This window comes from Hylobates moloch, unplaced genomic scaffold, assembly GCF_009828535.3.
Source record: "Hylobates moloch isolate HMO894 unplaced genomic scaffold, HMol_V3 SCAFFOLD_6, whole genome shotgun sequence".
NCBI classification, from domain to species: domain Eukaryota; kingdom Metazoa; phylum Chordata; class Mammalia; order Primates; family Hylobatidae; genus Hylobates; species Hylobates moloch.
Genome location: NW_026652281.1, coordinates 47,557,849 through 47,702,027, shown reverse-complemented (window position 1 = coordinate 47,702,027; position 144,179 = coordinate 47,557,849). Strand labels below are relative to the sequence as shown.

At 35.7% G+C, this 144,179-nt stretch overlaps 1 protein-coding gene across 1 annotated transcript; it reads right to left on the bottom strand.

Annotated features, from left to right (window-relative positions):
• Window positions 1–43,956: 43,956 nt before the first annotated feature.
• Window positions 43,957–138,912, bottom strand: ST8SIA4 (ST8 alpha-N-acetyl-neuraminide alpha-2,8-sialyltransferase 4). Its single transcript, XM_032156752.2, is given in 6 exon segments — window positions 43,957–44,896; window positions 91,452–91,745; window positions 121,951–122,208; window positions 131,266–131,397; window positions 138,510–138,793; window positions 138,795–138,912. Coding segments are annotated over 6 exon segments (1,365 nt in total). The 5' UTR covers window positions 138,909–138,912; the 3' UTR covers window positions 43,957–44,613.
• Between the last annotated feature and the right edge of the window lie 5,267 nt (window positions 138,913–144,179).

Here is a 144,179-nt window from a genome sequence, read left to right as displayed (position 1 = left end):
TGTAATATTTGCCTCAAACACTGTATTAATAAATTTAGGCATGGGGCACGCAAAAGCCAGAGACTGGCTATTTCTTTACTAAAATCTCACCCTACAACAGTAATGAATATACTGCTTGGTTTGGAAAATTAGGGTGGAAATAACAGGAGAAAAACCTTCTGCTAATAATACAGTATTGTTTTCAGCTGTATTTTAACCTCTTTGTTACTTCTTCAATAATAAAATAAAGATAACTGTACCCATCTTTGATAGTTATAAAGATTAAACAACAATACAACACTCATTAAGCATTCTCATTTTTATTTTATCTAAATGTCATAGACTTCACCTTTAACATCAAATCAACTAATTGCTGTTTGTCACAAAAAGAATCAAGCAGAGAATATGCATGTTTAGGAAGAAAAATATCAGTTATGAGTAGAGTTGCCACAGGATTATCGTCCAGATGCGTTTTCTGCAATATTAGTGAAACATTACTCTCTTAGGGGCTGTGGAAGGGTTGCAGGTGATGTTGGGAAGCTAGATGTTCTAAAGCAATCCTAGAGTACTTGTCAGATGTCTTGATTAATTGCTGTTTTTGAAGCAGAAGTAAGATCATCATATACCCGTGAACAAACACCAGACATCCAAATAAGCTCCCATCCAGTACAGCTCCACATCAGCCAAGGTACTCAGCTGTAAACTAGAGGTACTCGCTTGCCTTCTAAAGTTATCAATGAGCTTAGCCAACCAGCAAATGATAACAATAAACAACTAACCATGCATGAAACAAGAAATCAGAATTTTATACTTGTGTGCATGCTTAAGCTAGGAGAGATGCCAGTCATTCAGCTTTTTTAAAAAAAGAAAGTCTGTGGCAAAAACAAGATGGCTATTTAGAATCCCCTTCAAGACCTAGGGAAATGTACCCAGTGTCTTCCTAGCTCCACCAGATTCTGCATATAGTGGAAAGAAGCTGTGGCTCCTGGAAGCCCCAGGAAATAAGCTACCTGCAATAGGCAGAACAATTAACCTAAAGCAGATTCTGGCTGGTAAATGTGGGAGAAGTGCCTTTGTTTGGTTAGGCAGAGACTTCCCTGATGTGCTCCTGTTAAGATTTTTCACACATATTTGAATTGCCTACGTTCAGCTGCTCCCTTGGCAGAAGTATTCTGAAGGCCTCACTTCTGTCACCCTGAATGAGTAGCTGGGTTGAGAGGATGGAGAGGATTTGAGAGGATTTATGTGGAGTGGCAATGAAGAGATACCCCCACCTGGGGAGTGGGGATAGGGCGTGTCTCTTCGTAGCTCCTCCACATTCTGCAGTTTGCTCGCAGTTCAATTATTTACTGAAAGTGAGTAACAAAATCATGTGTTTAGGCCTTTGATTAAAGAGAGGATAATGTTTTGTTAGATAAGTCAGCTGCAGAAATTCAGTCTGAATGTGGCTGCTGCCACCGCTGAAAGGTTTTGATTTGGCTAATCACAGAGGTCTTTCTCAAACACTAAGGACTCCAAGCAGAACAAATTCATTCCTGATGAAGTCTTGAAACCGATAGCGTGGAATAATTTGAATCACAGACCTGTAAAATTTGATCAGGATGGAATTAAACAACTCTCCTGAAGTGATTTGGCAGCCTATTTTAACCAAGGCACTACAGTGACACTGGGTAGCCAATGGAGGGTCATTTTTATCTGCAATCTTGCTCGGAATTCTGCTTCCAAAAGGAATTCTGAGGCTTATACCATGGAGGTTGTATTTGCTTGCCTGAAATCAAACTTGAAGATATGGCACAATACTCACTCGCATGCTCTATTCACTACCGTTTATGGCTTCATCATTTTCAAAAGTGTCCAGACCTCTCTGGGCTCCACTTATGCTAGGATCATGTCTTGGGGGGTGATGGTACATATATATGTATTGCCATCTGTGTGAAAAATAATTTCTTTTTATTTCTCCTACACTTTACATCTCATACATTTTAAAGGTTATAAAGTACACATAGATGGAGAGAAAATTGGAAATTAGCATAAGATCATCAGCCCAATCTTGAACTACACTGGCCCCAAGGTAGAAATTCCCTTTGACCTTGAGAGCTTGTTTGGAAGTTCTAGGAGGGGAGCGCAGCTACTTGTATACCCTTGACCGAAGACCGGTCCTCCTCTATCGGGGATGGTCATCCTCTTCGACTGAGCTCACAGCTTCGGGAGGGACGCACATGGAGCGGTGAGGGAGGAAGGGGACACCCACCTAGCCAGCCAGATCAGCCGAATCGACCCTGGTGATCAATGGGGTGACAGATGTCGCAGCCAGATCGCCCTCACATCCTAGAAATTCCCTTTGAGTGGAATCTTTCTTTTTCTTCCTTTTTTTTTTTTTTGAGACGGAGTCTCGCTCTGTCACCCAGGCTGGAGTGCAGTGGTGTGATCTCAGCTCGCTGCAAGCTCCGCCTCCCGGGTTCACGCCTCAGCCTGCAGAGTAGCTGGGACTACAGGCGCCCGCCACCACACCCTGCTAATTTTTTGTATTTTTAGTAGAGACGGGGTTTCACCGTGTTAGCCAGGACGGTCTCGATCTCTTGACCTCGTGATCCGCCTGTCTCGGCCTCCCAAAGTGCTGGGATTACAGGTGTGAGCCACCGCGCCCGGCCCTTTGAGTGGAATCTTAATGAGATATATTGAGTCATTCACTTTTGTTTTCATAGTTTACTGGTTAGGCAATATTAGCTGGGCCTTCTGGGGACAGGGTAGATGAGAGGATAGAGTCTAAGTGGGAACAGAGATTCCACGAGTTCTACTCTAGATGCTGTAAAGTCTGTTCTTGAATATAAGCAATTTGTACCATTATGATAAAAGACTGTCTTTTATTTTTGCGAGAAAATGTTAAAAATCATTATTAAACCATTTTACCACAAAAAGGTGGAACGTCTAAAAAACATATTTTTAAATGTTATGATCTACTTTCTTTCTTAGATATAGGCGTAATGAAAGGAAGCTTTCTGAGGATGGTACATAGGACAGAGCTCATCAAATTTTAGAAGGTGTATGTGGTGGCAGGATGAAGGGTCAAAATGGCAGCCAATTACAAAAGAAAAGAAAGTCTAAAAAAATCAATATCCAAAATTGACAATAAAAAATAAAATTACTGAATTTCAAAGAAGGAAAGTGAGTAGGAGGTTTAAGAGAATGATAAAATGAAGATCCAAAAATGTGCTATAAAAATTGCGCATTTTTGCAGCAAACATCATATTAAGTTTTATTGATAGACCTTACATGTTACTGATGCTTGGTGACAAGAGAAACGTTATTGCTAGAGCAAGGAGTCAAACAAATCGCTGGCTTCTCGCAGCAATGAACAGGGTCTCTCACTTCAAGTTGTTTACCCAGTGGCGTTACTTCTCTGTGTTTTCTGAGGCATGCAGAGTGACATTGTGGGTAGAGGCCAGAGGGTGCTGAAGCTGAAAGTGTGATATTTGCCTACAAATGCATATAAAAATGCACGTGCTTAATGTTTAAAACAGCTTTTAAATTCAAAGGAAATTCTTTTTAAACTAAGCTTTGCTCTTCAAAATGTTGTAAAAATTCCCAGGGTGGAAGGAGGTCCCCTTTTTAAAAATTTTCATTAAGCAATAATCCATTCCGACAATAAGCATCAAGAAAAGGAAATTAGGTCTACTGACGTGACACATTTCCTTTAATATACATAACTTAGTTCCTTTTGTTTTTTGTTTTTTTTGAAGATGCAGTGGCATAGGTAAAGAAATACAAACTTTTCCCTACCACAACTCTACCCATAGGCTTAAAATATTTTTAAATGTCTCTGATGCATTTACTTAAAAATATATATTATTTATATTTTAAGCTACCCAGTCTATGGTATTCTGTAACAGCAGCCTAAACTAAGACATGATTATTCTTAACAAATCACAATGTTTCTTTGCTATAATTATATATATTATATACACTTCTTTCACAAACCATTGTTTGTGAAATATAAGGCTCATACAAGAGAGGCTGATTGAAGAAGTATGTATTGTTGAGTCACAACAGCAGAATACAAAAAAAATTTGGTCTCCTCTAGTGAATTCTAATATCAACATTAATTTAAAGGAGAGAAGAATGCTCTTAATAAGTTTGGAAGCGTTTATTTATTTATGGTTTGTTGTGGCTTAAATGTTTGTATCACCCCCAAATTTATATGTTAAAATCCTAACCCACAATGTGATGGAATTAGGAGCTGAGGCCTTTGGAAGGTGATTGGGCCATAAGGGTGGAGCCCTAATAAATGGGACTTGTGCCCTGATAGAAGAGACCTTGAGTGCTCTCTCCCTCTCTTCACTATGTGAGGATACTGCAGGAAATCAGTCATCTGAAAATCGGAAGAAGGCCTTCACTAGACACTGAATTTGCTAGCACTTTGATCTTGGACCTCCCAGCCTCTGGATGGTGATAAATAAACGTTTGTTGTTTGGCAGGGTGCGGTAGCTCACACTTGTAATCCCAGCACTTTGGGAGGCCAAGGCAGGTGGATCACGACCGGAGTTCAAGACCAGCCTGGTCAACATAGTGAAACCCCGTCTCTACTCAAAATACAAAAATTAGCTGGGCATGGTGGCATGCACCTGTAATCAGCTACTCAGGAGTCTGAGGCAGGAGAATGGCTTGAATCCGGGAGGCAGAGGTTGTGTGGTGAGCTGAGGTCACACCACTGCACTCCAGCCTGGGTAATAGAGGAAGACTCCATCTCAAAAAAAAAAAAAAAAGGCAGTTTGTTGTTTAAGCCACCCAGTCTTTGGTATTCTGTTATATTAGCCTGAATTAAGTCCTGATTATTCTTAATAAATCACAATTTTCCCTTGCTATAAGTTATTTTAAAATAAATTACATAAAAATGCACAGAAAATGAAGACATTAATTAAAATAAATTGGAAGGCATTCCAAGTGCTATTAACGTTAAGTGACAGGCCCATTTTCTCTGATTTACCAGAACAAAAGGCAAGTCATTTGACATTTCCTTGGCCTTAAAATATCCGCCTGGAAATGGAGATGCTAATTTTAATGTAATTCAGATAACTGGTAACATGTATAACTAATATAAATGTTTATAACTTATTGTCCTGCATATAGATTATTATGACAAATGTTAAAAGAGAATATTTTGTTTTTCTGATATTCTCATGTTGATTCCAGAGATAAAGACATACTGTTTAGTAGGAAGAATTTGGATCCTTGGGAAAACAACCAGTAAAGATTTTGACAAATATCTATAGACTTCTCACATTATTTACAAATCGACTGTAGACTCCATCATTGCCTTCAAGTATGATAAAATTGCTAATTTCATGGGGTATGTCGAAGCTCTTTTTTTTTTGGTTTCTCTGAGGTACTTTTTAAATGTTTATTGCGGCTATCTTAAAACTATCTTCCTTTGATTCTTCTGAAGTTGCATTTTACAGTTTTGCTTCCCAATGACTCATGCTTTCTTCATTTCCTGTTTCAGCTTCTCTTCTGCCGTCTGCTCCATAAATGGGGCCCTCTGCCAAGTTTCTGTTCCCTTTCTATGCTTTCTGTCTTATACATTGTATATACTCCTATGACTTTAAATGTTGCTACTAAGTTAAAGATTTCTCAGTTCATTTATTTGGCAGCAGATCTCTCTTCGTTCCAGTTAAAATTTCAGCTCCCCATCCATAAGCTTTACATGTGCATCCTATGTAATATTTCTGGCTTCCAGCCTGTTCTGATCATGTTGGGCTTGGAGAATATATTTTCCTTGGTGAATTTGCTTGCTGACTCTCCCTGTTGAATAGCAACCACCTCTCTAATTCAAACCTCTAGGCTCCAGATCAGTACATTCAATATTCAACTGCTTCTTTAATAATTACACATTAACACAAAAAAGTTATAGCAGTTCAACTTACCATACACAGGGTTCTTGATTTACCACTCTTCAATCTGATTCTTTTCTGGTGTCCTTTGCCTCAGTGAATTATAACACTCTCTATATTGTCTCACAAATTAGAAACATGGGCATTATCTTTGACTTATCCACATATGCAATACAATACAACCATCACCACTGATTTAATCAAAGCTACCTTAATGTTTCCCCCATATTATTGCAAAGCTTAACAATTCTCTTCATATAAGCACTTATTTTCTTCTCTACTCTGCTTTCTTTATTGCAACTATGCTGAGTCTCCATTTTCTTTCTCTTCATTTATCTGAAATTCTACTCATTCTTAAAATCTCAGTTTATGGTCCAATTCTTCAAACGTTTTCATGATTTCTACTGGCCCTCAAATTTTATTTTAATTTACAAAGTAGCAATGCCTTGGAAAGCTAATGTGCTTTCATTTAGACCCATTTCACAGATAAGAAATTTAAGGCTCAAAAAGAGATGTCATATGCCTGAAGTCCCCTAGCTACTCAGTAACAGAGCAGGGGTTTGAAAACAAGTTCATGTCACTTAAAATTCAGCCTGGTCTGCAACATTACCTCCCACAATGTTCAATCTTGTCTCTAACATTTTAGTGTTATTACTATGGTACTGTTTTTGTGTTTCCATTGTTTCATATTCTCATCTGGAGTAGAAACTCCCAGAGAGAGGAACCATTGCTTCATTTAATCATTTAACAATGCTTTTGTCTATAATATACCTGACATTACACTAGGACCTAGGAATACAGAGCTAACATGTCAAATTTAACAATAACTAATTGTCTCCATGATAAAAGATACTGTTTGGCAGGTCTAAATAATTACTAATAAACCCCTAATATGTTCTATTTTAATGTTGACTATTAAAAATCTGCATCAGATACAGCTTTTTATGAAGCCAGTTATAGAAATCTTGAAAAGGTGTTTTGGGGTATAATTCTGATTTGGAAGATATAAATAAATTCTTTTTAAAAATAACCTGATGAAATACTCAGAGGTACAGTGAATTTTTTATATACCATTTAATGCATTATGTAAGGTTCAACATAGATGACATGTTTAACAGTACATATTATAGAAATTCACAGAGTTCAGAAGTGATTAAATAGATATCAATATTTGTGACATAGGCATAGCTTTCTTGTGATTAATAGGTGGTTAGTGGGTTCAATGACTGAAATGTTCAATAAGAACCACTACTGTTAAATCTAGTAAAACCATGAAGGTGTAATATGGCCTGCTGGGAATTCTGAATGACCTAAGCGCCTCCTCATTAACTCATTGCCCGTGGGATGCTGGGACAGAACAGATGGAGTCGATCTAAGTGTTAGGATGCAGTAAGGGCTGTAAATGAGTCCAGACTAGTTGATATTTCTGGGACTGTGAATATGTCTGGGAATTTCAGTATATTCTCAACGGCCAAATCATCCATATTTCATGAATTTTCATTATGTTAAAAAAGTTGTCAGTACATTCAGAGGTGTTAGCGTTTCTATGCTGTTGCTCTGTCATTAGTGGACAGCCTATCTAGGGGCAATCTGACTGCCTAGGACACAACTGTTAATTGATTGTGCCACACGTGTTAGACCATAATGTATATATACCTAAATTAGTCAGGGTGTTTGGGAGATGTTTTGCCTGGAGTTATCAGTAAGTTCTGGCTTGGCCTGGTGTTGTTTATGCCTTTGTATTTTGTTGTTGTTGGGAGAGGTAGCTCAAGGGAGGCCATTTCCTTATTGAAAGTGCATGTCAGGATGGAGGTGAGGGTGAGTGCACTTGCTGGTGTCTACTAGGGATCTACTTTTGCCACATAAGCAATGTCCCTTACATTGCACCACTCTGGTCATTTTGAGAAATTGCTCAATTTCTGTGACAAAATAGGGATCTGCACACTTACAGCCAGTCTCTATCCCAGAATATCTGAAGGTAAAAATGAGAGGTGAGGGCCACCTCAGGGATTAGCTACCATGGAAGTTCTCTCAGGCTGGATTCCCTCTGAGCTGTTGGTGATCTACTGAGAGGAGGGTTCATCTTCACTGTCTTCTTTGTTATTTTCGCAGACTCCCAACTTCCTACAACTCTTCCTTTTTCTGAGTGACTCCTGACTTGCGATCACAGCAACTATTCTCTCCTATCTTTGTGCTATTTTGTAGACAGACTGTGAGTGAGCACAGCTAACTTGTGAGCCTAGTGTAACCTTAGGAGTCAAACTTCCTGCCTTTAAGTTCCTGTTTCACTTTTCACTAATGTAGCCTCAGATCTTTCAGAAGTAAAATGAGATGATACTAGTACATGCTGTAAGGACTAATTAAAGTGCATGCAAAGCACTTAGCATTACACATAGAAGAAAGTTAGCTTCCAGTCATTGAAAGAAATTATTATTATTATTTTTTGTTATTTAGAAGAAATCTTAAAGGTGATTTGAAAGTATGATTTGGGTATGATTTTCACACAAAAAGGGAATTTTGTGATCATTTCCTGTGCATCATCTAGCTAAAAAACACCCTAGAGGTTTACAAAGTACTCCAGGAGGGAATGGAATGTATCACAAGGAGAGCGATATTTAGACTGAGTCTTGAGTGATGAACAAGTGTATGTCAAATTAAAGAGATAAGGCAGGAACATAGAAAAATAATAAATAGTATTAAGAGATAAGGCAGAAACATAGAAAAATAATAATTAGTATGTGGAGGTAAGAGTGAATTTGGTTCTGTCTAGGAACTAAATCTTAGAAATGTAGAAATAGATTTATGAATGAAAGAACAAACTGAGGTGGGAAAGATATTGCCCCATCTCAGTTGGGAGCCAGAGAACGGAGGATTTTTCAAGGCAAATCAAGTAGGGCTGAATTTTTCAAAAGGTTGATGGTTGTTAAAAGCAAAGCATAGGGCCGGGCACGGTGGCTCACGCTTGTAATCCCAGCACTTTGGGAGGCCGAGGCGGGCGGATCACGAGGTCAGGAGATCGAGACCACGGTGAAACCCCGTCTCTACTAAAAATACAAAAAAAGTAGCCGGGCGTGGTGGTGGGCACCTGTAGTCCCAGCTACTCGGAGAGGCTGAGGCAGGAGAATGGCGTGAACCCGGGAGGCGGAGCTTGCAGTGAGCCGAGATCGCGCCACTGCACTCCAGCCTGGGTACCTGGGTGACAGAGCGAGACTCCATCTCAAAAATAAATAAATAAATAAATAAATAAATAAATAAATAAGTAAGTAAATAAATAAAAGCAAAGCATAGGTGTAATCAGCTTTGTCTTTGTATCTGCCTTTATGCGAGAATAGATTGTGGGGTCAAGAAGACCATCATAAAAAATCTTGTCATTATTCAGGTGAAAAATTATAGCATCATGAACTGTAACAGTGGCAAAGTGACTAGAGAAAAATCTATATGTTTAGGAGGTATTAAAAGTTTTAGCGAATGGTATTTCATTATTTGTAAGGATTGAAGAAAATAGATGGCTCTAAATTTTGATTGGGTGGATGATTATGCCATTTAAGATAGAAACATTAAAAGAAGGCAAGGGATAGAAATGGGGGAAAATATTTAGCTTTGAATATATTACATTTGCAAATAGGCAGTCATTTCTATGAGTCTTGAAGTGAGGAGGCTGGTCTGCACTGAATGATCAGATTGTAAGGATATAGGTATAAAGATGCCACCACTAAAACCATACAAATGGAAGGGATTGCCCATAGAGAATATATAGCACGAGAAGAGGTGAAAGAGAGTAGCTTACCTGGATTTAGTGCCCAGCAGTGAACCCTGTATGTGGTTGATATTCATCAAGTCCAAAAATAAACTTTGATAAAAAATGAATAAATCTGTTCGATTTTAGGGGTCTTCTCAGAGCAAGATGGAGTTTTGTATATTAAAATGTTTAGTTTGGTGTCAGCGTCTGATCTGATTTGGTCCATCTCTGCAATGTAGAAATTGGCTTATGATGGCCTGTCTCCTTGCGATGGCTTTAAGGGAAGGGCACTGTGACACTTTCCTTGTAAACTGGGCCACAAGATTCCGACAACAGATACCACTAGAAGTTGTCATTCAGGGAAAAAAATGTCCTGTTAAAAATATAGATTTACCTTGGAGATGTTGCAGGTTTGGCTTCAAATCACCACGATAAAGTGAGTCACACAAATTTTCTGGTTTTCTAATGCATATAAAAGTTATGTGTACACTACTTAATAGACTATCCTGTGGTCTGGGGGTCCCCAACCCCTGGGCCTCGGACTGGTACCAGTCAGTGGCCTGTTAGGAACTGGGCTACACATCAGGAGGTGAGCAGCAGACAAGCAAGCATTACCATCTGGGCTCTGCCTCCTGTCAGATCAGTAACGGCATTAGATTCTCATAGGAGCATAAACCTATTGTGAACTGTGTGTTCGAGGGATCTAGGTTGTGCACTCCTTATGATAATCTAATGCCTCATATTCTGAGGTGAAACAGTTTCATCACCACCCTACCATCCACCACTCCCCATCCCTGTCCTTAAAAAAAAACTGTCTTCCATGAAACTAGTCCCTGGTGCCAAAAAGGTTAGAGACCACTGCTGTAGTCTATTACGTGTGAAATAGCATTATGTCTTCAAAAATGTGTATACCTTAATTTAAAAATACTGTGCTGAAAATGCTAATGATTATCTGAGCCTTCTGCGAGTCCTAATCTTTTACCTGGTGTGGGGGCCAGGGGAGGTCTTTTCTCTGTGTTAATGACTTCTGATTAATCAGGGTGGTGGGTCCTGAAGGTTGGTGTGGCTGTGGCAATTTCTTAAAATAAGGTAACAATAAATTTTGCCACATTTGACTCTTCCTTTCATGAACTATTTCTCATTAGCATGTGATGTAGCTTGGTAGCATTTTACCCAACAGTAGAACTTCTAAATTTGAAATTCAGAGTCAGTCCTCTCTAAACCTGCCATTGCTTTATAGGCTAAATTTAAATAATAATCCAAATCCTTTGTTGTCATTTCAACAATGTTCCCAGTATCTTCACCAGGAGTAGACTGCATCTTTGCTTTCTTTGCTCGTCCATAAGAAGCAACTTCTCTTCTGTTAAAATATTATCAGGAGATGTAGCAATTCAGTCACATCTTCAGGCCCCACTTTTAATCACATTTCTTTTGCTATTTTCACATTTGCGCTTACTTCCTCCACGCAAGTCTTGAACCCCTCAAAATCATTTATGAAAGTTTAAATCAACTTCTTTCAGACCCCTATTAATGCTGATAATTTGACCTCCTATGAATCATGAATGTTCTTAATGACATCTAGAATGGTGAATCCTTTCCAGAAAGTTTTCAATTTGCTTTGCCCAAAGCCATGAGAGGAATCACTGTCTATGGAAGCTATAGGTTTACAAAATGTATTTCTTAACTAATAAACCTTGAAAGTCAAAATTACTGTTTGATTCACAGACTGTGGAACAGCTGTTGTGTTAGCAGCATAAAAACATTAATCTTGTACATCTCCATCAGAGCTCTTTGATGACAAGATGAATTGTTAACGAGCAGTAGTATGCATGACTTTTGAGACAAGGTCTTGTTCTGCTGCCCAGGTTGGAATACAATGACATGATCACAACTCACTGCAGCCTCAAACTCCTGAGCTCAACCCATCCTCCTGTCTCATCCTGCCAAGTGGTTGGGACTACAGGCATGTGTCACTATGCCTGGCTAGTTTTTAAAATTTTTCTTCTAGGGAAGGAGTCTCATTATGTTGCTCAAGCTGATCTTGAACTCCTTGGTTCAAATGATCCTCCCATGTCAGCCTCCTAAAATGCTATGACTATAGGTGTCAGCAGTAATATTTTGAAATAATTTTTCCCCCCTGCGCAATAGGTCTCAATAGTGGGCTAAAAAAATACTAGAAATCAAATCCAGCAGCACATCAAAAAGCTTATCCAACATAATCAAGTCGGCTTCATCCCAGGGATGCAAGGCTGGTTCCACATACACAAATCGATAAACGTAATCCATCACATAAACATAATGACAAAAACCACATGATTATCTCCATAGTTGCAGAAAAGGCCTTCAACAAAATTCAACACCCCTTCATGCTAAAAACTCTCAATAAACTAGGTATTCATGGAAGGTATCTCAAAATAATGAGAGCTATTTATGACAGACCCACAGCCAATATCATACTGAATGGGCAAAAACTGGAAGCATTCCCTTTGAAAATTGGCACAAGACAAGGATGCCCTCTCTCACCACTCCTATTCAACATAGAATTGGAAGTTCTAGCCAGGGCAATCAGGCAAGAGAAAGAAATAAAAGGTATTCAAACAGGAAGAGAGGAAGTCAAATTGTTTCTGTTTGCAGATGACATGATTGTATATTTACAAAACCCCATTGTCTCAGCCCAAAATCTCCTTAAGCTGATAAGCAACTTCAGCAAAGTCTCAGGATACAAAATCAATGTGCAAAAATCACAAGCATTCCTATACACCAATAATAGAGAGCCAAATCATGAGTGAACTCCCATTCACAACTGCTACAAACAGAATAAAATACCTAGGAATCCAACTTACAAGGGATGTGAAGGACCTCTTCAAGGAGAATTACAAAGCACTGCTCAAGGAAATAAGACAGGGCACAAACAAATGGAAAAACATTCCATGCTCATGGATAGGAAGAATCAATATCGTGAAAATGGCCATACTGCCCAAAGTAATTTATAGATTCAATGCTATCCCTATCAAGATACCATTGACTTTCTTCACAGAATTAGAAAAAACTTCTTTAAATTTCATATGGAACCAGAAAAGAGCCTGCATTGCCAAGACAATCCTAAGCAAAAAGAACAAAGCTGGAGGCATAACACTACCTGACTTTAAATTATGCTACAAGGCTACAGTAACCAAAAGAGGATGGTACTGGTACCAAAACAGATATATAGACCAATGGAACAGAACAGAGACTTCAGAAATAACACCACACATCTGCAACCATCTGATCTTTGACAAACCTGGCATAAACAAGAAATGGGGAAAGGATTCCTTATTTAAAAAATGGAGTTGGGAAAACTGGCTAGCCATTTGCAGAAAACTGAAACTGGACCCCTTCCTTACACCTTATATAAAAATTAACTCAAGTTGGATTACAGACTTAAACATAAGACCTAAAACCATAAAATCCCTAGAAGAAAACCTAGGCAATACCATTCATGACATAGACATGGCCAAAGACTTCATGATTAAAACACCAAAAGCAACAGTAACAAAAGCCAGAATTAACATATGGGATCTAATTAAACTAAAGAGCTTCTGCACAACAAAACAAACTATCATCAAAGTGAACAGGCAACTTACAGAATGGGAGAAAATTTTTGCAATCTATCCATCTGACAAAGGGCTAATAACCAGAATCTACAAGGAACTTAAACAAATTTACAAGAAAAAAACAACCCCATCAAAAAGTAGGTGAAGGATATGAACCCAAAAGAAGACATTTATGTGGCCAACAAACATATGAAAAAGGCTCATCATCACTGGTTATTAGAGAAATGCAAACTAAAGCCACAATGAGATAGCTTCTGATGCTAGTTAGAATGGCGATCATGAAAAAGTCAGCAAACAATAGATGCTGGAGAGGATGTGGAGAAATAGGAACACTTTTACACTGTTGGTGGGAGTGTAAATTAGTTCAACCATTGTGGAAGACGGTGTGGTGATTCCTCAAGGATCTAGAACCAGAAATACCATTTGACCCAGCAATCCCATTACTGGGTATATACCCAAAGGATTATAAATCATTCTGCTATAAAGACACATGCATATGTATGTTTATTGCGGCACTGTTCACAATAGCAAAGACTTGGAACCAACTCAAATGCCCATGAATGATAGAGTGGATAAAAAAAATATGCCACATGTACACTATGGAGTACTATGCAGCCATAAAAAAAGCATGTGTTCATGTCCTTTGCAGGGAGATGGATGAAGCTGGAAACCATCATTCTCAGGAAACACAGGAATAGAAAACCAAACACTGCATGTTCTCACTCATAAGTGGGAGTTTAACAATGAGAACACATGGACACAGGGAGGGGAACATCACACACCAGGGCTGGTCGGAGGGTTGGGGCCAGGGGAAGGATAGCATTATGAGAAATACCTAATGTAGATGACAGGTTGATGGGTGCAGCAAACCACCATGGCACGTGTATCCCTATATAACAAACCTACACGTTCTGCACATGTATCCCAGAAGTTACAGTATAATTAAAAAAAAATAAAAAAAATATTTAGCAAACTGGCTGGGCACAGTGGCTCATACCTGTAATCCTAGCACTTTGAAAGAAGGTCGAGGCCAGCAGATTGCTGGAGCCCAGGAGTTCGAGCCTGGGCAACATGGTAAAACCTCATCTCTACAAAAAAATACAAAAATTAGCTGAGTATGGTGATATGTGCCTGTAGTCTGAGCTACTCTGAAGGCTGAGGTAGGAGGATTACAGAGGTTGCAGTGAGCCAAGATCACACCACTACACTCTAGCCTGGGCAACAGAGCAAGAACTAGTTTCAAAAAAAAAAAAAAAAAGAAAGAAAGAAATTAATGAACCATGCTGTAAACAGATGTGCTGTAAGCAGATGTGCTGGCAACCAGACTCTGGTGCTCCATTTATAGAGCACAGGCAGAGTAGATGTAGCATCATTCTCAAGGGCCGTAGGATTTTTAGAATGGTAAATGAGCACTGGCTTCAACTTTAAGTCATCAGCTGCATTTGATCCTAACAAGAAAGCCTGTTTTTTCAAACTTTGAAGCCCGGCATTGATTTCTCCTCTCTAGCAATTAAAGTAAGTCCTAGATAGCAACTTCTATCAATAGAATACTATTATATCTACATTGTAAAGCTGGTGTTTAGTATAGCTACCTTGATCAATTATTTTAGTAAGAGCTTCTGGATAACTTGCTGCAGCTTGTATATCTGTACTTGTTACTTCATCTTGCACTTGTGTATTATAGGGATGGCTCTTTTCCTAAACCAACCTCTGCTATCCTTTCTTCTGCAGCTTCCTCACCTCTTTTATAGAGTTGAAGAGAGTTAGGGCCTTGTGTTAGATTAGGCTTTGACTTAAGAGAATGTTGTGGCTGGTTTGATCTTCTATCCAGATCACACACACTTTCTCCCTATACTCAATAAAGCTGTTTTGCTTTCTTATCATTTATGTGTTCACTGAAGTAGCACTTTTAATTTCCTTCAATAAATTTTCCTTTGCATTCCTAACTTGGCTAATTGTTTGGTGTGTGAGACCTAGCTTTCAGCTTATCTCGGCTTTTGACATGCCTTCCTCACGCCGTTTAATCATTTGTAGCTTTTGATTTAGAGTGAAACACCTGAAACTCTTCTTTTCACTTCCACACTCAGAAGTCATTGTAGGGTTATTAACTGGCCTAATTTCAATATTGTTGTGGATCAGGGAATAGTGAAGCCAGAGTAGAGGAGCAAAAGCTGGGGAGCAACCAGTAAGTGGAGCAGTAAGAATATATACCACATCACGACATTTATCAACTAAGCTTGCTCTCTTACATGGTGCAGTTTTTGTTGTCCCCAAACAGTTAGAATAGTTACGTCAATGATCACTGATCACAAATCACCATAACAAATATAATGATAAGTTTGAAATATTGCAAGAATTGCCAAAATTTGACATAGAAACATGAAGTGAGTATATACTATTGGAAAAATGATGCCCACAGTTTTATTCCATACAGGGTTGTCACCCACCTTCAATTTGAAAAATAATTCAGTATCTCACAATGCAATAAAATGAAGTGGAACAAAATCAGATATGCCTGTAATAAGCTTATAATTGACTTATTATAAACCTTTATAGGAGCTTAGGGAATACATGGATGCATGAGAAAATCTTTTTTTTTTTTTTGAATACTGGAATTGGTATGGAAAAAAAGTAGAAAGAAGAAATAATTCAAAAATTCATGAAAATAGAAGAAAATTAAATTATGTGAGACAGAGATGAAAAGGTAAATAGGTCCCTTAGACCTGAAATAAATGTTCATGATTGCATTTGAGGCTATTCATCTTCTAGTGTTATTGATACCATTATCATAACAACAAATCTTTCTTTAGTTCAAATCCAGTGCTTTATTATACATTAATTTTAATCACAATTTGTATTTCCTACAGATTAAAGTATTTTAAAATATTAGAAATTAATTCATTTTAAAATGCTGTCAGGTTTTATATGTCATTCCAGGAAATGGGTGGCCTCTTGGTTATCCCACCAGGGATAATCACACCCTTCCTATATGACTGTTTGTTTTCTGACTTGACTCCATGCAGCAGGAGACCTTCTGCAAGGAACAGTCTGACCCTAATGCATGGATAAGCAGTGTGTTCTAAGACATGTTGCCCACTGAAGGTAGGTTTTTTCACTAAGATCACCTACTCAGGATCCCTCAGACTCTCAGGTTCTCTGAAGTATAGTTTTGAAATAGTAGGTGACATGCTGCTGCTCATTGTGTTTTCACACAATGCAGCCCTCGATCATGTTGTCACTTCACACTAACAGACTCAGATGGACAGTACGAGGACTTTTGCTATGTTCTCAGAAATGAACAAAGACACTCACTCTGGGAGAGTCAGATCTTGAATTTTCTAACCTGATTGAGCAATATTTCACCCGGCTGCAAAGCTACCACATGCTACACAGTTTGCAATTGCCTTTAGACTTGCTAAATGCATTTATAGAGTAGATCGAGCAGTAGAAAAAATATGGTAGATGAAATGAAGTCTTTTTTACACTGACCCTTTTATTATTGTGTTATAAAAAAACCCAGTCTCAAAATAGATTGAGGTAGATTTATCTTTTAATGAAAATCGCCAGGAGGTTTGAAGTCAAATATTCTTATCTTATTCTCATGCTCCAGTGCAGGACTCCTGTGCAGAGCTGACCTTGCAGTGCCATCCTAGAGGGAGCTATAATGATTACTGTGGTGACTTCCTTCATTTCAGAAGGGACACTTAAAAGAGACAATGAAGTCAGGATGCCTCCTTTAAGGTTCTATTGTCCAAGGTTGTGCCTGTCAGCTTTTCTGGAGAGGAAAGGACAGAAAAGTTCAGGGAGATTGTCTGCAGCAGAACAGAGCGAGCTCTCAGGACATTATTAGAAAGGTGAACTTAACTGCTTCAGGGGCCACCTGTAGCACTGAGGTGGTGGCTTCAGTGGTTATGTTAACTGAAGGTTAGAGGTTGGGCTGGTCTGTCTGTATCTGAGACCTCAGACCACATTCCAGCTGACAGGGCACTGAACAGAACCCTGATGCTGCAGCTGCCAGGGCTCAGTACTACAGAGCACTGCAAATGCTTCTTCCTGCTGTCACTGCAGCCTCGCCACATCTGAAATGGGCTCTCAGAAACCTATTTAGTATGAGAATAATTTTACCAATTGCTTCTTGTCTTTGTTTTTCTTTTTACAGAAACCAGTGGGGAAATAACAATTTTGTGCTTCTTTTTGTTTTTAGTTCTTTGCTACAGAAATTTCAAAGGTCATAACAGATAAGAGGGTGGAGTTAGTGTTAGGAGGAATGAACATCGAGGTAAGAAAGAAAAGTAGACAAGGGAATAGTATTTAAGAAAAGATTGTTGTCAGTCAGCATTTCCACAAATATCTGTAAAAAGATCACACAAGGGAAATACAATAATGAGAATTTAATGTCAAAATAATTGTAATTTTATGCCTAAATGAGTTAACATGACAGAAGATTCTCTTAATCTTAATTAGAAATAGGTGGGGGCATTTCAGTTTTTTCCCACAAGCTGCATAGCTCCTGGCATAATCACTTTCCAAAACAATAGAAAGACATGACTGCTGCATCATATGTTGTGGAGAACATAAACAGCATTGCACTGATTTCTTAACTCCCTGAACTGGAGCAGCATCTCAATCTAGCTGGTAGTAATTAAAATTTCATCTATTGGAATGGAAGGTTTTACTTTTTACGTATGTCATTGTATAATCACCTTACTGTGAATGAATTCCATGTGCAAATGGAAAAGTAGACTTAAAGAACTGTTTTGTGTGAGTGCTTTTTATCCATACTCTTAAGTGAAAGTCTTAATGAAATTGTATGCTGCTTAGCTTTTGAAAGATTTTTGTAAATTGGTGAAACAAATATATCTGCAATATAGATATGCTTATCTAGGACTGACTTATTATGCTAAAATCTACCCCCTATCTCTTCTGCTGCCTTCCTTCTTTTAATGATTTATATAACCACTTAGAATCCAGCCAGGGATGCCTGAATATGCTTGATTAAATTTTAACTGTTCTTCACTCACCAGAAATTTTGTCAGACTCTCCCTCAAAACCTACTGGAGCCTCTCTGAAAGTGAATCCTGTCTGAACAAAAAGTTTCCCAGAAAATATTTTAAAGAAATTTTCATTTGTCTTTCTTACCTTTTATTTTTCCTTACTCAAAGACACCACTCTAACTTAAATTCAGTTGTGCCATGGAGATTATGTTCATAACTGGACCTGATTGAAAATGTTTACAGGTATCCATGTTACTTGAAAACACAGGGAGAGCTTTCATAGTAAAAACTTAAGAACCATAATAATATAATTAAAGTTAGAAAAGAAACCAGCCAAAACCATCAGTGTGGACACTGGCTTGTATACATGTGTAAGCTGTGAAATGCAGCACACTTTCTGCCAATCTGAGAAGCATACTTCTCTTCTATCCTTTAGTAGAATGCGTGGTAAAAAAGTTAGAAGATTTCTATGTCAAAATGATCCTTAGAGAAGCATATCTGACATTATGAAAAAATAGAAAATAGGCTCTGCTAAGATAACCAAAATTCATTTTGTCTTATTTGTGTGGTAAGTTCTAGAACCTAAGACCAGAAAGTCTGTATTTGCTGTTTATTGTTTTGTTTGATAAGGTGACTCATGATAAGTCAAACTGACTAGTTGGTACCATGAGGCCATTAAGAATTTTTAACACAGATGAGCCATTTTAGAACCCTACATTAAAAGAATGAACAAATGAATAAATTAATGATTCTTTGAATTTAATTTATGGTTGTGATCACAGTGTCAGAAATTTTTGAAAATACAAAGGATGAGTCCAACATTTTTTAATTGAAAGCCTTAGATACTTTTGGAATGAATGTTACCCTGAATTTCAATGTATAAAATTAATAAGTTTAGTCATGGATAATGGGCTTGTTGAATTAGCTATGTTTTCCACTTTAATCCCTTTATCAACTTTCAAAATTAGGGACTTGAATATCATGGTTGTCCTGAGTCTTAAAATGTTTTGAAAATTTTTCTTTCTCTCAAAAACTAGTTTTTGAGCACCTATTATATATCAGATAATGTTTAAAATGCCAAGGATAATGCAGAGACTAAGATCAAGACTTCCTGCCTTCTCAAAACTAACATTCTAGTAAAGGAAAATAGCCAATGAATAAGAAGTAAGTAATGTATAGATACCCAATAGTGATGAGTGTTAGAGGAAAAAATAAAGCAAGAAAGGGAGGTGTGTTTAACTTTAATATAATGTAGCTAGGAAAGCCCACTGAGAATGTGAAGTATGAGGGAGGAAGATGAAGAAGAAGTGAGCCCTGAGATATCCACTAGTAGAAGGAACAATGAGGAGAGAGTGCATCAGGACAAAGGCTCTGAGGCAGAACCATGACTGACATGTCAGAACAGCAGGGAAACCAGTGGACTGGAGGGGAAAAGGAAGAGCAGCATGTGAGTGGCTCAGAGTGCTGCAAATTCTGCTGCGCCAATCTTAGGACTGAATTTATGTCTGGGTGAGGTGAGAAAGGGGATAATTTACCTTAAAAATTTTCACTACTTTGATATACTTTCTCTTAATATTAAGATTCATTTGACAGCTACTCTTTTGAGCATTTCAAAACAAGTCTAATCCCTGAAACTTCAGCTTCCTCCCTGAGCCAAGAAAGAGGGGTTTTATTGTATTTTGTCACATAACTGTCCATACTGTCAAAATGCATTGAGGAGTATGAACATTTCGTGAAGAGCATGGGAATGAAAACAATGATGTATGTGAGCTGTAAATTGGACTCAGAAGACCTAGACGTGTTTTTCATCTTGACAATCATTCTGAAAATTTCAAGGTGGGCTCATTCGTGCAGTAGGCTGATGACAAGAGTGGGGTAAAGAAGAGTGTGAAGCCCAATATCTTTGTGACCATCCAGGTATTTTTTTCCCCAGTCAGAACTGGGGTTCGCCAACTGGAGTCTGACTCTTGAGGAAAATCTAGAGACCAAAGAGAGGGAGTACTAGCTTAGCAGCAACAGCTCAGGACAAGAAGACCAGCACTTCTTGCCCACTGAGCCCTAGAAGTCTAGATTTTATAACTATGCACTGGTGGGGCCCCTGTGTTCTGATGCAGCTACAGGGTCAGTAAAGACAAGTGATGGTGGCCACCCATCAGGAGCAGCCAGTTGCAGCAGGGGGGTCACAGCCAGGGCTTTTTGCTCCATGGAGTCAACAGGGCAGGAGCCCTACCCCCTACTGAGTTGGTGGGGTGGGAGCTCTACATTCCCTAGTGCAGCTGCAGCCACCCAGAGGCAACTCTGGGCCTGGGCATCCCTGCACTTTCGGGGTCCTGAAAAGCCCTACTTCCCCAATAGTCTTGGAAGTGCCTGCTCTCACTCCTCCCTGCTCCTGCTCCAATTTCAGAGCAAAGCGGAGGCTCAGCCCAGGTGCTGTCGCAACCCGGCCAGATGCGTACACATTCAGGGTGCCCTGACACTCCATGGCCCTGCTGCTTCAGCCTGCTCTGGACTTTGGCTGCCAATGAGCATGGAAGAGAGGCCAAGGGGACACTGAGGGCAGCTTGGCAGGGCCTATAGGCACCCCTTGGCATGAACAGCCTGGGCACCATGGATGGCATGTTGATGGCAGCAGGAGGAAGACAGTATCCTGGGTTGAAAGGGATGAGTCCCTGGTGAAACCCCATCACCAAGCCAGGGATTACCCAAAGCCTGGAGGCCAGGCTGCCAGTTGTGGATGGAGTCCATGGCCCAGAGTGAGAACTTGTGTTGTTTTTCCAGGCCCACACATGGCTGCCCATGGAACAATCAGCAGGCACTTCCTCCCTTCTGAGCCCATAAAAACCCCAGACTCAGCCAGACACCAGCAAATGTTGGGACTACCAGCTGTGGGAAAAAGCTACCCACTTCAGGTCTCCTGGACTCATCGGGATGACCTGCCTGTAGAAAGGAACTACCTGGTGTGGGTCTTCTGAGAGCTGTTCTGTCACTCAATAAAGCTCCTGTCTACCTTGCTCATCCTGCAGGTGTCCACATACTTCATTCTTCCTGGACAAAGGATAAGGATTCGGGACCCACTGAATGGTGGGACTGAAAGAGCTGTAACACAAACAGGGCTGAAACACCCCCCAACCCCGATTTTCTATGCTTCAGGCAATGAGAAGGAGAGAAGTGCTGAGGCCTTTCTGGGAGCCCAGAATTCTGGGATCCCTGACCTAAGGCTGTGACACACTGTAACACCCTCTTTGGGGCTCTGCATTTCCTGGTGTCTCTGAGATTTCAGGCAACATTGTGTTCCCCTTGACCAGATGCTGGTGCCCACAACAGAAGCCTCTTGTGGTATGTCTACTCTACCTTCAGTCTCGCATAGAACAAACAGCTGTGCCACCACCTGGAGCTGCCTGGCTGTGCACAGTGGCCAGACCCTGCATTCGTTCACCCACCCCTCGCCACTCTGCACCTGGCTAGCCCTTGGCAGGTATGGGATCCAGGCTGATAGTGCAAGCCAAGTGCAGCCTGCCAGACCAAATGGGTGGAATGAGCCCAGTGGGCCTGAGCAAAACTTGGGCATAGGTGCCACTGGACATAGAGGTTTCCACCTGGAAAAGTGACACCCTAAGGATCCCAAGACACAAGCAGCACTCTGATTTCAGAGATGTTAAAATATATGTGCTTTGAAATCAATTGAAACACAGTAATTAAATAATTCATTCATCTAATAGTATCAAGGACCTACTATGTGCTAGGTACTGTGAGAGGCCTCTAGTAATAACAGGTTGAACTGATAAAATCTGTCTCTATTATTTTGATAGTTTTATGAAATCAATAGACAAGTAATAATAATAAAATTTGGATGGTGCTGTGATGGGGGAATGTAGAATGATGATTGCACTAAGACCCAAGTGATGTAGATACTAACCAGATAATATGTAGTGAAAATGGGGTATCATATACTCTAACTGAAAGAAATAAACCAGAGAAAATAGAAAGATGACAATGCACATAGGAAACTAACAAAAATATGGTATGGCTAGACTATACTGTTTGGCCCTGATGGGGCCCAGGAAGTGCTAACCCAAAATATGATATATTGGTAATTGACAATATAGAAGCATAAGGAAGGTCACTCTCAGCTTACCCTTGAATTTCTTCCCTGAAGCTGACCACAAAATCCAGGAAGGCCATTCTCTGACTTTCTCTTACCATTTCCCCTGTGGCAGGTTATAAAACCCTTATTTAAAAGATACCCTCCTATACCTAGAAATAAGGAACATTCTTTTTTTTTTTTTTTTTTTTTTATACTTTAGGTTTTAGGATACATGTGCACAATGTGCAGGTTTGTTACATATGTATCCATGTGCCGTGTGGGTTTGCTGCACCCATTAACTTGTCATTTAACATTAGGTATATCTCCTAATGCTGTCCCTCCCCGCTTCCCCCAACCCACAACAGTCCCCGGAGTGTGATGTTCCCCATCCTGTGTCCATGAGTTCTCATTGTTCAATTCCCACCTATGAGTGATAACATGCGGTGTTTGGTTTTTTGTCCTTGCGATAGTTTACTAAGAATGATGGTTTCCAGTTTCATCCATGTCCCTACAAAGGACATGAACTCATCATTTTTTATGACTGCATAGTATTCCATGGTGTATATGTGCCACATTTTCTTAATCCAGTCTATCGTTGTTGGACATTTGGGTTGGTTCCAAGTCTTTGCTATTGTGAATAGTGCCGCAACAAACATACATGTGCATGTGTCTTTATAGCAGCATGATTTATAGTCCTTTGGGTATATACCCAGTAATGGGATGGCTGGGTCAAATGGTATTTCTAGTTCTAGATCCCTGAGGAATCGCCACACAGACTTCCACAATGGTTGAACTAGTTTACAGTCCCACCAACAGTGTAAAAGTGTTCCTATTTCTCCACATCCTCTCCAGCACCTGTTGTTTCCTGACTTTTTAATGATGGCCGTTCTAACTGGTGTGAGATGGTATCTCATTGTGGTTTTGATTGGCATTTTTCTGATGGCCAGTGATGATGAGCATTTTTTCATGTGTTTTTTGGCTGCATAAATGTCTTCTTTTGAGAAGTGTCTGTTCATGTCCTTTGCCCACTTTTTGATGGGGTTGTTTGTTTTTTTCTTGTAAATTTGTTTGAGTTCATTGTAGATTCTGGATATTAGCCCTTTGTCAGATGAGTAGGTTGCAAAAATTTTCTCCCATTCTGTAGGTTGCCTGTTCACTCTGATGGTAGTTTCTTTTGCTGTGCAGAAGCTCTTTAGTTTAATTAGACCCCATTTGTCAATTTTGGCTTTTGTTGCCATTGCTTTTGGTGTTTTAGACATGAAGTCCTTGCCCATGCCTATGTGCTGAATGGTATTGCCTAGATTTTCTTCTAGGGTTTTTATGGTTTTAGGTCTAACATGTAAGTTTTTAATCCATCTTGAATTAATTTTTGTATAAGGTGTAAGGAAGGGATCCAGTTTCAGCTTTCTACATATGGCTAGCCAGTTTTCCCAGCACCATTTATTAAATAGGGAATCCTTTCCCCATTGCTTGTTTTTGTCAGGTTTGTCAAAGATCAGATAGTTGTAGATATGCGGCATTATTTCTGAGGGCTCTGTTCCATTGGTCTATGTCTCTGTTGTGCTACCAGTACTATGCTGCTTTGGTTACTGTAGCCTTGTAGTATAGTTTGAAGTCAGGTAGCGTGATGCTTCCAGCTTTGTTCTTGGCTTAGGATTGACTTGGCGATGCGGGCTCCTTTTTGGTTCCATATGAACTTTAAAGTAGTTTTTTCCAATTCTGTGAAGAAAGTCATTGGTAGCTTGATGGGGATGGCATTGAATCTATAAATTACCTTGGGCAGTGTGGCCATTTTCATGATATTGATTCTTCCAACCCATGAGCATGGAATGTTCTTCCATTTGTTTGTATCCTCTTTTATTTCATTGAGCAGTGGTTTGTAGTTCTCCTTGAAGAAGTCCTTCACATCCCTTGTAAGTTGGATTCCTAGGTATTTTATTCTCTTTGAAGCAATTGTGAATGGGAGTTCACTCATGATTTGGCTCTCTGTGTGTCTGGGATTGGTGTACAAGAATGCTTGTGATTTTTGTACATTGATTTTGTATCCTGAGACTTTGCTGAAGTGGCTAATCAGCTTAAGGAGATTTTGGGCTGAGACAATGGGGTTTTCTAGATATAGAATCATGTCATCTGCAAACAGGGGCAATTTGACTTCCTCTTTTCCTAACTGAATACCCTTTATTTCCTTCTCCTGCCTGATTGCCCTGGCCAGAACTTCCAGCACTGTGTTGAATAGGAGTGGTGAGAGAGGGCATCCCTGTCTTGTGCCAGTTTTCAAAGGGAATGCTTCCAGTTTTTGCCCATTCAGTATGATATTGGCTGTGGGTTTGTCATAGATGGCTCTTATTATTTTGAGATACGTCCCGTCAATACCTAATTTATTGAGAGTTTTTAGCATGAAGTGTTGTTGAATTTTGTCAAAGGCCTTTTCTGCATCTATTGAGATAATCATGTGGTTTTTGTCTTTGGTTCTGTTTATATGCTGGATTACATTTATTGATTTGTGTATGTTGAACCAGCCTTGCATCCCAGGGATGAAGCCCACTTGATCATGGTGTATAAGCTTTTTGATGTGCTGCTGGATTCAGTTTGCCAGTATTTTATTGAGGATTTTTGCCTCAATGTTCATCAAGGATATTGGTCTGAAATTCTCTTTTTTGGTTTTGTCTCTGCCAGGATTTGGTATCAGGACGATGCTGGCCTCATAAAATGTGTTAGGGAGGATTCCTTCTTTTTCTATCGATTGGAATAGTTTCAGAAGGAATGGTACCAGTTCCTCCTTGTACCTCTGGTAGAATTTGGCTGTGAATCCATCAGGTCCTGGACTCTTTTCGGTTGGTAAGCTATCGATTATTGGCACAATTTCAGAGCCTGTTATTGGTCTATTCAGAGATTCAACTTCTTCCTGGTTTAGTCTTGGGAGGGTGTATTTGTTGAGGAATTTATCCATTTCTTCTAGATTTTCTAGTTTATTTGCATAGAGGTGTTTTTAGTATTCTCTGATGGTAGATTGTATTTCTGTGGGATCGGTGGTGATAACCCCTTTATCATTTTTTATTGCATCTATTTCATTCTTCTCTCTTTTCTTCTTTATTAGTCTTGCTAGCGATCTATCAATTTGGTTGATCTTTTCAAAAAACCAGCTCCTGGATTCATTAATTTTTTGAAGGGTTTTTTGTGTCTCTATTTCCTTCAGTTCTGCTCTGATTTTAGTTATTTCTAGCCTTCTGCTAGCTTTTGAGTGTGTTTGCTCTTGCTTTTCTAGTTCTTTTAATTGTGATGTTAGGGTGTCAATTTTGGATCTTTCCTGCTTTCTCTTGTGGGCATTTAGTGCTATAAATTTCCCCTACACACTGCTTTGAATGTGTCCCAGAGATTCTGGTATGTTGTGTCTTTGTTCTCGTTGGTTTCAAAGAATATCTTTATTTCTGCCTTCATTTCATTATGTACCCAATAGTCATTCAGGAGCAGATTGTTCAGTTTCCATGTAGTTGAGTGGTTTTGAGTGAGTTTCTTAATCCTGAGTTCTAGTTTGATTGCACTGTGGTCTGAGAGACAGTTTGTTATAATTTCTGTTCTTTTACATTTGCTGAGGAGAGTTTTACTTCCATCTATGGGATCAATTGTGGAATAGGTGTGGTGTGGTGCTGAAAAAAATGTATATTCTGTTGATTTGGGGTGGAGAGTTCTGTGGATGTCTATTAGGTCCACTTTGTGCAGAGCTGAGTTCAGTTCCTGGATATCCTTGTTAACTTTCTGTCTCGTTGATCTGTCTAATGTTGACAGTGGGGTGTTAAAATCTCCCATTATTATTGTGTGGGAGTTTAAGTCCCTTTGTAGGTCACTCAGGACTTGCTTTATGAATCTGGGTGCTCCTGTGTTGGGTGCATATATATTTAGGATAGTTAGCTCTTCTTGTTGAATTGATCCCTTTACTGTTATGTAATGGCCTTCTTTGTGTCTTTTGATCTTTGTTGGTTTAAAGTCTATTTTATCAGAGACTAGGATTGCAACCCCTGCCTTTTTTGTTTTCCATTTGCTTGATAGATCTTCCTCCATCCCTTTATTTTGAGTCCGTGTGTGTCTCTGCACGTGAGATCGGTTTCCTGAATACAGCACACTGATGGGTCTTGACTCCTTATCCAGTTTGCCAGTCTGTGTCTTTTAATTGGAGTATTTAGTCCATTTACATTTAAAGTTTATATTGTTATGTGTGAATTTGATCCTGTCATTATGATGTTAGTTGGTTATCTTGCTCGTTAGTTGATGCAGTTTCTTCGTAGCCTCAATGGTCTTTACAATTTGGCATGTTTTTGCAGGGGCTCGTACTGGTTGTTCCTTTCCATGTTTAGTGCTTCCTTCAAGAGCTCTTTTAGGGCAGGCCTGGTGGTGACAAAATCACTCAGCATTTGCTTGTCTGTAAAGTATTTTATTTCTCCTTCACTTATGAAGCTTAGTTTGGCTGGATATGAAATTCTGGGTTGAAAATTCTTTTCTTTAAGAATGTTGAATATCGGCCCCCACTCTCTTCTGGCTTGTAGAGTTTCTGCTGAGAGATCAGCTGTTAGTCTGATGGCCTTCCCTTTGTGGGTAACCCGACCTTTCTCTCTGGCCGCCCTTAACATTTTTTCCTTCATTTCAACTTTGATGAATCTGACAATTATGTGTCTTGGAGTTGCTCTTCTCAAGGAGTATTTTTGTGGCTTTCTCTGTATTTCCTGAATCTGAATGTTGGCCTGCCTTGCTAGATTGGGGAAGTTCTCCTGTATAATATCTTGCAGAGTGTTTTCCAGCTTGGTTCCATTCTCCCCGTCATTTTCAGGTACACCAATCGGAAGTAGATTTGGTCTTTTCACATAGTCCCAAATTTCTTGGATGCTTCATTCATTTCTTTTTATTCTTTTTTCTCTAAACTTCCCTTCTTGCTTCATTTCCTTCATTTCATCTTGCATCACTGATACCCTTTCTTCGAGTTGATTGCATCGGCTCCCGAGGCTTCTGCAATCTTCGCATAGTTCTCGAAACTTGGCTTTCAGCTCCATCAGCTCCTTTAAGCCCTTCTCTCCATTGGTTATTCTAGTTATCCATTTGTCTAATTTTTTTTCAAAGTTTTTAACTTCTTTGCTATTGTTTTGAATTTCCTCCCATAGCTCGGAGTAGTTTGATCGTCTGAAGCCTTCTTCTCTCAACTCGTCAAAGTCATTCTCCGTCCAGCTTTGTTCCATTGCTGGTGAGGAACTGCGTTCCTTTGGAGGAGTTGAGGTGCTCTGCTTTTTAGAGTTTCCAGTTTTTCTGCTCTGTTTTTTCCCCATCTTTGTGGTTTTATCTACTTTTGGTCTTTGACGATGGTGATGTACAGATGGGTTTTTTGTGTGGATGTCCTTTCTGTTTGTTAGTTTTCCTTCTACCAGGCAGGACCCTCAGCTGCAGGTCTGTTGGAGTTTGCTAGACGTCCACTCCAGACCCTGTTTGGCTGAGTGTCAGCAGTGGTGGCTGCAGAACAGTGGATTTTCGTGAGACCCCAAATTCAGCTGTCTGATAGTTCCTCTGGAAGTTTTGTCTCAGAGGAGTACCCGGCCGAGTAGGGTGTCAGTCTGTCCCTACTGGGGGGTGCCTCCCAGTTAGGCTGCTCGGGGGTCACGGACCCAGTTTAGGAGGCAGTCTGTCTGTTCTCAGATATCCAGCTGCATGCTGGGAGAACCACTACTCTCTTCAAAGCTGTCAGACAGGGACATTTAAGTCTGCAGAGGTTCCAGCTGAATTTTTGTTTGTCTGTGCCCTGCCCCCAGAGATGGAGCCTACAGAGGCAGGCAGGTCTCCTTGAGCTGTGGTGGGCTCCACCCAGTTGGAGCTTCCTGGCTGCTTTGTTTACCTAAGCAAGCCGTGGCAATGGCGGGCTCCCCTCCCCCAGCCTGGCTGCCGCCTTGCAGTTTGATCTCAGACTGCTGTGCTAGCAATCAGCGAGACCCCGTGGGCATAGGACCCTCCAAGCCAGGTGCGGGAGACAATCTCCTGGTGTGCCATTTTCCAAGTCCATTGGAAAAGCGCAGTATTAGGGTGGGACTGACCCGATTTTCCAGGTGCCGTCTGTTACCCCTTTCTTTGACTAGGAAAGGGAACTCCCGACCCCTTGCGCTTCCTGAGTGAGGCAATGCCTTGCCCTACTTTGGCTCGTGCACAGTGCACTGCACCAACTGTCCTGCACCCACTGTTTGGCACTCCCTAGTGAGATGAACCCAGTACCTCAGACGGAAATGCAGAAATCACCTGTCTTCTGTGCCGCTCACACTGGGAGCTGTAGACCAGAGCTGTTCCTATTCGGCCATCTTGGCTCCACCCCCCAGGAACATTCTTATCTCTGAAGACACAGAAAAACACAGATAAAGATCCAAACAGACCTTTCTAAGATTCCCCCAGTTTAACACTATTGGTTCATTCCCCATTTGTTCAATCATGCTTCCCCATCACTGCCCACTCTTTATCAAACCTAAGCATAAAAACACACAGGTTTCCCTGTTTCTTTCTGGCTTCATTTTCTTATGAAGCCTCCTATGTCATGTGAAACATATATTAAAGAAATTAATATGCTTTTCTCTTATTTATCTGTCTTTTGTTAAAGGGGTCTCAGCCATGACCTAATAATAGGTGAGAAAAATAATTCTGTCTTTTCCCTACAGCCTTTGAAGTTTAAGCATCAAGAAATGCGATTAAAGAGACACACAAAAAAGAAGTTCTTGAAGGGTTGATCAGCAAAGATTAACAGAAAAGTACATTTAGATCCATAAAAGCTATCATTTAATACGCTAAGAGTCCAAATCACCCCGAGTGCATCTTCTCCTTGAGATACCTTGCTTCCTTTGGAGAAAATGGAATTATTTGTTTGTGGTGAGAGAAAATGTTTACCTAGAGAATTATCCTGTAATTAACAGAACTTTTTGACTTGAGACATACAGGTGTGCACATGGAAGGCATCTTGACACATGCAGAGAAACTGGCTTTACATCTGGAAAGCTGAGGGCAGGATATTATCGAATGATTCTTTCATTTGAGTATCCCAACTAAAATAATTTTAAAATTTATATTCATAAAATGCAATGAAAATAGTAGTGAAAATGTATCAAATAGTGCTACATGTGTCAACATCAATATGGCCTACAAACATCCACTTTTATTGAGCTTGAAGCCATGCAACATGAACTACATATCATTTAATAATGTAAACATGTGGTAAAATTATTACAGAAAACAAAGGATTCTGTGTTCTATTTTGTTATGAATAAATGTTAATGTCTATGTTAAGTTTTCTGTATTCTATTTGTTATGAGAAACGAGTTCTTTTACAGTATTCCCAATATCTAATACACGCAGCACATCACCCAATTCTTCTCACTGCTAAGATTATTTTCTGTTAATCATGGCATCTTATCATACCTAAGTGTCAGACTCTATGAGGGTATTATTACTCTCTCCAGTTAACAGATGATGAAAATCAGAAATTTCTCAGCAAATGAGTAAAGGAGCTAGGACCAGACCAGGCCTGTAGCCCTGGGGCTCTTTCCTGTATAGATGTAATCTGATTGTTGACTGTGAAGGTCCCTCCACAATTTATCAAAGAAGGAATGTTTTGGGCTGTCCTGTCCAAGTCAATAGTCGTTAGTCCTATGTTGCTCTTCAGCACATTAATTGTGGCTCAGGAGAATCCAGGAATTCAATAAGCTGAGAAGCATCAGTTCATGTGTCAGACTCATATTTGTTCCCAACCAGGGTTCTGATTTTGACATAACAAGCTCCCTTGGTTAAGAGTTTTACCTTCTTTGGAGGTGGGTTACTCTGTCATTCTTATAATTAGGTTTTGGTCCTGGTCCTCAGCTGTCTATGCCTTCCCACTGCAGAAGAAGAATGTGTTTGTGTGAGCTCTCAAAGAATCCTTTTATCATTCCTATGACTTTTAAAATGCCTATTAATTGGAAGTATCTTTTCCTAGAGCAGCAATTATTGTGCTTAACAAGAGTCATTCAATCCTGTTGTTCTTATAATCACTATTTTCCCGTACCTGTTATATGACACCACTATAACATCTAAATTAGAGTTGTAACAATTAAACATCAACGCATGCAAGTAGATACCTGTGCTCTACCTACCAACAGAGATGAAATAAATTCCTAATTTTCAAATAGGTGGCATCTTATTGCTTGATTTCTCTGCCACCTCTAACACCAATTGTAACAGTTTGAACTCTCATGGAGCAGACATTGAGATGGAGTTTTATAAGTTATGTATTTATCAGGTATGAATATCTGTGAACTAGGGAGACAGAAATAATGTTTTGGCAAAGGAAAAAGTCAAACTCTACTGCAGACCCTCAGACAGCCCCATAAGCATTGGGGCAGGGACTCTAGAATGTATAGAGTTCCTCGTCGATTATGTTTATTTTCATTGTCTGTTTCCTCAGACATAGAAAGAGGCATATTACTCAGAGGGACACTGGATTTTGAAGGCAGCATACAATGGACTTGGAAAAATTACTCTGACTCATATGACAGAAGACAGTGGATTCTGTGGCAGGTCTAGGCTGCAGTAGAAGCTGATCCTACCACTTTGGCCTTATGATCAGATAAGATGATGCTTGACATTTTTGTAGTAACTAAGTTTTCTGTGTCGATTTTCTGGAATACTCCAGTTGGAATGTCACACCATAAATCCCTAGTGTTTTGGAGTCAGAGTCATGTCTCCTTGGGGAGATAACTACTTGCAGTTTGAGAAGCAATTCTGGGAATACTAATGGATTCTGGTAAAGACTGAATGGCTGTGCTTGGGACTTCAAGGGATTATGCAGCTAACACTGCCCACCTTGAGCTGGGGACTATCAAGATATTTTGAGCAATAAGATTATACAACTGCAACCATATGTAGGATGAAAACCAGGATAGAACCCCTGTTAGTCCATTTGGGGTGTTGTAACAAAATGCCATAAACTTGGTGGCTTATGAAAAAGAGAAATTTATTTCTCACAGTTCTGAGGCTCGGAAGTCCAAGATTAAGGTGCTAGTAAAATTGGTGTGGTAGGGGCCCACTTATTGGTTCATGGACAGCCTCTTTTTGCTATGTACTCATAAGAAGTGAACAAACCCTCTTTGGCCTCTTTTTTAAGGGCACTGATCCCACTCATGGGCATTGCCCTCATAACCCAAATACTTCCAAAATAGCCCACCTCATAATAACATCACCTGAAAGGTTAGAATTTTAAACTATGATTTTTGAGGAACACAAATACTCAGACTATAGCAGGACCTTATTTCATCTAGGTATATACCTAAGTTACACAAATAGGTGGCCTAGAATCCCATGTAAACTACTTCTAGTGAACCATTGTGTATCTCTTAGTTCACTTCTATGGCCTTCTAGGGAGCTCCCTATGACCAAGTGGTAGAGATGGAAAATTTGGGTCTAGTTCTCAGATGTGTCACCTCAATAGATGATGTGACCTAAATATGTACTGCTGCTGTACTTAAGCCCATCCCAGGTGTGTTCCTATAGGACAGCGTTGAGGAGCTATCCTCCCAGGGAGCAGAGTTAGGAGTAGTATCTTTGATAATTCACTTTGGTATCAAAATGGCAAATGATTTCTACTAGCTGAATTGGGACCTAAACAGACAAAAACTGGGAATAAAAGAAAGTTGGGAATATTATAAGCAGTTGATTATGGGGACAGGGTTCAAAGTTTGTGAATTACTGTGTGTTTCATTGATGTCTAAAAGCCTCTATCACAGAGGAGAATCTCAACCAGTATGCGAATAGGATGGCTTGTCCTGCCGACGTCACTTGGCTTGTTTCCCAGCTGCCATGGTGTTTGTACAATGGGCCATTTATCGTGGCAGAAATGGAACTAGGTAGGGGCCCAACAGTACGAGTTCCTTCTCACTAAGGCTCATTAGCTACTGCCATTGCTAATTGGACAAAATATCAAAGAGAGTAACCAGTGTGGACCCCTAAAATGTTATCAACTCAAGTTGAATAATTTGGGGGCATGCTGAAATGAGACAGGTGCAATTCTATTGGACTCTTTAAACCCTGGAGAAGGCAGTAATTTAATCTTATCAAATTGATATAATTAAGTCTGGATATGGATTTGCTTTCTTATATAGAGTACTTCTGCCAACCTTGTCATCCAGGCTCTTACAAAGTCACTAATTCATTGGAATGGGATGCTGAACAATGTTTTTTTTTTTTTTTCAGACTAACAATTTCCTAGCAAACAAGATGAGGCATTAAGTGCATTACCATAGAATCCACTTCTTTCAGTACACAGCTTATTACCACAAAGCGCCAACATAATACAATGGAATGACCTGTTAACTGTTTTGCAGAATGACAGGTCAGGGGCAAGACACCATGCAGGTTTGGGAGGCTGTCCTTTAAAATGGGCTATAGACATTAAACTAATGGCTAATATATGATGCTGTGTCCCCAATTTCTGGAATCCCAGTTCCATAACCAAGAGGTAAAAGTACAATTACTCCTGTTAATCCAGTTTGGAACTTTGAAATTCCTGTATTCATAATTCAGGATGTGGTACCTCAGAAGTCCTAGTTTCTAATGAAGGAATGTTTCTTCCAGGAAAGTCAACTTGAAGCTAAAACAACTACTTTATTAAATTGGGCTCTTCATCACAGTGAACCAATAGGCAAGGAAAAGAGTTATGATGCTGGCGGGAGTGATTGACATTGATTATGACAAAGAGTTAGAGTTTATGCTATACACCACAGGTAAAGGAGAGTAAGTTTGGGACCCAGAAGAGTCATCAAGTGTCTTTTGGTGCTTCAATGCCCAGAAATAAATCTGAATGGACAATTTCAGCAATCAAGTTCACCATATAAAAGTCAATTAAGTGCTCAGACTCCTTGGAGTAAAAGTTTGGGTCATCTCTTAGTTAACAAACCCACATTAGCTGAAGTGAGGGGGCCCTAAAATGAGTAATGGGAGGTGTTGATAAATATCAATCATCCTGGAATGATTTACAGATAGAGGGGCTATAGTTTCCAAACTAACCCTCTTATATACAGTCTTCTATAAATTTGGCAGCCTTCTAACAATTTGGAGAGTTGGCGATGCACTGGAATTAATGGAGTGCATGAGCCTACGCAAGTGACACACTAGAAAGACTGTTAAACATCTAATACACTATCTGACTTCCTCTCTGCTTCACCCATGATTCCACTCACTCATTCAGCAAACAATATTTTGCATACAGTGCCTCATGTTAAGCACTACCTCTCTTGATACTGCAAGTGCTTTTCTGGCATATGCTATGAGTAACTTGTGGGAGCTAGCTTAGAATTCACAAGCACAACCCAGAATTTCAGGGACTTAATGACTTAGGGAAACTCTGCGTAGGGGATGGGGTCTGATGGACAATTACTTCTTTCTTTCATCTCTTGAATCCTGAGACCTTTATCTTAAGGCCCCTCAGATAGTCCAAGTGGGATTGAGCTCCCATTATTCACAGAAATGGCCAGTTTGAAACATATCTTTATATAGGCTTTCACTCCTTTTCTGTCATACTTTTCTTGATTCTTCACTTCTGCTTCCTAGGAACATTTGCCCAATAAACTATTTGCATTAAAATTCCCTTGAGCCATGTTTTAAGGGGACCTAGACTAAGACATGCATATGCACATTGTTCTATGACTAGATTCCTTGTTTTTATTATTATCTCCAGGGTGTCCCTACATCTTTCAAAAGCATCAGAATAGATTAGATCTCTAGAGGTGTGGAGATTTAAAAACAAGACTAAAATATCTTCCCCAAAAGACAATATTTTACAGGAGGACATAATAGAGGAGGCTATGGAGCAGAGAGGACAAGCCATTGAGTGAAAAGTAATATTAGAAGTTTCAAACCGTATATCATGAAAATTTTGGCGGTAGATTTTCAGATCCTGGGATCACTCAAAAATCAAACTTTAAAATTAGGATAATTTGACAACATATATTAAAGTAACTAAAATCATTTTAATTCATTATTTGGAATTAAGTCTGAGACATTTCCTTTTATGATGCATTCATTCAAGCTGCAAACACAGAAAAAATATTGAGAGTGATATTTGCAAGTGAAGGGTTTCATAAAATAAATAATTTCAGAAAGTCTGCAGTTACTTGGTATTGGTAGTAAGTGCATGCTTTTTGGTATGCTTCAGTTTTATTTAAACTTGTAGTTCAACAGTTAACCTGGAGAATTACGATCAGGATGTGGGGAGCTCAGAGAATTTTATAACTTCCATATGCAGGTATTGTTAGGTATTTCAATTTTCTAGGACAACAGTTAGCTTCTACCAAACTATTGTTTAGATTACTAAAAACAAGCAAAGAAGAAAAACAGCTGCCTTTTGTTATTTTGGTTTTCTGTCTTAAACGAATATTGTTTATCTTATTAATTAAATCTCCTTTGTCTTGATTTTACCACTTACTACAAACCATGTCCAACTTCGCCCATGTCCCCTGCTCAGAACATTTCAAGTTTGCAGAGGATGTGCAAGGGCAATTTATTTAAAAAGAGTGGTGTTCTTCCACCAGGCTCTGTTCTTTCCTGAAATTCTTCTGCTCCGTGTCCTGCCTAATCAACTGCTGCACTCGTAGATGATCAGAGTTCCTGTGTAGCTTGTTGTATTAGTGTGTTCTCATACTGCTATAAGGACATACCTGAGACTGGGTAACTTTTAAAGGAGAGAGATTTGATTCATGGTTCAGCATGGCCAGGGAGGGGGAGGCCTCAGGAAACTTATAGTCATTGGTGGAAGGGGAAGCAGACATGTCCTTCTTCACATGGCAGCAGCAAGGAGAAATATGGGAGCTGAGCAAAGGGGGAAGTTTCTTATAAAAGCATCATAACTTGTGAGAACTTAATCACTATCATGAGAAGGGCATGGGGAAAACCACCCCCATGATTCAATTATCTCCAACCAGGTCCCTCCCACGACACATGGGGATTTTTGGAACTACAATTCAAGATGAGATTTGGGTGAGGACACAGCCAAACCATATGACTTGTCATTCAAACAACTGAAATAAAGCTGCACAGATGTAAAAATTGCTAGCTCTTCATAGGTGCACATTGTCAACACTGAATAACGGTTGTCAAACTGAATTAAAGAAGTTCTTTAACACTCAGTTTAATAGCCATTGGTCAGAAGATGCTTTCTTGATGATCCATTTCTATAGGCCAAGATCAATGTTCCTCATCCACAAACCTCCTTGAGGCACCCCTAACTCTTTGGGCACACTATGAGTAGAGTACTTGACAACAAATGATACCATTTATTTTCTTCTATGCTGATTCTATTTAAATCTTGATAACCACGGAGAAAGGTATTCCTCCATGTTTAAGAGTGACAAGTAGTTACTATTACTTTATAAATGCCGAATAAATGTAACCATTTTATACGATGAAGTATTTTGAGATTTTTATATGCCATCAAGATTTACAAATGCATACATATTAAATGAGTTTATAAACTCATATAAAAATGTACTTTCAAGATCTACAGTATTAAATAAAATTTACCACAATTGAATGCTGAGTATTTCAATAAAAAAGCAGGACTAGAGCTATTAATGCAGACAATGATTAGAACATTACAAGAGAACACTAAATTGAATTATACCGATGATCATAGAAAAGCAGAAAGGATGCTTATTTTTCTTTCTCTAAACTTTATATTTTATGATTGAAGAGCTCAGTAAATGAGATATTAAAGTAAAATAAGTCCCATTTATATAAGAAGAAAAATCTTGACCCATTAGGAAAGCCTTTAACAACATTTCTACATATATGAACATGGTAAATATAAAACAGTTGAGCCTTAATCTACTGCGTTATTGCTCTATACCTGGGAGACAAATGATCTATTTGAACAGAATAGCCTTATATCCAACCATAAAGATCAGCCAACAGAATCCAAAGCAGAACAACTCCAGTGGTAGTGATCTTTCCTGGAAAACATCTGCTGCCAGTTGAGTGTGTTGACATTTTGGCAGCATTGGCAGATGTGCTCATAGTCAGCCCATCTGTGTGGTGCCCAGAGGCTGGAGCCAAGGAAGCTGGGCTGGACAGACAGCAGAGAACGAGCTTACTATAATATCCTGACTTGTTCTAAAAAATGCAAATTAGTGCCTCATAGCACTTTGTTTCTTCCTGTGCTACAAAAAAGGCCTGAAAGTTAACTGATTTGTACGTATGGCCTAGAATGAGAAACAGCTTTTAGTTGTCCGACTGCTCTTAGGAATGTAATCATGTAGGTGTGTGATCAACATTTTAGAAAAGAGAGTAATAATTTCTGTGAAAAATAATTTAAGAAATGTTTAGAGAATAAATATATCAATTTAAACATTTTTCATATTTGAAAATATTAAAAATATATAGTAGGTGGGAAAACACTGAATAAGTATGAGCTTTTACATGTGAAACTCTTATTTGTTCTCCTTGTATTATTTATTACATTTGTTACCATTTGTTACATTCAGAAGTGTTATCCAAAGTATATTCTTCAGAAAATAATTTCATAGCGAATAGAAGTACTTATAAAAGGATATATGGCTTTTAGAACAATAGAATTTCTATATTGCAGGTTCTCAGCACTTTTATGATGTTAATTTATTTTCTCAATCTCCAAGTAGGGAATCTATGGAGTTGTCTTTTCTGAACATATTTTTGTGGAACACATTCTGGACTAAAATTCTTTTGTGTTTGAGTAATTCTACTTTGGTAATTGAATCTGAAATCAGCAATCTGGAAGCAAAATAAATAAATAGTTATTTTCATATTGGTATTCATTTTTTACATAATTTCTTTATTGAGATTCCAGAAATTAAGCAACTAAGTGACTGAAATATTTTATCTTTTAAAAATGGGTTAAACTAGTTTTGTTCTTTTTTTTTGAGATGGAGTCTTGCTCTGTTGCCCAGGCTGGAGTGCAGTGGCGCAATCTCGGCTCACTGCAAGCTCTGCCTCCCGGGTTCACGCCATTCTCCTGCCTCAGCCTCCCGAATAGCTGGGACTACAGGTGCCTGGCACCATGCCCGGCTAATTTGCTTTTTTTTTTTTTTGTATTCTTTAGTAGAGACGGGGTTTCACCGTGTTAGCCAGGATGGTCTCAGTCTCCTGACCTTTTGATCCGTCCTCCTTGGCCTCCCAAAGTGCTGGGATTACGGGCGTGAGCCACCACGCCCAGCCACTAGTTTTACTCTTATATCTGATATATATTTTTTTTCTTCTCATGGGCTCATGCACAATGAAGCTAGTTTATAGAGCAAGTAATTAAGCTGCCACCTTAATTTGGAGATTAAGTTACTCCTATCCCCAGGAAGAGAGATAAATTAGTAAACAAAACCAAACCAAAACAAAAACATCAAATAGGTGAGTTTAGCTATCTGCAGAAGTTCAACTTTAAGAGATTTCTATAAACAGTTGCGAATGGAGATGAATAAAACATTTAAATTCAATCAAAATGTTTACATACGAAGTTCATATTTAGACTTTAAAATCACTGTAATGTAATAAATTCTGTGATACATAAAATCAGATTTGAACATAAAGGTAATCCAGCTTGCATGAAAAAAATATAACAAGAAGAGTCAGAAGCAAGAATTTGCAGTTTTTATCCAGCACCATCCAGGGGAAAGACACTGACCTGGAAATCAAGACATTCTTATTATTAGAAATGATTGTCCTATTTGGGGGCAGGAATCAGTAATTAGACCATCTCAAAGTCTAAATTATATATTATTTCTATATACTCACCTATATTTTTGATCTGTACTCATTAAATAGTCATCTATTTTGCAAACTGTTTCCCAAAGAACTTCTTGGCAGCTAAGAAAAGGCAGCATCAAAATGTGATGGTTAGGGAGGTGGACATTGAAGTCAGTGGTTTCAAGTCCTTGTTCTCTCAATTTTGAGCTATGTAATCTTGAGCACATCACATGACCTCTCCCTTAATCTTATCTATGAAATTATAATATTTGCAGAATCCATTTCATAGACTTGTTATTAGGATTAAATCAGTTAATACACATAAAGTATTAAAAACTATGTTTGGCCCAGAATAAGGACAATTTAAGTCTTGATAACATATGAAAGGGGAGATTCAAATGGCTGATGATACATTTTTGGGTTACTAGGAGTGCATATTCAGTCCATTTTACACTAACATTATAGGCCCTGGTGAATTGGATTGATTTGATTCAGTAATCCATAGCTAATAAAGCTTGTTCAAAAACTTGGAGGAATGTACATTTTAATAAACTATATGGAAAGGCCGTATGTAATCAAAATGAGGTTAATCTTGACACTTGTATTTTAAGTTGTAGCATGTAATATAAGGAAAGGTGTGAATAAGGCAATCTATATATCATAAATTGCATAGAACATTATAGATAATTATAAGGCAAATAATAATGTATGCCCAGTTTTTAATTCTGGGAAAAGGTTTGTAAAAAATAGTGTATTTTGGATTTTCTTAAAGTAAGCATTAAATATGCAAAAATTTGATGCATTTTGATATTCTTGGTTAGGAAAATTTAAATCATTTTCTTTATTTGGAGACTTCTTGGTTTGTAATATGCTACCATCTCTTATTAATTCCTGTGACCATTGTGGAATTATGTGAGAATATATCATTCCTTTGCAGAGCATGTTGAACAGCAATGTTTCCCAGAATACATTTTGAAAAGGACTAGGCTGTAATATAAAATAATAAGAGTAAAGAGAAGGATTATAGCAAATCTATCCACCATTTCAGGCAAAACCATACCTAAACCTATTTTTAAATAATAAGCATTTAAAATAATATTTGACAGTAGGAATAAATTATTTGTAAATACTGCCTTTTAAAAAATTACTTCAGGCATCAAAACTCATATTACGATCCTGAAACCTCTTCCATAACATCAAAAATGGAGTTCCACATGATGAGATCTGATTATACCCCCCAAAGTAGCTAAGAATAACCTGTTGTATATGAATCTTTGAAAAAAAGGTAATTATGCAAATATAAATAACATCTATATGTATTAATTATTGTCAGTGCTTCATTGTTGGTCTCCAGTAAATGTTTCAAAATTGCAGAATGCTACAGTGGCTTCTTAAAATTAAACATTTCTGCAGAAATCAATACAGAGTCTGAAAACAGACTTGCAACTTATAGAAAGCCATGGAAGAAGATTTAAGCATGTAGTTTTTCAGAATCATCTCCTGGAAGGCAAATCACAAACAGTATTAAGTGGATCAAATAGCAGTCGAATTACTAAATCAAAAATCTGCCATAGAATGTGCAGTGTGTATGAAGCCACTGTAGCTAAAACAACCCACTAACATTAGTCAGTGGGAGTATAAATTGGATATAAATGACTGTCACTTGTGAAATACTTTATTCCCTCAACCACAAACAGAATGTACTACACAAAATATCGTTAAGGATTTCCTAATATTCATGGGGTTTTTGACATTGTTCATATTCCCATGTATACACTTAAAAATAAATGGTTTGCCTAATTGCCAACCACTAGGGCTAAGGGGAGTGGAAAAGCAAAGCACTAGCCAAAGCTTGTTAAAAATGATCACCTGACATTGACATACAAAGTATAACCAAGGGCTTGGATATATGAGATAAGAGAAACAGTGAAAAAAAGGGATTTAATTTATTTTACAATTTTACAAATGATAAAACAATAATACCCAGTTGCTATACACAAACAATAAGAAAAGTGTTGAACAGAATGAACTTGAACTTGACAGAATAAACCTCATCTTTCAATTTCACAAATTCTGTAAGAAATACTCAGTAGCAATTATTCTGTGCAGCAATGCTATCTCTGTAAACTCTTTTTTTTTCCTGCTATTTACATTTGAAACACTTGTGCTTTTGCCTACACAAACAAACGGTTTTTATTAAAAGGTGCTACTTAAATGAGAAACACAAGGCCTGGGGCCACAATCTGAAAACTGTAATTTGAATACATTGCTAGCTTGAAGGCTTTATTTTTCTTCTTTATTATTATTTTTAAGATTTGGACATACTAGACCCTTACTGTAACTCTACGTATGAACGACATAGAATTCAGTTATAAAGTAGATACCTCTTAAAGCAGGTTAGTAACTGAAGTCTCAAAAGAACTTCTTTATTCTAAAGTGGACTTACTTATCTCCAGGGGAGTTCACAGTGCAGACCCTGAAGATGTTAGCATAACACAAATCTAGTGTGTACATATTACAGACTCAGTGTGTATACACACATATACACATATATAACATTGTATATATGCATCACACATGTCTATTTGTACTATATAGGTATATCTATAGCACATATATAATAAAATATCTATTTCTAGGTGGGCTTTATTTGGATTTTCTTTCATCAAATACAAATAATAACCCTCACTCAATTTTTAAAACATTGGTATATTGATAATGTTTGATGGGAAAACTTTCGAACTTGTAGAGATAACAACTAACTATACACAACTCTTCCCATACCCCTTCCACAATTATATATACTCCCTATAATAACCACATGAAAACAACTCTTTTATGAACCAAATATCACGTTATATGCATTATGTCTAACTGGCTCAATTAGAAATAAATTATTTTGTTCATCCTTTTTCTGTATAGTAGCTGAATAACTAATTGGTATGTACACTACCCCTAGCATTACTTAAATAAATTGCTTTTGTAAGCACATATGTAGAAATTCCCATTAGTAATTGATATACAATTCATATGATATACAATACATGAAGACATTTGAATGCCCAGCACCTTCTTTCAGATAGAAAAACTTCCGCAGTAGTTTCAACAGTCCTGTGGGCTGAGTCATTAGATTTGCCCAGAAAATCTATTACTTGCTCACTTTTTATTTCAGCAAGTTAACATTAATTACAGCACAGGCTGAATAATAATGATGAAAATGTTTCCATAGTCTGTTCATGTCAACAGCACAATAACAACCATGTTCTGTAAAGGACAGGAATATTTCACAATCAGCTGCCTGAGCATTGCCAGGTACAGGGTTAAATAGTAAAAAATAAATTAAAATATTAAAATTGTGAATATATATTTTCAAAAGAAAAAAACTCCACCTATTTCAAGTACGCTTTTATAATTTGATTTTGTCATGATCCTTTATGCTCTGCTATTGGTTAAATTTCAACTCTTTTTCTTATTCTTGCCATTAGCCTTCATTGACCTTGCTCTGTTCCTATAAAAAGGCCACAGTAGACAGTTAAAATGGGAGGGCAGATGGAAAGGTATACAACAAGGAATGCACTGGGCTTGTACAGTTTGTCTTCTTTGAACCCTAAATACCTTTAACTGAATTCATTCTTGACTATTGAAAGTTCCCTGAGATGAACAAAAGCAGTCTCAGTCGATACTGAAGCCCTTTGTTTCATGCTGAACATTTTTGGAAGTGGGCAATGTATTTAGAGAACACAAAGGATATGATGACAAAGCAATGTGAAAAAGCTAAAAAGGCACTACTCAATGCATCTATGAGATAAACATCAATGCACAGAACAATGAATGGCTGAGATATGTGTGCTGTGGCCTTAACATTGTTTAAATGTATATATTGAAAATATACTAAATATGGTCCAGCTGTGGTGGCTCACACCTGTAATCCCAGCACTTTGGGAGGCTGAGGTGGGTGGATAACCTGAGGTCAGGAGTTCAAGACCAGCCTGGCCAACATGGTGAAACTTCGTCTCTACTAAAAACACAAAATTAGCCAAGTGTGGTGGTGGGCGCCTGTAATCCCAGCTACTCGGGAGGCTGAGGCACGAGAATCACTTGAACCCAGGAGGTAGAGGTTGCAGTGAGCTGAGATGGCATCACTGCATTCCAGCCTGTGTGACAGAGTGAGACTCCATCTCAAAAAAAAAAAAAAAAAGAAAAGAAAAAAGAAAAAGGAAGAAAATACACTAAAAATGGCAAGGTACCTTGCTGCTGCTTTTTTAAGACATACTTTAAATGAGTGCCCAGATGGATTTTACCTATAAGATATTTGCCTGTGACTTCTAGATTTCTGTTAGATTTAAATTAAAGGCTACTAGAATAGCTTATAATTTGCAAATAGTCCAAATTTAGATCTTATAAATCACTTTCAATTTGTTAAGTAAACCAGACTTTTCAACTTTACATTCAAAACATGTATCTATTCTCTTACAATTTCCAATAGATAAGAGGTTTAATTATAAAAGTACATTAATGTTCCATTCATTTTTAGCTATCAGTCTCCTATATGCATTAGATTTTACGTACTTAGAGACACATACATTCTCAAAAGATGTAATATTCTATATCCCAAGGTTTTACTATATTAAAAAAATATGACATCTAATTAAAAATATTGAGAACTGTACTACTGTGAATATCCTTTTCCATGGTAACACACACGCACACATACTTCATGCTTTTTATTCATTTCTCAGACTGTTTTCCCTAAGAAACAAAACATATATATTCCCTGTGCCATTTCTTCTTTCCTCAAATTGCCTCCCCAAGAAATAAGAAATCAAAGTAGAAGTGAGAATGCAGTGCTTCCGCCCAGTTTCTAAAGAAACCATCTACTATCATAAGTTACCAGAAAACTGGCCTATTGGTCAATTCTGTTATACGTTAAAATTTTTAAAATTACTTTACTAATAATTTCATGTGTTTCTTGAAGAACACATGTGATATTGTGACTAAATTTAACTACAGAAAATACTGGTCAATTAAATTCATTTTAAATGCAAAATATTGACACAATTTCACTGTTAAACCTCTTGAAATTAATCATCTCTGTTTTGAGAACAATACTCTATTAATAAAGTTATTTCTGCACTAAGAAATTTAACAGTAATATATAAAGCATTTCCGTATTTCTATTTGAATAACAAGGGGAATATCAAAGAACTGGAAGTCACATTTCAGCTATATCAATCTAATATTTATTCTAAAGGGCAAAATGCTTCCACAAAATTATTATGTAATGCAAAAGGTGTGAAAAACATTTCAAATGAAAATAAAGTATGAGTTTGAAAATTTAAAAATATTTAGAGAGAACTTTCACATTAATAGCAAAATAATATATTCATGTTAATAATATATTATTTTCATGAAAGAAAAATGGTTTGCTGTGTAGAAACACAAGTGTAATCTTTGGTACCAAAGTTTTTTTTTTTTTTCCTGCCTATTTTACCATCTCTGACGACATGGAACATCTTTTCTTTAGAATGGCCTAATATTACATAGTGGTTCACTTTAGCTGGTACCTTCTACACCACTGGAACATAATATGGAGGTTTAGAGCCATGCAAAATAAAACTTTTTTTAAAAAGTCAGCCGGGCACGGTGGCTCATGCCTGTAATCCCAGCACTTTGGGAGGCCGAGGAGGGCAGACCACGAGGTCAGGAGATTGAGACTATCCTGGCTAATACGGTGAAACTCCGTCTCCACTAAAAATACAAAAAATTGGCCGGATGTGGTGGCACGCGCCTGCAGTCCCAGCTACTTGGGAGGCTGAGGCAGGAGAATGGTGTGAACTCAGGAGGCGGAGCTTGCAGTGAGCTGAGATCGCGCCACTGCACTCCAGCCTGGGCAACAGAGCAAGACAAAAAAAAAAAAAAAAAAAAAAGTCTTTGTGTGATAGCTTTTAAAAAGTATAAGAACTTTAAAAATAATTACTTAAAGTTTATTTCCTCATTCATATGTATCTCAGAAAGGATTTCTAAGCATCCCAATATCCAAACCAAAAGAGATTCCAGAAGACAAACAAAAACATAAATTAAAACATAAAATTCATGATCAGACTCAGAGTCCTGACTGAAGGCATTTACTTGAGTTGTTTAATCTTACGGATTTCATTGCTCAAACTGCTTCCATCTTGGCTTCTGCTGACAAGGATGGTTTAATTTCCCAAGGTCTGAGTTGTGTTCCTGGGGTTCCTCTTCTAACGTGCTTGGTGTTGCTGTGGGCAGCCTGACAGTGACGAACACATTTGCTTTGTTAACTAATGATGAGTGCACTGTTGGATCTTGTAAACACTACTGATTATACATTCAAACTGTATTCTTAGTGGAAGTGGCACTTACTAGGACCCTTGAAGTCAAAATATTTAGTTTTTAGAGCACTTTGCAGGTATTTCATCAGCTGGTAGTCGATTTCTCATGAACGTCCTTTATTCACCTTTCAGTTCATTGGTGGATGCTGAAACCCAGCTGTGTTTTGGATCCTATTTTCAAATCTTCGGAAGCATCTTCAGAAAAGAAGTGCATATTGTTTGTTTCAAAATGTGCTTTATTGCTTTACACACTTTCCTGTTGTCAGTTTTAGAGCTCCTCTATTATGTAGCACATTTAATGTTTTGAATTCTAATGGCATTCTGTGAGGGCTTGCATTGGAAAAGTATCTATATTTTAAGTCATCATAATAATGATATTTGACCGCTTTTCCATTTAAATCCTTAGGGAATGGCCAGAATCCATACAGGTGAATTTCATCACAGAATCTTGTGGCAAGTGTATACATGAGGAGACCTGTGCTGGGTCTTTTGATAGGAACTTTGTTGGTCAGCCAGTAACTGGAAAAACAAAAAACAAAATCAAGAAGAGAAGAATTTAGAGAAACAGAGAGCATATCCTATAGCAAGTATATAATGCAGAAAACTTAAAAGGTATCTTTATGAATAATATTTTAAAGAATTACTGAAGAAATATTTTCAAGCATGTAGAAAATTTGATGCTTTTATTTTATTTCTTCTTTATCCTTTATTTTCTTTCTTATTCTTGAGGTCATATAAATACCCAGGGGACCTGGAATGTAGGTGAATATTACTGTAGAATCTTACCTTTGAAATGAATAATAGCAAACATTTATATAACATGCAGAGTAAAATCTTCTCAAAAAGGATTAAATACGACTGCAGAAGTCATGGTAATTGGGTAGAGATTAAGTAATCCTCCTAGAAAAAAAAGTTTGAAACTACGCCTATAGATTTTCAAAATGTAAGATATTGCAATTAAAAACCCAAAGAAATAAATGCTTTATCTATGTTATATCAACTCATTTATTCAGCTCCAATTTTCCAAGTCACAATTTATTAAAGCAAATTAGAAGCCTTACTTCCACTCGCATAAGAACAACAATTAAAAAAAGTTGTAGAATAATTGATAGTTTTCCAGTTATGCAATTTAACATTTTGTGAGATAGATAAAATATATTTCAATGCTGATAAGTACTTTATAGGCAATAAAGTACTTCAACATGTTTAAATCCATCATTACTGTCAAACATTGGTGTGAAAAGCACACAAACTCTCATCTCTGGAAGGAAGGAGACTTCCAATATTTCTTGGCATATTCATTTCCTTAAGGACAATGATCTTTTTTGAAAACAGCTGAAAGAGTGTGGATTTTTCTCTTACTTTCAAAGTTGTCCAATTATAAACACAAAAACTTAATAAGTTAAAAAATTATTTTGTTTTTGCTATTGTCTTCTATTTGGAGAGATATGTACTCTGCCCTCCAAACATAAGGGGAATATTATGTTAGATCCTGTTTGTTGCTGTATTTAAAAAACTTGCTTTAGATTTCACATATTATTTTCTTTTTCTCTAAAACCTTTATAAAACTTTCCAGGGGAGATAAAATACATCTAGAGTACTGATTATGAAAAAACCTTAAAGTGATATGTTACTTCAGTTCCTTAAATAAATTTATTCTTTCAAACTTCACTGGAAACATCCAAAACAGGGAAAATATACCTGGCAATCATAATTCTATATTTTGTCTTTCATTTTCTCCCTTCTCTGAATGAGGATTGGCCTCACACATATTCTATTTTTTCTCATTTAGTGAAGGCCGTGGGCTAAGTATTTTGAGCTTATGAAATGTGTTATGAACCCTTTATTATCACAATTGTTTTGAGAACGTCTGTTCTTAGTAAAGAAGATTTTATAAGAAATTTTCAGAGAAGAACATCTAGGAATTTTCTCATAACTCAAAGTAACTGAATGAGCAAAACCATAATTTATACACTATAAACATAATGAAGAAACCATAGACAGTGATTCCAATGCAAGGAGCATAGTCAAACTTCTATGAAGGCTTTGAAGAAACTATGATGTGGCCTGAAGCTCTCTGGGCTCTGAGAAAACAAGTGTTTTTTAACATGAAATAATGATTATAAGAAAGTACTGTGAATGTGATTTATGTGAAAGTATTGTGAATATCTATGGTTACAGAGGTTAGGTGATAGAGTTGGTTAGTTAAAAAAAAATCTATCTATTTATAAATTTTTAAAGTAAGCCAAGCAAATTCAAAATCAGCCAAAAAGAAAAGAATATTTCCATTAGGCAAAGTCAATGATTAGGAATAATTTGGCAGTATGAAGGTCATGCTGAATTATTTCTAAAGTGAGAAAAATGCTGCTATATTACTTGTATGAAACTCCAAACTTCTTACTATCAATAAATGCTTTCCATTTCCTAATTCTGGAGAGATTTCCTCGAGGTTCATGTAACTATGGTTGCTCATTGACAAATACTAAAGCAATTTCTACATGCAATACAAATAAGTAACTACAATGTTAGAAATGCTGAAGGCAAAATTATTGGCTTTAAAATGGTGTCAGAGACGTGCAATCACTCCAACTTTTTTGATACAGGACATCTCATGAGATACCACAAACAGAATATCACTGAAGTGTCTTGAAAATGAAACTGTGATTGCAAAGCATCTTATTTGAAAATAATGAGTAGAGTGACTTTAAAAACTTTATGTGGTCTTGTTCTAAATAAATCAATCTATGCAGTTAAAATACTGACTCAATTTAGCTTTAGAAATGCTAACAGAAAAATAAATTTTGTGATATTTGATTTGCAACAGTTTGAATAATTTCAAAGAAAAATATACCATCAATATTTCAGGACATTTTTGAAGAGACAACACAAAATAAATGCCACTTATCCTATTGATTTCTAAAAAGTGTCACAGAAAGATACACCTTAATAAATGGCATCAATATGTAACAGATAAGTTGAAAAATACCTTAAATCAGGTCACTAAGTCAGGCAATAAGTAATAACTTTCTAAAAATTTAAAAACACAGAACTGATCAAATACAGTCAATAAGACTGTATTTTGTGTTTATTATCAACCTAATGTTGTGTTTGAAATTTTATAGGCCAATCTAAATTATTGCAATTCAGTATTAAACCAGTAACAAATTCCACATGTGAAAAGGACAAGAATAGATATTCTTTTTAATTCTGTTAGCATAATTGTTTAGATAATATTTATTAGCATTAAAAGCTAGAGCCCAGCCGGGCACTTTGGGAGGCCCAGGCGGGCGGATCACGAGGTCAGGAGATCGAGACCACGGTGAAACCCTGTCTCTACTAAAAATACAAAAAATTAGCCGGGCGTGGTGGCGGGCGCCTGTAGTCCCAGCTACTCGGAGAGGCTGAGGCAGGAGAATGGCGTGAACCTGGGAGGTGGAGCTTGCAGTGAGCTGAGATTGCACCACTGCACTCCAGCCTGGGCGACAGAGCGAGACTCCGTCTCAAAAAAAAAAAGCTAGGGCCCAGACTACAATTTTGAAATCCATACCTGAATGTATCTACCTATACACAATTTGATATTTGAAAACTGCAAATTTTTACAGAGTCTATCAAAAATAGAATATTAACGTGTTTCAACCTCATTAGGAAAAATATTAAATTGAAAATAATGCATTGATAAAATAATGGAATATTCACACTGTTTCAGTATAACATGTTCTAGTTTTTATCCCAACTGTACATGTTATGGTTTAAAATTTAGCAAAATTTTAAATTCAAACAATAATTTAGTTTGTATACATGTATTTCTTTCTATGTAAATTGATTTTTTTGAGTTACCAAATCCATGTAAGCTCCTTGTAGAAAATTTGAAGGAAAAAAAATCTGAGTAAGAAAAACATTACCTGTAATCCATCCACATAAGGATAATTACTGCTATAACATGCAACATCCTTTTGCTTCTCTGGTTGATTTGGATCTTAATATATGTTCCATTCACACATAGACATATACAAATTATTTTTCATCAGAGAGGGTATGTTTTATTTTTAATATTATTAATTTCCTTTCATCCTTCCTTTCTTCCTTCTTTCCTTCCCTTTTGTTTTATTATTATACTTTCTTCTGTTGTATGAAACATTCACTCTGAACTTTATGTGTAAATAGAACATTTATAACTTTTTAATAAATTTGATAGCCTCTGTAGATCTCACTACTCTCTCACATACAAAACAGAGCATGAAAGCTCTGTTTTGGCTAAGTGAGGTCTCTTATATACTCTTGCTCCAACATATTAGTTCAATTTCTTACTTCAAACAAACTGAAAATTTGGAATGTCTCTACCCACCAAATCAGTGTGCTATAGAAGGCTATATTTATAGTCAGAAGACACAGCTTTGAATCTGTGATATGTTTGTAAGTACTTGAGAAAGCTGCTTCACTTCCTTGGAGCCCAGTTAACAGTATTTAACATGAAAGGTTGTAATGCTGTAAAAGAGAGAGTAAATGTAAAAGAACATTGACATATAATAAGCAATACTACTTGGCTCTCAACATATCCCAAAACAATCATTCTTCAGTCCCGCTCACAAATCCCACTTCTCTCTTGGAACCTTCTGTGACTACTTATTGGCTGGACAATTGTGGTAATGTCGTTTAACCTCAATGGACATGTTTCCTTAATTCTGAAACAAACATTTAATTCTATGGCTTTGGGGTTTCCTCTATAAAATTCGATTGCAGTTTCAAATCTTCTCTCTCCGTGAAATTGTGTGAAACGCTCTTATTCCTTGTCTCCTTCCTCCTCACCATTTTGTTCCCTTTCCTTCCTTCCGGTTTTAATACATTGCGAAGAAATGAAGGTACCTAATAAATGCTTACTGATTTTAAATCCTGTAATATTTTAGATTTTATCTCGTAATAAAAGCAGATAATAATCACCTGATGAGTCAAAATACCTGATTATCTCAAGCAACCACAGTTTTAGAACAAAAATGTTATATTTAACAACATTGATACTAAGGAGAGCTCACATTCAATATATTGACAAACAAGGAATATTAGTTTGTGTTTATATTTAAATAAAGAAGTCTAAAAGTTTAGAAGTATTACATTGGTGCAAAAGTAATTGCAGTTTTTGCTATTGAAAGTAATGACAAAAACTGCAATTAATTTTATACCAACCTAATAATAATAGTTTTTTCTCTTAAAATGTTATTCCTCTTCCAAAAATCAAATGTGACAATTTCTAGAAGAATTTGAATATCAAGGATGGAATCTCACTGTGCCAACAGTTGTAATTTAAGGTTATATTATAAGCAAAGTTTCCATTAATGAGTCCAGAAATTCTTCTATCTGGAATGTGAGATGAAGTGTATAACAAAATATACCTTTATATTCTTAATTAAGGAGTCTCCTCTATTTCTCCTCTCATATTTATCTTCCAGTAACTGAGATTTGTGTTTCAATCCACTGGAAGACTATGTCAAGGGTTAAAAAAATGTCTTTTGGTTCTTCCAGTCTACAGTAATTTGAGATATTATAAAATAATTGGCTTTCTTTTTTTTTTTTTTTGAGACGGAGTCTCGCTCTGTCACCCAGGCTGGAGTGCAATGGTGCAATCTTGGCTCACTGCAATCTCTGCCTCCCAGGTTGAAACTATTCTTCTGCTTTAGCCTCCCAAGTATCTGGGATTACGGGTGCCCACTACAATGCCCAGCTAATTTTTTCTTTTGTATTTTTTTTTTTTTTTTGTAGTTTTAGTAGAGACTGGGTTTCATCATGTTGGCCAGGCTGGTCTCAAATTCCTGATCTCGTGATCTGCCCGCCTCTGCATCCCAAAGTGCTGGGATTACAGGCAAGAACCACTGCGCCCGGCCAAATAATTGGCTTTCTATTAGTAATCTTTGCAGGACATACCTGCACACTCAACCCTAGAGTCACCCCAGAAAGCTAACAGAGACCATTTATGATGATATTATTTTTCCCATCAAAAATCACAGTATAGAGCAGTAAATAAATGTATGTTTTCTGAGATTCCATCATTCACATTTGTCAATATGTCCATTCATTCTTATGAGGAGTATATGTGTGTCAGCTACATAACATGAAACTTAGAGCAGTCATCCCTGGACATACTGAAATGGAGTATCTGCTGTTTTCTTCCCTACTGTTAAAATAGTCCTTTCATTGTATTCTAGTCTGCAGTATATTACATAAAGCACAAACAAGTTAATTTTGTTTTGAAATTATTTTGGTACAGTTCATGATACCTTTTAAGATTATGAGATGGCTTGTGTTTGTCAGATAAAGCAGGGATGATAGTAAATTTCTTAAATAAAAATGGAACTTCCAGCACTGAACTTGCTGAGAATAATTCACTCTGCCATGAAATAATCCTTATAGTATGCCAGACAGACAATAAGTGATAGATCTTAAATCTTCTTCTAATGTATATAAATAAAGGGACAGACAGACATATGTAACAAGATTTGGCAAGCTAAGAGTAAACCTAGGGATAAAAAGATAAGCAATTACTAAGAGGTAGCAATAAGAATAATTTATTGAGAGTATATAATGGGCCAGAGACAGTGTAAAGAGCTCTCTATATGGTGCTTTTTCATTTAATCCTACCAAAAACCTATGAGTAGATGTTATGTCATAGATGAGGACACTGAGGTTTGGTGGTGATGGGCAAGAAAGGATAAATAATCAGTTGAAGGTCACAGAAATTGTAGGTGACAGGACCAAGAGTTAAGCTCACATATATCTCGCTATAACTATTTTAATTTTAACTTTAAAAAATTGTATTCTTTAGCTACTTAAGCACATTCAGCTTGGAATAGCAAGTCCTTAGGATCATTTCCAACATGGAGTTAACTGGTGGAAAAAATAAATAATGATCTGTATAGTGTTATAGTGATTAACAGGCCAGTATCAACAGGGATTTTTTTCTATGTGTGAAGCTTTTTGGGAATTTTTTTCAAAGGTAAATAAGAGAGGACTAGTATAAAGGACCCACTTTTCCCATGTACACTCTCAAAAGTGCTTGAAGTCAGAAGACAATTTTGTACTTTCACTATATATTTTACTTAACCACATTGCAAATGACAAAGGCAATGACATTGTACCAAAGGGTAAGAATTTCCATGCAGAATTGCATGATGCCTCTGAAGGTATTTTGAAGTATCATTAAAATGAAAGCAGAAGTCTGTAACTTTAAGAGGTCAATTGTTAATTTTTTTTTCTATGTGCCCTTTGTATTCAGAGGTCTGTGTCAAGTAGCTGAGAAAAAGAAAGTAGAAAATCTTTTCTACAGAAGATCTTCATAGTATACGTACAGACAATACTTTATCAAACTTTATAAGCTTAATTCATCAGAGGCATAAAGGACTCATGGCATGAAGAAAGGAATGGAGACACTACTTTATGTTCAGTGATCACTAAATGTTATCTGACGTCTATCAGAGAAACAAGGCTTTGCCCTTAGCTCTGAATTTCACCCCTCTTCTTTTTATCTCTCTATGCACATTGTCACATTAAGTATGGATACAATGTTAAGAAATTCTAGATCTACCTATATTATGTTGGTTTTGCCAACTGTCTCATATTTAGTGAATACATAACTCTCATTATTGTGATATTAGTAATTTTACTCCATATAGTTTCAAACCACTTTCACGTGATCCTCATAAAATATTACAATATACGCAATAGAATATATTATCATCCCTACTTCATAGAGGATGCAGTTGTGGCTGAAGAAGTAAAATAGCTTATCCAGTTTTGCTCAGTCAACAAGCTGTACATTGGTATGTTGGTGAATGTTAAAAGCAGACACTGGGTGTCAGGAGACAGTTCAATGATATATAGCATTTGTCAATTTCTGTGGAAATTCTAAGTGGTTCCTAAAAGCATTCCCAGCAAGTATCAAACTAATAGCATTTGGGAAGGTTAGTCAAATATAAATCTTTATTCTCTATTTTTATTCCTGCCATAAAGGGCAGATACTGTAGGAACTGCCCATTTAGACAACTGCCTTGTCCCTGGCATAAATTGAACACTCAAAAAAAGGTAAATATTACCATCATGGCTGATTTCAAGCTACCAACCTGACATCAGTAAACACTTGGGAAGAGATGGTGCAATGAGATCTTGCAAGCCAGTACAAGCAAGCTCCAGTACGCTGCAGACTGCAGAAGAGACAGAAAATATTCCTCCTGGCCTGTAGCTTCATGAGTTTTGATCAAGAAAATTCAATTTAAAAAATTGCTGAGAAACATTTCCAGGTATTAGTTGTTTATTCCATTTGTGAAGAGACAAAATGGAGTAAACCATTTATAAAGAGAGAAAGTGGAGTAAGGAAGCTATCTTTGTAAAGATAGCTTCATTACATATTAATATAAATGTTTAACATTTTCTAATAAAAATAGAAACAGAAGAGATAAATGAGGTTCTTATTTTTCACTCATATTCAACACAATGCCGGATACACAGTAGGTACTTAACGCATGCTTATTTAATTTATTCTTGCTGGTATTTTAGAGATTTGTAGTGTTAATAAAACAGAGCATTCTCATGACTTGCTAATCCCTGAGTTACAATATTCAATAGTGGGAAAGTATTGGAAAAACTGAAGCCTGGCCTTGACTTACCTTTGTTAATGATGTGATCTTGGTCAAACCATTTAAACATATTAGGACCCAGTTTACTCACCAACAAAATGAAGATCTTAATATGGTTTCACTATGTCTAAAACATTCACTTCTATATGGTCAAAAGCAGCATGAATTCACAATAAGGAACACGGGAGTTCATCCAACTATAGCAGTAGTCTAATCTTTACATCTTGCTGGCAGATACTAACTACCCCTACTTTATCTGACATAACATGCAGCATTTCTCTTCAATCGCATTACAGAGCTATTTGATAAGATCATCCCTACTGAAAAAATTACAGTATAATTTCCACTTTCCTGTAATACTTGTAACTAGGGGTCATATAATCTTTTCTCCTAACAAATTCATAATTAATGTATTTTTTCAGATTTATTCATTTTAATTGGCATATAAAATTGTATATATCATATAAAACATGATGTTTTGATAATGTTTGATTATCTGAAAGTTATAAAATGACCCCTTACAATTTCAAAGCTAAAGCTAATGTAAGAGAATGAAGTCACAGGAAAATGGAATCTTGCTGAAAACTGAGAAAAATTAAACAAAAATAACCAGAGAGAATACTCTAGACTTTATTTACCATGTCAGATTGTTGAATGGAATTAAAATAGATGACTCCCAAACTACATGAGTGATTTAAATAATCATATGTGGGCTAGATTTTGGTGAAGAAGAATTTTAAGAATAAGCATCATATAATAGGTGGATTATAACTGCATTTAGTAAAATATCTTTTGGGAGTTGTCAAAGATAATGCTTAAAATCTTGAGCTGGCAAATTGGAGGTAGAGTAAAATATGAAACAGATGTCAAACCACAGATGTTAATGACCTTTTCTTTTAATCCATTACTATTTTAATGACCTTCACTTTTAATCCTTCTGAGAAAAAACTGAAACTCATAATCTAAACTTGCAGAATGAAGAAGTGGTGACATACAAAAAGTGAAATACTAGAAAAATAGAAAAGAGATGGCCTTCTGAAGCATGATGAAGGAGTTAAATTAGGTTAACATTTAAGTGCTCTTATGAAATCAGATTACTTTTTGAAAATCAAAAACCATGGAAACTACATTTTTCTTACTAAGATGGAAAGGAAACAGTGCAATCATTTATCACAGGACATGGAGTCTTACAAAGAAAAAAAAGCATTAAAATACAAGGGGTGGTAGTGGTGTAGGTAATCCTAAAGCTCAGTAAAAATGGGTTAGATAGGGAAGACGATAATGATCTAGCTGTTTATCCATGCAAATTTTTTCTTTACATTAACATACAGTCCAAGGGGGCACTTAGAGAATATACTTCCATATTCCCCAGCCTATACGAGGTTCGTTTCCCAATAAAAGTTAATTTTACTATGACAACAAAATATAAACAACTCTTCTAATGGTCAGATGATCTTATTTTAGCTTGATCGGGACTAATTACAAATGGATATGCTCAGTTTACATCAATAAGTCAGGTTACATTAACCTCCCAGATAGTTATGCTAAAATCAATTTCAAGAAAAGTAAGGACCAACAAATGTGATCTATATTCCATTGAATAATGTAACATTCTTGCTATCAAAGTACACTAACTGAACATCAGTCCATCAGTCAAAGATCAGAGTTCTCAAATCCCAGCAAATGAGTAGAATTAAGATAGCCATAAGCAAATTCTAAGTGGTTCCTAAAAGCATTCCCAGCAAGTATCAAACTAATAGCATTTGGGGGTTAGTCAAATATAAATCTTTATTCTCTATTTTTATTCCTGCCATAAAGGGCAGATACTGTAGGAACTGCCCATTTAGACAATTTCCTTGTCCCTGGCATAAATTGAACACTCAGAAAAGGGCTTTCCATGAGCATATAAGAAAGGGAACTTCCCAGCTGAGGAAAACCTCCATGAAGGAATAATGTTAAGACAATGTCAAGGTGGCAGGCTTTGGGTTTTGAATTATATTACAAAGCCACTGTTTAAATTCTGCTCCACAAAATTAGAGAAAAACTTTAAACTTTTAGCCCTGAAACGTTAAAGGGCTATAAGATGCTATGAAATATTTTTCATTAGTCAAATATTCATAAATACCTGGATTGTTTTTTCCCTCCACATGTCAATCTCTATTTGGTGAAATGTCAGTCTATTCAAACCATTGCTAATTTTCCTCCCTTTACTTTTTGTTTGAATCAACGGTGATACCTTCAACACATTTTAGGCAGAATCACTTAATTTATAAACTGCATTTATAAAATGGTTGCCGAATCAAGAACATTAATGTAGAGAAAGTTTCTAAAATAACGTTAATGTTCCTATTGAACAACTTCGGTACAGTGAAAAATACTAGGACTTAGAATGGAGTCAGCCGTCAGAGTGTAAGCTCTAAGCCTTGGCTAGTCCTTGCAATGTCTGTGTTTCAGATTCCTGATCTATAAATTTGGGTAAAAACATCTTCCCTTTAGGAATGCTAAAAGAATTGAATGATAACATACAAATAATAGTTCACTGTAAATTACTAATCAATATGTAAAGGAAATTTAATAAATTATGTCGAAGCAATCACATTAACAAAGTCAGGTCACAATACCTATGTACATGTGTCAGAGGCATTTGAAACAGAGCAACTCCATCTTGAATAGGGGCTGGGTATAATAAGACTGAGACCTACTGGGCTACATTCCCAGACGATTAGGCATTCTAAGTCACAGGATGAGACAGAAAGTCAACACAAGACACAGATCATAAAGACCTTGCTGATAAAACAGTTTGCAGTAAAGAAACCAAGCAAAACCCACCAAAACCTGTAATCCCAGCACTTTGGGAGGCTGAGGCGGGCGGATCACGAGGTCAGGAGATAGAGACCATCCTGGCTAACACAGTGAAACCCCGTCTCTACTAAAAACACAAAAAAGTAGCCGGGCGTGGTGGTGGGCGCCTGTCGTCCCAGCTACTAGGGGGCTGAGGCGGGAGAATGCCATGAACCCGAGAGGCAGAGGTTGCAGTGAGCTGAGATCGCGCCACTACACTCCAGCCTGGGAGATAGAGCGAGACTCCGTCTCAAAAACAAACAAACAAATTAAAAAACCCACCAAAACCAAGATGGTGATGAGAGTGACCTCTGGTCATTCTCACTGCTACACTCCCACAAGGGCCATGGCAGTTTACAAATGCCATGGCAATGTCAGGAAGTTACCCTATATGGTCTTACATGGTCTAAAAAGGGAAGGTATGAATAATCCACCCCTTGTTTAACATATAATCAAGAAATAAACATAAAAAAGGGCAACCAGCAGCCCTTGGGGCTGCTCTGTCTATGAATTAGCCATTCTTATATTCCCTTACTTTCTTAATAAACTTGCTTTCACTTTGTGGACTTGCAGTGAATTCTTTCTTATGTGAGATCCAAAAACCCACTCTTGGGGTCTAGATGGGGTCTCCTTTCCAGTAATACATGCTCATATAACACTCAACTAACAAATTGAAGTTCAGTTTCATTTAACTCTTATTTTTGTTTAAATAATTTAACGAACTAGTGCCTGAATTATACAACCAGGACTTGAAAATTATCCGGTAAAACCAAACAAAACAAATAAAGAAACAAAAAACTCCAATAGTTACTTTTTTTGGACTTGATACATTTTAGAAAGCAGTGAAAACTGATCATGTGGTATCTATCTAGAATGTGGACTATACAATTCAACTCAATATAGCAATCATGAAATTCACTTAAATTTAGAGGCACTGCCTAAGACAAACATTTATTCCATACAATTTGTTTTCTTTCTGTTACACTTGTGTAATAGAAATTCAAGAATGAGAGTCACAAACTTTTTTTACTGACACTTTGAATAAGAATATAAGTTGATAGGGATAATTAACTCAGACTTTATAACAATAAAGAGGGTGAAATATAATTTTCTTTAAAATGAAAATGTGATCGAAATGGCTTTTTGTTGTTGTTATTGTTCAAGAGGAATATTTCCATAATAAAGCCTCTCAAATCACTTGTTCGATGATTGGTTCTACTTGGGCAAAAAATCTGAAGAAAGGAAATCTGTGGGAGTTGGTTTACGAAGAAATGTACAGTATTCTTGACATTCTGTTTCTCTTTTAGTACATTCATGTAATATTGTTTTGTATGATGACTCAAATTTCATGTATAAACTGCTAAAATGCATGTAATACCTGTAGAATGCAGAAAGCAAGAGAAGAATCTAGGGTATATACAGGTTCAAAAAGAAAGTATAGAGTGCTAGAGTATAAACTGCATTAAAATATTGGGGAAATATTAAGTTTAAAATATTAAGAAACCTCACATTGTATCTCTAATGGGGTTACTTAACTAAAAGAAAACTGAAATAGCTCAGTTGCTATCTTAATTCATTCTTTGGAAGAAGGCTACGAATCCATAAAATTTATGAGAACTCTTTAAGGGATATCCAGAGGATCCTACATTTTGAACATTCATAAAAAAAAAAGGCTTTTTATTTTTGGTCTAACAATTGTGTATCAAAGCAAACTCAGGAACTAAGGAACTCTGTTATATATCTAAGGAATTTTAAATTACAGTATCTTAAAAAAAAGGGGGTGGGGGGCAAGGTAAGCCATCCCATTCAGTTCCTTAATCAAATAACAAAATACACCTAATGAGTTCCTCCAATGGCTGCCTATACAAAAGACTTAGTTAATAAGATCCTTAGGTCAGGCACAGTGGCTCATGCCTGCAATCTCATCACTTTGGGAGGTTGAGGTGGGAGGGTCCTGGAGGCCAAAGGTGTGAGACCAGCCTGGGCAACATAGCAAGACCCTGTCTTAAAAAAAAAAAAAATAGCCAGCAGTAGTGGCATACACCTGTAGTCTTAGTTATTGGAGAGGCAGAGGTGGGAGGACAACTTGAGCCCAGGAATTTGGGGTTACAGTGAGCTATTATCATGCCACTGCACTCCAGCCTGGGTGACAGTATGAGACTCTGTCTCTAAAAAAGTAATAAAAATAAGAGATTTTACCAGATTATTAGAACCAATGATTATTCACTGTCAGAGAAACATAGATTCCTAGAGTGGGATATAAGTAGAAGAAGTATAATAAATACAGTTGTTTTGATTGGGTTCAAATCATATTATTTAATTTATTTTGCAATTCCAAATATTACTAAAGATAGACATGAGATTTCATGTGTATTTATTTATTTATTTAATTATTTATTTTTTTGGAAGCAAGGGTTAAAGAAACTTTGAGGATGGTCTATGATTCTACTGAATTATATTTTATATATTAACATTAAACTTTCTTTTTTTTTTTGAGACAGAGTCTCGCTCTGTCACCCAGGCTGGAGTGCAGTGGCGCGATCTCGGCTCACTGCAAGCTCCGCCTCTCGGGTTCACGCCATTCTCCTGCCTCAGCCTCTCCGAGTAGCTGGGACTACAGGCACCCGCCACCACGCCCGGCTAATTTTTTGTATTTTTAGTAGAGACGGGGTTTCACCGTGTTAGCCAGGATGGTCTCGATCTCCTGACCTCGTGATCCGCCCGCCTCGGCCTCCCAAAGTGCTGGGATTACAAGCGTGAGCCACTGCGCCTGGCCAACATTAAACTTTCTATATCAGTGATGTTGAAATTAAGTAATGAGCACAGAAATAAGAAGTGCATTAGTGTCTGTGTTGGACAGCTGACATTTTTGTTATCAAATTCTGTCTGTAGCATATGAAGTTTTCAAATTTGCAAGTGTTCAATAATTAAGATTTATTCCAGACCAACTGCCAATTAGATTGTTCTCATAGACTTTAAAGAAAACGAAGGATACTCAGTTTGATTGCTCTTTCCACTGCAAGAATTATCAGGTCAGAAACAGGCTCTGAAAGTGCAGGACCATGACTGAACTCTGGACATTAAGTGGCGTTTTAGGTCTGGCCACTGGCTATTGTAAGGAAAATATATATTATTTACGAATAGGATATCAATGTATAAATAAATGTACCTTTTCTAGCCATATAATTAAGGTCTGTCTTAGGTAGATATTTTTGTCATTATTTACCTAACTTGTATCTTGTAGAGAGATTATTCACCTAATTTGTAGCTTGTAGAGAGCTTATCCTAACACTGAATTGCCAGTAATGCTTAATTTGACTTGCCTTTATTAGGGTCAAAAAATACAATTATAATTTATATAATTACATAAAATACAATTCAGCAGAGCAAACACATCCTTGTCAAGGGGATAGCTCATTTCTTTCTCTTTTAACATTTCACCAGCTCTTACTGTATTTCCAGAATTCTGGTTCTTTTGAATAATATTCTTACTGGATAGAAACATAGGCAACCTGATGAACTTTTGGTTGGTTTGGAGCAACTTAAATTTTTTTTTTTTTATTATGTGGTTCTATAGAATAAAGAAATTGGAACTATATGGCAATGCTAAGTAATGATCTTCCAGTATTTCTTGCCACACACCCTGGCCAGTTCCCCTATTCGTTGTTTCTTCTCTATATTTAAGAACTGACTACATATGCCAATGTGGGAAAACATTGCTCCTTTTCAAACAGAAGTTCTACTTAAGTTTCAATTTTCAGTTGATTCATCAAAACAAAGCTGGTTCAGAAAGGGGAAAAATTACAAATTGCTTACATCTGTTCAATGTAAAACACTATTCATAATCTGCCAGTGATGATGGCTAAGCCATCTGGGGAATATGATAGGTACTTGGGGCCCCCCCAAAAATATAAAAACAAAAATCACAGTGCAATGAAGAAGTGACAAGTGTAAAGGTCTGAAGGTTATCCTGAACTACAGGTATTTGGGGATATGCAAGTTCTAAATTTATACATGAACAAACTAGAAACACTTATATACTTAACATTTTCACATAACAAGCTTGAATATACTTGTTAAATTAATGAATTATTAAAATCAAGAGTTTCTGAGAAAAACAAGTGAAACGAATTGTTACGGGGTATCATTAGGTAACATATCATTTCATTCTAATTAATAAAGTAAATACCCAATGAGTGTCCTATTCAGAATAGTTATATATAGTTATATGTTGTATATTATATTTATATAAACAGATATATAATACATTAACACATCAAATCCTATCTGTAAATGTATATAACACATATGTAAATTTATATATTCAGTTTTCTATTCAGATATGTGTGTATACACACACACACACACACACACACACACACATCCCATAGGAAGGAAATTTCCTCCCCAAGTTTTTGTTACCACTTATTTGGGCACACTTTTAAGGTGATATATGTTAATTCCTTATTAGAAAAACACTTATAAAATCACTAATTATATTCACTGGGCTTCTCCTGATACTAATGGTACAATTTAGAAGTTTTGAAGTTCTATTATAAATGTGTTGCTAGCACTATACATTTGTAAGAATGTTGAAGAGAATAAGTTCAATATCAAGAAATAAATATAAAATAACTTAAATCTGCGTTGTGAAAACATCTCTTTTTCAGATGTGTCATGGATAATCTATAACAATTTTGTCTTCATTGAGGAAAAAGGACAACAACTGGGTATCTTAACTCTGTATGGCTTACAAATGTTCCCTGCCCATCTCAGATACAAACTAAGAGAATTATGTCTTCAGAAAATGCTCAGCAATCAGAGATGAGAAGTGGTACTGGGGTCATTTGCACACATCTGCATATTTAATATGGACCATCCTGCTGAAAAAAACTCACATTCAAATATGACTAGAGCTGCTGTGCATTTGTATTCATTCCACCATGGAAACAGTTTGAATGCTTTTCTCTGGAGACTTATGTATCTCAGTGACAGCTGCATTGCCACAATATGCTGAAGTGGCTCATCTTGACAGGTCATATCCTGGATTTCACATTCTGAATGGCAGCTGGGATGCCGGAGTGTTTTCTCACAGTGGGTGGGCCCTGTATTTAATCAGGCCCTCTCTGGCTTCAGAGACAAGCTGCACGTGTGGCCACAGGGAACTCTAAGAAATCAAGGATGTATCTTTGTCACTCTAGTTCCTCCCTAAATAGCACTGACATTCACAGCAACAATCCGCGGCTCTACAAGAACAGGGCAAAGTGCATTTTAAGATCACAGATTTCCTATGTTTTATTGTAGCACTTTTCCCTGATGCCATGTGCAACATCAGTACTGTACACTGTTGATAAACACTGGTTAAGTAATTCAAATTTCAAACTGAAATCTATTTCTATATCCACTTAGCTATGCATATACAGAATGTATATACTGAAGCAAAAATAAAACACTCTAATTTACAGTTCTGGGACATCTCACTAATCAGAGCAAACCTGTGATTGCAACTACAAAACATGAGTCCACTACCATTCACTGGAAAGTAAATTACCTGTCCTGGGAGAGCCTGGGGTTCTGGGGAAGTTTTCACTTCTCGGGTCCATTACACACTGGGGCCCGCATAAACCAACCACCGTGTAAAACCCTAATGAGCTGATGAGTAATAAATTGATACATGCTGAAATGAGGAACATTTCTGTCAGCCTTTCAGAGTTCCTCTTTTGTGCCAGGCAAGAAGCTTTCCAAAACATTCACTCATAGCACCCTGAGAAAGCAACTTTCCGGTCCTCCTTAGGGTCACTGTGCTTTTTGCAGGCTCCAAGCTCCACTTTTCCTTCTCTGAAACCTCAAAAAGCAATACCTCTTTGAAAATCCCTGAAAGTGGCTCATTATGGATCAAAAGCTTTTCTGTTAGATGGAAACATAGGTTGGATTTAAGATTTCTAATCACGTCTTTGCTAAAAGGCTCCTCTCAGGTCAAAAGTTGATTTTGCCCTAGATTTCCTCACTCATGGGACCCCATAGACATCTCTAGGGCTATTTCCCTTGCCTAAACCTGCACTTTGCCTCTAGAAAATTTAGGTAGAAAGGCCTTAGAATTCTAGAAGGGGATCAGAAGACTGTGTGGGATGTGGAAGATCCTTAGTCTTGAACAAGCATTGGTTCAAGTCAAAAGAGGTAAACTACTATTTTTTTAACACTATTTTTAAGTAAGCAAGGGAAGAGTTCTGTTTTTTCTCAAAGGCCCATATTCCTGGGAAATTTTCTTAGCAGGTCTGAGACTGAGAAGAATTTTCATTAGCTTAATTATTGCAGCCAGGAAACGAACAAAGACTTGTCAAATGACTCACTATGAAATAACTATGAATTCTGATGCAGGCAATATTTGAGCTCAAAACACAGCCCAGTGACCTATAAAAACAGTGTGGGAATAGTTATTTGTAGGTGTAGGAATATTCGCAAGTCACATATCCTTACCTATAAACTGCGAATATTCTGCACATAGGAGCATCAGTGTGTATTCACACTTGCTCTCACCTCACTGCCATACTCTGCTCTCTTGGGCTAATTGCCAAGAGAATCCCAGCGAACAGTACCCAGTGAGCCCCTACAGAGCTGTGTGAGCCACGCAGTCTTCCCCGGCACTGTCTCTCTCTCCCTTCAAAATAGTTATCTATTGGTTTGATCACTAAAGATTCTTTGTCTTTTGGTCTCTCATGGATTAGAAATTTAAACTCAACCCTTTTTCAAATACAAGCACCTATAGATTATTTGATCTATTTTTTCCCTTCACTCCTCCCAACTATTACCTAAATGCTTTAATAAATCTTTTCATTTACTTGAACTTTTTTCCTTTGCCTGAATTCTATTTTAGAGTAATAAAGATTGAAAAAATAGGATATTGACAGTGATATATCTATAATAGGGGAAAGGAAAGTCATAAGTTACAGTAGACATAAAGAATTACTTGTTGTGTATAACCTCTAAAATTCTCGAACACATTCAGATCCTTTAGAATTACTACATTTCTATCTAGCAACATATTCTTCTGTAAGGAAAAATGATCTCTCCAAAGCACAATTAAGCAACATAAAGAGATAAGAAGTCTTTATTTATTATTATGTTTCATTTTTAAGAGTATACTCATGTTATTTTTGCAATCTTTGGTCATAAATGTGCCACACTGAAGATAAAATACTTATGTGGCTCACTCTAAGACTTTAGCAATCGTTTGCAAAACTGTTGAAGATCTGTTACAAGGGGCAAGTAAGTGAAAGGGAATAGAGCTTACAAGACATTCTGTCCAATAATTATGGGTGCAGACTCTGGAGCCAGACTGATGAGTTTCAAAGCCTAGTGCTACCACTTACTATGTGAGCTGGTATATTTGACTTCATTGTGCTTTATGTCATCATAAAATATTCCCATAAAATGGGAATATTATTTACCTTATAGAGTTGTTATGGAGACCAAATAAAGTAAAATTTGTAAAGTGCTTTAAGTAATGCCTAGCACATAATTAGTACTGTAGTATTTATTGTTGAATAAAACAGCCAATAGTTTCCTATCTGGAGTTCAAATTTTTAAAGCCCAATCCATTTCTAAGTTAGAAACTGCCATATGCAGCAAATATCTGTATACATCAAATATTTTATTCTTCTGAATTCAAGATACCTCTATAAACCCTCGACAGACTTATGTCTTTATAATATTTCTGGATGGTAATATATTGTAATAACTTCATGAGTTCAGGCAAGCAGTCAAGGACACATCATCAAGAATGGTATGGCAACTGATTATTGTATAACTTAGACAAAGATACTCTTTCAAATGGTTGCATTATATTTGTCTATGTGTGTGCATGTATGTGTGTGCATAAATGTACAAATATGCAAGAAATATATGTGTGCAAGTACAACTAAAATTAATTTTTAAAGGATACAAGCAAATAATTTCTACAGGAGATTCAGTAATCATATCTATTTATGTAACTATACTTGCGTATGACTTCAAATATAAGTATTATGTTTTATTATGTTTACTTAGAATTGGTAAAGCGCAGTATAACCAATGCATTCTTAAAATTAGACCTATAGCTTCTCAAAATAAACCCTATTACACATACATATAGGACTTATAATAAATGTCCAGTGACAACTGTCTTCAATAGTATTAATTGAAATTGAAATAGCTGGTTTGCCAGAGGTAATTAGTTACATTATATAATTATATTTATCTACCTAGTTAACTTTTTGAATGATTTCTTTTTTCATTATTGCTTCTGTTTTCCATTGACCACGTAATTTTGAGGAACTACTGTTCTCCAGGTACTTGGCTGGTGAACAAGCCCAGATGAGAAAAGACATAGTCCTTACCCTGGGGTGACTGACAGTCTCTATCCCATAACTAAGGCCCAGGTAGCTGTTTACTGGACCACAAAAGGACTGTATAAAATGCCTTGCAGGTGCCACATCAAGACAATCTCCAAAATGTAACTATAAAAAATACTAAAATTATACCTTGAGACATAAAACATTTATCAGTTCTAAAACTTCCCACCTGGATTCTTGACAAGATTTTTTTTTATTCTTTTTGAGGCACAATTCTTTTCATCTTAAAAAAAGACATAAAACCTACTTACGATGATTCAGTGATAAAATAAATGTTCAATAAATGGAATTATTATTACTACCATTGTTTTTCTTTCATGCAGAGGCACAACTCTTCTTCAGCACATTTTCTCATCTCCATTGTGTTTCCTGAAATTCATTTTTCTTTCATTCTCCACTGTCTCTGCTCCACTGAAATTACTGTCCATCAGGCCCAATGCATAGAGCTAAAATGCCCCTATATGAGTTGGGTCTGATTATCTCTGAGGGTCAGGGGCTCAGAAAATATATATTTTTTAAAAATTTTCTTCAACTCGAACTAACTTTTCTACAGTTGGTTTGTGTTACGGGGAGAGGGGCTGGAAAGGTGACACAGGAATTGATAAATGATAGGAATCTACATGTTGTATGCAAGTCAAAAATACTTGAGTATACTCCCAGAATCTAGAACCATAACTTTATTTAAAATATTGGTTCTATGAAATATTTAGAAGGAAGGAACTTACCTATGAATTCTAAAGAGAATCTAGTTTAGTTTAAATGCTATTTTAATCTTTCTCTACATAGATACTAAATATCAATAACAAACACTTCATATTTGGATGGATTAAGTGTGTTCTGTTCATTGGCACTTAAAGCAGAAGCTATGATACAAATCAGTTCACACTTTAGGTTTTATTTAATTAATTACTTATATTTATTTTAGTTAAATCCATATGGGTTAGTTTTTCTTTTGGAGGCTCTATTGGGGCACCACAGTGTTTGCAATTATAACTAAGATGTGATGCTGTATATCTGGGACATATGCCTGAGGGAAGCCTTCTCAATTTCTAAAAAAAAATGAAGATATTTTCATATCGCAGATGTTTTGTTATTGAAGATATTTCAGCATCACAGATGTTTCATTTTCAAACATGCTTTGGACCACAGAAACTGCAATGATAACAAGAGAAATTTGCTATGCCCATAAATGAAATGAAGGAGATTGTTCTTATTTTCAAAGTATGACTCTCCCTTTTTCAGTTAATGTAGGTTACTGCACTAAAATGTATTGCAGCATTCTAAAAACATAATCTTAATACATCCCTAGCTAACTTCCACATATATCTCTTTCCTTCTCTGCTTTTTTTTGTTAGTCGGCCTTAGATCACCATTAATTTGCACAAAGGGTTACAAATTAACCTCTAAAATGTTCTTCTTATAGGCTCCTGTCACATCATTTGAGACCATCTAGAAACTTACACCAACCCAACTCTGCAGGACATTCTCTCATTGTTCTTATTCAGTTCTAACTTTTCTATTCTGTTGCTTTTGCTCCTGTTCCCCTCTATGTGTCAAGTTTCATCTACCTTACTACTCTACCACCTTCCATTAAGAAAATCCAACCCACTCTTACAGGCCCTAAATGCCTCCTTTTAATGAAGTATCTCATGATTTATTCCAAGGAAAGTAATTCTTCCCTTTATAGCATGTTGTTGTGTTCATTCATTCATTCTATCTTTAGTCAGGTAATATACATTGTGCTATGAATTCAAAGGTGAATCAGGCAAACTCTGTACCCTCATATCACATGTAGGTGTCTGCTTGGTTGTATTTGTCGTAAGTTTTATAAATTCTCATTGGTTAACATACTATTTTGCAGGAAAAATTGTGAACTCTTTGAGGGCAGAGATTAAACTAACTGATCTTTACATCCCTGGTACCTAGCACAGAGTCTTAACATGTAGACGAAGACAATAAATCTTTGTTAAAGTGAAGTAAATTCCTAGCCTTCTTGCTGAGTTCAAATTCATGATTGATGACACACAGGGTTTTTGTATTATTTCAATGTTTGTAAGTTGGTCTCTAAAATTATTTTACTCAATTGATTGGGCTGCAAAATGAATACATAGCATAATAAATTAAATCTTCTGTGCATTTTTATTGTAAAGGCAGTATGCAATTGAGAGGAAGTAGGAAACGTACAGATGATGGAACCAAGCTACTTGGATCCCAGCCTTGAGTTTTACTGGTTACGTTAACTTGGGCAAGTTACTTAACTAATTCATTCCTCAGTTTTCTCAAGGGGAAAATAGGAGTAATAACAAACCTATGTCAAAAGAGTTGTTTACATAGTGTGAAAATCACTTGTAATAATGATTGGCACATAGTGTTACATGGGTGTTAACTAATATCATACAACAAAAAGGTCTCTGGTTTTACACATGTAATTTTCTCTGCCTGAAACATATTTCCCTATTCTTGGCATTAACTAGAATATCAATTTCATCAGCAGGCCTTTTTCTTTTAATCAATCCCCTAACTCAGTTTTGCTAGAAGGGATTCTCCAAGAGCATCCACTCCTCATTCATCTTGCACTTATCATACTGTACCATAATTTCCTAATAAAGATATAATTATCCAAGTGAGGTAAGAACTGTATCTATTTAATCCAAATGTGCATCCCAGATATAGCAAAATGCCTGGCACCTAGAATATGTTCAATAAATATTTGTTGAATAAGTGAATGAAAGAATTAAAAGATATTGAAGAGATTAGGATATCATCTTAATCAAATGAGTGCTAATATAATAATCAAAAGATTATTTCTATAAAATTTCGTCTAGGCCGGGCGCGGTGGCTCACGCTTGTAATCCCAGCACTTTGGGAGGCCGAGGCGGGTGGATCACGAGGTCAGGAGATCGAGACCACGGTGAAACCCCGTCTCTACTAAAACTACAAAAAAAATTAGCCGGGCGTGTTGGCGGGCGCCTGTAGTCCCAGCTACTCGGAGAGGCTGAGGCAGGAGAATGGCGTGAACCCGGGAGGCGGAGCTTGCAGTGAGCCGAGATTGCGCCACTGCACTCCAGCCTGGGCGACAGAGCGAGACTCCGTCTCAAAAAAAAAAAAAAAATTTCGTCTAAATGTACATGCACTTATATATACACACACATATAATGTATATGGATATGTACTACTGAGGTCCATTTTTAATAGAATTAGACAGGTAGAAGAATAAAAGAATAATAAAACATAGAACGCTCTAATGACAAAAGGAGCAACTGTTAGTTGTAGGGCATAGAGAGCAGAATGCTTAGAAATTAGAAATTAGCGTTTACTAAAACTTTAAATATTAAGCACAGTTATCTCATAACTATTTAACTCACATTAAAAAGAAATGCTTTTATCTATGAAAATGCCTATAATTTGGTATCAAATGGGGACATTAAAATATAATTGCTAAAAGGTATTATTATGGTATTTATTTTATGTTGACAGTTTTGAGTTTCTAAAGCTTTAATATTGTTTCTCTTCTTATTGTTTCCTATTTTTTCTCTTTCTTAAGTTGTCACTACTGATCAAATTGATTCAGTGATATAATTTGGATCTATGTCCCTGGGAAATATCATGTTGAGATGTCATCCTCAACATTGGATGTGGGGCCTTGTGAGAGATGATTGGATCATGTGGGTGGATCCCTTATGGCTTGGTGCTGTCCTCGCGATAGTGAGTGGGTTCGCACAAGATATGATTGTTTAAAAGTGTGTAACATCTCCCAGCTCTTTCTCTTGACCCTGCTCTAGCCATGTGAGAGCCTGCCCCACTTTGCCTTTTGTCATGATTTTAAGCTTGCTGACGCCTCCCCAGAAGTCAAGCAGATGCTGGTGCCATGGTTCTTATACAGCCTGCAGAACCATGAACCAATTAAATCCCTTTTATTTATAAATTACCCAGCCTCAGTTATCTCTTTATAGCAACATAAAAATGGCCTAACACATCCGGCCTTCTTGGATTATTGTTTTTTTCAAAATGTAAAACATGGGTGAAATGAAAAACAAACAAGGAACTAGGGCCAAGATGTCTTCCAATTTACATTCTTGTTATTATAGATGTAGCATTTGTATATTCCAGAAAATATATTAATTTGTTCTTTTTCTGTTTGTACAGAGAATTTTCAATCACAAATGCTAAAGCCACCCATAAGTTCATATCTATTAGTAAATGGAACATGATTAGCTATACAGTGACACTTCTCCCTTGAATTATCATATGGAGAATTAATCAATTTTTCATGGAATTGCGAGATATTCTGGCAGCCAGGAATGATTCTCTACTTATTTTGAAAGAGGTTGTCATTTTTCCAACATAAACAAATTAAGTTATACTCACATGAAGGTAGGTAAATGAGTAGGAAAATGCATGGGAAAAGCCACTAAATTTTTAAAAATCTTTTTTTTTCAGCCAAAGTAAATGTGGCTACTTGAAATTTGAAAATGGGCAATGCTATTAAAGATAAACACTGGAAAGTTAACTTCTTACAGTATTGCTATTACTGGTGGCTAAAATAAGGTTCTCCACTAATTCATATTCATTCATACCAAATTTTTCATCTGAGATTGTACTTGTCACTCCTGTGAAAAGCTTAAGATGAAGTTTAAATATAAAAACGTCATTATAGATGCTGTGGTTGCCAATTATTGTTTCAGAAATAACATAGTGAAGTCCATAGATATTTACCAACAATTAATGTACAGCTATTTCAACTGCCAAGTTTGGAACGGACCTATCCCCACTTTGGGCGATACATTGGACATATTCACTCACCATTAATATTCACCAGAATAGAAAGATAACCATCAGTTGACTTTAATCTAAATCGAGAGAGATATAGAAGTAAAAAGGAAGATAAACTCAGCTATTTTGAGTAGAGTACTTTCTGAAATCAAGGTAAGGCATAATAAGATGTGATCACTAGGTCTCCTATTTGTTTTTCTAACCAAAATTCATTTGTGTATTTCAAGACACTTTATTAGAACAACTGTGATTAATTTAAATAAACCTGCAGAAAGGGAAGAGTTGTCTGGAAAGACAGAAATACCTTGAGAGAGAAATGAGCTTTGCTTAATTACCCAAAGGAGAATCTACTGAATCTATTTTTCAGTGATGTATTAATTAGAGATCAGCCTTGTTTAGTACTTATAATGTGCCAGGCACTGTTCTAAACGCTTTGCATATAACTCAAATGATTTCTCAGAGCCCTATGAGTAGGCACTCTTAATAATCTTATTTTACAGATGAGGAATGATAATAACTAACTGGCACAAAGTCATGGAGCTAGTAAAATGTGGAACTGGGAATTACAAAGTAATCTGGATCCAGAGTCTGTGCCCCTAAAGACCATGTTGAGCTGGATCTCTAGTATTACTATTAATTTGGCCATGCCGTTTTTACACGGATTACATTAATTTCGAATTTTAAAATTAAATTGTTAAAAACATAAGATGTGATAGAGGGTCGAATGCTGCATTCATTTTTTTTTTTTTTTTGCATTGTTCTGAGATTTGTCATTAGGTATGGTAGACTACTAATGGATAAAAATACATAGAAAAGAAGAAACCTAAAATTGAATGTAGAAAGGAAGGTTCGCATGCTTTTTCAGCTAAATATATGGTACTCCTTACTAAGTATAACCTAGAAATAAATAACTCACTTTTCTACAGCAAATGTTAAATCCCACGTGGACTTCTCCAACTTGGCAAATTAAAGATATTTCATAACTCCCAGGTGGACAAATAATTTTTTTAAAGAAAATGAAATTTAAACAATCAACTTGAATTATTCATAATTTTTTTAATTCTAAAAGCATCATTTCCAGATTCAGTTTTTTACTTAGATTTGGTAGAAAACACTGACTGAAACTTGGAAAAAAATAAAACCCATCAGAGAAAATTGCTACTGTTCCATACTGACATTAAAATGTAATACTTTGGAGACTTACTTTCCAATTTCCAGGTTAAAATACTCCCACATCACTTATCACTATTGACTTTACTCATAGGAACTCTAAAGGAAGTCTAGGGAATTTTCTCATTAGTGCTAAAACACACACACACACACACACACACACACACACACACACACACACACCCGTAATACCTGAGGAAAATAAGATGCCATTCTGATCATTAGCTCTACTTTCCAGTTGCAAAACCTGAGTCATCAATAAGTGTCAGAAGTGCTTTAGGGAGCCAGTGTTGAACAGGTTTCTGAGACAGAGAGAGAGAGGAGAGAGAAAGAGAGAGAGAGAGAAAGTAGATAGATGGGTAGATAGCTAAATAATAGATCTAGAATTGATTGTCTACTGCAGCTTTATCTTCCATACCCATACTCTCTCATTAAATTTGTGAAAAAACATATAAGAAAATAATAAGACATCTGAAATCTCAGTATCATGTCACCATTTCCGCTCCAAATTCTTTCTCAAGAATAATTCTAGAATACTTGAGCACAGACTATTTTACTTTTCTCTTATGCCCTTTTCAATTTTCATACACTGTCCACTTCAAATTCAAAGTCCCCTCTCCAAATCATTGGGCAAAAGGATGATTTCCTTTACGTGATAGGTGAGGAACTATAAACAGCGGAGGACAGATTTCAACAACTATTCCAAGTGAATTTCCTAACATACACACACACACACACACTTATCCATTTTGCCAGTCTTCTCATAGACAGTAAGTAAAACCATTGGGGTGCATAAGTTCTGTGAGCAGCAGAAATCTTTTACTAGTATTTAATACTACTTGAATATTTTTCAGCAAATTTTATCTTTCTTTGCTTTAAGTCAAATGTTACATTTATCTGTCATTTTATGGATTGTTTTTTTCATCCAGACAGGACAGTTAATGGAAACAAATGATGCAGATTCTCTATCTGTAACATTTAATAGTTGTGTAGCACTGGGCAAGTCTCCTTCCACCAAAAAGGGTGAAATATTTTAGATGCAGTGCTTGCAATAGAATGACATTCAACCATAAGAATGAATTTAAGAGGTTTTAAATGAAACATCTGCTATTTTATTTTGCTCGTATAGTGCCACAAAATCATACTCTTTTGAGAAAACCATTATGCTCAATATTAAATTAAAAATGCTAGAAATTAAGATAACCCATATATTCCTAAGTACTGTTGCAAAATAAATGGTTGTAATTCTCTTTAGTGGTGAGATTCCTTTTTTTATGGAATGAGGGAGAAATGATATTTCAGTTCTTAACTTAAAAGCTCTATCAGTCAATCACTGAGAGGTACAGTAAAACATCATAGGTGAAAGGAGTTTTTCCCCCTAAAAAGTTGAGCATACATTACACCCAAATACCTTATTTCTATTTAAAAATTAATCATAATCTGTATTAATAATTAGTTCAATAAAATCCTGCATTACAGTCCTGGAATTAGGAATAGAATTGAATGCATAATAACCTGAATATACATACTAACTGGAATATGTATACACACACAAATATACACATACATATATATATATACACACACACACACACTCAAATGTATATATATACATGTGTATGTAATATTTGCCATATTTTAATCATGTATTATCAAGAATTAAATCTTAGTTCTGTTTTTTGTATAAAACTTATATCACAAATTCTAAAGGAAATTATATAATTTTACTTTCTCAGATAAGCAGTAATCACCTTACTAATATCATCTCGTTTTCAGGCTAAGTAGTTAAGAAATCAATTTTTTCTAATCACGTAAGTAAACATATTTCTTACCTGTGAGAATCAATGTCACAACTACCAAGTTTCTAGAATAAAATGAAAACATTTAAATAATGTCAATGCTTTTAAGCATATATAATAGAGAAATTAGAATCTATATACTGTGCCATGTCATTACTATTAGAATTTTTTACGTTTTAGACAAAGGATGAAAATTTAGAAAAATAATAATAGATTTAGGGTAAATACCCATTTCCGACACACACCATAAAATGTGAATGCTATTCAAAAGCATTTAGCCAGTCCAAACTCAATAGCAAGATGAAGAATTTAAATACTTTTTCTTTGTCCAAAACATTTAGAGACTCCACTTTAGGGATTATTATATAAAGTATCCATTACACATGTTGATGTTTGATTAGTATAATAAACCAGAAGTGATGAAGTCTATAAAAGCTATTGACTTTGTTTTTACAGATATCACTGTTGCCAGTGCAACTGCATTGGCCAATCTAAACTATGATGACAGATAAAATTTAAAGAAATATTCTAATACATGAGATAGACATTTCTGATACAGGTGCCATGTGATAGAAATGATTTCATTTAATAAGGCTGAATGTTAATAGCTGCAATTTTCTTCACCCAATTTACACAAGAATCTCCTTGAACCATATGTCTATTCTGGTGTGCTAGAACTGGCCTTTACTGATTCACAGAGCCACAGTGAATTTTTTTTTTTGGAATTTTGTGAGCTGTTTGTCATCTCCTCATTAGTTTGAGATTGGGCATGGTGGGAGTATTTACGTTATGAAAATCAGCAAATGCTATAAATCCACTTTGTTTTCCCAGAGAGTTAGTTGTTAAACATATACTAGCACACACTGCCTGAAAGGAATCTCTACTGGTGAAATGTTGCCTACTTTTTTGCAACTATTTCAAATTTGGTTTCTTAAACTCATGCCGAAAGATGTATATTTGAGACCTAGCTATTGTATATGTTGTCTTAGTAAGTCAATCTGCCCAAGAATGTCTTAATGTCATTATTTTTAAATGAGATATTCATTGGAAAATATGCAGTCTTCTCCATTTCTAAGAGTGTCTGAATCAATTACCATATATGTTTATACTTCATTCTACTCTCATAAGGCAGAATAATAAAACAAATGGTTAGAGAGCTGGATAAAACCAGAAAGTAGGATGAATGAATCAGGTTTGTTATCAGGATGAATGAGACAAAGCGGTACATGGGACTGTGAAGGACAGGATATCAGTGCCTAGAGTGTAGAAGACAGCATAATTTAGCTCTTCCTCACCATAATCATGAAGAAATAGAGATCCAGGACTGCCAGATATTCTGATTTTTAAAAGAATCACCAGATATTGAAATGTCTGTTGAAAAATCTCATGATACTTAGATGTTGACAGTTAATTTCATTTTTAAATATCTGTGTTATTAAGCAGGTCAGTAGGCCAAGTCAAACTGTGAGTCATGAGTCTGCTACCTCTCTTCTACAACCAGAAGAAGGAACAGAAATTATAGTCTGGTGTTTCTATAAGATACATGAAAGAAATCAGAGATTTTAATGAAGACCGATGTTATATTACTTAGACTGCTAACAAATACACATTAAATAACATAACCAAAATACATCTTGGCCAGAAGTAATATGTAAATTATATACTTTTTTCATTCCAGTCAAAACATTAGTAACTGATTAAATTTGGAGCACTAGAGAAAAAAAAACCTGTTAAATTAAATATCAAATTAAAAGTCACTGTATTACAAGTACTTATTTATCTATAAGAATATAATTAATTTAATCTGAATTTATAATGAAAATGTTTCTGTGAATTCCAGAGACTCACTGTAAGTCATCAACACCGTAGAGGCTTAGAAGCTATTCTCTGGCAGTTTCTTTTGCTATAGCTTCATGAATATTTGCTTTGAATAGACTAGCAAATATGTACAATAGAAAATAAAATTGCTACTGGGTAATTTCAGCAAATCATAAAATGGTGGCATTCAGTTTCCAACACTATGACATCCACATTATAAACTTCCTAGCAAAATGATTTAAGCCATAGTGACAAAACTTGCACTTAAAAGAGAACATTAATTATTTTCTTTCTTGTAGAGATGAGGGCTTGCTATGTTGAAAAGCCTGATTTCAAACTCCTGGCCTCAAGCAATCCTCCTACCTTGGCCTCCCAAAAAGTTGGAATTACAGGCATGAGCCACCACACCCACCCTTTTAAAAATTTTTCTATAACCTTTCGCCAACTCAGAATATGCAAAAAAATTATATTTAATTATGAATTTCACTTGTTTTCTGGGTAAATACATGTTGCAAGGTTTCATATCTTGTTTCAAATTTCATTTAAACTAAAATATTTCAAATGTACATAGTTTGAGCCTTATAAATAATATGGCACACCATCAATCAATTTGCCAGAAAAGATCTTGATTTTGCTCTGCAGATGTCAGCTGAAAGCCTGAGCAGATAAATGAAGTTAAATTTAATGAAATGCTTCAGAACTCAGCTATAGAATTTATGCTCTCTTTGTTAAACTGAAAAAATAACCATTGAAATTCTATTTTAGAATTATTTAAAAACTTGGGTCCAAAGTTTGAACTATAAATCCTTAGCTACAAAGGCAGTTAATTTAGTTGTTTCCTCTTCTTGTCTGTGAAAAATAATCTTCTCTTTATCTCTGGCCACGAAACACAAGACAGAAACAGCCCAAGATCTGTGATAACTTATATAAATAGAAAGCACTCACTTTCTGAATATTATTTTGGCAATACATACAAGGGTCTCTAAGTCAATAGGTTTTATTATATTGAAAAATCGCACATCAAAAAGAAACGATAAAATGGCACAAATATTGCCATGCTATTATAAAGATACACTGTTCTATAGCGAGATTGGTCGAAAGAGAGCTGCTCCTGGAATCAGCAACTCTAACTGTGCCACTAACTGAGTGTCTATTTTTGAGCAAATGAGGCTCTGGGCTGCAACAGTCTCCTTTATAAAATAAGGAATTTAACTGGATTATGTCAAAAAATCATGAAAATATTTTCCATATGTAGGCATTGCTACATATAATATATACATATATTTAAATAAAAATATATACTTTTAATATTTTCAATTCATAAAGTCTTTTTTAAACTATTCCTGATCCCAAACTTTTATATCATGTCATATCTTATTTAGTCTTCTCAGTGAGACACAGCAACATTGTCTAATACCTGAAATGAGAATTTTCAAATGTGTTTAGATTTCTCCAAGTCCTTATAAATTTCCTTTCGCCCTTTTCTTTTAACATTTTAGAGTATTTTCTACTTATTTTAAGGAAGATTGTAGTGCTATTTTAAAGAAATCCAAAGCAGAGAATACATACAATTGTTTGATGAAATATTTGTGTGTGTGTCTGTCTATTTATATATATGTGCATGTATATACATACATATGCACATGGCAATTTTAGAGTTTATTTTAGGGTACAAGTTGGGGAATTTTCAAGGAGACTATGAAACTAGTTTTCAACGTGTTGCTCTAATGGACTAAAAAACAAGCTATGAAAATGTTCCCTAATATCATCATCAGCTTGGTTAGAAAATCCCCAATCATACCTAAATATTAAAAGGGTCAGAACATTGAGCGAGTTGCAAAATTCCCCCAAGCAATTCATTTCATCATGACTCACAATGCTTGAATAAGGCAAAGTCATTTCTTAACACACAAGTTACTGTAGAGGAAGATGAATGCCTGTATTATCTCCTGACTAGCTTGGGCAGCATAACATTGTTGGAGCTTTTTGTCTTCCATAGAGTATCTTTTCCAGTCAGCCTACATTCTCTCTTATAACATTCTTGTCTCTAGGTTACCTAAGAATATAAGAAAAAAAAAGTCCCCAAAGTTTTCTTATTACATATATTACAAACAATAAAAACAAATGAAGATAGTTTGTTTTTTTTCAAAAAAAATTGTTTCTGTGTGTTTTATTCTCTAGTAAGTACCCCTTTCCCTGGCCCCCATCTAATCCATTTGCAATCACAGTATGCCTCCTCATTGCCACACTCAGTGTCACAGTAAGACACCCAAAAACTTATTTCCTGTGCACACCAAGTTAAATGAGAAAGCCAAAATAAGGGAAATGCAAAACCTACTGTACATCATGATAAAGAAAGAGAGGTTCATAAATCTATTTGGAACGTATTTTTGTTGTCATGTTGGTAATTTTTAAACAGGTTACTGATTTCAATAGTTTCATAGCTGTTTACTCTTATTGCCTTCCATGCCCTTCTAGAATAAAGTTGAGTATGTAAAATTATGGTTGGGAACCTGATGCTTTTTGTAAACTGGGACTTGTGTAAATTGGGATCAATACAAATTTTTATTCAAGCCATAGGTATTGGAGTCATTATGCTTATTTCTTTTAAAAGAGGTCAATTATGCAGTATATTGCTGAGGCAGGAGGATAGGGTCTGGAGGCAGGGTCCATAAGGCCAATTCACACTGACTTCTTAGAACTAAATCAAATGGAAACACTTCAGCTATGACAAGAAATATCCTCTCCATTTACATAGGGCATACACCAAGTAACCAATGGAAACCTCTAGAGGGTATTTAAACACTAGAAAATTTTGTAACTCAGTTATTGAGCTCCTATGCTTGGGCCCCCTCCCATCCTGTGGGGTGCACTTTCATTTTCAATAATTCACTGCTTTTGTTGCTTCATTCATTCCTTGCTTTGTTTGTGTGTTTTGTCCAATTATTTCTTCAAGACACCAAAAATCTAGACACCCTCCACTGGTAACATAGTTCTGACACAATTTGTGGATAGGCATTACTGTAAATTCTTAGTCTTATACTTTTAGCTGATCTTTAATACTGTTTGGAATCTCTTCTGTGAATCTCTAATCAGTGACAAATTACATGTCCCATCCACCAGAGGTGTTACAAGCATTTGCCAAATCCCTTGATCTAGCATTCCAAAACAACTATCTTGTCACTTCCCTATGTAATCTTGTTGGCTACCAAGGTGGTTTTGTTGCTTGAGGAAGCCCCTGCTTGGTTTTCTTCTTTGCAGCTTCAGACCTAGACCAGTATAGAACTCTATACATGTTTATAGAAGGAATGAACGTGATATAGCAGGAACACTTCTATTCATATTTTCAAAATGCTGTGGAATTATGTGATTTCAAACATTTTACTGCTTCGATAGAATTTTTTAATGAAAAATATCTGTATTTCACTTTTATTCAGTCTGATAGGAATTTGCAATTTGTAAATTACTAAAATATTTGTATTTATATATTGTTATCTCTCATAAAATAATTAGCTTACTAATTTTGAAACTGACAGCAATTCTGGTGTATGCACCTGTTCCAGAGAAAACAGAAAGAGAGGAAATAATTGTGAGCTGAGCAAAGAACAAAATTTTAGCAGCATTGGTTCTTCCTGGTAGTGATGTTTATTAATGGAGACCTGTGGATGGATTATTTGATTATAGCACAGGTGGATTCCACAAAGTATCAAGTTCCTTTAAAAAAAAAAAAAAAAAAAAAGTTGACTATTAAGCAAAAACAAAGCTGAAAATTTTGATAAAGTGCTCATATCCCACCCCAACACTATCCCCAATTTTTATTATTCTCAGATAGAGGCTATTAACATTTATAATGACTGTACAATTCTTTCAAGCAGTATTGAGAAACATATATTTTGGTATAAGGTTAGCTTGCCATATTGTAGATTTTATGTGTGCCTATAAAATAGTTTTTGCAAAAAGCTCACTGAATTCTATTGAGAGGAATATGATCATAATTTGAATAAAATGCAGAATCAGAACTTTAGCTGCAAGTAATGATTTTACTTTAATTAAGATTCACCAGTGAAAAGAAAAAAAAGTTAGTTTCTCTTAGATCAAATTATCAAATACATTAATAGTGTAAAGTAGAATCTGTGCCATGCTAGGTTATGTTATCATACATTCAATCACATGATTCTTTTAGCTATTTAATTTCATCCAAGTTTGTAACTGGTGCAAATATTGTTGAATATCTAAAACAAGGAAGCTTTAAAGTTGAACTCAGTTCCTTGATGCTATAGCTTAATGAACACTGGCAAAGTTTGCCGAAATTTGTATAAAGGCCAAGGAAGCTCCTATTATAAAGGCCAATAATTTATTAAGGGAAATCCATATAAGCTATTTACCTAAGAATTCCTAATTACTTTATTATATCATCACTTTATTATTTTGTTTATTTTTTAAAGAAAGATAGTTTTCCACTGATTTTACTATCTCTAGAGTGACATCAAAAGGCAATATTTTCTTTAGGAGTGTACTTTAAATGACTAATTAGAGAATGGGAAAAGCAATATAGACCATACTTTCACTATGAAAACAATTTGATGTTGACAATAAAAGTTTATACTGTCTGAAACAAAATCAGTTTATTCTTAGTTAGAAATAAGGTAGCAACTGCCAGCACAATCTCCCTCTGCAACATATTCCATTCAACTATCAACATGGTCACTGGAACATGGTTTGGAGGATAAAAGTGGAAGCAGGTAAGAACTGAGTGTTTATAATTGAGTTCTTAAGATGCTAGCATTTGACCTGTATTCTCACCAGGAAAACTTAACCAGAGGATATAGCTAAACAATACCATTGCTGAAGAAATGAAGTCTGGTGTTGAAAACTCATGTAAAAATAAAAAAAGTAGCAGGCATTTACACAATACAGAGCAATGATTTGTCACCTACAATTTTTTGTTACTGAGCTTAACTATGATGCCTAACCATGATCCATCTGAATGAAGATGCCATGTATGCGTTATCATGAGGAATGGAAGTTAGCCATACTGTTGCTCCAACATATTTTCCACTTCTTGCTCTGCAAATTCCCAAAGTATGTTCATAGGGCCCTTATAAATCCCTTCTTTTAATCTCAACAACTTATTTGCCCCTAAGAATGAATTAGCTCTCAGTTATTTACACCTTACTTGGTATTTAAGCATTTTATTATCTCTCTCCAATATTTGAAGTTTAGGTGGTGCTCATTGAGACGTAAAACCTTTCAAGTTATATTGAAGCAAGGTCTTAAGAGGGACAGAAATTCTCATGGAATGTACAAAAATGGTACCATATGGATGGCTCCCTAATTTGCCAACAAATAGGCACGATGTTATACTAGAGGGCCAGAGTTCCTAAGATATGATGGCAAGTATCCTTCCTTAAGAACTGAGCAAATTCTTTATAATTTTGCTTTCACTTATGCTCCTCAGGTGACAGCCCCAGCATAAGATCATCTGGAGGAAACAGTTGTGTAAAAATTTGCATCGTATATAATGTGATTTGATTGATCTCAAAAGAAACTATTGAACAATATTTCCCACATATATCAACCACCATGTATTATGTTTAAATATAATCTTCAGAAAACCACACTCAATCATAAATGTACTATCTTGAAGGGAGAGTACATTCACCTACTAACACATAAACAAGAAATCTCATCCAGCAGAGTAGTGGGCAACACAGAATAACCCTGGCTATTTGGAACACACATCGATGAGGGGAGGCTGCCAGATGTATCAGAATCAGGCCACTGCATTTTGATTTTACTTCCTGCACTGGATACTGGTCTTCACTAGGGCTCTATTTTGTGATTCTTCTCTTGTAGGTCTGAATATTCTTTTTGATTTATTTTATCGATGAAATGTGAAAAAGTAAATGGCTTATTTCTAAGAAGTCAGTCATAGGTGTTAGGCTCAAACTGGAAACTGTAAAAAACAAAACGTCCAGCTTGCCTCTGGTGAATGTGGCTCCAATACTCGGCTTTATGTAATTAAATAACTGAAAAAGATCGTTAAAGCCACTTTAAAAATAAGTTTATAGCTAAAGTCTTTAAACTTATTCTGCTACAATGTATTTACTCATCCAGGTTTTTAAATGATTTGGGGGGTAAGGCTTTAGAGCAAAGAGAAAAAGAAACAGAAATGACTCTTTCTTTGATCTCTTACCAATAGGAATCTGATGTGGCACACTAGTCTCTGAAAAAGTTGGCAGCATGTATCAGTATCTCGTTTCCTACATGGCAATTCTAGTCGTCAAGCCCCCAGTCTTCTGCCTTATTCTCTAACTTACTTCTTGTATGTTGAGCTGGCTTGACAAATGGCGACAGCCATAATTTGGAAGTTGTGGCCTGAGGCTGTGATTATATGATCAACCACATGAGACACTAGAGTTAGTTAACTGACCATGATCAATCTCATAGAAACAAAAGACCTAATCTAAACTGTTACACTCAAGCTAAAGTACACTTGTATCATTTGAAGAAGATAAGGACCTGTAACGTTTTCAAAGATTTATGGGAAACTTGATTAAATAACTTTTCTCCACAAACTCAGGAAGTAGCTAGTCATGTTCATTGTCTAAAAATTTATATTTGCATTTAACAGTAAATTCCCAACTATTTAATATTTAATAATTAGTTAAAATATATTATTTTACTATACATAAGAAATCTCTGAATGCAGTAATTCACCAGTCATCTTGACTTAAATTAGAATAGCTTAATGCAAATTAACTCAGTATCTATTTTGCATACTGATCAATGTTCTTTTCTTCTGAAAAGTCAAAGAAACAAGGGAATTTCTGAGGTTACTTGTGCACCTTCTATCACTCATTAAAAGATTGAGCCTTGAAAGTAAAAGGTAATAGAACAAATTACTGAGCTTTCCCTGTAGTTCGTTAATGTAGCAGTATAGCACTTTGTTCTGATTATGAAATTTCAGTCTTAGAATTTATAAAATAATGACAATTAATTTATTTCCCCAGCTAAAATGTTTTTAGTAAACATTTTTCCTCTATTGAGCACCATGATAAATTAATATTAAAAATTAATGGATTGATTTCTTTATGCAGATTTTGAAAGATAACACCCAAGAGAAAACTGTTACTAAATTATAGATCTAGAGTACTTTTCTCAGGTGGCCAGGATGAATTTATAGATGATCAGCCTGGATGCTCCCATGCGTCATGCCTCATTATTATGATTCATCTACTTTTCTTATTAGAACTTGCTCTTTTATTTTTACCCTAGCAACACCACAGGCAGGCAAAATTTAGTAAGCATTAATTTCATAATTTAGTAGATTCAGGGCACGAGTTGATACATAGTTTGATTAATAATAAATTGCAGGAAAACAAACTATCCAGATTACATCCTCACTATTTAGAATTCAAGCCTTCCTTCTTGAAAGTTTCCCTCTTCTTCACCATAATATTGCCTAGTGAAAATAATTTCTAGTGCTACCCAGATTGATGAAAAAAAGTCTTCCTCAATTCTGCTTGGTTCCCTGCTTGTTTGAATTGCTCTAGGGAACTAACTGAACCAAACTGCAATGTCTAACTTCAGCACAACTTTGCCCATTTTTATTCCCCACCCCTTTGCACATGTGCCTCAACCTCCACCATAACATATACTGGGAATTTATGCTTCTTATTAGTTGTAGAGATGAATAAGTCAATCTTCGCTATGAAAAAATTTAAAATAAACCTACAGAGTTGAAAATAAACAATAGTCATACATTTCGAAGAATGTTCCAAAAGGGAAATACATCCTTTGAGAAGAGAATACAGACAGCAGAAAGCCAGGTCAATCTCACCAAAAGGAACAAGAGTGAAAAACGATGCCCAATTGAAACCTACCTTTAAATTGAGACTTGAAGGAATAAAAAATGATCTATGTGAAGAAGACAGAAAAATACATACCAAGAAGGAAAGCCCAAATTTGGCAATGTTACAGGGGTGCTATGAAAGCTTAACTACTCTTCCAAAGAAATTCTAGATATTTCTCAAAGCCTTTTAGTCTAAATGAGAGATAACCAGAACTGGGAAGCATATTGGTCAGGGGCAGAATGAAAGCTGTTTTCCATAGGTTCCAGTTTGAGCCACACACTTGGGAATATCTTCTCTGACATAAACTATTTATAGTTCCACATTACACAATGCAATATGAATAACGGGATCTGCTAGGAAATAACATTGTGACTGAAGGGTAACCAGGTTAAAATATCAGGAAACACTGAAGTTCCGGAAGTGTGCATATCAGAGTCCACCAGTAAGGAAAGAAATATCCTTTCATGGAAATCTCCTTTGGTTTAAAATACCTAATAAGCAGCATCTATCTACTCAAAAACATTAAACTAGGACACATGTTTTATAAAGAAATATTACAGCTGTGTTGCTCATAGGTCAAAATAGAAACCATATGGAAATATTTTTAGCATAAGACTAATTTTAAAACAAGTAAGCCATTTTCAGAAAGCACTTGGAGTGAATATTCTCTTTTCAAAGTTGTTTTTTTAAAATTGCTTTTCCTTATGTGCCTTGAGTTGATTGAATACTCCAAAACAATCCATTAGAATGACTAATAAACTTGATTTCCTGAGGTCTATTGATGATGTATTTTAGCCTATAGTTTTGCTAAAGACTATTGGGAGCCTGGTCTCATTCAAATTCTTCTGCAAATCCATGACATTCACATGAAGTTATCCTGCAGAAGATCATCTTCATTTTATACAGACTTTAACCTTTACATTCATTTAAAATGATTTTTTACATCTGAAAGATGAGTGCAGCAACTAACATTTGAGAAACGATATTTTTGTTAGTCTTAATGCTGAAAAAAAGTTGATGTGTGAAAATATAATGTTTATTTGTTAGAAACCATAAAAAATATTCTACCAAAGCAACTAATGTGTGCTTGCATTCTTTTAATAACCATTAAATATTTTTCAACAGAGTGAAAACTACCCAGATGAGAAGTTAGCTAGATATATCACTTGATATCTATAAGATGTAATTTTTCCCCCTTACATTTAGCTAGGAATTATGGTATTGATCATTGTGGTGTAAAGTATGGGCACAGGTAGTTTAGGAAGGTATGCCAAAATAAAATATCAATGTTCTAGCCAAACTCTGGGAATCCTGGGCGGGTACATTAAGTGATATCCTCTTGTTCACCGTAATTTTATTTAATAAAAATAATGAAGCAAAAAAGATACTGCATATAAAGTATGTAAATCAATTAGACTATTATCTTATATTCTGAATGAGGAAATAATTCAAAAGTTATTTAGTCACTTAAAGTAATAATGTAAAACAATACCTACTTAAAAACAAAAGATTAAATTACAAGAAATAAATTCAAGATGGCATGTCAAACACCAACAACAGAAATATAAAAGGGGGGATATTTACTATACGTTAAACATGGAAAAACTGATTTCTGAAAATCTTAAGTGACCACAGTTGAATAAGATTCAGTAATGTACCATTATTACAAGAAAATCAATATATTATTGGCACTATGTTTGACATACAAAATGTCTAACAAAGTAACTTGTAGAGAATAATAAACACATATACTATGAGTATACTATTACATATTATATAATTATATAAAATATATATTTGTATATTTTATACTTTGTTGGTATGTGTAAATTATTTACAGTATATCTATATATATGTGCCGTGTGTGTATATATAAAGAATATACACATATACACACACAGAGTACATATACTCTGTATAGTATATATAGAGACAGAAACAGCAAGAGAATATATAGAATTATATATATTAATATATATGTTTTGTGTATGTTTACAAAGAAAGTATATCGAGTATATATAGACTATATATATAAAGTCTGTACAGTGTGTGTGTATATATAATACTAAATATGTATGTATACTAATTTTATTTTTCATATATATAACAAATAAATACTACTTCAGATATAGGTTTTCCACAGTTGACATTTATCAAAGAAGTTATGCATTTTTAAAAAAATTAATAATTGCAGAAATCAAAGAAAGGGCAAATTCAGCAACAAACACGTCTGTCTATTCTTTTTATATAATATTTACCTACGTACATATACATGCTTATATATATGAATGTGTAACTATGTGTGTCTATGTGTGCATATATATTTCTTATATATTTCAAATATATATATTTCTTCTGCTGTCAAGTAAACATTTAGATGACGGTGGGTTAACTTAATTGTGGTGTTGAAACATGTAAAGAATAAATATCAAGAGAAAATGACTTTAAAGAAGAAATACTTTAGAAAGCTATCTTTTTTTTTTTTTTTTTTTTTTTTGAGACGGAGTCTTGCTCTGTCACCTAGGCTGGAGTGCAGTGGCACAATCTCGGCTCACTGCAAGCTCCGCCTCCCAGGTTGACGCCATTCTCCTGCCTCAGCCTCCCGAGTAGCTGGGACTACAGGCGCCTGCCTCCACGCCCGGCTAATTTTTTGTATTTTTAGTAGAGACGGGGTGTCACCATGTTAGCCAGGATGGTCTCGATCTCCAGACCTCGTGATCCACCCGCCTCGGCCTCCCAAAGTGCTGGGATTACAGACGTGAGCCACCATACCCAGCCAGAAAGCTATCTTTATTATCATGATTACCAAAAACTTAATGAACCTCTTTAGGAAGTTACAGAGATTACATTCCTGAGGATGTTTAATTAAGGACAAGAGTTTTTTTTGTGACAGTTTGAATATTCCCATGTGTACGGACAAAGCTCAGAACCAGTGATTCTTAGAGCCCAGAGGAATCTATAGGATTATATACATCAATGCCTATATTTTAATGGTTATAAATCTGACACTCAAGGATTTAAACAGTCTTGTCTAAAGTCAGAATAGGAAAGGTTTGTTTTCGTCTTCCTTGGAAATCAAATTTCTGCGTAATTCTTCAAAATTCTCTGCGTCAGTGTTCTTAGAATTGTTCAAATCCTCTTTAAAATCAAGAAAATTTTCGCAGAACCTCCAAAATACATATGTGAGCTTGAATTTAAGAAACACTGCTGGCTGAGTGCCGTGGCTCACACCTGTAATCCCCGCACTTTGGGAGGCCAAGGCGGATGGATCACCTGAGGTTAGCAGTTCGAGAGCAGCCTGGCCAACATGGTGAAACCCCATCCCTACTAAAAACAGAGAAAAAAAAAATTAGCCGGGCGTGGTGCCTCATTCCTGTAGTCTCAGCTACTGGGGAGGCTGAGGCAGAAGAATCAATCGCTTGAACTCAGGAGGCGGAGGTTGCAGTGAGCCGATATTGCACCACTGCATTCCAGCCTGCGCGTCAGAGCAAGGCTCTGTCTTAAAAAAGAAACCGCCCCCCCCCAAAAATAAACAAAAAACAAACAAAAAAACACTGTTGTAGGGCATGAAATGTTTACCAACTATTTCTAATAAAAACAAAAATTCTTAATTCCAGGCAAATCTAAGGCAGTTTATGTAGCCCATTTATCTTACACATACTCGTCCTTTGCAATCACTACAAAAGACTCTGTTTTTTTAAGTATACAGGTATCTTATGTATTCTCCACTAAAAGATAAATAACAAAAACCAAAAGTATTAGGCTGGTGCAAAAGTAATCATAGTTTTTGCCATTACTTTCAATGGCAAAACCCACAAGTACTTTTGCACCATGTTACTACTCATGGAATCAAAATTTTAAAAATCTATATGAAATGATTACCTTTAATTTTTTTTTGAGAACGATGTAAGTTTAAAAATGGTAAATAACTTTAGAATTATTTACTATGATGGTGACATCACAGAATATTATATACATTTATCAGTGTCATCTGTGAGTACTCAATCCAAGTGTTTATCTTGATTAATACAAAGTAGAAGCTTATTAATTTAATGAGAGCATAACCCCATTATATTAAAACAAATTGCTACTTATAATGTGGTGACAAAATAGTACATATATATTACTTTTGTTATAGTAGAATTAAAAAAAGTAAAAATTAAAAAAAAAACTAAGGGGCCATAAAAATTTATAAGGTAATTGAGTTAAATATCTCATTTTGCGTTTAAATCTTGTAATAATAGTTCATAATAATTAGCAGGGGCCAAAGGATTAAAAAGTAAATATTTTAACATTTTTTTCCCAGACTCGAATATCAAGAGATCAAAAGCTTAATGTTTAAAATTAATGTTTAAAATTAAAATATCTGAATACAGATGACATTTTCAGAAGGGAACATATTATACAGTATTCAGTAGGTTTAAACCCATGCATACGTCTGTGTTTATTAAAATTCCCTTTTTTGTGGGAAGAAAACACATTCTAAATGAATACATATTGTGTAGATGTGTATATATATATATATGATGTATATATATAAGATGTGTGTGTATATATATATATAAACAGACAAAAAGGATAGATGAATAAGAGCAAATATTAACTTGTTACTTCCGGATACTGTAATTGAAAAGGTAATATAAGACTAGTTTATATATAATTATTTGTTCAGAATTATTATTGTAAGCATACTTTTTTTTTGAGATGGAATCTCACACTGTTGCCCAGGGTGGAGTGCAGTGGCATGATCTCAACTCATTGCAACTTCTGCCTCCTGGGCTTAAGTGATTTTCCTGCCTCAGCTTCCCTAGTAGCTGGGATTACAGGCATGCGCCACCATGCCTGGCTAATTTTTGTATTTTTTATTAGAGACAGGGTTTCGCCATGTTGGCCAGGCTGGTCTGAAACTCCTGATCTCAAGTGATCCACCCGCCTCGGTCTCCCAAAGTGATGGGATTACAGGCATGAGCCACTGTGCCTGGCCTATTGTAAGCATATGTTAATTTTATATTTTAAAATATACTATTAGTTTATAAAATCAGCTAATCAGAATTGTATATTTACTTTCCTTTCCCTACCTCTCCTTTTTCCTATAATTTAAAATATTTTTAATAACAAAATAAAATTATATACAAAAAGAACAGATGAGAAGTAATACAAATGTCCATCAAACAAGATTGGTTAAATACATTATAGAAAAGTATATAATGGAATATACTTTCCTATTAAAAAAAACAAGCTGTATTTATGTGTTGTTGAGAAAATGTCATGTTAATTTAAAAAACAGCGACAGAACAAGACTCCGTCTCAAAAAAAAAAATAAATAAAGTGCAAAAGAGTACATATGATTCGAGTTGTAGAGCTACCACAATAAATGCATATTTAGGTTTGTGCATATAAAACATAATTTTAAAATATGCTTCTCTATCTATAAGTTTTTTGGAAGGATTCTTAAGAAATTATCTGTCATAGTTCAATAGTGAAACTGAGGATATACTTTCTTAATGTTTGTTTTTTTCCCATATTGAAAGTAAGAAAATTAAGTATAATCATCCCACCAAAGTAAAAACAACACTTGGTTATTACTAGTCAAATTAAACTAACTGTAAAATAAGAATTTTTACCTAACTCTAAGTATTTTATAAAAATGTATTTTGAGCTATGTCTTAGATAATAATTTAAAATATTATATAAAACTGTCACTAATTTAAACAGGTTATTAAGATGTTAAGTTGTATATTAATAATTTTCTTAGAACTGTATAAATAAGAATCTTTTATTTTACATTTTGTAATCAAATTTTTCAATGACTTTGAAGTCCCCAAATCCCCTCTTCATGCTTACTATCGTATTTGCTGCACTCATTTTTTTTTTTTTTTTTTTTGAGAAGGAGTATCACTGTGTCATCCAGGCTGGAGTGCAGTAGCATGAGCTCGGCTCACTGCAACCTCTGCCTCCCTGGGTTCAAGAGATTCTCCTGCCTCAGCCTGCCAAGCAGCGGGGACTACAGGTGTGTGCCACCACATCTGGCTCTTTTTTGTATTTTTAGTAGAGGCAGGGTTTCGCCATGTTGGCCAGGCTCGTCTCGAGCTCCTGACCTCAGGTAATCCACCCACCTTAGCCTCCCAAACTTTTGGGATCACTGACATGAGCCACTGCACTGGGCCCAGAATTGCTCCATTGTTTATTAAAAAAAAAAAAAAATACAAAATGTTAATTTGAAAAATGGGGCTTCTGAAGAAATACCAATAAAAAAGTGGGAATCCCACACCAATTTTATGCTTTCATACATTCTCTTACACTTGTAATTTATATATCTGATTTGTCCCCATTAGATTACTCTCTTACTATTTTTCAAGATTCTTTTTAAATTATGAATCTACCTATATATCTTTTCCTTCTGTTTTGCTGAATATGGTTTCAGAAGAATGACAATACATTAAAACAATACGTAAGAGTATCTGAATTTTGTGACTGATGGTTTCATCTTTAGAGCTTTTAGAAAAATCTAAAATTAAATAGGTTTTTAAAGTTAGTAGGGAATCACAGTTTTTAAAGGGCAAAATGTTTAAGTAATGATGTCTGACCGTATGAAAACCATCTAAATGATCCTCATTGTGTTCAGGAATCTTGTTTTACAAATCACTTAAACTTTTTATTTTAATTGCAGTACTTGGAAGAGCCTTCACATTTTAACATTATGATACTACACACCCTAAATTCTGTGTCTTGGGTGCTTTAATTGCTCATGAGAGGCAACCAACTCCAGTAATCAAGAGGATATGAAACTTCTTACTTTGCTGAACTGTATTAACCACAGGGTTTCAGAAAGGTAAGTCAAAGGAGATGTAAAACAGTTACTTAAAGAATAGTTCTTTGGGGAGTTTGCCTTTGCTTTCATATCACATAAATCATTTTTGTTTCATCAGCGCTCACACTTCCTTATTTTCGTTTACAGTTCCAGTAGCAAGTACACACATTATGTCAAAATGCTATCTTACATACATCAATGTATTAGTTTCAATAAAATCCACAAATGAAGTTGCCTTTCACACGTACACCACGTGTACAAATTTCCATTCTATTTGAAAAGTCACAAGCCTCTCTAGAGCTACTTTTATTATTCTTGGCCACAGTTTAGAACTCAGTACCTTGACACTTTAAGAGAATATATGTAGATTTGTGAACAGGAAGGTGGAGAGAGAAGCTATTTCTACAGAATCAGTTTAGAAAATATATCTAATTCACAGTAACCAAAAAAAAAAGCATACCATTGCTTTCACCAGTGGTCAGAAGTTTGGCCTTGTTGCTCTTTGGAATAAAATGGTTGGTTAGGAATTAGTGAAGTAGTTTATATTTCTAATGGTTATAAAAGTGAATAGGACAAAACATAGGAGTCTTGTTAAATTACTAAAAGAATCTGCAAAGTTTATGTTTAAAATAGCTGTAAAAACCCATGTGTATTCACTGTTAATCATATATAACACTATCTGGATTCTAACTTACTGAAAATGCACTACTGCAGTCGCTCCTCTTATTTCATGCTTTGGTTTTGGTATTGGATTGAGAAATATAAACCAAAATCTAGGAAACAAAGGTACTAATTCAGAGTAATCTTAAGTTTTCTCATTAGTTTTCCATAGTCAGGGAGGACTTATTTCAGATTATTTCTTTCTAAAACTTAATCTATCACTGGAATGTGTTTGTGTGTGTGTGTGTGTGTGTGTGTGTGTTTAAGATGGAAAAGTTATCTTTTTAGGGTGTTTTTCAGAATAATATGATACCCAAACAGACATGTTCTTAACACAATGCACTGTAATGTTACAGTTTCTTAAGATGTACATTTTTTTAAGAGTCAAATTGTAATTACCAGGGATATTTGTAATTAAAAAAAAAAAGCAGTGACTTATTCTCCAAATGCATGTATTTGTATTTTATTTTGTTGAAACTTCCTGTCAAACACCAAGAGAATGTTTGTTGAGTAACCATGATCTAATTATAAGAATGCAATTTAGGCGAGGTGCGGTGGCTCATGCCTGTAATCCCAGCACTTTGGGAGGCCAAGGCGGGCGGATCATGAGGTCAGGAGATCGAGACCATCCTGGCTAACACAGTGAAACCCCGTCTCTACTAAAAATACAAAAAATTAGCTGGGTGTGATGGTAGGCGCCTGTCGTCCCAGCTACTCGGGAGGCTGAGGCAGGAGAATGGCACGAACCCGGGAGGCAGAGCTTGCAGTGAGCCGAGATCGCACCACTGCACTCCAGCCTGGGCGACACAGCAAGACTCTCAAAAAACAAAACAAAACAAAACCAAAAAAAAAAAAAGAAAAAAAATTGTAATTTAATTGTGTACAGAGTAATACAATACAAGAAACTATCTAGAGATTTAAACAGGAAATGGTAAATCCTTGCAGGAAATTATCTCAGGAACAAAACAAAAATACCTTAGCCCAGTTCCTATTACAGTATAAGAAACTATTTTTAAATCTGGGCTTGGAAACCTGTTTTTTTCAGGACTTGTATCCATTGTATTTAATTAGCCCCCTGAACTTGCCCTTCCTTCCCAAGTCCACTGCTTCTGTCTTACATCCTTATTATCTTATGAGTAAATTAATCAAAAGCCTAATTGGTTTTTATGCCTCTGGCATTTTTCTTGTCCTTGTCAAATAAATGTCTGCAGTTACAAGATTTCTTCTTAAATTCAGACATCTAACTGTGCTTCATATAGCATAAACTCAATTCCCTTCTCAACCACACCCCAAGTTACTTTTCCAACTTTGTATTCCAGTGTTCCACAACAGACTCCATTATTCCATACGTTTACTGTGCACTTCATCATTTGCTTGACCTGGTACCCTCTAATAATGCAACAGCATTTCCTTCTGTTTGGTTTTCTTACTTTCTTTCTTTTATCCCTCTGGCAATTGCTATTCTGTTTCTAAAGTCCAGTTCAAATGTTTGGTTCACTTTCCAAGTGTCTTTGTGAACCCGAGGGACAAATTATACACCTCTGACAATATATTCCCCTATTAGGCCACTAGTGAATTGTATATGCCTCTGTCTGTACCATAAAGCCTATGCATTTTTTAAAGGCAGTGATCAGCTCTTCATTTTTGAAGCTACAGTATCTGACACTCAGTACACATCCAGTAAAAATACATAATTTCTCATCTGTGGTTTATCTACTTTATATACTTGTATGTGTGCATGGGTGAATTTGGCCTTTTGGTCATTTGCCACTTTTAAGCAAGAGTTTATATTTTAATGTTTTTTTCTGAACTTGTGTTAATAAAAGGGAAATGTTGGCTTAATTCATTAAAAGAGCATCTGTGACTTTGAGGGGAAGCATTAAGGCATTTTATCGCAGCCAGCCTCCTTTCTCACTAGTAGGCCTCTTGGCTACAGATGGTACTTAATTGCTCCTTAAATATATCTAACATTTATGCTTACATAATATTGCCCACTAGCCATTCAGCACTTCTGTTGTAGTTTCCTTACCGAAAACTCATTAATTTTACTATGAATTCTTATTACTTTTTAGTGCAAAAATATAAAAATTAGTAGTTTGTTCATGAGCAGACATAAATAAGTGCCAGGTTCAACAATTTGCTTTTTCAAAAAAGAGGGTGAGTTAAAATCATATCATACCTAAACAAACTTCAAGTTTGTAAATAGAGTAACCATTATAAAATAACGGAAACATATATCCATTTGGAGATTTTACTGAAGCTTATTCTTATCTAGGGAAAATGTTATATGTGTTCCACTGTGCCAAGGACAAACTGGTCCTTTCCAGTCACTTACCCTCTGACAGCATGAATAAGTCTCAATGATGGATAGGCAGTTCGCACTTTCAGTTTATTCTTAAGGATTAATGCATTAACCCACTCCACGTGCTTCTCTCCTCCTTTGACCATGAAAGCAGGAATCCAAAGGACACTGTCATTCAGCATGGAAAGTCTATGCACAAATTTTTCTCTGTCACTCTCATTTCGAAAGCCTCCAAATGCTCTTTGTACAACTGATGGATTCATGGTAATAAAATCTGATTTAGTTCCCACATCTGCAGCAAACTCCACCACAGGAGCTAGATTACACCTGAAGAGGAAAAAATTAATGGGACAAATGAAAAAAAAAGAAATATTCACTGGTAAAATGGTGTTCATGAAAAGAAGAATGGGAAATGAGCATTCTTTTAACCATGTGAAAAGAAAACCAAAAGATCATCTACTTGGTAAGATTAAATTTTCAATAAGTCTCTGCACGTGCAGGAATACTGCTTGCAATAAAAATATACACTCCCAGTACAGGGCTCAAAATGCCACTTACATGAATTCAACCTGTTGTCTAAGAGTACCCTTTGCTATTATCTCACAAAACCACACAATTTGAATTTGTAATCAGAGAATTTATGATGGTAAATTCACAAGTGTTCTTTGGCCATTCAGTAGTCAATTTAAACCACATGCTGCTCTACAAGTAAATAAAACACCCTGGACTTGACATTCTAATCTGCACCACTTGTAAAGCTTAAGTCATTTCAACAACTTTGTAAATGTGAGGAAATAAAGCTGGCTTTACTTACACGCTGACGTTAGGGGAAAAGTGCAATTCCTTATAGTGTTTTACACAAACATATTTACAATTGTTTTCTATAGGTATAAATGGGGAAGAAAAATAAGAAAAGTGGAGATATCATATTTAATATGACTTTCTGGGGTTTTAAGTAATACAGAAAAGCTCTTACTATAAGATCAAATATCAGCCTTCCTGTTATTTTAGGCCATCCTCAAAATATCTGTTTTCCCTTTTCGGATGTATGCATCCCTGGGGAATGCATATGTAGGGAAAGAACAGAATATGTTGTACTGTTTTCTCCACTAGAGCCACAAGGTTTTGAAGAGCTTGGGACTGATGTTATTTATATAACCTGTTATTTATATTTATATAATCTAATATAACATTCTTATATTAGAAGAAAGCTTTGAAAAGCACCTTGAATTTGGCCTTTAACCAATTTCTGATGCTTCTTTGATCGGTCACATAGACCTTTTTATACTTGATTTTAAAAATAGCTTATTTTTTTTTTTTTTTAAACTATTTTTAACTTGCTTTTAAAAAGGTAGGTTTTAGTTGATAAAAGAAAAGTTAGATTTTGATAAACAAGAGTTTACTGTATTGGGAGAAAGTTGTTTGAATCGATTCAATCAAACCCTTCATGAAAATATGAAACTATTTTTAATACTTTTATCAGCCTTTCAAGGGAAGGGATTTTCTTTTTCTGCATTTTTGCATGTTTGGCTACATTATGAAAGTTTCTTACATTTCTCTTCCTTGTGTATTCTGTCACATTAATCGAATTATTAAACATTTTAATTAAAAAGTAAAGTATGTGTTCTGATACTAAAATTACTCATATATCATTCCTTATCTCTCTTAATTAATATATCTTGTTACTTCCTAGATCTCTGACAATACTTAGCTACAACAACAAATATATTTCTTCTCAAATTCTATGTTATTTAGGGTTAGCTACTGAGGGAAAAATATTAACACAATATTATTTAGAAAGTATAAATTAAAGATTATTATCTTTTCAATTTAGGTATCTTTAATTACACCCACTATATTATATGACAGAGTATGTATTTGTTTCTACTTATGATTCATACCACTAATTATGATTAGATATTATTCATTCTCATTATGGTAAGAATATTACAAACAGGACTACCTAGAAAAATATTTGCTACATGTGAATACTTGTCAAAGTGAACATCTTCTTGTGGAACTCAAGGAAGATCAAGGACTTGATCATGTTAAAGTCCTAAAATGTGCTCTACAGAAATATTAAAAGTAATCTAAACTCCTAATGAATCTAGTTATCACATGAATTTGGATACTACGGGGAAAAGTATATTCTGGACATCATTATTACTGACACTTCTTTAGGTAAAATAGGGAGAATACATGTAACATTACAGTTAACATGTTCCTGTTGGGGAAGTGGCTTCAGACATATTTTTCCACTACAACAAACCCTCAGTAATTTCTTTTTAGAGGATTCTGATTGTATTTATACTTTATTTTCACTATAATAGTAAAACTAGTAAAAACCAACCCAATTAAATAGAATAAAAATGATATATTCTGCTGAATTATCCCTTCAGGAAAAAAAATCACTCAATTACTGTATACTTTTTCTTGCCACGTCTTTAAACATCCCACTCCCTATCCATATTTGCCAATACCCACTCTTGATTTTCTGGCCATGAATTTCTCAAGAGGTGGTAAGATGCTCATCAATTAAAGCTGAAGGCTGAAAGATAAATGCTTTCCACTTTGAAAGCAAAAAGAAGCTAACGGAATAAGAATATTTATGGAGAACAGATTAGGAAACAAACCAACATTTGATTTAATTAATGAATGTTAAATGAGTATGGTGCTAACTAAAAGAGCAACTGGAGATCAAAGAGTAACAAGTCCACATGCAGAGTCTTGAGGATCCGAGCAGAGCCCAATCAGACTTTGTCAAGGACAGTAACTGAGGTAAAGAAAATAAGACAGAAGACACTTCATAAAATACAACGCTTTGTGGATTTAGGAGTCCAGCTTGTTCATTTTCCTGGGGAAGAATACACATACATTTTCCCTGGAAAATAGAGTAATACAATGTCCACATGTTGCTGGTAGATTAACAACTCTGGTTGAGTCAGATTTTTAGTGATATAATTAGCTGAATGCCACATATTTAAAAGAAAACATTAAAAAAATCAAAAATAGCCAACGAGCTGTGTTGCACTCCAGCAATTCAGTAGACTTGTTGTGAGCATCCAAACATTACTAGCAGCAAAACTGCTGATTGAGCAGGATTATGAATATATTTGCCATCACAATTTTCATTTTTCTTTTTAAAAAATTCCTTAGAGGCTATAATATTCAAAATTAGCCAGAATGTGTTTCAAGCACTTATGAATAATACATGATACTCATGTTACTCTTAATCTCATAAAATAGAGGAGTAGCCAATTTTAAAATGATGGACTTTGGTGAGTCAAAATTGTTGAGTGCATATAAACATTTAATAGAGGCAAACAATATTATCTTTAGCCAAATTAAATTTTGGTGCCCATTTTATATTTGACATGTTGAAAACATATACACGGAATTAGCTGTATTAACAATACTCTTTATTTACTCTAAACTTCCCGGTTCTCAATTTATTTGTGTTTATTCTCCAATATTGATTAAACACCTACAGGAATGCAGCTAACTCCACTGTATTCTAAGCCTCTGAATTTTCTTCCATGATTTCACACTGCATATGATGGCTTCTTATCCCTATATGCAGAATTGAAGGTACTTTCATGTTAATTTAAAAGTTATATAAAATATTTATTTTAGAATTCATAGGGAATAAATGTTTATTTCATGTATGAGCACCTCAAGATTTCAGAATTCCCTAGCAAAAAATCTCTCTTGGATTGGCCATTATTCTCTGCAGTTAAATGATAGTCCAACAATATATGCAACTAGGAGATCCCACTTGCATTTATTCAACAGGCATTTATTGAGCGTTTGTTTTGCAAACACTACTCTAGAAGCTCAGACTTTTTTCTAGCTATTTAGTTATTTATGTTATTTAACAATGACATAAACTATCCAAAATATATTCTTGACAGATATTAGTAGTAGTATCAATAAGTTAATTCTCATTCATTTAGCAAAATATTTTTAAATTCTACAACGTGTTGTATGTATCTGTGCTAGGTATAGAACTCATCATCCAAACTGGAGTAAATATGGTGTAAAACATGGTGTTCTGTAATAATTGGAGGTTGTCACTTACATCCTTTCACACACAACAGATTAAATAAGAAGAAAACAATTCTAGGTGTATTATAGACCAAATTTTCCCCGCCTTTGTTAATATTCAGACAAATTCCAAATACATAATTATTTCATCCTTTTTCTTTTTTGGCCAATCCCACTGTGTTGCTTCCTGTGCTAACTGACATCTCTCAGCCAAAACATTATTACCCATGGAAACACCTTTGTCAATCCACCAAAAGAACCAATGTCTTCTCTTTTCTGCCCCTAAAGGAAGCTTGTTGATCCTGTTTGCTCCCATCTTGTTTCTCAACTTGAGGAGCAAATGGAACAAAAAAATCTGTTAGCTATCTTTTCTTAGACTTCCTGATTACTTTCTCAAAATTTCTAGGGAAAATTGGCACATGCAACCTGCCAGTCTCTCTGACTTTCCTGTCATGAAGGTTGTGGGCTCCACATAGACCTGAAACCATTCATTTTGCTTTGAGGTAAAAAGTAGTATTAACTTCACTTTTAGATGAGAAACTAAGGTTAAAATGGTTGAGAAACATGTCCAAGGGGCATATAGTTTATAAAGGAAAAGCACCATCTAGTTTGGAATCATTCCAGGACTGGAGTTTTAACTGACACTATTATATATATATGATTTCATTCAGAAATATGATAAATGTCTATAAATTCATTCTTCACACAAACCTTCCTGTAGAAGAAAGAGTGTTTTATCATTTAGCCCTAGCTTTTCATCTCAGATTCCTAAGACTCAGGTATGTTATTTAAGGCCATTCAGCCATGACCTTTCCCAAATTTTGAGCAGTTATTAAACAAAAGGTTTTAAACATCTAAAACATAAACATAATATCTATACCTCAGATCTCTTGATAGACAGGATTTCAAAATGTTACTAGAAAGTATTAAATAACTAATTCATAAGACTTTTTAAATAATAACCATAGGATTAAAATTGACTTTCATGTGGTATACCATAATGTAGTAAACAAAAAAAAGAAATAAAGTTGAAATATCACATTGAACGTTTGCATGTTCAGTATGCTGAATAGGCACACAAAATACACACATACACACACACATTTTATGCTTTTAACAATACCAATTGATGAAATTCTCAACTTGATAGAAATACAAACAACACACATCATGAAAATAATGAAATGACTAAACAGAAGAGGAAATTTTTCACAAACCCAGGTTCGTTAACATTACTGGCAAGGGTGGGAAGAACAGTGTCATAATTTCTAGAGAAATTCACAGAATGAAAATATAATCAAACTCCTTCTAGCAAACAAAGATCTGAATACCAGGAAATATGTTAGACTGTGTCATTCCGATACTTCTGTGAAAACAAAAATGGAATCATCGGTCAAATTTGCTATAACTGCACAAATATTATAGAATAGCTTAGATTTTGGAGGGGACAAAAAGGGGAAGCATGCCAAGGAAAAATATATTGTTTAATTTAAATAAAAATGTTAAATATATACTTCATATTTATCCAAATTTGGCTTAAGCTTTAAGAAATAAAAGATATTTAGCTTCATTTCTATTCTCAGCTATCTGATCATCAGTAACCATGTGGGCAATGGAGTTCACATCAGTCAAGTTACTTAACTTCTCTAAGCTTATAACTCTTTTTTTACTTCTTCCTTTATTGAAGTATAAGTGACAAATAAAAATATTTCAGAGATTCAAATTTTTCTATAAATCAGGCTAACACTGATGGGAACTGTACTGGGAAAATTAAATCAAACAAAATATTTGGAATGCCTCTCAAAATTCCTTGCCCTGGGTGGATAAAACATATTAGATTATGCTAATTCCTTTTACATGCTCTTTCCTTTTACAATCTCTTACGATAATAAATCTTTTGAAATGCACGCAGGTAAGTTAAAGGCATGTCAAATAAGATCTCTCTGAGCAACAGTATAAGGCAGCCCAAACTTTATTTATAACACATTTAGTAAGCCATTTTGGCTGAAATTTACTTTTGATCCCCTAGGAATTGAGACTTGAATGACTGATGGGGCCAGACTGCAAACATTTTAAATATTAGATGAAACAAATTTGACTCCATAGGCAGTGTGGAAACTTTAAAACTCACAGACATGGTCAATTGTACTTAAAAAGAGGAATATGACTCCAGTGTTCAGGAGAATAAGGCCTCCCAGTTAGAATTTCATAATAACATAATTCACATAAGAGGTAACAAAAATCTTTTATTATTGCTCTAAGAAGAATACTTAAGTTTTTTAAATATTTATTTATTTCTTTATTTATTTTGAGATGGAGTCTCGCACTGTCACCCTGGCTGGAGTGCAGTGGCGTGATACTGGCTCACTGCAACCTCTGCCTCCTGGGTTCAATTGATTCTCCTGCCTCAGCCTCCTAAGTAGCTGGGATTACAGGCACCCACCACCACGCCCAGCTATTTTTTTTTTGTTTTTTTTGTATTTTTAGTAGAGATGGGGTTTCACTATGTTTGTCATGCTCGTCTTAAACTCCTGTCTTCAGGTGATCCACCCGCCTCTGCCTCCCAAGTAGCTGGGATTACAGGCATGAGCCACCGTGCCCGGCCGAATACCTTTTATTGAACGTTTGTGATGTGCCAGGGAGCATTCTCTGTGCTTTGTATGTAATATATGTGATTCTCACAATAAGCCAATGAGACAGTCACTATTGCAGTTTTCCAATGATGAGGAAACTCAGTTGCAAGAAATTTGTCCAAGATTACATAGTTTATAAGTAGTAGAGGCAGATTTTAAGCTCATGCTCTTAAGTATGGTGTACCACTTAATCCCTAAGAATGGAAAGGAAGCAAAAAATAAATACAAAGAACTTGGTCACAAGTTCAGTTGCATATGTGAAGGTGATACGGCTGTGACTTCTATCACCTTGTTGAACCTCATGTTTGGTCTGAAAGTCTGATTGGCTAAAGTGAAGGTTTCATCTTTTCTCAGTCTTCTGTAAATCCTCCTCCCCAAAGGTAGGGTCTTGGGTGGATAATCCCAGCATGCAGAAAGTCACTCCCAGGCAGGAATATACAGAAGATTGTGCTCCTCTGAAAAGCCACCAAAGAAAACAGACAAGGAAAGAATGTGAAGGAAAATAAAAGGTTGATTCTGTGATTTCCTACTATGGAAGTGTGGGAAAAAGTTTAGGTAATTAATAGTAGATGCACACACACTAAAGGAGGGAGGGAAGAAGGAAGCAAGAAAGAAGAAAAATGACCCACTTCTGAGATGGCACTTAAAAGTACAGAACTAAAATTCAGAACACATGAATTCAAATCAAGACTCTTTACAATAAAACCAGTGGCCTATATTCTCTTTCCTAAAATAAAAAGTTGTTCTAGGTGAAAATGAGAAGTAAAATCTACTCATTGAGTTTAATTTTAAAATAAATATATTGAAATGTATAAATTGTTATCTTCTTTCTCTTCAAGAGATTTATATCATGTAAGAAATGTACCCAGTATGAACAACTACACATAAACAAATGTTATTGCTGAAATAAAAAAATCATCTTTAGCATTGGAACTCAAGTCTTGAAATAAATAATAAGAGGATACTGAAAGCGTTATCTCAAAATATTATGAGGTCACTAAAATGCTATTAGTATCTTTAATTTATTTAAATGTAATATAAAATACAGTCATCTTCTCTGATATAAAGCAATGGATTAAAATAAGACCTAAAATTAGAGAGTTATCCCAGGACTTCAGCTATGGACAAGCCGTAAGAACAGCTCTGTCTTACACTGTCTTTGTTAACTTCAGCATATCAACAGAAAAGAATATGTAAAATCAGGAAAGGTGCTTTTACTCAGAGTGCTTCCTGGTGAATCCACATTTTAAATCAAACTAAAACTTCACATTTATCAGCTTTCTCCTTGGAGACTTGAAGGGTATGACTACTTACAACTTAGCACTTGTTTTTTCAAGAAAGGATAAAAAAATAGAGCATAGTGTAAAAGGAACCAAAAAAATGAATAAATTAAAATGATAAGACATCACAAAGACAACAATTTGTAAATACTTTTATCAATTAAAAAGAAAGTCTAACAGCATCTGGTTGTCAATGCATAGTTGCTTGTAATAAGCAACATGGCGGGTAAAGCATTAACTGCTGTTCTTTATCTGGGACTTCACAATATATTTATAAAAGCCAACAGCAAATTCTGAAATGGCAACAAACTTCAGGTTCTACTAATGTGGGGAGCTATCTTGTCTCGTTCATTACGTATTCCCACTGCCAAAGTATCTCATAGTAGGTGTTCCGTAATCATTTTGCAAAGTTCTCTCATTTATTAATTTCAGTACAAAGCACATAGCAATATCAGTGAGACATAACATACACATAACCGAATACTATATTTTCAAAATTGTATCCCACAAAACAACCAATTATTATAATGTTTGTTATTTGACTTCTTGTGACATTTGCATGGTGTTTCTTAAATTTCAGTGAAGTCTATTTCCTTTGTTTCTGTTCTTATCTTGTCCATACCCAACTCCCAGAAACCAACTCTGGTTTAACTTGGAAAAAATGATTTATTGGAAAGCTGGCTGGACCACAGAAATCACTAAAAAGATCATAATCCCCAAACAATGGGTTATGACCCTGTCAGGGATACCTCAGCATTTCTCACTATCAGGGAACTCTGAACTTCCAGTATACCCAGTTTTCTTACCCCACATTTCACTAGCCAAAGTCATAATTAGGAAAATGTGGTTAAACTAGTTTTGACCACATTTCTGTCCCCTTGCTGCTAGGCAGAGAGAAATGAAAATATTGCTCAAGTTTTGCTTTTGTAGTGGACAACAGGGCCCCTTTCTACATTTTTACAGATTATCCTTAAATAACAAGAAATTGTCAGATACTGAATAGTTTTAAAAAAGGCAAAAAATAGTCCAATTGATCACTCCTTATTATTAATTTTTCCTTGTTGGCATTTTCTAGATTTTTGTTACTAGCCAAATTCACACCTCACCTCTCGGAGGAGATCAACTACTCCAACTCTTCAGTTAGCATGGTTAAGGAAATCTTTATCTTCAACTCTAACTCCTACCTGAGTTTCAATCAGTTACTGCTCAGTTACTATCCCAATGATATTTCAAATCAGCATGTTCAAATTGAAAACCATTACCTGTAGTGTTGTCTTCTCTCTTCCATAAACTTCATGTTTTTTTCTTTATTGTCTAATACTATGTCACTATTACTTCTACCGTCACCAAAATACAAGCATCTCAGAGACTTCTTAGACTTTTCTCCCTATTGTATTCCTCATATGTTCTTGGTCATCAAATTCTGCCTCATATATACTCTTCTTACCACCCAAATATGACCCTTCCTATTTACTCTTCTTGCCACTGTCCAATTTTAGTTATACCTTGCTTAGATTTTTGTTATAATTTAAATGGTCTTACAATCTTTAGTCTCATACTCCTCCAATCATCCATGCACGTTTACTAATTACGAGAATTCTGTTTGATGAGACTTCCAGTGAATGAAATTTAAATGTAGTGTTCTGGAATCTCAGTCTGCTTTAGAAAGCATAAGCTTGTCCCTTAAGTTTGAGGACACATGGGCATGGCCAATAGTAATTCTCAGTGCCTTCAGAATTAAGAACCAAACCTTAGATTATGTCACCTTAACACTGGTTTTACTAAGTGCTGTCTTGTATTCATTGACACAATGTTAACATAGCGTCTGTTTGTCTCTCAATGAATTTATCACACTGTGGATTAATTACATAGTTACGTTAGTTTCTTCTACCAGACTATGGATTCCTTAGACATATCTATATTCTCTTTATGTTTCCAGGGCCAATCAGTCAAAGCCCAAAATATAGGAGAAATACGATGTGTAAAATATTTGCCAAAATGAATGGAAATATTTGAAGTTAAAAGTGCTATATCTTGATTAACTGTTTAATTTAATGTTCACATTTTTCCATCACATATAACACACATATTTTCTTTCAAAGAGTAAACTGAAAGATGTTTGTATAAGTAAAAATAATGACTATGTGAAAAATTTTTTTCAATGAAATGTTACAAAGACATCTTTGTTTTTATTTTAACACTTGTAAAGGGCTTCAAGAATGCCAGGACCTCTTCTAAATTTCATTCACACACACACACACACACACACACACACACACACACAATAAATATATATATATATATGTTTACACACACATATATATAAAGTTAACATTTAAGCCTCACAACAACACAATGAAGTAGTACTGCAATTATATATACTCTACAGATTAGTAAACTGAAGCACAAACACAGAGGATAGGTGACCAGCCCAAGGTCATTGGTTTGTAAGTGCTAGAGCTGGGGTTCAAAACCAAGCAATCTACATCTGATTCTACACTCAAACTTTTTTTTAACACCTGGGCCAAATAAACATATACATAGATGTGAAAAATACATCATTAAAATTCATGAGCATTGTTAGGAACTTGCTGTTACACTACATGAATTGTCAAGGTAATATAAATATGCCATAGTAATTTCACCATTTTTCACAGACCATTAAGAATTAGCATGTGATTGTTGTCCTTTTTTTCACAAAAGTGAATGTGGATGTATTTATGGTAGTCGACTAATATATATTTGAATCATAAATATGTTTCTTAAAATTGCACATTTAGAATCAATACTAGGTATACCCTCAAAATTCTGCCTTTGTAATTAAAAAGAGGTGTAGTTTTAATTTGCCTGAAGGAATGCAGGGAAAAAATATGAGTTGTTGAAAAATTCCCTGCGTATTGCAAAATAAAGTTTTGAGTAAAAGTTTGTAATTGGGATACTTAAAATTAGGGATTGGGGAACCAAGTGAGAATTCTCAAGATGTATGTATTATGACACATTCTTGCCAAAATCCTCAGGGAAACTGACTACTCCATTGGTCTGTGGTTGCTGAGCAGTTACTACTGTTTAACAGAAGAAAGAACTGATTCAGCATAGTACTTAAGTCCTAAAATTATGTTGTACACTAAAAAGAAGGAAACAACATTTATTATGGCAGATACTGTAATCACCCAGGATAGAAAACTAAGGTAGAAAAACTGTAATTGTTCCCTTTGCAACTCATGCTGTTAATAAGGTATGTACAATGGGTACATTAGAGGGATTGTAGGAAAAATAGCTAACTATTAGCGATTATACCATCAAATTGCCACAGAAATGTCGCTTTGAAATTTAACTTTTTTGTTTAAATAAACAAAAAAACTTAATACCATATTCACTTGTCATTCTTAGAGATATCTTTTTGAAAGTATAACCCAAGGGTGAAAATGATTTTTAACTTAGCATATATTATTTATTCAATACTGAGTCCCAGAAAGACAGTTGGTTTGATGCTCAAAAGTTGTAGGCATTCTAATACCAATCAAGCATTGGGAAAAATATCATGAGTGTATAAAAATGAATGTTTCAATTTCTGATATCATAAGTAGGCCAAGGCAATTTCACGTTTATTACACCATACTTATTCTAAGGGGATCATTCTCAAGCTCTATTTTAACAGATTCATACTTTGACTTAGCTGTAATGCCTGATCCCCATAATGTTCTTATCCTCTGTATCTGATTCATTACAAAGCCCTAAAAATTCCTCTCAGAATTTCCCCTGAATATATTTCCTCTTATATGTTCTTACTGATACATTCTCAGCTGAGGCACCACCATGTTTCTTTGAACTAGTATTGTAATAATGTCCTTATTATTTTTCAAACAATTAACTAGACTCATTGGTAGATCATGAATTAATTGTATGCTCATTGATAATTGATTCTGAAAGAATAAAAAAGGATAGAGTGGATTATAACAGAAAATGACAGTGTTCCTTGAACATAATTTTAAGAAAATTTGTTGAAGACTTCCATATTTGTGTGCATTTGTAGTAGCCGGGGAAATAATACAAGGAGTAAATCATGATATAAAATTTATTCTATTACTAATCATCTTTGTGAAAAGATATTAAAAGACTCTGCTCTAACTAGTTGCTTGCCACATGGACAGTCAACTTTATCAATTCTGTTTCAGAGATGGTGTTTTGTTGTTTAAAATGTACATTTAATCATGTTATGAACCTAACCAAACATCTTCAGTAGTTTCAGTCAAGATTCCTAATTGGGTCTTTCATAACTATTCCCTCCCCTACCCAGAATTTTTGTTTTAGACATCCTATTGCCTATCTTAGATTCAAATATTATCAGACTACCTATGTCTTTGTTTATCTGTATTCCTTTATTTATGCTGATGTCTCTACCTGAAACTGCTTCTCTCCTTAAGACACCCTAGCCCTAAGCCTGAAAAAGTCATATTTGTTCTTAAAAATCAACGATTAATATCCATTTCAATGCTTTACATAATTTCCCAGGCAAAATTGATTGTTTCCACTGCTCTGGTGTAAAAAGTACTTACTCTTATCTGTATTCTACTATATATTAAACTCTGGCATATTTTGTTACTTATATAGGGATTGACATCTTTAGTAAGTTAGTAAAGCTACACATAATAATAATGAGAGCTTATGTCCTCCCTTTGCCTCATTATCAGTGCCTAGTTCTGTGAGCACCTTTAATAAAGCAAGTTGGACACTGTTAGTGTATCAATTTATTTCCTTCATTAGAGTGTGATCACCTCAAAAGTTGAAACTTGCTCTTTATATTTGTATCTGAACTTTCTGATAAAGCACTGAATGAAGAAGTGAAGAACAATTATAAGAAAGATGAAAGTTATAATTACACATAACTTGAAACAATAGGCACTGACAAGTGTATTTGTGTTTGGCTTTGGAGTACATTTTTTTACCTATGTCTTATTTACAGATAAATACGATAGTTGAAAAATAGCAAGTACTTTAAACCAAAAACTGTAGCCATATTTGGAAAATCTATAGAAGGATAGATCTACCGACCATTTGCTAATGTCCATTTCATGTCAAAGAGGGATAATAACGATAACACTTCACATTAATATGAATCACACCATCGACACTAGGTGTTATCGTCTTACTTTCTGCTATGATCTGAATCTCATCACTTTTTTCCTCCTCTAATATCTTCTTCATTTAGGGTGCCTTCTCTTTCACATATTTTATTTATCTGTTTATTATTATGGTCTTTCCAAGTGCGAATATGCTCATGTTTCTATACTTCTCAGTATGTTTCTTTTCTGTTTATAACAATAACAACAACACTCAAACAAACAAAAAGCAAACCAACATACTAACAAACTCCAAGTGTCCCTTTTGGACTATAAGATTCCATGCAAATTCTTAACATGAGGTCATGATCCTTCATCATTTAAATTCAGCATATCTTGGCTTTTCCCCTTGAATGTTCTTTATTACGAACCCAACAATAGGGTGGTCTCAAATTCTGTCTTATCTTTTTATTATTATTATTATACTTTAAGTTCTAGGGTACATGTGCACAACGTGCAGGTTTGTTACATAGGTATACATGTGCCATGTTGGTGTGCTGCACCCATTAACTCATCATTTATATTAGGTATATCTCCTAATGCTATCTCTCCCACCTCCCCCCACCCCACGACAGGCCCTGGTGTGTGATGTTCCCCACCCTGTGTCCAAGTGATCTCATTGTTCAATTCCCACCTATGAGTGAGAACATGGGGTGTTTGGTTTTCTGTCCTTGCGATAGTTTGCTGTGAATGATGGTTTCCAGCTTCATCCATGTCCCTACAAAGGACAGGAACTCATCCTATTTTATGGCTGCATAGTATTCCATGGTGTACATGTGCCACATTTTCTTAATCCAGTCTATCATTGATGGACATTTGGGTTGGTTCCAAGTCTTTGCTATTGTGAATAGTCTTATCTTAAGATCATGGAAAGTATTTGTCTGTGTGCTTACTGGTCCCATTGCCTCAGATTCCTCTTCTTCACATGTTGAATAATCATTCAGGTGTACAATGATTCAATTTAATTTGTAAGGCTTTGGAAGACATCATTAACTTGATTTTTGCAAAAGCTGTTATCAGTTTACATTTCCAAATGCATTTTACGAGCGTGCCAACATTAATGTAACTTTTCACTGACTAGTAAACATTTTAAAAATCTTTGTTAGACTGATGGATGAAAAATTGTTTACAATCTTTGTTTTAGAAAATGGGTGAAAACGTTTAAAACGTTTTAAAATTTTAGATAGTTTATTGTCATCATTTCCATTTTTTAAAATTTTTACTTGTAGATAAAATAATTTCTGTGTGAGGAGTGACATTAGAAATAAAGAGCTGTACCTCTCATCACAATTTGTATTTCATATTTCATGTGTAGTTTTAAGTTAAATTTTAAACATCATAATTAGGACAACATATAAATCGTATTTCTACATATAACATAAATTTTGCATTTAAAATCAATAAACAAATATCACAATTAGTTTTATACAAATTATAAAATTTCACAGATCAAAAACATGAATAAGGTATTAAGCAAAAGTACTGGAGAAAATGTGTGTAGCAAATATTAGATAAGCAATGTTACTATTCCTAAACTATAAGTAGTTATTCGTTTTAGTAGCAATTTAAAAAAAATCATTCTAGTGTCCTAGACTTGGCTGTCTATCATGAACTTAGTTGTTTGCTATTTGCTGTTTGAGTTAAGGAAATACATATCCTCTGTGAGAGTAGAAGGATAAAGTCTTAAGGCCATTCATTGTGAACGTGTAGAAAAATAAGATATTTTTTTTCTGTTCCAGAAAAGTCTATTTTGTTATAAAAGAGTTAGCATTCAAAGAAAGTCATGAAGGTGATTTAAAGCTTGCTGTAAATTATCCACCAGTGGAGAATAAAAAATTGACTGAGTTATAAAAGTGCATTGTACCAGCCAGTCAATTCCTCCATCCTTTTTCTTTGGGAAAAATATCACCCCTACTTTTAGGAATATAGATCATCATTAAATAATATATCTTTACCATATTACTTTAGTTTCCTGAAGACACATATATCTTCACTACATTTATATCTAATTTTACATACTCAGATTTTGTAGACACTCCTATCTGAGTGATATTGCTTTGTTTTTTACATCACATTGTCTAATATATTATTGAGTGTCAGTTTTATCCAGTTCTTGAGTGTCAACTTTACATATGTTTGATAAATTTGGGGAAAGTTCCTCTTCTTATTCATATCAGACAATAATAATTTGCATCTCTAGTCAACAGGCTTCCCTTTTAGCCATGGCTGTTAGAAAATGCAGTGCCAATCTTAACTTTTACCTATGACAGTGAACTCAAACAAGATGTCCTTTAGCATCACTCATTATGAGTTTCGTTTTGCAATTTGTGCTTTTCTTTACTATGTTCTCATCTGATAAGTGAGAAAATCACTCTGCTGTTAATAGGCCTATTACCATTGACCTCACCGAACAGTGAAAATAGTGATGGTTGTCTAATATTACATTTATAGTAATTAATAGGAACCCAGGGTTTCTGATCCCTAATCTTTATAACATCTCACTGTATCACTCTTCATAGTTCTGTATTTTCTTGTAAAGGTTTAAATTCTCTTTACCTATGACTTCTCTTATGTACTAATTTTGAAATTCAGGGTGTTAAAAATTCTGACAGCAGATACATGAATACAAACCAAAATTTTCTCAACTCCTACATTAATTTTCTCATTCATTTATCCATTCAATAAATAAATTCTATATACCTCAATGTATCAGGTTTTTCTTGGAAGTTATATTCTTTTTTAAAAAAATCTTATTCACTATTTTTTGTTTATAATTGACACATAATAATCCTATATATTTATGGGGTACAGCATGTATAGATTATATAATGATCAAATCAAGGTAATTACCATATTCATCACTTTAAACATTTTTTTCATTTCTTTCTGGTAATAACAATGAAAATTTTTTTCTTGTACCAATCTTGAAATATACAATACATTGTAACTTTCTATAGTCATCCTGTTGTGTCACAGACACCAGAATTTATCCTTTTTGTCTGATAGGATTTAGCTGTGTCCCAACCCAAATCTCATCTTGAATTGTAGTTCTCATAACCCTCAAGTGTCATGAGAGCGACCAGATAGAGATAATTGATTCATGGAGGGAGTTTCCTCCATCCTGTTCTTGTGATAGTGACTTCTCAAGAGATCTGATGGTTTCATAAGGGGCTTCCCCTTTGCTGGGCACTCATTCTCTTTCCTGCCACCCTGTGAAGACGTGCTTTCCACCATTATTGTAAGTTTCCTGAGGCCTACCCTGCCATACGGAATTGTGAGTCAAGCCTCTTTTCTTTATAAATTACCCAGTCTTGGATATTTATTTATTAGCAATGTGAGAATGGACTAAACTGTCTAACTGTAATTTTGTACCTGTTGACCAACCTCAGTGTACCAATCTTGGTGCTAGGTCCTAAAGATATGGGCTAAAAAAAAAAATCAGACGTAGTGGGAGCTCCAGCGTGCCTAGGGCAGATTGTTTAGGCCAGCACATCTCAAGCCTTAATGCACATAAGAATCACCTGGACACTGTAATCAAATGAACATTCTCACTCAGCAGACCAGGTGCAAGTTCTGACATTCTGTAGTTCTAACAAGCTTCCAGGTGATAATGCTGGTCATCTAAGACTACACTTTGAGTAGCAAGGATTTACTTACATAAATACGTACACATTTAAGTGGCCCTCTTAATTGATATCTTATTGCCATTTTTGATTTATAAGGAAAACAATATGCACCAAGAGGAAATTAGGAGGAAAGCAGTCAAGGAGAGAAAAAGCTGCAGGGCAGGGACTGAAGATGTTGGTTAAGAAATTAAAAAGGAGTAAATAGAAGATAGTGATTTAAGCTAGAGGGAAGATGAGGAGAAGGTAGAATGGAGTAAAGGTAAGTAGAAAGAAATAAGTAAATAAACAAACTTAAGTTAGAAATTCCAACTAATTAGCCAAAAGTGACAAAAGAAAGTGTTTTATAGCTCTTAGTTGATTTCTGACTCACTATCTCTAGAAGACTCACTATCTCTAGTATCTTTGTTTAAACAAAGTAAGGAGTGGTATTTGACAGTTAAAGAATATTAGGTGCCAATTGGAATTGTTAATCATTGCCTCCCTCAGAGTCCGCCATATAACACCAAAGACAGTGCAGGGCCAGATCTTCTTGTTACCAAGGGGAAATAAGGTTTCTTTTCTATGAGGAACCAGTACTGAAGAGCTGCTTGAGAGTTTCTACAATCCCCAGCCAGCCCAGAGAAAGGAAAGAATTTACCACCACTTTTCCAACAAAGGTGGGGAAGAGGAGACTAGGAGCGATGGAATGAGACTTTGCTCTCTGCCATCACTCAAAATCACTATTAGGAAATATATGAATAGTTTTTATTGAAAACCACTGTTGTGAAATTATTGAGTATAGCTAGCACAAATATTAGAATATGCTTTTTTATAGATACTCATGAGAGTAGATTATGTAAAAACTTGAAAGATAACTACAGAAAAAATTTAAAAGCACTTTAAGGATAGCTTTGCAAAATTCAAAACAATTTTCACAACCAACACATTAAATTCCTTAATGTAATATATACACTATTACATTAATTTTAAAAGTACTCAAAGAGAACCTAAGAAAGGTTTCAAAACACACTTTATACAGATTGTATGAGGGAATCTTCCTAAACCCGTTTTCCTTTACCTATGGTGATATATAAATGATATATGCAATCTTTCAAACTCTCAATTCTTGAAATTTTACAGCACACTTTTTGATAAATAAGCATACATGATGGGGGTAAACTTGAGGCAAGGATTTTGCAGGAGCAATTCTATCACTCTGTGGTCTCTATAATAGGTAAGGTGTAAAACTCCAGGTAGAGAGAAAGAGTACATATATTAATCTCAGTTTGTAAATTAGAAAACTAAATATAGAAAAGCTAAAAACTTCATCCAATATCACCTACAATAAACTCTGATTGGACTCTTGGACTATATCTGGAGTGATGCTTTTCAGTGCAGCACAGCATCCATTTGATTCATATTTTTATGTCCTCTCTCTGTGTCTTTTCCTCTCTCTCCCTCTCCTTTTCCCCTCTCCCCTCTCTATATTTCTCTGCCTGTCATCTCTTTTTTCTTCCTTTTTTTGAGACAGGGTCTTGCTCTTGTTCTTGCTCTTTTATGCAGGTTCAAGTCTAGCGATACCATCATGGCTCACTGCAGCCTCAACCTCCCAGGGCAAGTGATCCCCTCACCTCAGTCTCCTGAGTAGCTGGGACTACAGGCACACATCACTAAACCTGGCTATTTTTTTTTTTTTAATTTTTAAAAACAACTTTATTAAGATATAATTCACCAACCATACAGCTCATCCATGTAAAGTGTACAATTCACAGTTTCTTAGTATATTCACACAGTTGTGTAACCATGGCCACCATCAATTTTAGAACATTTTTATGACCCTGAAAATAAACTCTGCATCCCTAGGCTATCATCGACCAGTTTCTCTCTTTTTACTCAGCTCCAGGGAACCACCAGTCTCCTTTGATTGTACAGATTTGTCCATTCTGGATGTTTTCTATCAGTGGAAGTACACAATATGTGGTCTTTTGTGACTTTTTTTTCACTTAGCATAACATTTTAAGGGTTTTCTGTGTGGTAGCAGGTATCAGTACTTAATTTCTTTTTTATTTTGTTTTTTTTTTTATTTTATTATTATTATACTTTAAGTTTTAGGGTACATGTGCACAATGTGCAGGTTTGTTACACATGTATACATGTGCCATGTTGGTGTGCTGCACCAATTAACTCATAACTCATCATTTGGCATTAGGTATATCTCCTAATGCTATCCCTCCCCCCTCCCCCCACCCCAAACCTGGCTAATTTTTAAATTTTTGTAGAGATGGAGTTTCATCATGTTGCCTAGGCTCGTCTCAAACTCCTGGAATCAAGCAATCTTCCCACCTAGGCCTCACAAAGTGCTGGGATAACAGGTATGAGCCACTGTGCCCAGCTTCTATCTGTCATCTCTGTTTATCATCTATCTATCGCTATGTTTACATGATATTTAGCACATCAAACAATCCAAGTGCAAAATTTAAAAAATAATATCAATTGGACAATTTTTCTAATGCTTACTAGCTTTTATTTACTTAATAAAGATTCTACTCTTATCATTATTCCATTTTATGTGGCATTAAAAAGGGTTATGTAAGTTAAATTCAGCTCAGATATGGTACTAGACAATCCCATGAACTGTATGTAAAGTCTAAAAGTGGGTCAAAGTATTCTACAATACAGGTATCGTAGAGACCGCCATGGTTTTAGTCAGTTGAATATTTTTCAGCCCCTTATGATGGTAACTGAATCTGTTAATAGTTAATTATATAAGGTGTGTAGATGTTGGCGGTGTTCTGGTTGGTGTAGAGCAGAATGTTAGATAGTTTATGGCACTTAAATAAAACTTTAAAGTGACCAATGATATCTTCTTAAAATTTATTATGTGTGATATCTAAAGATTAGTAACCTAATTAGTTATCCTGACAAATCTCAAAGACTTCAGATAAAGTTCTGAGTGGGAACACCTCATTCAGCATTGGAAGCATACCTTAATTTCTCTTTCAAACATTCTATTAGTCCTTCTGCATTATTGGAAATAATAAACCTGGCCGTAGACAAATATTTTAAATGTGCTATGTGTCTTTGGAGACTCTGAATTGTAGTGATTATTCCTCACCCCACACAGCACCAGTTGTCCTTTAAGAATGAATGTAGATGTTCATTTCTGTAATTGGGCACTGTTCATGACTGGCTCTTGGTTGCTACTCATGAAAGTTTCTTGTATAAATAAAATAATGTAACAAGTGTTAGTGCCTTTGATAAACTTAATTGCTTATCTTTTAACAGCTAATTTTCTCTTTAAATGTTTACAAGAAAAATATAAAACCAATGTATTTCAGTTGATAGAATTTTCATTAATGTGGACTCTCATTGAGACAAATTTTAGGGAACTAGTTCTAGAGGTTCCCAAATTTACTAATGTTAAAAGTAGTGGTATCAAGTAGTGTTTTAGTGTTTTACAATTTTAAAATCACATATATTTTACCTTCTTCTGCACACAACATTACTATTGATGTTAGAAGTGTAGCATTAGTCAACTGAATATTTGGAATTTCTCTTTTATTAGTTAATAAAACAAAGACATAAAGCCTAAAACTATACTCCTCTGTATTTAACAATACCAGAAATACAGATGTTATCTGAAGGATAAAAGAAATTATCCCAGAGATGAAAAAGAGAATGTGAGAGATCGAATTATATATGTAACTGAACATTCTTTCATACAGAATCTCATAGGGGCAAATCATCATTTTCTGCAGTTTTAAGGTAGCGCATCGAGAGTATTCAGAATTCCTATCAATCTTTGAAGAGATATGTCTAAGGAATAATACCAAAACAATATTTTCTCTTATGCTCCCATTTGCTTTTTTTCCTCAAGCAGGTGAGAAATGGTACATAAATGGCCCATCAATGCCTAACCAAACTTGTCAAAATTTTGCTTGTCTGTAATCATATGACAAAATCTTAATATTACAAGGACATTATCATTTTTTATAAACCTTTCTTATTAGAGGGTACTGCAGGATAAGAAGATATCTTTAACCTAGTCAATGACTGGCTTCCTTTGTTTTTCTATCTTAGCCAATCTTCTTTCCTTGAAACATGACATTTGCTATTTAAGGAATCCTGTAAAAATACTAGGCATTTTTAGGGTTCCACATATAAAAACATTGATCACAGTGTATTTAAAATTCTTACTTAGAGTTTTAGACATTTTTGTTAAGAAATAAGAATTTTACTCTTATGATTATTTTTCTGTTAGGGATATATGTACATGAGACCTAAATTTTAGAAATCAGTTCGATATTGAGTCACTCAGCAGGAAATGAAAATTGAGCTTTAATTTATTTTCCTATTTTTATCTGTTTTTTTTTTTTTTTTTTAACTTTAAGCATCATGTAATGATATTGACCAGGACTCTCTTTTTTTGAAATACCCCACTAAAACCATTATTTAACATAATTGATTAATGAATGATATAAACAGCCACTAAGAGAGTATCTTGGTTTATAAAGTTAGAGGTCAACTTGAGTATAATACCTGGGTAAATCTTATCCTTAAGGAGTACTAATTAGTGCCCACTGCAAGTAAACCAGGTATAATTTATCTCTCCCCCTCTCTCTCAACAAATTTACTATGTTAAATGAAAAGTGAGAAACAAAAAACTGGAAACTCAGACTGTAAAACCAACCATCCAACGAATCAATCATATCTACAGCTATGCAGATATATACACATCTCCAGGATAATAAAAAATTCTAGGGATTCTAAAAATTATTACTGAAATTTTGTAATAATTTTAACCAGTTCAATGTGGCTAGGAAACTATTTCAAGAAAGAATAATGAGGATTGATTAAATTTGAAGCAAAAATTCTCTGTACCTTCTAAAGTAGAGGAGACACAGTTGCAATAACAAAGGGCTACACATACACTTGAGGAAGGAAATGTATTTGTTACACAAATAATGAGTCAGAAGGCAACAAGAAGAACGAGAGTTGTAAGGAAGAATGAAAGTCTGGTATGACAATAGGTCATTGAAGATCTCGTGTCCACAATGAAGTGACTGGTTTGTTTATGTTCATAATTCAGATTAGAATTTTGTATTTTCAAGGGTTGTTACAAATCTAAGAAGTTAAGAGGTAGCACAATATGACCTTCAAAATAGAAAATAGATATCATCCTAAGGGAAAAGGTAGTACCAGAAGAAATAATCCAAAGTCTATTGGTTGAACACTTACACGTGATTATGGAGAGCTTCTATTATTAAAATTATTACCAAAATTGTCTTTGATTTTTGTTTCATATACTCTATATTTAAATTACTTATGGTCACACTCTCCACCTATCAATTACAAATTGGTATTTGTGAGCTGAAATTAACTTTTGTCTTTGGGAAAATGGGTTGGCATTCGATTCTGTTTTACTCCTCCGTCTTTACTACCCCTCAAATAATGATTTGATTTCAGAGATTCAAATGACTATTAATTAACCTTTGAAAAGGATCTAACTTATAGGGAGTTTAGGCACTGGGAGAGTTTGGTTCATCATTAATATTGCCAGACATAGCACCTCATTTTTCGGCTTGATAGTTTGAAGGATATATTCTTAGGAGTGGCCTAATTAATAAAATGAGAAGAATGAGGTCACATGCCTCTTCGCAAGAAGTGACAGTCTTTATTCAGAAGTGACAAAGATTTTTTTTTTTTAATGGAGTTTCGCTCTTGTTGCCTAGGCTGGAGTGCAATGGAGCGATCTCTGATCACTGCAACCTCGGCCTCCCAGGTTTAAGAGATTCTCCTGCCTCAGCTTCCTGAGCAGCTAGCATTACAGGAGTGCACCACCACGCCTGGCTAATTTTGTATTTTCAGTAGAGATGGGGTTTCTCCATGTTGGTCAGGCTGGTCTTGAACTCCTGACCTCAGGTGATCCACCTGCCTCAGCCTCTCAAAGTGCTGGGATTACAAGCATGAGCCACTGTGCTGGGCTGCAAAGTTTTTATTCCCAGGCATTACTTTTGCTCATTTTTTTGTTTGTAATGATGACTCTTAAGTGCTAATTGAACCTTGATACAACCACCAACTACTTAATAATAATCAACTATCAGTGTTTTGCTTATTGCTTCCTACAATAAAGGAATATATTTTTCAGCTCATAGGTACTGAGAGAAGTTTTCAAGTATCTCCACAATTAAACACTGTAGAATACAGTAAGTGATCACATACAATTTCATAATAAAATGATAAAATTAAACTCAAAAGAATGAATTTCTTAACTAGCTATTAAGTAACAAAAGATGATTTTTCTGTAGATATTGTTTCTAAAATGTAGATACTTTCTAAAATGTTCATTAGAAAATCTGATTTTTTTGTGGTAAATCAGAAATTTTGTTGTAGAATGTTGTAGATTATATTATATGGTAGGCAGTACCACATGTTTTGCTTCGTGAGAGGGTGAGACAAAATGCAAACAACAGATGCCAAATCTATAATCCCTTACCGCATGAAAGACAGTACAGCCCTAGAAAATAATTTAATCCACAACATTCTAACTTCTATTTTTGGAAAGTAGTAAAAATATGGAACAAATCAAAAATGATCATGGTTATAATTTTTGTGCCTTCATTAAGATGCTTATCTTTACCTTTCTATACTTCTTGGTAAGTCCAGAATACAATTATGAACTTGAATTGGTCACTATTTAGTTTCTATTAAGTAATCTTTTTAAATAATCATAGCTGCTAAAATATTAAGACACTCCTAAACTCCTAGTCCTAAGTGTACTCTGCCATTTACAAATTTTCAAGCACAAATCGGTAAATTCTGTGGCTATTCAACTCATTTCTACATTGCAAATTTGTAGAGAAAGGTTTAGAAATTTTTCTTGAACGTTAAGCTCATAAAAATTTGAATTTATAGAGCCCAATATATTTGCTTTTAATTTTATTATCATCTTTAAATATAAAGGAATGTTTTATCTCTAAAGAAATAATAGAGATGTTGTGTCTTTAAAGGAATAATATAATAGAGATGATGACAGTTTAGAAAAAAAATCTAGTTACCAAAAGATTTTAGATGTGCACATGGAAAGTAGCCTCTACCCTACAACATTTCTCTAGGTTGTAAGACACTGAGTTTATGTAAATTCAACTTTATGCAAATTGTTTCATAAGATACATTCTATAAATTTGGAATTATAGACTATATACTGTAAGTTTAAAAATATGTTAATATGAGAAAATGAAGAGGCATGCAAAGCAGAGATCCTCATGTTTTGCTTGGTGAGATGGTGGGCTCAAATGCAAATAACAGATGCCAAATATATATTTCTCCATGAAAGACAGAGTAAGATAGCTTCTGCATTTACTGTAGGAAGAATTTACATCCTGCTCTGAAACTTGGTCACCTAAGGTTTTAGAGGAGATGATGACTGGATGAGCTGTAGTTTTGGAGGAGATGATGTGACAGCCACTCATCCCAGACAACCAAGTACATTATTATGGTAATATTGAAGTTTGTATAAGGGATTATCATTCATGCAAGGTGAGATGGATGATGGAAGACCATGATAGAACACTTTCCTCCCTCCTCTCCCTCCCTCTCTCCTTTACTTCCTTCCTCTTTCTCTCCCTTTCTTCTTTTCTTTCTTACTACATGCCTTCTTGCTTACCTCTAGCAAATACTTATAGAATATATAAATGTCAGACTCTTTACTAGGGTCTGAGATTAAAAAAGGGATAAATGCAGGCAAAGCTTGTCTTGCATATTCTAGTTGTAAAGATAAACAATAAAGAAATAAACATACAATGCAAAAATAAATACATAAATGGAAGGTAAAGAGATAGTGACAGATGGTGACAGTGGTAGGGGGTGTTTCTGATATTACCGTCAGAGAAGACTTGCAGAGGATATTCTGTACAAGCATAGACCCTCATCCTTTCCCCCAAATAAGGGGTAAAACCACCCATAGGTATGTGGGTAAGAGGGTTTCAGGGAAAATGACTGGCAGGCACATCGTCTGTCCCTGAAGCTTCAGATTACCTCATTTATTGTTACTGGCAAGATATTAGTATTTTATAGAGTGCAGTAAGAAGCTGCTTTATGATGAAGAGAGACTTTGGCTTTGGGAACAGGGAGCAAGAATGCAACCCAGCACATCAGTTAAGGAACTATTTTAGAGTTCTAATCAAGAGATGATGTTGGCTTTTACCAGGGTGACAGCAGTGGACGTCATGAGAAATCATTTGACTACTGATATTTTTTGAAGGTAATATCTATAGAATTTGCTGATTAATTGGTGATATAATGCTAAGAAGAAAAAGGGGTCAAGGCACTTTTGTGGCAATTTCAATCTTTCTCATTCATATTTACCACAAAATAAATAAGATATTTGTATGTGCCTGTGGGTGTGTATATGAATCTGACACTCTAAGACATAGTTATCTGAGTTAGATATACATAAAACACATATATCTACATTCACCAAATTTCTACATTATAGTGAATTAAGTGTCAACTCCCCATATATATGCTTTTCAAAGATGCAGATTCTTTCTCCACTCTAAAATTTCTGATTTTGTATGCAGGTAAGACTCATGTAGGAAATTCACCAACAGTGGGAGGTAGACTGAAGTAGGTTGTAGATTTACAGAAATGTATTTGAAAAATCCACGGTGATGTTCCAAAGTCAAAAATATAAATTAAAACTCCAGCAAGCCTATCTTGTTTTTAAGTTTATAAACTGTTTGAATTGTCAAAGAACTCTTGTATTACAAAGTATAGAGATAAGTCTACTTTGAATTGAGAAAGTTAGTATTTTGTGTGGCATATATTCTTATATAATAACTCTCATTTTAGTTCATCTGAGGTCATCCGTTCTCTGAGAAGAGAAAGCACCTGGAAACTACCAATAAGAGAAAATTCTAGTTTGTTAACTATGTCAACATTATTCTCAAAGCTTTAAAAGTATTTTTTTCACACTACTTAATATTACTAGTTACCTAGGCAAGGAATTTTATCTTTTAAAGTTTGGATGTATATATATATGTATATATATATTATAGAATACTCATGAAATCTAAAAGAAAGTAAAGCACACATTGCACACAGAAAAAGTATAAGGTCAAAATACAACTGTTGACTCAATGAGGTTCTCGCTTGATATAGTTTAGCTGGGTCCCCACCCAAATCTCATCTTGAATTGTATTCCCATAATTCCCACATATTGTGGGAGGGCCCTGGTGGTAGATAATTTGAATCATGGGGGTGGTTTCACCCATAGTGTTCTCATGGTAGTGAATAAGTCTCATGAGATCTGATGGTTTTATCTAGGGTTTCTGCTTTTGCATCTTCCCCAGTTTCTCTTGCCACCACCGTGTAAGAAGGGCCTTTTGCCTCCCACTATAATTCTGAGGCCTCTCCAGCCATGTGGAATTGTAAGTCCATTTAAACCTCTTTCTCTCCCCAGTCCCGGGCATGTTTTTATCAGCAGCTGAATACAAACTAATACAGTAAATTAGTACCAGTAGAGCAGGGTGTTGCTGAAAAGATACTCAAAAATGTGAAAGCGACTTTGGAACTGTGTAACAGGCAGAGGTTGGAACAGTTTGGAGGGCTCAGAACAAGACAAGAAAATGTGGGAAAGTTTGGAACTTCCTAGAGACTTGTTGAACGGCATTGACCAAAAGCCTGATAGCAATATGGATAATAAGGTCCAGGCTGAGGTGGTCTCAGATGGAGATTAGGAACTTGTTGGGAACTGGAGCAAAGGTGACTCTTTCTATGTTTTAGCAAAAAGACTGGTGGCATTTTGCCCCTGTCCTAGAGATTGGTGGAACTTTGAATTTGAGAAAGATGATTTAGGGTATCTGGCAGAAGAAATTTCTAAGCAGTAAAGCATTCAAGAGGTGACTTGGGTGCTGTTAAAGGCACTCAGTTTTAAAAGGGAAACTGAATAAAATAAAACTTTGGAAAATTTGCAGCCTGACAATGTGATAGAAAATAAAAACCTATTTTCTGGGGAGAAATTCAAGCTGGCTGCAGAATTTTTCATAAGTAAAAAGGAGCCGAATGTTAATCCCTAAGACAATGGGGAAAATGTCTCCAAGGCATGTCAGAGGTCTTTATGGCAGCCCCTCCCATCACAGACCTGGAGACCTAGCAGAAAATGGTTTCACAGGCTGGGCCCAGGATCCCTGTATGCAGCCTAGGGACTTGGTGCACTGCATCCCAGCTGCTCCAGCCATGGCTGAAAGGGGCCAATGTAGAACTCAGGCTGCAGCTTCAGAGGGTGTAAGCCCCAAGCCTTTGCAGCTCCCATTTGGTGTTGAGCCTGTGAGTGCACAGAACTCAAGAAGTGGGGTTTGGGAACCTCTGCCTAGACTTCTGAAGATGTATGGAAATGCCTGGATGCCTGGGCAGAAGTTTGCTGCAGGGGCGGGGTGCTCACAGATAACCTCTGCAAGGGCAGTGTGGAAGGGAAATGTGAGGTTGCAGCCCCCCACCCCACCCCACAATCCCTACTAGGGCACCGCCTAGCGGAGCTGTGAGAAGAGGGCCACCATCCTTCAGACCCCAGAATGGTAGATCCACAGACAGCTTGCACCGTTTGCCTGGAAAAGCCGCACTCAATGCTAGCGCGTGAAAGAAACTGGATGGGAGACTGTATCCCACAAAGCCACAGAGGCGGAGCTGCCCAAGACCATGGGAACCCACCTCTTGCATCAGCGTGACCTACACGTGAGACCTGGCATCAAAGGAGATCATTTTGGAGCTTTAAAATTTGACTGCCTCACTGGATTTTAGATTAACACAGGCCCTGTAACCCTTTTGTTTTGGCCAATTTCCCCCATTTAGAACGGCTGTATTTACCCAATAACTGTACTCCTACTGTATCTAAGAAGTAACTAGCTTGCTTTTGATTTTACAGACTCATAGGCGGAAGGGACTTGCCTTGTCTCAGACGGAACTTTGGACTGTGGACTTTTGGGTTAATTCTGAAATGAGTCAAGACTTTGGGGGACTGCTGGGAAGGCATGACTGGTTTTGAAATGTGAGGACATGATATTTGGAGGGGCCAGGGTGGAATGATATGGTTTGGCTGTGTCCTCACCTAAATCTCGTCTCAAATTGTACTCTTATAATTCCCATGTGTTGTGGGAGGGACCAGTGGGAGATAGTTTGAATCATGGGGGCAGTTTCCCCTATACTATTCTCGTGGTAGTGAATAAGTCTTACGAGATCTGATGGTTTTATCAGGGGTTTCTGCTTTTGCATCTCCCTCATTTTCTCTAGCTGCTGCCATGTAAGAAGTGCTTTTCAACTCCCACCATTATTCTGAAACCTCCCAGCCATGTGGAACTGTAAGTCCAATTAAACCTCTTTTTCTTCCCAGTCTCAGGTATGCCCTTATCAGCAGCATGAAAATGGACTAATACACCACTTAAGGAAGTGCTAAGGCTATTCTGCTAAAAAATTAGATCTGTTGATTGACAATAGTGGACAAGAAACTAAGAATAGACATTCAAATCCATCTGATAGTTAGCAATAAGGTAGATAAAGAATCTAGGAGCCACAAAATATGGAGTAAAAACAGTTAAACCAGTTTACTGAAAATCACTGGAGTTGGGTTACTATAGGAATGATCAAAGAATATTCCAAATTGAAATTGCAGTGCATTAATATACGGCAGATTTTAGGATTTTAAATCTAAAAAATAGGCATGAAATTAGGTGCCTAAAACATAAAAGGAAGAGAAAGTATATGTACAATATCAACTTCTAGGCATTTTGCTGGAGTAGCACCAGAGTAGCTTACTAGTGGTCTAAATGTCCAGTAGTCCATAGTAGAGATGTGAAGGCAATACTATCAAGTGGCCAATTGCTGCTTGGCCAGTGAAAGAGAAAATAGTCTTCAATTTTAGAATAACAGAGATGGACAGAAAGATTTTTTGGGATCAGAATTTTATTCACAGTTTGACTACATCCCAGAAATCTGGAAACGTATAGCCTTGCCATAGCCAATTGCAGGGAAGTGAGACATATGCAGGCTGTATAACTTCTAGAAATTGAAGGCAGGAAAAGTGAAAATGAGAGGTGGTAGTATAAAGCAAGGTTGGCCACCAGCCACTCTTAAGACAGAGAAAGAGTGTAGGAACCTACTTATTGGACACACAATTCCATGTGAGATAAGAACTCAGTAGTTTAGGAATTGAAATAATGCAAAATCCCAGTCAATAGAAACTGGAGTAACAAAGCCGGATCAGGAAGCAATAAGGAAATGATACAAACTTTGAGGACTACTGCCGTCAGGCATCTCTCATTACCCACATGTAAAAGCAGTCTTCATTTCAGAGTCACAGGTGGGGCTAAATCTAACAACTTGGCCCCCAGTGCCAAAGTTTAGAGGGACGCAGAAATAAGAAGTCATTTAGACTCTATTTTCCTCCAGTATTATCACCTTTTAAAATTCCCTATTGCGATTGTTGAAATCCTTACATTGCAACAATTTTGATTATGCCTTGACATCGTTACTTCTTTATTTTACCTGCCTTATGATTTAGTCACATCAGAAATTCTAGAGGCCTTACATTTTTTCACAGCTATACTTTGCATAGACTTCAACATTTGAAGCTCCTGATTTCCACTTCCATTGCCATTCCCTCATCAAATTTTTTACATCCTCTTTCTATACAATTGTCTTTGTTCGTACCTACTTGTTCACAAGGTTTCTCTTATAGTCTAATTAGTTTAACAGTTCAAGTTTTAAAAAGCTAAATTGATTTCACATTAATCTCTGACCCTTCACCCAAGAGAGAAAAGGAAAGATAATAAGGTAAAATGTTTGCAGTTTTATTTGCTATTATGAATTTTCTCCACTTGATAATGCTTGAGTGTGATTTCTCATGACTTTTTTTTAAAAAGTAGTTGCCTATTTATGATTTTAAGACTTTATTTCAAAAATATTCAAAAAATATTCAAAATATTCAAAAATAATGTATTCCAGCATATCTTCAAGAGACTGTGTTTTTCAACATGCCAATTCAGCATACTTTTCTATCCATCTTTATATTGTACTATTTCATATTTCAATATCCATGTTTCATTCATTTAGCTAATTTTTCTAAGGAACTAAAACAATCCAAAAAAACTGTACAGATATAAAAACTGATCACTAAAAACTGCTTATATTTATGATGTGATTATAATTCCATTTCTACTGTTGAGTTTTTTCAGTTAATAGGTTAATCAAACACACAATTCATCAAGTGTCTTTTAACCATTAATGAAAAACAAACATGCATACTTAATTATGTTAAAAAAACATAAAACTCAAATATACTAACATACACAAATACCACATATAAAGAGAAATTACAGAAATATGGCTCAGGATATCAAATATAAACTTGCTAAACTATGTTCTTATTATCTCCTAGATAATTATTAATAAAAAGTAACATTAACATAAATCTATTACATCATTCCATAGTAATATTCATAATCTTTATACAACAAATAAAATCATACAAAACTAATGAGTATGAAGAAGAGATACTAAGAAAAAGTTTGTGTGGAATATTAAATTTAATAAAATTGCCATTTGCCTCCCCTCTCACCAAAAAAAGCTGTGTGAATCTTGTTGCTACGACGAGATCAATTTTTCTTTCAACTATGCAATAATTATAATATTCTATTCCAGGGTAAATGTAATTTAAATGTTACACAGAAAAGGATATCATAGACAAATATTTGTTTGAGCTTTTAGTAATACTTTAAAATTTTCTAACAGTTTTCCATCCCCAAGTAAAATATCTTTAAAAAACTTACAATCTCAAAAAACAGAAGAAAACTCACCTTATTACAAAATTGTGACTGTCAATCTCCTTTCCACATTCACTGTCTAGCAGAATGCCAGAATTTCCAACAACTGCACAGGTTTTAAACCTGCGATTCTTCATTGGTGACACTTCAGGTAGGAGGCTATGTAGATCATGAGAAATATTTAGTGTCCGGCGCCTGTCAAGCACATAGTGTATGACATCACCAGGCTTAAAACTGCTCTTGACCACTGAGACATCTCGTTCTGCATCTAAGAAACGAAGTATGTTCTTCCTGTATTTGAAATACAAGCAAAGTTTTACATTACCATCAGCATATCCAAGAACTGATGGTGTCATTTACAAAGTAACATAAGACAAAATACAAATTGGCAAACTATTAATCTTAGATTACCAAATTGGTAAGCTATGAATCTTAGGTGGCGATTAAACCAATGAATTAAGTCGATTCTATAAGAAATAAAATTTTAAAAATCATTTGCACAGATTCTTAATGACTGTATACATAGATATAGTATATACATCTATTTGTAGATTATAAAAAGCACTCCAATTATCAAAATATATAGAAAAATTGGTTTATTAAGTAAAACACAGTGGCCATGACTTGACTTTGAATAGTTATTCTGTTGGCTTCAGCCTATTTTGATAGTCATAAATGTTGTTTAATATCATCTAGTTAAGGTGGAGAGAAATAATTTGAGATTGTTTTTGATTGTATCATAGTTAATGCTATTAAAAGGAATGAACTTCTCAAACTTACACACATATATACATATATGTATAATTATCTAAAGAAGAATTAAAACTATAGCAATAGATGTATATGCAACTTTTTCTCTAAGATCAAGAGTCCTGGAAGTAAGATGGATACATCAAAGACAAAATGAATAGATAGAACATTGGACTGTGTGTGGCAGAGGTAGCTAATTGTTCCTTAGTTTCCTTTCTTCTCTTCTTCCTTCTAATATTTGAACCTTCTAAGTTTTACTTGGGCACATGGATGCTCAGCTAGAATATCTGCAAGTCTCAAAACCCAAGTAGAGCTCAGTTGGGTCATGCAAGTTAGTTTTCTTAATTAAATAGGATATAAGTGGATCATGTGAGTTTAAGTCAGAAATAAAGAAATTTCCTACTTGTTTGACCACTAAATTTTAAGGTTACTTTTTTGGTCGATACTTAGCCTAGCCCATACCTAATATATAAAATGATAGCAGATTGAGAGGCTATATGAACATAAATATATGCATATGCTAAGTAGGTAGATGATGGAAAATGATTATTTTATATATACATATATAGCTGGCTGGAAAACTGATGATCCTTGGCATGATATAGAAAAGCACCTGATATAATTGCTGTCTTCAATAATTTGGAAGTTGTGCCATGCATCTAATAAATATGTTGTTCTTGAATAATTGTTTAAAATGTGTCTGTATGTTGGTTTATGTTACCTTCTCCTTTTAGCAAGGCACTAGAAGAGGTGAAGTAAGGCACAAAATAGCCAACTAACTTGCATGCTGAGATCAAAGGGAATACATATCTAGCAGTGCCTGTAATCTAAACTGTGTGAGAGTCTATTGATTGGGACCTTTTAAATGTTCCTGTAACCCCAATCAGCAAGAGATACCACTATAAATTGGAGCCATCTCGGCAGGGATATTGCCTTCCCATATAAATCCATAGATTAAAGTGACTTAAGGGTAGCTGCCATTAAATTGAGAGGAAAAAAGGATAGGTCAGAGTAATTAGAGGAGAGTTCGAAGGCTTAAGAACAGTGAGCAGAAGAAATCACTGGATAAGGTTATTTACAACTGGAACTAACAGGAAGGGAAGAGTCCAGGACCCTAGTAGGTTTTAAGGAAAAAAAATACACACACATATATATATATATATATATATATATATGGCTTTAATATATGAGCTCTAGAGAAACATGAATCAGCAAAATCTAATGCTTAATATGCATGCCTTACCAGTACAAGTTTTCCTAGTATATGGTCAAGTTATTACCTGATATTCAAAGTAGGGGGTTGTGTTTGACTCAAACTATGAACCTGGCCTACAAAAGTCTGGAATTGTTTGATTCTAGGGGTATCCAACATAATAGGGGATATACAACATAATACCAGCAAAAGGCAATTTGAGAAAACGCTACACCTAGTGTGGAAATTGGATATTATTTACTAAAGTGCTCTTAGTGCAAGCTTGTATTTTCCAAGTAATAAAAACAATGTCATTATTATAACATTTAAGATATGATGGAAACATTTTTCCTCTAGTGCTCTTATTTTTTAAGTTCATCACAATTGGTAAATTTTATTACTGAGAGCAGAATATAACCTTATCCCTTGACTCCATCAAAAGAGTAATTCTCTAACTCAGAAGGCATAAGCATCATTAGCAAAGAAGGGAGGAAAGTAACTCATATCTTTTCTTTTGTTGTCTTTATTTTGATTTGCTCTAAATATTTTCCAGTTTAATATTTGTTCTAATTAGAAAACCAAGTGATTGAAAAACTCTGCTCTGATTTTATAAACAAGAAATATGTCCACCAGCTAGTTGAAAAAATAATGTTATGATCTTTTTCCCCAAATATTCTGAATATCAGGTTGAAAAACAGTAGAATTTGTACAGGAAAGCCTATATAAATACTGTACAAATGAAATCACAAAAATTGATAGAAATACCACTGACACACCATAACAGTTTATCTTAACAAAGTCCAGGTTATATAAGAAGATAATTATATTTTAAATAAGCAACCCTAGGGCCTATGCATTACAGAAACTGGAAAAGTGTTTATGTCAAGCACTTAATGATTTTTCACAAAAGTTAACAACTAGCACCAAAAGTGTCAATATACAGAAATTTTTGTATATATTGAGTACCACTTATTTGTCTGGTGAATAATTAATATCTGACACCTCTACTTCAACAGAAATTTCTCATTTCCTGTGAAAACGACAAGGCTGGCTCTAAAAGAGACTACACGGATGTGGTTAAATCATCAAGCTAGATGGTGTTATCGTTTTTCTTTGAATATAATTTAAATGGGTTGCTGTAGATCTATTTGAAGATGTACACTCCCAAGAAGTGGCATGTTTACAAGCTTGCAGTGAGTAGATTAGTGGTCCTGATTTGAAAAAAGACTCTGTAATGGAAATCCAAAAGGGAAAATCTATTTTATTTGGTCAAAAAAGTTAACACTTACATGCTAGTCAACTAACGTCAAAAGGGACTTTCCAATAACAGCACCTTTGCTGTGTTATAGACAGTTAGTTGCAAAAATAATGTAAAACATGTCTTTTAAGTTCCTGATTACAATTAAACCTCTTTATTTTATTTACTCTTAAGGAAAAATGATTTAAAATGGAACTATAAGAGTTAAGCACAGTTTTAAAAGACATATTGTCTAACTCTTAGGAGAAACTAATGCTTAATAAGATAAATAATTACTAAATGCAGATTGTAATTACGTGTTTTTCCAATGTTGTTACAGGCTCAGCAGTATTTTTTTCAATTGAAGCAGTAAAAATAGTAAAAGTGATTTCAAAACAGAAAAGACTCCCAACTCACATAGATTAATCAAAAGATAAAAACACAAAAAGCTTAGGCAAAACTCAGAACTCGCTATTTTACAAAGTAAAAAGAAAAAGAGGTAAACTTGAGTGACTCTGGGTTTGTTTGTTTGTTTGTTTCTTCTTATTCCTGAACCAAACTTTTAGTTTCTGTTTTAGGTCTTCTACGTATGGAAAATTATCTGAGTTAAGATTCCTTTTATAGGATCCAAGAAAGACTGAAAGTAGTTACTATGAGTGAATAGTATTACGACCTAAGTGCTTAATAATTTTTGGAAACAGTAAGAAAGGGTTAATTTTTTATCTCCTAGTGCAAACAGTTTTTAGATTGTAGATGTAATGGCGAATCAAAAGCTTTGTGAATTTGCTAAGTCTAGTTGTTGTTCAGACTATAAATATGAAAAAAAATTCAAATATAATTAGCTAAATGTCATTGGAAGCATAGAAAACTCCTGTACTTACACTGAACTGAAACAACACCATGTCACCAAGGAGAACATACATGCTTTTGCTAAGAAGACAATTGATAGAAATTTTTGTTTAACAGCAGGTCAAACAAAATTATTTCAGAAATGAGAGAGGTAGAAAGAAAACTGGCTTTAATATCTGCGCTCTATCTAGAGAAACATAAATCAACAAAAGCTAATGCTTAATATGCATGCTTTACCAGTACAAGTTTTCCTAGTACGTGGCCAAGTTATTATCCAATATTCAAAGCAAGGGGTTGTGTTTTATGTGCATGACTCAAAAGAACAAACAAACAAACAAAAAAAAGACCCTTCACAGGTCTTTAACTGTCATTTTGTGATCATAATTCAACTTTTGAAACCTCATTAGATAAGCAAACACATTGAGCAACTATTTTAACTTAAAGATAACTGAAGGAATCTGAAAATCTGTTTCATTTTCAGTGAAACTAAATATCTTAGTCATAAAAACTATTTTTTGTTAGGCAATATCAGCCTTAAACTGAAAGGTTGGTTTGGACTGTTGAACTGACAACAAGTAGAGTTCTACACAGAAACTTTTAACTGAATTTTCAACTAGAACTTCCCTTTCAACGTCACCTATCACTTGAAATGGCAACCGCAGAATCCCAGAAAATTAATTTACTAAACATTGTTTAGTAACAAGTTTTCACTTGAGAAATGTTAAATATAGCTAAGCTATCACCAAGTGCCACTCTTCTCTGTAGGTTTCTTGGCAGTAATAAGCACACAGTTGCAACTAAAATTTAAATGACATTGTTAACTCCATCAGAAAATACTGTGTGACGAATCTTATAGGTGGAATGTATCACAAGTTGAGAAGCAAATTAGGCTATGATACATATGTCAGGAATCAGTTTTTGCAAACTTTAGACACTGACTACAAAAAAAATCACTGTAAATTAAGTTAGTACTCACACAGTTCACTAAAAGAAAATAAAAAGTAAAACTAAAAAATGCCAAGTGTTTCATTATGCCTACAAAAAAACAGAGAACACACATTTTTTTTATTTGTTTGTTTGAAAAGATTATTTTTGCAAGGCAACTTGCTTTAAAGCTCTGAAAGAATAAAACTTTTAACTGTACCTTGTTTAGGATTTCTAAGTCCTAGTAGTTATGGGAAAGACATCTTAGTATCAAAAAAAAATCTTAAACACAACAAATGAAAAGGCAAAATTGTCCCACAATACTTGATGAAGAGCATTCTTAGTTTAATTTACACCCTAGAGTGCCATTTGATATTTGGTCCACAATTTGGTAATGTTGAATGAAAAATGTCTTTTGTTATTTTAGAGCAAAGAGAATCATTTATTCCATAATGATAAACTTTAATAATATACATTTGGGTACTAAAATATATTCTTAACAAAAAAATTATTTTATAAGGTCCTGGTTCCTCAGTCAGGAGGTCTGGTTTGAATCTTGACACCACCACTAATAAGCTTTGTGACCCAAGATTAGCTCTACCGGTTACTTATTGATCAAAACAAGTGGAAGATAGTATAAACATTGTATGTAGAAGTTTTTGTAAAGTAAATCTATGTATGCAATAGGAAATTTTTCTTGTCAGTTAAGCATATATAAATTTGCAATTGTGTTTAGTTAACCTCCAGGTTTTATGCGTTTGAGATTATTGATATATCATGACACTAAGAGCTGAAATATTTTTTCTAATTATGATGTGATAAAGCTATCCTGATGTGTACATTTGTACATTTCTATACCTCTATAATTGATGTTTGCACTTTTCGGGGTTTCTAGTCAACATATAAAAAACAACAACAACAAAAGAAAATAAATAATCCAAATATGGAAAAAAAGTCAAGTTGCAAGTATTGGACATAACTACATAATCTCTCAGTACAATGTTCACAGATTTATTCACAACATCTAATGCATCTTAAATGTGTTATTTCTTAGCTCATAATAATAAAGAACAAACTTTTATCAACATCAAGGCTTAAAACCAAGATAATTATTTTGAGTGCAAAGTTAGCTGTAGAATGCATAAACTCCATATATTTTGAATCCTCAAAGTACAATGAAGTAACACATGGAACCATCTCTCATAGACAACTGCATAGAAGTACAGTTGTTTGATGAATACATATGAACTGATTCTTGGTGTGCTTATGAAAATAATATAAGGCATATGGGAACAAAGGTATTAGTAATAGGGTTGAAAATCATATCCACAAATGTAAAAAAAAATTATCTCAGGAACTGTTTTCATATTTTATTATGTGGACAATTATTAGGAATATAATAAGAACATTATAAGTTTAATAAGATTTTTAAATGGAAAGATTTATAATCATAGTTGAATCAGTAAGATAAAAAAATGGTTGGAAATAATGTCTTAATGTTCTCACTCATAAGTGAGAGTTGAACAATGAGAACACATGGACACAGGGAGGGGACCATCACACACCTGGGCCTGTTGGGAGGTGATGGACAAGGGGAGGGAGAGCATTAGGACAAATACTTTATGCATGCAGGGCTTAAAACCTAGATGATGGGTTGATAGGTGCAGCAAACCACCATGGCACATATGTACCTGTGTAACAAACCTGCATGCTCTGCACACATCCTGGAACTTAAAGTAAAATACAAAATAAATAAAAATAAAAATAAACAAAAACTTAAAAGTAGAATTTTGAAAACACTTACAAAATTTACTCACACCCAATCATTGACCCAAAGTGATATGGAAATTCTTAAATGCCAGAAAAGTGAGGAAGAAAGAAAATATAATAATAACAATAATAAATGATCCATAATTAGTTTCCAATATGTCTTTTAAAAATATTTGCAAAAGCTAAGCCAACAGTCAGATATTTTCATATTCTAAATTTTTTATTACAGGTATCAAACTGATTAATACTCACTAGTCATTTCTGCTATAGCCAATTCTAATTTTTATGAACTCTTTGCACATTGTACAATAATGGTTTTACAAATTATCCTTTCCTTTCAAGGAAGTGACAACTTTGTATGTGTTATTCAACATTTGTTCATTGTTTTATTGGTTATTTCTTTAATCTGTTAAGGAGAACCATACAAAAATAGTACTAACATTTCATTCATACTATCAGCTATTATAATTGAAAATAGATCACCCTCAAATACATGAATGCAATGCTCATTGATTTGTAAAATTGTAATATAAATCTTTTGGGTCAACTTAGGTTTACTACCCTTCACTTGAATATGTTATTAATAGCAAAATGTATATAGCCTCATGCATATTTATAGTATTTGATTTTTATATAGCTATTAGGAAAGGCATGAGCAGATATAATACTTGAACTAGTGTCAATTACTTATTTAATTTACTTATTAGATTTTTTTGCTATCTGACACATTATTTAGCATGGCTAGATATACTAGTTAAACTATTACAATATTTTATTTTACTTTCTTCCATCAGGTTTCTTTACCAGATCTCTACAGCCTTAATTGGCTCCTTTCTTGCTAAGCCATCCAATTTGAAAGTTATTTTTCTGCTTACAGATCAAATTTTTGCTATTTAATCACCTATCTCACTCTCTTTCCAATATACCTTCAAGAAATATGAATCTTTACTCCATTCTAAACCAAAGTATATCTGTGTTTACAACCCCACATCATCTCACATCTTGTTACTTTTTCCTCATAATTATCTCATCTTTCACAGGATTTCTAAATTCAAATATAAGGATGGGGATATGAGACAGAGAAGAATGCACTTGACAGGTATCATGAAAGATGTGAGCTCCAGGTATGAAAATGTCAAACTTGAGAAACCATGACTAAGGTCAGCTTTAACCAGCAAAATCTTAGGAAGAGTACAGATTCAGAGTTGTCAAATCTTTCAATTTCTCAAGAGTTTATGGAAATTTGTACTTTCATTTAAAAACCTCCTGGTTTGTAATATTGGCTTTAAGGTTTCTTTTTTCTTTATCCAGTTGAAATAAATTTTGCTTGCTGGCCATATTCCACCCAGAAGTCATTGATTTATGAGCTCTGTCATCAGACTCTACTCATCTATTCATTCTTGTAGGAGGCACATGAATATAGAAAGCTCCCACCAAACTAAAAGCAAACAAACATACACCACTTGACATTGCCATGATTTGATTCCTGTTTCCCTTTCCGGTCAATTTCAAACCTTTAAACCAAAGTAGTAATACTATTCTTACATCGCCCTGATGCCCATATTTTTAAAATTTCCAGACATTCTTTCCAGTAAATTTCAACATGCTGTAATTATCTTTTCTCCAAAACATTGTGTGAAATTTCTATGCATACTCTAAAGATGAGTGTAATAGACTCTTCCTTCAAATTTCTTATAATCTACATTAAAGGTAGGTATAATCCAAGAAGTGAGTAGGTAGAAACTCAAGAAAATTGATCAGCCTCTTATATCTTAAGTCACTAAGCTAAACCTATAAAATCTGTGTGTTAAGGTTAACTATTCATTGACTTTTGGATTATTTTATTATATAATGAATGTATTCTTTCACACTTTTAGTGAGTTCTCATTTACTGAAATGCTCTAATTCAAATGTACCAACCAATACAGTAATACAATGTAACTATAAAGAAAAAACAATCTTCCTGTTTCCTCCATAATTAAGAAGGTATGACCCTACCTTTCTTATTAGTAACAGGTTTATATCAGAAGAAAATTACATACTGGATAAACGTAGGAATGGAGTATGATTTCAAGAGTGGGTTTCAGCTAAAATGACTAGTCTTACAAAGAAGTCAGTAATCTAGAAAGCTTATTTTCTGATTTTTATCCAATTTTTAAAACATGAGCCCACACAGAAATACTCATTCACAGGGTAAGACTAATTTATTTATAATCATCAGCACAATAGGAGTGTAATAGGCTCTAATTTTCAGCTAGTTGAGAAAACCCAAAAGCAGAATGAAGACTCAATAGGGAAGTTAAAGATAATTCTTAAAATATATGTCCATCCTGAGTAATTGAATGAAGTATGTTAAATATTAGTACTCTGCTGAATATTTTATTCCATTAGTATAAAGACACTATATTCAAAACTCACTTATTCATCCTTAAATCTCTGACTATATAATGATTTCAGTTTTATGGTTTCATATTCTTCAGTGAGCAACATTAAATAGAACTGGCTCATTCTTTTATTTAAGTATTCATACTTAAACCATAAATCAGGTGTTGAGTATAAGTTTGCCAAGCCCAACGTATTTGAGAACATGATGTGAAATTTATTATGCCTTAGTAAAGAAACTCACCTTATCTCTAGGACCAAAGAGGAATTGATTTTCCAACCTTCTACATTGTGCTGGAAGATTGAAGAGCCAGCCTTTCGAATGATTTTATCAGAGCTATTGACAAGTGACCGACTCAAAGACAATTCACCATCTCTGAAACAAAACAAAATTGTCAGCTTTGTGAAAGTAAGAAACATTTTGTGTATACAGCACAGTACATAATTTGAATTAATTACTGGTGATGAATTTTAGATACTTTTTCACCTACAAGTTAGAAGGAAATATGCAAGCATGATGAAAGGTATTATGAGGATTAAGTGAATATGACTATCAGGACAAGAATCTACATGTAATATTTTTGAAATTAAACAATTTCTGAAAAAAAAGATCTCTATGATACTTAAAGAGAAAAATCACCAAATATAAAGACAGAATTACATAATTCAGCAATCTCTCCTCTGGGCATATACCCAAAGGAATTAAAATCAGTATATCAAAGAGATGCTTACAGTCCCAAGTTCATTGCACCATTATTCACAATAGCCAAGATATAGAAATAATATAACTGTCCATTAACAGAGGAATAGATAAAGAAAATGTGGTATATATACCAATGGAGTTCTATTCAGCCCTTAAAAAGAACAAAATCCTGCCATTTGTGCTAACATGAATGAACCTAGAGGACCTTAAGGTAAGTGAGTAAGTCTAAAACACAGAGACAAATACCTTATAATCTCACTTATATATTGATTCTAAAACAGTGGAAATCATAGAAGTAGAGAACAGAATATTGGGAAGAAGGAGTGAATAGGGAATGGGGAGAAATTGGTCAATAGGTACAAAATTTCACATTTAGACGGGAGGAGTAAGTTCTGTTGCACAACACAGTGACTATAGTTAATAATATTGTATTGTATATTTTTAAGTAGCTCCAAGAGATTTTAAGTGTTCACACTACAAAGAAATGACGTTTCTGAGGTGATGGATATGCTAATTAGCCTGATCTTATCATTACAAAGTGTATACTTGTGTAGAAACTTCACATTGTATCCCGTAACTATATACAATTATTGTTTGGCAACTAAAATAAGATAAAACAAATAAGCTCTGTTTCCTACTAGTCACTCACTAGCTCTGTTTAGACAACAGAGACAGAATGTTTTGTCAGTGCTCCTCCATCTGTATAATTGTGATTCCTAAGATTGTAATTTGATTTTTACAGAAGGCATATATGCATAATAGAAGGGGCTTCTGTTTTGAAGCAAGAATAACTTGGAATATCAGGTGATCTGGGCATGTTTGTGATTGTATGACTTGCTTGAGTTCCTAGACTCTATTCTCTTTCTAAGCCACAGTGGTCTTACCTTACTTTGAAAATTACAGTAACTTTATGTAATATACAATGGCTTTGTGAGGATCAAGTAAGGCTCTGCATGTAAAAGTAATTTTTCAAAAATTGCATTGATTTCAAAACATCTCAACAATGAGTCACTTCCCTGACAGTTGGTGGAGAGACAGAGATTATAGTAGAGAGAAAACTCATTAAGTAGTCATTATTACTAGTATTTTCTCTTACATTAAAAAAACTACCTCCCTGCAACCAATAGTGTCAAGCTAGCATATCATGTGGCATGGTACTAGCTGAGGTGCTGGTGGGAGTGATGCCGGCAGATACCTATAATAGCATGCATGCCATTAGAACATTTATAGCTGAATAAATTCATTATTCAATAGACCATTTTCTTGTACTTTATAAATGTAAACATAGACTCAGAAAATCAAAAAGCTACTTCTTATGGTATACCAATAGTAACCATAGCCCTTTGAATATTTGTATTTATTTCTTTACATCACCTTTTACTTCTTAGAATGTCAAAAATATAGTTAAAAAATAACATGACTATTTGCTCCATAACAAAGTCTAAATCTGTGTTTTTTTTATGCAGGCAATCCTCTCCTAGTATCAATGGAAACATTGCCTGTGTAACAGCTATTGGATGAATTCTGTAATTGAAGCCTTATAGTTTGGTATTTTGGCTTGCATTCTTTTTTAAACATGTTAGTTTAAATTTGAAGCAGCTCAAAGCATCATAGGCTGCTACTCCCTGTGAAATTCAGAATTCTACAAAAATTAATATCTTAAACTGTCCTACTGATGAAAATGATACACTTGCATGCCTATGCATGGCAAATAATGATTGCTTTACAGGGAGAATTTAGGATGCCAGAAAACACGGGGTGTGCTTTACTGACCATCGGCCCAAGAGTCAATTTTTATATTATATTTCTAATGATAATAACTACTTATGAATAAAAATGTGGCTATATACAGAAGCTAATGTTCACACTTTGGGAGATATGACTACATGGTTTCAGGTGCAAACTATCACTATTTCTGGGGATAAGGGATATTTCTAATCATCACCTTATTAATTGATGTATCAGTGTCATCTTTTTCTAACCACAGATTGATATCATTATAATAATTATTTTCACCACCAATAAACTTTCATAGGAGAAATAAAAATATGCATGGGCTTGCACTCTTTAAAATGTGTGGAAGAGCTGGGTATGGTTGGCAGTGTCTACTCAGGAGGCTGAGGTGGGGGGATTACTTGATCCTAGGAGTTAGAGGCCAGCCTGGGTAACATCACAAGTCCCTGTCTCTAAAAACTAAATAATTAATTAAATAATCTATAGATGATTGCTTCATTGACATGGAAATACAGATATATTTTTACATGGCAGGATGTTTGATATGATGTTTTCAGTTGTTCCAAGCCTTTTCAGAATATCCAAGATTTAAAAAGTTTAAATCAGTGTTCTATGAATAAAATGCTAACATTTTACTCTGTTGTTTGAATTGCTTTCATTGAGCTGGTGATAAGCCAAATTTCAGACTTTTATCACCGGAAAGAATTTTGAATGAAAATATCTACAACTAGTCACACTTTTTATAGTCAGTGTGGGGAGAAGGTCAAACTTAGTACAATCTGAAGCTCTAGAGTAAATTTCTCTGTATAAAGTTAAATGGGTCCCATGGGATGTTTCACTCATGACCTTGGTACAGCATTCTGTCTCAGAAAAGGCTCTTCGTTCTCATGAATCCGAAGCCTGAAGGATGTTGCCACCTCGCTACTTATCTCTCGTTCCAGATCAGACATGACTTTTGAACAACTGCACTGAAAACATTTATTGCATAGGATCATCTATAAGAAGATTCAATATGTACTTTTAAAAGGAAAATAGCAAAACACATCAACGAAATCACTCCACATAAATCAATATAATACAAAGGATCCCTGCTTATATGGAGCAAAGAAAAATTCACTAAGATGGTCATCTATGTGATACCAGTGTCAGGAATTAATCATTTTTTAGGTAACTTAGTGTCTACAAATATTTCCAGGCTTCACCACAATTTACTCTATTAGTTTTGCAGTACGTAAGACATATGATTAATTTCACTTCATGGCATTAGGTCTCAAAAGCCCTGTATTCCACCCTACTGAAGCTCTTCATGACTTGGCTTTTGAATGTATTTGTTCCCTTTTAACTAGGTTAAACTTCCTCTTTAATATAAAAATTTAAATAAAGAACTTGCATGAAACTAAGCCTGAACACACACAGCAGGCCATTTTGTATTTTCATTACCTAAGTGTCAAACAACTAAAAATAAAGATGACAGGTTCTACCTTAATTTATTGCTTATGAGTTTTAGTAGAATTGTGAAATGTGAAATGTAAAGTAAAGTGCAAATTCTACATTTCTGCACTCACGAGGTTGTGTTTCATCCTAGAACAAACTGGGACTAACTTTGCTGTCAATGGTAATACTCTAAGTAAAAATATTTATTTCCACTTTCAATTTTATCATAGGTTTTAGAACTAATATTGCTGATTATTTAGTAATACAACCTAAAGTACATACTCAAATTATAAAAGAGATCTTTGGATAATAAGAAAAGTAAGTTAGTCTCATTTGTAGTCAACCAGAAAAATAGTGTGTAGCAAGATTTAAGGACTAACAAAACAAATATTTATGTAACATTAAAGTTTATGTTACACTTTCAAATATATTATCTCATTCAATGAGGATGCTTACATATTTTACCTGTGGAAGCCTTACATTAACACATTTCCAATTATACCCAAAAGTGCACAAAGAGCTAGTTAAGTCATAAGCCAACCGTGAGGTCTACTAAGAAAGTTAGTCAAGAACACACCACTTAATGCCTTCACTGCTCTTTGACTTAAACTTTATTAACTAATAGGCTTTCATGGAAGGAAATATGAATTTTAGATATTCAATAATCATTACTTGACCTATGCTGGAACAATTTCTTATATATTTAAAGAAAAACATGTCGCAGGTATTCCTTTGGAGATATGAGAATGTGGATGGTTGGTGAGAACGTTGTGCTGGTTCTCTATTTTTCCATCTGCGTGGTATGACTGCTCAATATGGTGGCATACTAATAGAGTAACTATAGATGGGACCTCCAGTTGTAGGGGGAAGGGTCGAAGGGATAAAGGAACTGCCTTGTATTGCAAAATTGGTAGCAGAAAAGCTAAATATGAAACTGAGGTGGTGATGCAAGATTCAAGGACTATGAAGGCCCTTCTTTGAAACTGCTACCAAGCCACAAGGCTCGCTGTGCCCCCCAAAGGCCAGAGACTGCTTTGGTTACCTCACTTGAATACTGGACCGGGATCTGGAGCCGAACCTCCATTCTAGTTTACTCAAAACTCAAAACTGGCCTCTCCACGTGGCTTGGGTAGAAAGAGAGTCAATGAGATGATTAGATGGTTTTATGAGTCAACTCCTCCACCAGAAGCGCTATTTGGGAGTTGAAACGAAATAACGAGCTCGGGTCACAAGCTTTTCCACTGAACCTTTCATCCTGGAGAAAAAGGAAAGTGCTCAGAGAGCCTAGCTGCCCTGGCATTGTTCCTGGCAGCTCCAACTCTATCCACAGTCTTGGTCTCTCAGGAAGAGCCAAGGCAGTCAGGACGCTACAGGGCACGGGTGTAAGCGCGATGTTCGCGGCCAGCCCTCTGCCTTGCCCCACTGTAATTGCGGGTTTTAATTAAGAAGGAGGAGCCAGTTGCCGACTGAGCTTTTTATACTTTAGGTTTTAGGGTACATGTGCGACTGAGCTTTGAAAGTGACTTTGGGTGGGTGGGGGGGGTGGGGGGAAGGAGGGGAGGGACGAAAGGAGCCTGAGTCCTGCAATAAAGGCTTACCCCTATCTTCTCACTCATTCTTTCACCCTCGCCGCCGGCGCCCTGGGAGCAGGGGATAGCCCCGGTGCGCGCCTCTCTTCCTGTTTGGTTTACTCAAGCGCCTGCCCCAATGCCTTCTCAGCCAAGCTGGGAGGAAACTGCCACAGCTTGAAAAGGATGCGGGCAAAAGCCTAGCCCGGCTAGCTTAATCGCCGCGCCCGTGCCCGCCTCCTCTTCCTTAACGCCTAGGGCTGCGCCCAGCAGCCGGCGACGTCCAGGAAAGGGCCACAGGAGAAATGACACCCGTGCAATGTGGAGTGTCCCGGCTCCACTTCCCCCGCAGGGACTCGAGGCGCGCTCCTTTTCCTGGCCACGGTTTAGGGAGGCTCGGAGATGGACACCTCGGCAGTATCTGGCGACCCTCTCCTCACTCGCTCCGCCCTCTCCTGTTCTCCAGGTTCCGAGCCAAGGACCCGAACCCTCAGAGTCCTAGTGAGCCTTGGCTGCTTTGTCTGGAATCAGGCTTATCCTCCTAGCCCACGGCCCTGGAGGGAACAAAGAGCCTCGACCCTCAAGCTCTAGCCTCTGCCTCTCATCGGAGCCCCACGCGCCCATTCATCACCTTTCTAAAGACCCCTTTGTCTGCCTGGCAAGCACAGGTCTGCAAGGGATGCCCACGCCCCTGCCCACAGTCCTGCTTTTCTAACAATCGAGCTAGATTGGATTTTCAAGCCACCCAGTCTTGTGTAAACGACCTCATACTGGTCTTTTTTACCTCCTCAGAATAGACCATGTATAGATTTGTTGATGCATAACGACCATTCCAGCCCATTCCTTGCTAGCTTTTTCATTCTCTTCTAGTCCCCTTTGACTGTGGTACTGTTATCCTGGTTTTCTACAGAATAGCAAGTCCTTCTGTAAGGATTAACCTGCATCTTGCTCACTTAAATAAATACTTATTACCTAGGGAGCACGAATATTAAGAAATGGAGTGCAGGAAGTTTAAGAGCATGTGTGTGTGTTAGCAGTCCCATCTCTCTCTCTCTCTCTCTCTCTCACACACACACACACACACACACAAGGGCTGTTTTCTTTGTTTTAACCAATGTCAGAGAAAAATATAAACTGGGCAGGCATCTCTGCTGATGTGTAGTTTCTGATAGAGGACGCCTCCAAACCGGAACAGGGAGGATTTCCGAAACAGGACTTTGAATAGAGTTGACAATCAGGTTCACATCCTCAGAAAAAGGCTTCCAAGCTATGTCAGCAACACAAAGTTGCACCACCTCCTGGGTAAACTTCAAAGACACAGAGGCCAGCGGGTGGAAGGAAGTGTGATATTTAGAGAACTTAGTGGGGCGGGGGAGAGTCTGAACTCATCTAGACAAACTAAAAAAAAAATAGCAGAAATATAGTCTGTGTGAAGCTACAGTACCCAGTTTCTTTCTAAAACTGTAACCATGACGCCCATGCGTTTTACCCGTAGAAGAACAAATAAGGAAGTATCCTTAGTGGTACTGGAGTTTCTAATTCAAATTACAATACATTAATCTATCCAACGTCAAATAGAAAAAAAAAAGTAGAGAAACAGAGTATACCTATTTCTTGCTTTCTAAGCTTTAACTTCAGCCCTTCGAGAAACCATCTATCTCCAGTAACTCCTTAGGTGATAGGACATTGAAAACAGGCAACCGTTCGGTGAATAAAGACATTTCTCTTGAGTTCTGCCCACGGATTAAAAGGACAAGGGCACACGTTCTTTGTTGACACTTCTGCAGTGACTTCTCCTTTGGCGAAAGAGCACCCAGGGCCAACACAACTGTCACCACAACCACACAGAGCAAGTTGAACTCATACTGGGAACAGCTTAGAGAAGCACGCACATCTCAACAACAGCCTTTGTTATTTAATTCATGACACTAACCACGCGCAAGCTCAAACAAACACACATGCTATCCTAACCATCACTCTACCCTCTATATTCACATTTCATTTATGGCTTGACTTTTGTTACATCCTGAAATGAAGCTTTGCATTTACCCGATGAGTTGCGTCTCCTGGTGCTCCTCAGTTCTTGCTATTTCTTTTGTCTTATAAAAGATCAGGAGCAGACTTATTGTGCAGATCGTCCACCTCTTCCTAATGGAGCGCATCTTGGGTGCCCGGGAAAGTCCTGGTTGGCCCAGCTCCCGCACCTTCTCTTGATATAAAGGCTCCGTTTTGGGGAGATAGTCGCGGGGGTGAAATCTGTAAAATGCGAGGAGAGCTTGGAGCCGGGATCCCAGGATCAGATCGCTGGGGTCTTCTGTGGCCGAGCTCCCTCTGGTCCTCGAGCGCTGCCCAGCGACCTCTCGCCCCGTTCGCGCCAGCTCTGCCAGGGTCGCTCCGCGCCGCCTCCCTGGGGCTCAGGTTTCTTTTCAGATGAGACACCTTGTGCATTGGAGGTGGCGGCAGCTTCTGCAGCTGGGTTCGGGGGCGTCACTGGCCCTTCCCTCTTGCTAGGAGATAAACGCTGCGGAAAGCCAATCACCGGGCTGAGGGGGCGGAGGCTGCTTGGAGAGTAACGTCCCCGCTCTGCCTGCTCTGTGCCGGGAGAGGAAGCTCACAGTGCTACGCGCCTGCGAGCTCGCGCACATACACATATACATACATACACGCATACATATATATGCACACACACGTACACGCAGAATCACACACACTCTCTTGGGATATCAAAGCATCAGCTCTCTGGACCTGGGAGCTCCAAGATAGTCTATCCGCATCTAGGTGAGAGGGCACCTCGCCTGGGGACAGATTACAAAAGCGTCCCGCCCGAGGAATGCTTCAGGTAGAGCTAGGGGTGGATTGCAAGAGGAGTACCTTCTTTCAATCGCTTTTGCTAAACACACACCCTCACACGCAAAAACACGCCCTCCAAGGTGGAGTGAAACGGGGTGCGGGGGTGGGGACGGCGGTGGAAGGAAGAAGACTTTTATTACTCAATCTGGAAAGTACAAATACACACATGAACCTGTTAGCCAATCGGCCCACTCTGCATGGGTGGTGGACGACGACCCTGGCTCAGGATTCTGCAGGAAACAAGTGATGATAGAGGTGTCATTAGGAACTTCATGGATATTTATGCGCCTCCCTTTCATTGCCATTTGGAAACTCCTCACGCAGAAGTCAAGGAAACTCCAATCCCACTTAAACTTCATTGCGGAGAAACAGGGTTCTGAAAAAAAAAGCAGCTACCATGGACCTCTTAAACGCAAGTACCATGGACCTTTTAAACGCAAGTACACCCACACACATTTGGATACCAAGGAAGGAAGGAAGGAAAGAAAGGAAAGAAAAGAGAGGGGAGGAAGGAAGAGCAAAGTCCTCTCCAAAAGTCTCAATTATATATATAGCCTCTGATTGTCACCTCTCCTCCGTCCCACCGTTTTTCGTACTTGTATTGGGTGGCAGGGACACTGTTCAAGAGTTCTGTGTTCGATTGTTCACTCTGAGTACCTCCCCACCATCCTCCGGTCCTTGCCTTCATTGGGAGAGATGCTTGCTACTCTGCTAGTACCACGCCTTGGTTCCGGTCTTTACTGTGGGCTGGTAGGTCGGGAGGCACCTCTAGCATGAGACAGTGTCTGGGAGCCAGGATTTCCCTCATCTATATGCGCCCGTCCCCAGCTCTCGGGTCGCCAGAGTTTCTCTCCAGTTGAATTCCTTGTTTCTTCAGGTTGAACAGTAGCTTCAGCGGTTTTTCATGCTCAGAAATGATGAGGTCCAATTCCAATCTTCCCACCCGCCGTAAGTAAGAAGGGGAATTCTGAGATGCTTGTCGCCTGATAGCTTAAAATAACAATGAAAACAGCCAGCATCTTTGCTTAAAAACCCGAGGTTCCCGCCAGCGTTTACCATACTTCCTCTAGAGTTTAGGAAGTTAAGAACTTCTGAGATCTTGAGTTTCCTCTTTGCAGCACAGCGAACGGGGTCAGGTATAAAAGTGCTCCAAGGAGCAAGTAATTACGAACCTTTATTGACACTACAAGTGGCCCACAGGGAGCCTTTCGAGTTTATTGATGTCTAGGCAAATCCAGCCTGCATGAATTCATTTCTGTTAGACTGACTTCTGTTAGACTCACTTTTCTTCTGGCAAAAACTGCCAGAATAAAACAGCTTCTTATTTAAGTTAAAAGGGATCGGGGGCTGAGCGCAGGGGTCAGGTAGGATAGGGATGAATGGTTAGGATGCTACGTTCTCAAGGATAAACAATGATTTTTAAACAGTAGACAACTATATTTTAGATTATAGGTAAAACATCACTCTCTGTCAGGGATAGAGTAATATGCATCATTTCATTAAACTCATTTCTTAAGCAACTGTTATGGGGCAGGCAATGTGTGAGGGGACGGGAACACAAAGATGAATAAAACGTAGCATCTAGTCAGACACAAATCCTACTCACTCAAAGGGGGACATCTTTTAAAAATAATAATTTACAGTATGGCAACATGAATCACAAACATCATTTGAAATATATATGGTATCTGAGAAAGATCCTGGGTTGAAGCAGATGGAGTGTTTAAGCCTTTTGAAGCCCAGAAGATGAGTTTCCCGGTGAAGGGGACACACAGACTCCTGTTTTCAAAGCTGACAAGGGAGTAAGCCAAGCAGAGGGAGGATAGAACATTGCAAGTGGAAAAAGGAGTATGTGCAACTCCAGAGAGGAATAAAACGCTGGTGCTTTGGGGCAACTTTGAAGTGGCTCAGTACTGTTAGAAGGGAAAGTGGTAAGGGAGAGTGCTGGTCCAAAAGTTTCGGTGTACTCACAATATTCTATGGCTCCAGAGTGTGGAACTGTCTTCTGTAATGAGAAAGCCACAAGAAAATCTTCAAGAGGAAAGTGAGTTTAATTTATGTATTAATCTTTAAATTACATTAGGGGACACTACTTACCTAGCCCAAACAGGAAAAACAACAACAACAACAACAACAACAAAAACCAAGAGCGAAACGAAAGCAACCAAGAACTAGTTATAGGAACACATAAGACAAATTTAAGTGTCCAGAAGAAATATAAGTGAACTCTCCAACTGTATAATGTTGCTGTTTCTGAATTTTTTAAGTACAGAACTTTTTATATTAAGGTGAGCAATTCTGAATTACTGATAACTGTTCAGCGAGACTCCAGGAATTCTTCTTCCCAAATTAAAGCAATTTAGTGTTTGGAGTGTAACTGAATGCCATTTGTTTAATATTGTTAGATTCGTTAAATATATAGCCATTATAATTTGCCAATTAAAAAGAAGCCATACAGGCCAATACTTAGACCAAAGTGAGGACAGTATGGTTTTTTCTCAATATGTAAATAGGTGCAAGAAATATAAATATTGGATAAAAAGTCTTTTGGAATTAACTTCTATTAGAATGCTTAGTTTGATGTTCCTGAGCAAATAAGGTTGTTTCTAAATTTTCATTTGATCTTTGGATTGTAAGTTCTTCAATAAAGAGAATATATTTGTCTTTATTCAGCACAATTCTGCAATTATACAATAGCCTATAAATAAATAATGTAATGGCAGCTGGTTTTAAAATGATACTTTATCCTTTGACTTAATGTAAATTCATGTTTTCATTGCTGGCCGTACTCCAAATCTAGCTGGCAAGAAATGAATAGATACTTGCAGTCTCATGGTGGAGTTTTTAATGACCCATGACATTTTTAATAGACTATTTTTTTTTTTAGAAAACATTTAGGTTTATAGCAAAATTGAACAGAAAATAGAGAGTTCCCATATAACTCTACCTTCTCCCCATACTCAGTCTCCCTATCAACATTCCTCATCAGAGCAGTACATTTTTTTTTTTACATTCAATGAACCTACATGTACATATCATTATCACCTACAGTACATAGGTCATATTAGGATTCATTCTTGGTGTTGCACATTTTATGGGTTTTGCCAGATATATACTGAGCATATATTCACCATTATAGTATAATACAAATTAGTGTCACTGCCCTAAAAATCGTCTGTGATCTGATTATTCATGCTTCTTTCTCACTCCCGCTCACCCCAGGCTCTGACTTCCCTAATATTTTTACTGTCTCCACAGTTTTGCCTTTTCAAGTGTCATATAGTTGGAATCATACAGTATGTAGCTTTTTCTGATTGGATTCTTTGACTTAGTAATATGCTCCATTTTTTTCATGGCTTGAAAAACAATTTTTTTTCCATGGCTTGAAAGTTCATTTTATTTTAGCACTAAATAAAATTCATTATATGGATATACCAAAGTTTATCCATTCACTTACTGAAGGACATCTTTATTGCTTTCAAGTTTGGGCAATTATGAATAAGGCTACTGTAAACATCTGTGTACAGTTTTCTGTGTAGATGTAAAGCTTTCAACCCAGTTGGGTAAATAGAAAGAAATACGATTGTTAGATTATATGGTAAGAATATGTCTAGTTTTGAAAGACACAGCCGAAGTGTCTTCCAAGGCAGCTGTACCATTTTGCATTCCCATCAGCAATGAATGAGAGTCCTTGTTTCATATCCTTGCCAACAGTTGCTGTTGTATTGGTTTAGATTTTGACCATTATATTAGACGTGTAGTAGTTGTATCTTACTGTTGTTTTAATTTGCAATTTCCTGATATTATATGATGTTGAGTAATTTACACATGTTTATCTTCTATGGTAAGGTGTCTGTTCAGAACTTTTGCTCAGGTTTTTAATCAGGTTGTTCATTTTCTTACTCTTGAGTTTTAAGAGTTCTTTCTATATTGTGGATAGCAGTTCTTTATCACATCTCTTTTTGAAAATATTTTCTCTCAGTTTGTGGCTTGTCTTTTCATTCTCTTGACAGTTTCTTTCACAGAGCAGAGGGTTTTAATTTTAATGAAGTCCAACATATTAATTATTTAATTGATGATTCCTTTGATGTTGTATTTAAAATCTAAACCTAAGATAAACTAGATTTTTAAGATATGTTATCTTTTAGGCATTTTACCATTTTCTGTTTAGGTCTATAATCTATTTTGAGTTAAGTTTTGTGAATCATGCAAAGTTTGTGTCTAGATTATTATTTTTTATCATGTCGACGTCTAATTGTTTCAGCACCATTTGTTGAAAAAGCTGTCTTCTCTCCATTGTATTGACTTTGCTTCTTTGTCAAAGAAACAAAGGTTAAGTATATTTGGGTGGGTCTATCCTGTGCTTTCCATTCTCTTCCACTGATCTATTTGTCTGTTCTTTCACCAATACCACACTCTCTTGACTGCTGAAGCTTTATAGTAAGTCTTGAAATAGGCTAACATCAGTCTTCCAACTTTATTCTTTTCCTTTAATATTGTGTTAGCTATTCTGGGTCTTTTGCCTCTCTGTAATCTTTGGAATGAGTTTCTTTTTTTTTTTTTTCTTTCTTTCTTTATTAAAGTTTTAGGGTACATGTGCACAATGTGCAGGTTTCTTACATATGTATACATGTGCCATGTTGGTGTGCTGCACCCATTAACTCGTCATTTAACATTAGGTATATCTCCTAATGCTATCCCTCCCCCCTCCCCCCACCCCACAACAGGCCCCAGTGAGTGATGTTCCCCTTCTTGTGTCCATGTGTTCTCATTGTTCAATTCCCACCTATGAGTGAGAACATGCGGTGTTTGGTTTTTTGTCCTTGCGATAGTTTGCTGAGAATGATGGTTTCCAGCTTCATCCATGTC